Consider the following 144,179-nt stretch of genomic DNA (forward strand, 5'->3'; position numbering starts at 1 on the left):
ATCAGACTTTCAGATCGGGGAAATGTCAGTGAGCGTACCGATTTCAGTTCCAGAGTGATTCGTCAGATGGTTCCTTGACATTTAGTCGTTTTCAGCCATTTTTCAGAATTTTTGAAAATTTCACTTTTTTGTGAAAATATCCGCTAAATGAGGGAATAATATGTGTGAGAGTACCTCAGGAGAATTCCAAATGTGTGTGGGTAGAATATATATCCCACGGGGTAAAATTGAAAAAAGTTTAAAAAAAATTTTTTTGGGACTGTCATTTTTCCGGCGTTTATCAGACTTTCAGATAGGGAAAATGGCAGTGAGCGTACCGATTTCAGTTCCAGAGCGATTCGCCTGATGAGTCCTTGATATTTAGTCGTTTTCAGCGATTTTTCTGAATTTTTGAAAATTTCACTTTTTTGTGAAAATATCCACTAAATGAGGGAATAATATGTGTGAGAGTACCTCAGGAGAATTCCAAATGTGTGTGGGTAGAATATATATCCCACGGGGGTAAAATTGAAAAAAGTTGAAAAAAAAATTTTTTTGGGACTTTAGTCATTTTTCCGGTGTTTATCAGACATTGAGATAGGGGAAATGTCAGTGAGCGTACCGATTTCAGTTCCAGAGCGATTCGCCCAATGACTCCTTGATATTTAGTCGTTTTCAGCCATTTTTCCGAATTTTTGAAAATTTCACTTTTTTGTGAAAATATCCGCTAAATGAGGGAATAATATGTGTGAGAGTACCCCAGGAGAGTTCCAAATGTGTGTGGGTAGAATATATATCCCACGGGGGTAAAACTTAAAAAAAGATTAAAATTTTTTTTGGGGGGAATTAGACATTTTTCCGGCTTTCATCAGACTTTCAGATAGGAGAAATGTCAGTGAGCGTTCCGTTTTCAGTTCCAAAGCGAATCGCCCGATGAGTCCTTGATATTTAGTCGTTTTCAGCCATTTTTCAGAATTTTTGAAAATTTCACTTTTTTGTGAAAATATCCCCTAAATGAGGGAATAATATGTGTGAGGGTACCCCAGGAGAGTTCCAAATGTGTGTGGGTAGAATATATATCCCACGGGAGTAAAATTGAAAAAAGTTGAAAAAATCTTTTTTTGGACTTAGTCATTTTTCCGGCGTTTATCAGACTTTCAGATAGGGGAAATGTCAGTGAGCATTCCGACTTCAGTTCCAGAGTGATTCGCCCAATGAGTCCTTGATATTTAGTCGTTTTCAGACATTTTTCTGAATTTTTGAAAATTTCATTTTTTTGTGAAAATATCCACTAAATGAGGGAATAATATGTGTGAGAGTACCCCAGGAGAGTTCCAAATGTGTGTGGGTAGAATATATATGCCACGGGGGTAAAATTCAAAAAAGTTGGAAAAAATTTTTTTTTCGTCTGTCATTTTTCCGGCGTTTATCAGACTTTCAGATAGGGCAAATGTCAGAGAGTGTTCCAATTTCAGTTCCAGAGTGATTCGCCCGATCATTCCTTGATATTTAGTCTTTTTCAGCCAATTTTCAGAATTTTTGAAAATTTCACTTTTTTGTGAAAATATCCACTAAATGAGGGAATAATATGTGTGAGGGTTCCCCAGGAGAGTTCCAAATGTGTGTGGGTAGAATCTATATCCCACGGGCATAAAATAGAAAAAAGTTGAAAAAATGTTTTTTTTGGACTTTGTCATTTTTCCGGCGTTTATCAGACTTTCAGATAGGGGAAATGTCAGGGAGCGTACCGATTTCAGTTCCAGAGCGATTTGCCAGATGAGTCCTTGATATTTAGTCGTTTTCAGCCAACTTTCAGACTTTTTGAAAATTTCACTTTTTTCTGAAAATATCCACTAAATGAGGGAATAATATGTGTGAGGGTACCCCAGGAGAGTTCCAAATGTGTGTGGTAGAATATATATCGCACGGGCATTAAATTGAAAAAAGTAGAAAAAATTTTTTTTTTGGACTTAGTCTTTTTTCTGGCGTTTATCAGACTTTCAGATAGTTGAAATGTCAGTGAGCATACCGATTTCAGTTCCAGAGTGATTCACCCAATGAGTCCTTGATATTTTGTCGTTTTCAGCCATTTTTCTGAATTTTTGTAAATTTCACTTTTTTGTGAAAATATTCTCTAAATGAGTTAATAATATGTGTGAGGGTACCCCAGGAGAGTTCCAAATGTGTGTGGGTAGAATATAAATCCCACGGGCATAAAATTGAAAAAAGTTGAAAAAAAATTTGTTTTGGACATTGTAATTTTTCCGGCGTTTATCAGACTTTCAGAAAGGGGAAATGTCAGGGAGCATACCGATTTCAGTTCCAGAGCGATTCGCCCGATGAGTCCTTGATATTTAGTCGTTTTCACCTATTTTTCAGAATTTTTGAAAATTTCACTTTTTTGTGAAAATATCTGCTAAATGAGGGAATAATATGTGTGAGAGTACCCCAGGAGAGTTCCAAATGTGTGTGGGTAGAATATATATCCCACGGGAATAAAATTGAAAAAAGTTGAAAATTTTTTTACTTGAACTTAGTCATTTTTCCGGTGTTTATCAGACTTTCAGATAGGGGAAATGTCAGGCAGCGTACCGATTTCAGTTCCAGAGCGATTTGCCCGATGAGTCCTTGATATTTAGTAGTTTTCAGCCATTTTTCAGAATTTTTGAAAATTTCCCTTTTTTGTGAAAATATCCGCTAAATGAGGGAATAATATGTGTGAGAGTACCCCAGGAGAGTTCCAAATGTGTGTGGGTAGAATATATATCCCATGGGGGTAAAATTGAAAAAAGTTGAAAATTTTTTTATTTGGACTTATTAATTTTTCCGGCGTTTATCAGACTTTCAGATAGGGGAAATGTCAGTGAGCATTCCGATTCCAGTTCCAGAGCGATTCGCCCGATGAGTCCTTGATTTTCAGTCGTTTTCAGACATTTTCCTGAATTTTTGAAAATTTCACTTTTTTGTGAAAATATCCACTAAAGGAGGAAATAATATGTGTGAGGGCACCCAAGGAGAGTTCCAAATGTGTGTGGGTAGAATATAAATCCCACGGGGGTAAAATTGAAAAAAGTTGAAAAAATTTTTTTTTGGACTTAGTAATTTTTCCGGCGTTTATCAGACTTTCAGATAGGGGAAATGTCAGTGAGCATTCCGATTTCAGTTCCAGAGCGATTCGCCCGATGAGTCCTTGATATTCAGTCGTTTTCAGACATTTTCCTGAATTTTTGAAAATTTCACTTTTTTGTGAAAATATCCACTAAATGAGGGAATAATATGTGTGAGAGTACCCCAGGAGAGTTCCAAATGTGTGTGGGTAGAATATATATCCCACGGGCATAAAATTGAAGAAAGTTGAAAAAAAATTTGTTTTGGACTTAGTCTTTTTTCCGGCGTTTATCAGACTTTCAGGTGGGAGAAATGTCAGTGAGCATTCTGATTTCAGTTCCAGAGTGATTTGCCCAATGAGTCCTTGATATTTAGTCGTTTTCAGCAATTTTTCGAATTTTTGAAAATTTCACTTTTTTTTGAAAATATCCACTAAATGAGGGAATAATATGTGTAAGGGTACCCCAGGAGAGTTCCAAATGTGTGTGGGTAGAATATAAATCCCACCGGGGTAAAATTGAAAAAAGTTGAAAAAATGTTTTTTTTGGACTTAGTCATTTTTCCGGCGTTTATCAGACTTTCAGATAGGGGAAATGTCAGTGAGCATTCCGATCTCAGTTCCAGAGCGATTCGCCCAATGAGTCCTTGATATTTAGTCGTTTTCAGCCATTTTTCTGAATTTTTGAAAATTTCACTTTTTTGTGAAAATATCCGCTAAATGAGGGAATAATATGTGTGAGAGTACCCCAGGAGAGTTCCAAATGTGTGTGGGTAGAATATATATCCCACGGGGGTAAAATTGAAAAAAGTTGAAAATTTTTTTATTTGGACTTAGTCATTTTTCCGGTGTTTATCAGACTTTCAGATAGGGGAAATGTTAGTAAGCGTACCGATTTCAGTTCCAGAGCGATTCGCCCGATGAGTCCTTGATATTTAGTCGTTTTCAGCCATTTTTCTGAATTTTTGAAAATTTCCCTTTTATGTGAAAATATCCGCTAAATGAGGGAATAGTATGTGTGAGAGTACCCCAGGAGAGTTCCAAATGTGTGTGTGTAGATTATATATCCCACGGGGGTAAAATTGAAAAAAGTTGAAAATAATTTTTTTTTGGACTTAGTCATTTTTCGGTGTTTATCAGACTTTCAGATAGGGGAAATGTCAGTGAGCATTCCGATTTCGGATCTAGAGCGATTCGCCCGATGAGTCCTTGATATTTAGTCGTTTTCAGCCATTTTTCAGAATTTTTGAAAAATTCTCTTTTTTGTGAAAATATCCTCTAAATGAGGGAATAATATGTGTGAGGGTACCCCTGGAGAGTTCCAAATGTGTTTGGGTAGAATATAAATCCCACGGGGGTAAAATTGAAAAAAGTTGAAAAAATTTTATTTTGGACTTAGTAATTTTTCCGGCGTGTATCAGACTTTCAGATAGGGGAAATGTCAGTGAGCATTCTGATTTCAGTTCCAGAGCGATACGCCTGATGAGTCCTTGATATTCAGTCGTTTTCAGACATTTTCCTGAATTTTTGAAAATTTCACTTTTTTGTGAAAATATCTGCTAAATGAGGGAATAATATGTGTGAGAGTACCCCAGGAGAGTTCCAAATGTGTGTGGGTAGATTATATATCCCACAGGGGTAAAATTGAAAAAAGTTGAAAAAAATTGTTTTTTGGACTTAGTCAATTTTCCGGCATTTATCAGACTTTCAGATAGGGGAAATGTCAGTGAGCATACCGATTTCAGTTCCAGAGTGATTCGCCCGATGAGTCCTTAATATTTTGTCGTTTTCAGCCATTTTTCAGAATTTTTGAAAATTTCACTTTTTTGTGAAAATATCCACTAAATGAGGGAGTAATATGTGTGAGGGTACCCCAGGAGAGTTCCAAATGTGTGTGGGTAGAATATAAATCCCACGGGGGTAAAATTGAAAAAAGTTGAAAAAAAGGTTTTTTTTGGACTTAGTCATTTTTCCGGCGTTTATCAGACTTTCAGATAGGGGAAATGTCAATGAGCATTCCTATTTCAGTTCCAGAGCGATTCGCCCGATGAGTCCTTGATATTTTGTCGTTTTCAGCCATTTTTCTGAATTTTTGAAAATTTCACTTTTTTGTGAAAATATCCGCTAAATGAGGGAATAATATGTGTGAGAGTACCCCAGGAGAATTCCAAATGTGTGTGGGTAGAATATATATCCCATGGGCGTAAAATTGAAAAAAGTTGAAAAAATGTTTTTTTTTGGACATTGTCATTTTTCCGGCGTTTATCAGACTTTCAGAAAGGGGAAATGTCAGGGAGCATACCGATTTCAGTTCCAGAGCGATTCGCCCGATGAGTCCTTGATATTTAGTCGTTTTCAGCCATTTTTCTGAATTTTTGAAAATTTCACTTTTTTGTGAAAATATCCGCTAAATGAAGGAATAATATGTGTGAGAGTACCCAGGAGAGTTCCAAATGTGTGTGGGTAGAATATATATCCCACGGGGGTAAAATTGAAAAAAGTTGAAAAAATTTTTTTTTAGGGCGTAGTCATTTTTCCGGCGTTTATCAGACTTTCAGATAGGGGAAATGTCAATGAGCATTCTGATTTCAGTTCCAGAGCGATTCGCCCGATGAGTCCTTGATATTTAGTCGTTTTCAGCCATTTTTCCGAATTTTTGAAAATTTCCCTTTTTTGTGAAAATATCCGCTAAATGAGGGATTAATATGTGTGAGGGTACCACAGGAGAGCTCCAAATGTGTGTGGGTAGAATATATATCCCACGGGATAAATTTGAAAAAAGTTGAAAAAAAAATTTTTTTTGGACTTAGTCATTTTTCCGGCGTTTATCAGACTTTCAGATAGGGAAAATGTCAGTGAGCATTCCGATTTCAGTTCCAGAGCGATTCTCCCGATGAGTCCTTGATATTTAGCCTTTTTCAGCCAGTTTTCAGATTTTTTGAAAATTTCACTTTTTTCGGAAAATATCCACTAGATGAGGGAATAATATGTGTGAGGGTACCCCAGGAGAGTTCCAAATGTGTGTGGGTAGAATATAAATCCCACGGGGGTAAAATTGAAAAAAGTTTAAAAAATTTTTTTTTTGGACTTAGTCATTTTTCCGGCATTTATCAGACTTTCAGTTAAGGGAATTTTCAGTGAGCATTCTGATTTCAGTTCCAGAGCGATTTGCCCGATTAGGCCTTGATATTTAGTCGTTTTCAGGCATTTTTCTGAATTTTTGAAAATTTCACTTTTTTGTGAAAATATCCACTAAATGAGGGAATAATATGTGTGAGGGTACCCCAGGAGAGTTCCAAATGTGTGTGGGTAGAATATAAATCCCACGGGGGTAAAATTGAAAAAGGTTGAAAAAATCTTTTTTCTGGACTTTAGTCATTTTTCCGGCGTTTATCAGACTTTCAGATAGGGGAAATGTCAGTGAGCATTCCGATTTCAGTTCCACAGCGATTCGCCCGATGAGTCCTTGATATTTAGTCGTTTTCAGACATTTTTCAAAATTTTTGAAAATTTCACTTTTTTGTGAAAATATCCACTAAATGAGGGAATAATATGTGTGAGAGTACCCCAGGAGAGATCCAAATGTGTGTGGGTGGAATATATATCCCACAGGGCAAAATTGACAAAAGTTTAAAAAAAAAATTTTTTTGGACATTCATTTTTACGGCGTTTATCAGACTTTCATATCGGGGAAATGTCAGTGAGCATTCCGATTTCAGTTCCAGAGCGATTTGCCCGATGAGTCCTTGATATTTAGTTGTTTTCAAACATTTTTCTGAATTTTTGAAAATTTCACTTTTTTGTGAAAATATCCACTAAATGAGGGAATAATATGTGTGAGGGTACCCCAGGAGAGTTCCAAATGTGTGTAGGTAGAATATATATCGCACGTGCATAAAATTGAAAGAAGTTGAAAAAAATTTTTTTTTGGGCTTAGTCATTTTTCCGGCGTTTAGCAGACTTTCAGATAGGGAAAATGTCAGTGAGCATTACCATTTTTTTCCAGAGCGATTCTCCCGATGAGTCCTTGATATTTAGTCATTTTCAGCCAATTTTTTTGAATTTTTGAAAATTTCACTTTTTTGTGAAAATATCCACTAAATGAGGGAATAATATGTGTGAGAGCACCCCAGGAGAGTTCCAAATGTGTGTGGGTAGAATATATATCCCACAGGGGTAAAATAGAAAAAAATGGAAAAAAATTTGTTTTTGGACTTAGTCATTTTTCCGGAGTTTATCAGACTTTCAGATAGGGGAAATGTCAGTGAGCATTCCGATTCCAGTTCCAGAGCGATTCGCCCGATGAGTCCTTGATTTTCAGTCGTTTTCAGACATTTTCCTGAATTTTTGAAAATTTCACTTTTTTGTGAAAATATCCACTAAAGGAGGAAATAATATGTGTGAGGGCACCCAAGGAGAGTTCCAAATGTGTGTGGGTAGAATATAAATCCCACGGGGGTAAAATTGAAAAAAGTTGAAAAAATTTTTTTTTGGACTTAGTAATTTTTCCGGCGTTTATCAGACTTTCAGATAGGGGAAATGTCAGTGAGCATTCCGATTTCAGTTCCAGAGCGATTCGCCCGATGAGTCCTTGATATTCAGTCGTTTTCAGACATTTTCCTGAATTTTTGAAAATTTCACTTTTTTGTGAAAATATCCACTAAATGAGGGAATAATATGTGTGAGAGTACCCCAGGAGAGTTCCAAATGTGTGTGGGTAGAATATATATCCCACGGGCATAAAATTGAAGAAAGTTGAAAAAAAATTTGTTTTGGACTTAGTCTTTTTTCCGGCGTTTATCAGACTTTCAGGTGGGAGAAATGTCAGTGAGCATTCTGATTTCAGTTCCAGAGTGATTTGCCCAATGAGTCCTTGATATTTAGTCGTTTTCAGCAATTTTTCGAATTTTTGAAAATTTCACTTTTTTTTGAAAATATCCACTAAATGAGGGAATAATATGTGTAAGGGTACCCCAGGAGAGTTCCAAATGTGTGTGGGTAGAATATAAATCCCACCGGGGTCAAATTGAAAAAAGTTGAAAAAATGTTTTTTTTGGACTTAGTCATTTTTCCGGCGTTTATCAGACTTTCAGATAGGGGAAATGTCAGTGAGCATTCCGATCTCAGTTCCAGAGCGATTCGCCCAATGAGTCCTTGATATTTAGTCGTTTTCAGCCATTTTTCTGAATTTTTGAAAATTTCACTTTTTTGTGAAAATATCCGCTAAATGAGGGAATAATATGTGTGAGAGTACCCCAGGAGAGTTCCAAATGTGTGTGGGTAGAATATATATCCCACGGGGGTAAAATTGAAAAAAGTTGAAAATTTTTTTATTTGGACTTAGTCATTTTTCCGGTGTTTATCAGACTTTCAGATAGGGGAAATGTTAGTGAGCGTACCGATTTCAGTTCCAGAGCGATTCGCCCGATGAGTCCTTGATATTTAGTCGTTTTCAGCCATTTTTCTGAATTTTTGAAAATTTCCCTTTTATGTGAAAATATCCGCTAAATGAGGGAATAGTATGTGTGAGAGTACCCCAGGAGAGTTCCAAATGTGTGTGTGTAGATTATATATCCCACGGGGGTAAATTTAAAAAAAGTTGAAAATAATTTTTTTTTGGACTTAGTCATTTTTCGGTGTTTATCAGACTTTCAGATAGGGGAAATGTCAGTGAGCATTCCGATTTCGGATCTAGAGCGATTCGCCCGATGAGTCCTTGATATTTAGTCGTTTTCAGCCATTTTTCAGAATTTTTGAAAAATTCTCTTTTTTGTGAAAATATCCTCTAAATGAGGGAATAATATGTGTGAGGGTACCCCTGGAGAGTTCCAAATGTGTTTGGGTAGAATATAAATCCCACGGGGGTAAAATTGAAAAAAGTTGAAAAAATTTTATTTTGGACTTAGTAATTTTTCCGGCGTGTATCAGACTTTCAGATAGGGGAAATGTCAGTGAGCATTCTGATTTCAGTTCCAGAGCGATACGCCTGATGAGTCCTTGATATTCAGTCGTTTTCAGACATTTTCCTGAATTTTTGAAAATTTCACTTTTTTGTGAAAATATCTGCTAAATGAGGGAATAATATGTGTGAGAGTACCCCAGGAGAGTTCCAAATGTGTGTGGGTAGATTATATATCCCACAGGGGTAAAATTGAAAAAAGTTGAAAAAAATTGTTTTTTGGACTTAGTCAATTTTCCGGCGTTTATCAGACTTTCAGATAGGGGAAATGTCAGTGAGCATACCGATTTCAGTTCCAGAGTGATTCGCCCGATGAGTCCTTAATATTTTGTCGTTTTCAGCCATTTTTCAGAATTTTTGAAAATTTCACTTTTTTGTGAAAATATCCACTAAATGAGGGAGTAATATGTGTGAGGGTACCCCAGGAGAGTTCCAAATGTGTGTGGGTAGAATATAAATCCCACGGGGGTAAAATTGAAAAAAGTTGAAAAAAAGGTTTTTTTTGGACTTAGTCATTTTTCCGGCGTTTATCAGACTTTCAGATAGGGGAAATGTCAATGAGCATTCCTATTTCAGTTCCAGAGCGATTCGCCCGATGAGTCCTTGATATTTTGTCGTTTTCAGCCATTTTTCTGAATTTTTGAAAATTTCACTTTTTTGTGAAAATATCCGCTAAATGAGGGAATAATATGTGTGAGAGTACCCCAGGAGAATTCCAAATGTGTGTGGGTAGAATATATATCCCATGGGCGTAAAATTGAAAAAAGTTGGAAAAATGTTTTTTTTTGGACATTGTCATTTTTCCGGCGTTTATCAGACTTTCAGAAAGGGGAAATGTCAGGGAGCATACCGATTTCAGTTCCAGAGCGATTCGCCCGATGAGTCCTTGATATTTAGTCGTTTTCAGCCATTTTTCTGAATTTTTGAAAATTTCAGTTTTTTGTGAAAATATCCGCTAAATGAAGGAATAATATGTGTGAGAGTACCCAGGAGAGTTCCAAATGTGTGTGGGTAGAATATATATCCCACGGGGGTAAAATTGAAAAAAGTTGAAAAAATTTTTTTTTAGGGCGTAGTCATTTTTCCGGCGTTTATCAGACTTTCAGATAGGGGAAATGTCAATGAGCATTCTGATTTCAGTTCCAGAGCGATTCGCCCGATGAGTCCTTGATATTTAGTCGTTTTCAGCCATTTTTCAGAATTTTTGAAAATTTCCCTTTTTTGTGAAAATATCCGCTAAATGAGGGATTAATATGTGTGAGGGTACCACAGGAGAGCTCCAAATGTGTGTGGGTAGAATATATATCCCACGGGATAAATTTGAAAAAAGTTGAAAAAAAAATTTTTTTTGGACTTAGTCATTTTTCCGGCGTTTATCAGACTTTCAGATAGGGAAAATGTCAGTGAGCATTCCGATTTCAGGTCCAGAGCGATTCTCCCGATGAGTCCTTGATATTTAGTCTTTTTCAGCCAGTTTTCAGATTTTTTGAAAATTTCACTTTTTTCGGAAAATATCCACTAGATGAGGGAATAATATGTGTGAGGGTACCCCAGGAGAGTTCCAAATGTGTGTGGGTAGAATATAAATCCCACGGGGGTAAAATTGAAAAAAGTTTAAAAAATTTTTTTTTTGGACTTAGTCATTTTTCCGGCATTTATCAGACTTTCAGTTAAGGGAATTTTCAGTGAGCATTCTGATTTCAGTTCCAGAGCGATTTGCCCGATTAGGCCTTGATATTTAGTCGTTTTCAGGCATTTTTCTGAATTTTCGAAAATTTCACTTTTTTTGAAAATATCCACTAAATGAGGGAATAATATGTGTGAGGGTACCCCAGGAGAGTTCCAAATGTGTGTGGGTAGAATATAAATCCCACGGGGGTAAAATTGAAAAAGGTTGAAAAAATCTTTTTTCTGGACTTTAGTCATTTTTCCGGCGTTTATCAGACTTTCAGATAGGGGAAATGTCAGTGAGCATTCCGATTTCAGTTCCACAGCGATTCGCCCGATGAGTCCTTGATATTTAGTCGTTTTCAGACATTTTTCAAAATTTTTGAAAATTTCACTTTTTTGTGAAAATATCCACTAAATGAGGGAATAATATGTGTGAGAGTACCCCAGGAGAGATCCAAATGTGTGTGGGTGGAATATATATCCCACAGGGCAAAATTGACAAAAGTTTAAAAAAAAATTTTTTTGGACATTCATTTTTACGGCGTTTATCAGACTTTCATATCGGGGAAATGTCAGTGAGCATTCCGATTTCAGTTCCAGAGCGATTTGCCCGATGAGTCCTTGATATTTAGTTGTTTTCAAACATTTTTCTGAATTTTTGAAAATTTCACTTTTTTGTGAAAATATCCACTAAATGAGGGAATAATATGTGTGAGGGTACCATAGGAGAGTTCCAAATGTGTGTAGGTAGAATATATATCGCACGTGCATAAAATTGAAAGAAGTTGAAAAAAATTTTTTTTTGGGCTTAGTCATTTTTCCGGCGTTTAGCAGACTTTCAGATAGGGAAAATGTCAGTGAGCATTACCATTTTTTTCCAGAGCGATTCTCCCGATGAGTCCTTGATATTTAGTCATTTTCAGCCAATTTTTTTGAATTTTTGAAAATTTCACTTTTTTGTGAAAATATCCACTAAATGAGGGAATAATATGTGTGAGAGCACCCCAGGAGAGTTCCAAATGTGTGTGGGTAGAATATATATCCCACAGGGGTAAAATAGAAAAAAATGGAAAAAAATTTGTTTTTGGACTTAGTCATTTTTCCGGAGTTTATCAGACTTTCAGATAGGGGAAATGTCAGTGAGCATTCCGATTTCAGTTCCAGAGCGATTCGCCCAATGAGTCCTTGATATTTAGTCGTTATCAGCCAATTTTCAGAATTTTTGAAAACTTCACTTTTTTGTGAAAATATCCGCTAAATGTGGGAATAATATGTGTCAGGGTACCCCAGGAGAGTTCCAAATGTGTGTGGTAGAATATAAATCTCAAGGGGGTAAAATTGAAAAAAGTTGAAAAAAAATTTCTTTTGGACTTAGTCATTTTTCAGGCGTTTATCAGACTTCAGTGAGCATTCCAATTTCAGTTCCAGAGCGATTCTCCCAATGAGTCCTTGATATTTAGTCGTTTTCAGCCAATTTTCAGAATTTTTGAAAATTTCACTTTTTTGTGAAAATATCCACTAAATGTTGGAATAATATGTGTGAGGGTACCCCAGGAGAGTTGCAAATGTGTGTGGGTAGAATATATATCCCACGGGGGTAAAATTGAAAATAGTTGAAAATATATATTTTTTGGAATTATTCATTTTTCCGGCGTTTATCAGACATTCAGATAGGGGAAATGTCATTGAGCGTTCCGTTTTCAGTTTTAGAGCGAATCGCCCGATGAGTCCTTGATATTTAGTCGTTTTCAGCCAATTTTCAGATTTTTTGAAAATTTCACTTTTTTGTGAAAATATCCGCTAGATGAGGGAATAATATGTGTGAAGGTACCCCAGGAGATTTCCAAATGTGTGTAGATAGATTATATATCCCACGGGGGTAAATTTGAAAAAAGTTGTAAATTTTTTGGGGGGGGGATTATTCATTTTCCGGCGTTTATCAAACTTTCAGATAGGAGAAATATCAGTGAGCGTTCTGTTTTCAGATCCAGAACGAATCGCCCGATGAGTCCTTGATATTTAGTCGTTTTCAGCCATTTTTCAGAATTTCTGAAAATTTCACTTTTTTGTGAAAATATCCGCTAAATGTGGGAATAAAAAGGTGTGAGGGCACCAGAGGAGAGTTCCAAATGTGTGTGGGCAGAATATATATCCCACGGGGGTAAAATAGAAAAAAATGGAAAAAATTTTTTTTTGGACTTAGTCATTTTTCGGGCGTTTAGCAGACTTTCAGATAGGGGACATGTCAGTGAGCGTTCCGATTTCAGATCTAGAGCGATTTGCCAGATGATTCCTTGATATTTAGTATTTTTCAGCCATTTTTCTGAATTTTTGAAAATTTCATTTTTTTGTGAAAATATCCACTAAATGAGGGAATAATATGTGTGAGAGTACCCCAGGAGAGTTCCAAATGTGTGTTGGTAGAATATATATCCCACGGGGAAAAATTGAAAAAAGTTTAAAAAAAATTTTTTTGGGACTTAGTTATTTTTCCGGCGTTTATCAGACTTTCAGATAGGGGAAATGTCAGTGAGCATTCCGATTTCAGTTCCAGAGTGATTCTCCCAATGAGTCCTTGATATTTAGTCGTTTTCAGCCAATTTTCAGATTTTTTGAAAATTTCACTTTTTTGTGAAAATATCCGCTAGATGAGGGAATAATATGAGTGAAGGTACCCCAGGAGAGTTCCAAATGTGTGTGGATAGATTATATATCCCACGGGGGTAAAATTGAAAAATGATGAAAATTTTTTTTGGGGGGAATTATTCATTTTCCAGCGTTTATCAAACTTTCAGATAGGAGAAATATCAGTGAGCGTTCCGTTTTCAGATCCAGAGCGAATCGCCCGATGAGTCCATGATATTTAGTCGTTTTCAGCCAATTTTCAGAATTTTTGAAAATTTCACTTTTTTTGGGAAATTATCTGCTAAATGTGGGAGTAATATGAGTGAGGGTACCCCAGGAGAGTTCCAAATGTGTGTGGGTAGAATATATATCCCACGGGGGTAAAATTGAAAAAAGTTGAAAAAAATTTTTGTTTGGACTTACTCATTTTTCCAGCGCTTATCAGACTTTCAGATAGGGGAAATGTCAGTGAGCGTTCCAATTTCAGTTCCAGAGCGATTCGCCCGATGATTCTATGATATTTAGACGTTTTCAGCCAATTTTCAGAATTTTTGAAAATTTCACTTTTTTTGTGGAAATATCCACTAAATGAGGGAATAATATGTGTGTGGGTACCCCAGGAGAGTTCCAAATGTGTGTGGGTAGAATATATATCCCACGGGCATAAAATTGAAATAAGCTTAAAAAATTTTTTTTTTGGACTTAAGCCCCCGTCTCACATAGCGATATCGCTAGCGATATCGCTGCTGAGTCACGGTTTTGGTGACTCACCAGAGACCTCACCAGCGATGTCGCTGTGTGTGACACTTTGCAACGATCAGGCCCCTGCTGTGAGGTCGCTGATCGTTGCAAAGTGTCCTGGACCATTTTTTGGTCGTTGGCCTCCCGCTGGCCAGCACACTTCGCTGTGTGTGACCAGCGGGACCAAAGATCTGGCTGGTAACTATGGTAAACATCGGGTTACTAGGGGCACGCGCACTTAGTAACCCGCTGTTTACCATGGATACCACTCTGCTACGGTGCACGGAGGCTCCCGCGCACCGTAGCAGAGTGGTATCCATGGTAAACAGCGGGTTACTAGGGGCACACGCGCACTTAGTAACCCGATGTTTACCATAGTTACCAGCCTGCTCCTGCTTGCAGCAGGCTGGTAACGGGAGCAGGACATCGTGGAACGATTCTTTCCACGATATCGCTGCTCCCCTCATCGCTGGTGAGCCTGCCTGTTTGACAGCTCACCAGCGATGTATTAGCGATGCAGCAATGATCCCTGACAGGTCGTATCGTTGTCGGGATCGCTGCTGCATCGCTTAGTGTGACGGGGCCCTTAGTCAATTTTCCGGCGTTTATCAGACTTTCAGATAGGGGAAATGTCAGTGCGCGTACCGATTTTAGTTCCAGAGCGATTCACCGGATGAGTTCTTGATATTTAGTCGTTTTCAGCCAATTTTCCGATATTTTTGAAAATTTCACTTTTTTGTGAAAATATCCGCTAAATGAGGGAATAATATGTGTGAGGGTACCCCAGGAGAGTTCTAAATGTGTGTGGGTAGATTATATATCCCACGGGGGTAAAATTGAAAAAAGTTTAAACATTTTTTTGGGGGTAATTAGACAGTTTTCCGGCGTTCATCAGACTTTCAGATAGGAGAAATGTCAGTGAGCGTTCCGTTTTCAGTTGCAGAGCGAATCGCCCGATGAGTCCTTGATATTTAGCCGTTTTCAGCCATTTTTCAGAATTATTGAAAATTTCACTTTTTTATGAAAATACCTGCTAAATGTGGGAATAATAAGTGTGAGGGTGCCCCAGGAAAGTTCCAAATGTGTGTGGGTAGAATACATATCCCATGGGAGTAAAATTGAAAAAAGTTGAAAAATTTTTTTTTTTGGACTTAGTCATTTTTAAGGCGTTTATCAGACTTTCAGATAGGGGAAATGTCAGTGAGCATTCCGATTTCAGTTCCAGAGCGATTCTCCCGATGAGTCCTTGATATTTAGTTGTTTTCAGCCATTTTTCAGAATTTTTTAAAATTTCACTTTTTTGTGAAAATATCTGCTAAATGTGGGAATAATATGTGTGAGGGTACCTCAGGAGAGTTCCAAATGTGTGTGGGTAGAATATATATCCCACGGGGGTAAAATTGAAAAAAGTTGAAAAATTTTTTTTTTTAGAATTAGTCATTTTTCCACCGTTTATCAGACTTTCAGAGAGGGGAAATGTCAGTGAGCGTTCCGATTTCAGTTCCAGAGCGATTAGCCCGATGATTCCTTGATATTTAGTCGTTTTCGGCCAATTTTCAGATTTTTTGAAAATTTCACTTTTTTGTGAAAATATCCGCTAAATGAGGAATTAATATGTGTGAGGGTACCCCAGGAGAGTTCCAAATGTGTGTGGTTAAATTTACATCCCACGGGGGTAAAATTGAAAAAAGTTGGAAAAATTTTTTTTGGGGAATTAGTCATTTTTCCGGCGTTTATCAGACTTTCAGATAGGTTAAATGTCAGTGAGCTTTACGTTTTCAGTTCCAGAGCGAATCGCCCGATGAATCCTTGATACTTAGTCGTTTTCTGCCATTTTTAGAATTTTTGAAAATTACACTTTTTTGCGAAAATATCCGCTAAATGTGGGAATAATATGTGTGAGGGTACCCCAGGAGAGTTCCAAATGTGTGTGGGTAGAATATATATCCCACGGGGGTAAAATTGAAAAAAGTTGAAAAATTTTTTTTTTGGGAATTAGTCATTTTTCCGGCGTTTATCAGACTTTCAGAGAGGGAAAATCTCAGTGAGCGTTCCGATTTCAGTTCCAGAGCTATTCTCCCAATGAGTCCTTGATATTTAGTCGTTTTCAGCCAATTTTCAGATTTTTTGAAAATTTCATTTTTTGTGAAAATATAAGCTAGATGAGGGAATAATATGTGTGAGGGTACCCCAGGAGAGTTCCAAATGTGAGTGGGTAGATTATATATCACACGGGGTAAAATTGAAAAAAGTTGAAAATTTTTTTTTGAGGAATTAGACATTTTTACGGCGTTTATCAGACTTTCAGATAGGGGAAATGTCAGTGAGTGTACCGATTTCAGTTCCAGAGCGATTCGCCTGATGAGTCCTTGATATTTAGTCGTTTTCAGCCATTTTTCTGATTTTTTGAAAATTTCATTTTTTGTGAAAATATAAGCTACATGAGGGAATAATATGTGTGAGGGTACCCCAGGAGAGCTCCTAACGTGAGTGGGTAGATTATATATCCCACGGGGGTAAAATTGAAAAAATTTAAAAAATTTTTTTTTTGGGAAGTAGACATTTTTCCGGTGTTCATCAGACTTTCAGACAGGGGAAATGTCAGTAAGCGTTCCGATTTCAGTTCCAGAGCGCTTCGCCTGATGAGTCCTTGATATTTAGTCGTCTTCAGCCAAGTTTCAGATTTTTTGAAAACTTCAATTTTGTGAAAATATCTGCCAAATGTGGAAATAATATGTGTGAGGGAACCCCAGGAGAGTTCCAAATGTGTGTGGGTAGAATATATATCCCACGAGGGTAAAATTGAAAAAAGTTGAAAAAAAAATTTTTTTGGAATTAGTCATTTTTCCGGCGTTTATCAGACTTTCAGATAGGGGAAATGTTAGTGAGCTTTCTGATTTCAGTTCCAGAGCGATTCTCCCGATGAGTCGTTGATATTTAGTCATTTTCAGCCAATTTTCAAATTTGTTGAAAATTTCACTTTTTTGTGAAAATATCCGCTAAATGAGGAAATAATATGTGTGAAGGTAGCCCAGGAGAGTTCCAAATGTGTGTGGGTAGAATATATATCCCACGGGGGTAAAATTGAAAAAAGTTTTAAAAATTTTTTTTGGGGAACTAGTCATTTTTCCGGCGTTCATCAGACTTTCAGATAGGAGAAATGTCAGTGAGCGTACCGATTTCAGCTCCAGAGCGATTCGCCTGATGAGTCCTTGATATTTAGTCGTTTTCAGCCATTTTTCTGAATTTTTGAAAATTTCACTTTTTTTGTAAAAATAACCACTAAATGAGGGAATAACATGTGTGAGGGTACCCCAGGAGAGTTCCAAATGTGTGTGGGTAGAATATATATCCCACGGTGGTAAAATTGAAAAAAGTTGAAAAAAAAAAATTTTTTTAATTAGTCATTTTTCCGGCGTTTATCAGACTTTCAGATAGGAGAAATGTCAGTGAGCGATCCGTTTTCAGTTCCAGAGCGAATGGCCCGATAAATCCTTGAGACTTAGTCGTTTTCTGCCATTTTTCAGAATTTTTGAAAATTTCACTTTTTTGTGAAAATATCCGCTAAATGTGGGAATAATATGTGTGAGGGTACCCCAGGAGAGTTCCAAATGTGAGTGGGTAGAATATATATCCCACGGGGGTAAAATTGAAAAAAGTTGAAAAAATGTTTTTTTTTTAATTAGTCATTTTTCCGGCGTTTATCAGACTTTCAGATAGGGGAAATGTGAGTGAACATTCCGATTTCAGTACCAGAGCGATTCGCCCAATGAGTCCTTGATATTTAGTCGTTATTAGCCAATTTTCTGAATTTTTGAAAACTTCACTTTTTTGTAAAAATATCCACTAAATGTGGGAATAATATGTGTCAGGGTACCCCCAGAGAGTTCCAAATGTGTGTGGGTAGAATATATATCCCACAGGGGTAAAATGGAAAAAAGTTGAAAAACATTTTTTTGGGAATTAGTCATTTTTCAGGCGTTTATCAAACTTTCAGATAGGGGAAATGTCAGTGAGCTTTACGATTTCAGTTCCAGAGCGATTCTCCCGATGAGTCCTTGATATTTAGTCATTTTCAGCCTATTTTCAGATTTGTTGAAAATGTCACTTTTTTGTGAAAATATCCGCTAAATGAGGGAATAATATGTGTGAGAGTACCCCCAGGAGAGTTCCAAATGTGTGTGGGTAGAATATATATCCCCCGGTGATCAAATTGAAAAAAGTTGAAAAAAATTTTTTTTTTGAATTAGTCATTTTTTCGGCGTTTATCAGACTTTCAGCAAGGGGAAATGTCAGTGAGCGTTCCGATTTCAGTTCCAGAGCTATTCTCCCGATGAGTCCTTGATGTTTAGTTGTTTTCAGCCAATTTTCAGATTTTTTGAAAATTTCACTTTTTTGTGAAAATATCCGCTAAATGAGGGAATAATATGTGTGAGGGTACCCCAGGAGAGTTCCAAATGTGTTTGGGTAGTATATACATCCCGCAGGGGTAAAATTGAGAAAAGTTGAAATAAATTTTTTTTGGGAATTAGTCATTTTCCGGCGTTTATCAGACTTTCAGATAGGGGAAATGTCAGTGAGCGTTCCGATTTCAGTTCCAGAGCTATTCTCCCGATGATTCCTTGATATTTAGTCGTTTTCAGCCAATTTTCAGAATTTTTTAAAATTTCACTTTTTTGTGAAAATATCCACTAAATGAGGGAATAATATGTGTGAGGGTACCCCAGGAGAGTTTGAAATGTGTGTGGGTAGAATATATATCCCAGGGGGTAAAATAGAAAAAAATGGAAAAATTTTTTTTTTTCGGCTTAATCATTTTTCCGGCGTTTATCAGACTTTCAGATAGGGGAAATATCAGTGAGCATTCCAATTTCAGTTCCAGAGCGATTCGCCCAATGAGTCCTTGATATTTTGTCGTTTTCAGCCATTTTTCAGAATTTTTGAAAATTTCACTTTTTTGTGAAAATATCCGCTAAATGAGGGAATAATATGTGTGAGAGTACCCCAGGAGAGATCCAAATGTGTGTGGGTAGAATATATATCCCACGGGGGTAAAATTGAAAAAAGTTGAAAAATGTTTTTTTTGGACTGAGTCATTTTTCCGGCGTTTATCAGACTTTCAGATTGGGGAAATGTCAGTGAGCATTCTGATTTCAGTTCCAGAGCGATTGGCCCGATGAGTCCTTGATATTTAGTCGTTTTCAGCCATTTTTCTGAATTTTTGAAAATTTCCCTTTTTTGTGAAAATATCAGCTAAATGAGGGAATAATATGTGTGAGGGTACCCCAGGAGAGTTCCAAATGTGTGTGGGTAGAATATATATCCCACGGGCATAAAATTGAAAAAAGTTGAACAAAAATTTGTTTTGGACTTAGTCTTTTTTCCGGCGTTTATCAGACTTTCAGATTGGGGAAATGTCAGTGAGCATTCTGATTTCAGTTCCAGAGTGATTCGCCCAATGAGACCTTGATATTTAGTCGTTTTCAGCCATTTTTCTGAATTTTTGAAAATTTCACTTTTTTGTGAAAATATCCACTAAATGACGGAATAATATGTGTGAGAGTACCCCAGGAGAATTCCAAATGTGTGTGGTTAGAATATATATCCCACGGGGGTAAAATTGAAAAACGTTGAAAAAATGTTTTTTTTGGACTTAGTCATTTTTCCGGTGTTTATCAGACTTTCAGATAGGAGAAATGTCAGGGAGCATTCCGATTTCAGTTCCAGAGCGATTCGTCCGATGAGTCCTTGATATTTTGTCGTTTTCAGCCATTTTTCTGAATTTTTGAAAATTTCCCTTTTTTGTGAAAATATCCGCTAAATGAGGAAATAATATGTGTGAGAGTACCCCAGGAGAATTCCAAATGTGTGTGGGTAGAATATATATCCCACGGGGGTAAAATTGAAAAAAGTTGAAAAAAAATTTGTTTTGGACTTAGTCTTTTTTCCGGCGTTTATCAGACTTTCAGATTGGGGAAATGTCAGTGAGCATTCTCATTTCAGTTCCAGAGTGATTCTCCCAATTAGTCCTTGATATTTAGTCGTTTTCTGCCATTTTTCTGAATTTTTGAAAATTTCACTTTTTTGTGAAAATATCCGCTAAATGAGGGAATAATATGTGTGAGAGTACCCCAGGAGAATTCCAAATGTGTGTGGGTAGAATTTATATCCCACGGGGTAAAATTGAAAAAAGTTGAAAAATTTTTTTTTTGGAATTAGTCATTTTTCCGGCGTTTATCTGACTTTCAGAGAGGGGAAATGTCAGTGAGCTTTCCGATTTCAGTTCCAGAGCGAATAGCCCGATGATTCTTTAATATTTAGACGTTTTTAGACAATTTTCAGAATTTTTGAAAATTTCACTTTTTTGTGATAATATCCACTAAATGAGTGAATAATATGTGTGAGGGTACCACAGGAGAGTTCCAAATGTGTGTGGGTAGAATATATATCCAACGGGCATAAAATTGAAAAAAGTTGAAAAATTTTTTTTTTTGACTTAGTCCTTTTTACGGCGTTTATCAGACTTTCAGATAGGGGAAATGTCAGTGAGTGTACCGATTTCAGTTCCAGAGCGATTCGCCTGATGAGTCCTTGATATTTAGTCGTTTTCAGCCATTTTTCTGAATTTTTGAAAATTTCACTTTTTTGTGAAAATAACCACTAAATGAGGGAATAATATGCGTGAGGGTACCCCAGGAGAGTTCCCAATGTGTGTGGGTAGAATATATATCCCACGGGGGTAAAATTGAAAAAAGTAAAAAAAAAAATTTTTTTTGATTTAGTCATTTTTCCAGCGTTTATGAGACTTTCAGATAGGGGAAATATCAGTGAGCATTCCGATTTCAGTTCCAGAGCGATTTGCCCGATGATTCCTTGATATTTAGTCATTTTCAGCCAATTTTCAGATTTTTTGAAAATTTCATTTTTTGTGAAAATATAAGCTACATGAGGGAATAATATGTGTGAGGGTACCCCAGGAGAGCTCCTAACATGAGTGGGTAGATTATATATCCCACGGGGGTAAAATTGAAAAAAGTTTAAAAATTTTTTTTTTGGGAAGTAGACATTTTTCCGGTGTTCATCAGACTTTCAGAGAGGGGAAATGTCAGTAAGCGTTCCGATTTCAGTTCCAGAGCGCTTCGCCTGATGAGTCCTTGATATTTAGTCGTCTTCAGCCAAGTTTCAGATTTTTTGAAAACTTCACTTTTGTGAAAATATCCGCCAAATGTGGAAATAATATGTGTGAGGGAACCCCAGGAGAGTTCCAAATGTGTGTGGGTAGAATATATATCCCACGAGGGTAAAATTGAAAAAAGTTGAAAAAAAAATTTTTTTGGAATTAGTCATTTTTCCGGCGTTTATCAGACTTTCAGATAGGGGAAGTGTCAGTGAGCTTTCTGATTTCAGTTCCAGAGCGATTCTCCCGATGAGTCGTTGATATTTAGTCATTTTCAGCCAATTTTCAGATTTGTTGAAAATTTCACTTTTTTGTGAAAATATCCGCTAAATGAGGAAATAATATGTGTGAAGGTAGCCCAGGAGAGTTCCAAATGTGTGTGGGTAGAATATATATCCCACGGGGGTAAAATTGAAAAAAGTTTTAAAAATTTTTTTTGGGGAATTAGTCATTTTTCCGGCGTTCATCAGACTTTCAGATAGGAGAAATGTCAGTGAGCGTACCGATTTCAGCTCCAGAGCGATTCGCCTGATGAGTCCTTGATATTTAGTCGTTTTCAGCCATTTTTCTGAATTTTTGAAAATTTCACTTTTTTTGTAAAAATAACCACTAAATAAGGGAATTATATGTGTGAGGGTACCCCAGGAGAGTTCCAAATGTGTGTGGGTAGAATATATATCCCACGGTGGTAAAATTGAAAAAAGTTGAAAAAAAAAAATTTTTTTAATTAGTCATTTTTCCGGCGTTTATCAGACTTTCAGCTAGGGGAAATGTCAGTGAGCGTTCCGATTTCAGTTCCAGAGCGATTCTTCCGATGAGTCCTTGATATTTAGTCATTTTTAGCCTATTTTCAGATTTGTTGAAAATTTCACTTTTTTGTGAAAATATCCGCTAAAAGAGGAAATAATATGTGTGAGGGTACCCCAGGAGAGTTCCAAATGTGTGTGGGTAGAATATATATCCCACGGGGGTAAAATTGAAAACAGTTGAAAAAATTTTTTTTTGGAATTAGTCATTTTTCCGGCGTTTATCAGACTTTCAGATAGGAGAAATGTCAGTGAGCGTTCCGTTTTCAGTTCCAGAGCGAATGGCCCGATTAATCCTTGAGACTTAGTCGTTTTCTGACATTTTTCAGAATTTTTGAAAATTTCACTTTTTTGTGAAAATATCCGCTAAATGTGGGAATAATATGTGTGAGGGTACCCCAGGAGAGTTCCAAATGTGTGTGGGTAGAATATATATCCCACGGGGGTAAAATTGAAAAAAGTTGAAAAAATGTTTTTTTTTTAATTAGTCATTTTTCCGGCGTTTATCAGACTTTCAGATAGGGGAAATGTGAGTGAACATTCCGATTTCAGTACCAGAGCGATTCGCCCAATGAGTCCTTGATATTTAGTCGTTATTAGCCAATTTTCTGAATTTTTGAAAACTTCACTTTTTTGTGAAAATATCCACTAAATGTGGGAATAAAATGTGTCAGCGTACCCCCAGAGAGTTCCAAATGTGTGTGGGTAGAATATATATCCCACGGGGGTAAAATGGAAAAAAGTTGAAAAACATTTTTTTGGGAATTAGTCATTTTTCAGGCGTTTATCAAACTTTCAGATAGGGGAAATGTCAGTGAGCTTTACGATTTCTGTTCCAGAGCGATTCTCCCGATGAGTCCTTGATATTTAGTCATTTTCAGCCTATTTTCAGATTTGTTGAAAATGTCACTTTTTTGTGAAAATATCCGCTAAATGAGGGAATAATATGTGTGAGAGTACCCCAGGAGAGTTCCAAATGTGTGTGGGTAGAATATATATCCCCGGGTGATAAAATTGAAAAAAGTTGAAAAAAATTTTTTTTTTGAATTAGTCATTTTTTCGGCGTTTATCAGACTTTCAGCAAGGGGAAATGTCTGTGAGCGTTCCGTTTTCAGTTCCAGAGCGAATTGCCCGGTGAATCCTTGATACTTAGTCGTTTTCAGCAATTTTTCAGAATTTTTGAAAATTTCACTTTTTTGTGAAAATATCCGCTAAATGAGGGAATAATATGTGTGAGAGTACCCCAGGAGAGTTCCAAATGTGTGTGGGTAGAATATATATCCCACGGGGGTAAAATTGAAAAAAGTTGAAAAAATTTTTTTTTGGAATTAGTTATTTTTCCAGCGTTTATCAGACTTTCAGATACGGGAGATGTCAGTGAGCGTTCCGATTTCAGTTCCAGAGCTATTCTCCCGATGAGTCCTTGATGTTTAGTTGTTTTCAGCCAATTTTCAGATTTTTTGAAAATTTCACTTTTTTGTGAAAATATCCGCTAAATGAGGGAATAATATGTGTGAGGGTACCCCAGGAGAGTTCCAAATGTGTTTGGGTAGTATATACATCCCGCAGGGGTAAAATTGAGAAAAGTTGAAATAAATTTTTTTTGGGAATTAGTCATTTTCCTGCGTTTATCAGACTTTCAGCTAGGGGAAATGTCAGTGAGCGTTCCGATTTCAGTTCCAGAGCTATTCTCCCGATGATTCCTTGATATTTAGTCGTTTTCAGCCAATTTTCAGAATTTTTTAAAATTTCACTTTTTTGTGATAATATCCACTAAATGAGGGAATAATATGTGTGAGGGTACCCCAGGAGAGTTCGAAATGTGTGTGGGTAGAATATGTATCCTAGGGGGTAAAATAGAAAAAAATGGAAAAAAATTTTTTTTTCGGCTTAATCATTTTTCCGGCGTTTATCAGACTTTCAGATAGGGGAAATATCAGTGAGCATTCCAATTTCAGTTCCAGAGCGATTCGCCCAATGAGTCCTTGATATTTTGTCGTTTTCAGCCATTTTTCTGAATTTTTGAAAATTTCACTTTTTTGTGAAAATATCCGCTAAATGAGTAAATAATTTGTGTGAGAGTACCCCAGGAGAGATCCAAATGTGTGTGGGTAGAATATATATCCCACGGGGGTAAAATTGAAAAAAGTTGAAAAATGTTTTTTTTTGGACTGAGTCATTTTTCCGGCGTTTATCAGACTTTCAGATTGGGGAAATGTCAGTGAGCATTCTGATTTCAGTTCCAGAGCGATTGGCCCGATGAGTCCTTGATATTTAGTCGTTTTCAGCCATTTTTCTGAATTTTTGAAAATTTCCCTTTTTTGTGAAAATATCAGCTAAATGAGGGAATAATATGTGTGAGGGTACCCCAGGAGAGTTCCAAATGTGTGTGGGTAGAATATATATCCCACGGGCATAAAATTGAAAAAAGTTGAACAAAAATTTGTTTTGGACTTAGTCTTTTTTCCGGCGTTTATCAGACTTTCAGATTGGGGAAATGTCAGTGAGCATTCTGATTTCAGTTCCAGAGTGATTCGCCCAATGAGACCTTGATATTTAGTCGTTTTCAGCCATTTTTCAGAATTTTTGAAAATTTCACTTTTTTGTGAAAATATCCACTAAATGAGGGAATAATATGTGTGAGAATACCCCAGGAGAATTCGAAATGTGTGTGGGTAGAATATATATCCCACGGGGGTAAAATTGAAAAACGTTGAAAAAATGTTTTTTTTGGACTTAGTCATTTTTCCGGCGTTTATCAGCCTTTCAGATAGGAGAAATGTCAGTGAGCATTCCGATTTCAGTTCCAGAGCGATTCGTCCGATGAGTCCTTGATATTTTGTCGTTTTCAGCCATTTTTCTGAATTTTTGAAAATTTCCCTTTTTTGTGAAAATATCCGCTAAATGAGGAAATAATATGTGTGAGAGTACCCCAGGAGAATTCCAAATGTGTGTGGGTAGAATATATATCCCACGGGGGTAAAATTGAAAAAAGTTGAAAAAAAATTTGTTTTGGACTTAGTCATTTTTCCGGTGTTTATCAGACTTTCAGATAGGGGAAATGTCAGGGAGCGTACCGATTTCAGTTCCAGAGCGATTCGCCCGATGAGTCCTTGATATTTAGTCGTTTTCAGCCATTTTTCTGAATTTTTGAAAATTTCACTTTTTTGTGAAAACATCCGCTAAATGAGGGAATAATATGTGTGAGAGTACCCCAGGATAGTTCCAGATGTGTTTGGGTAGAGTATATATACCACGGGGGTAAAATTGAAAAAAGTTGAAAAATGTTTTTTTTGGACTTAGTCATTTTTCCGGCGTTTATCAGACTTTCAGATAGGGGAAATGTCAGTGAGCATTCCAATTTCAGTTCCAGAGCGATTCGCCCGATGAGTCCTTGATATTTTGTCGTTTTCAGCTATTTTTCTGAATTTTTGAAAATTTCACTTTTTTGTGAAAATATCCGTTAAATGAGGGAATAATATGTGTGAGAGTACCCCAGGAGAATTCCAAATGTGTGTGGGTAGACTATATATCCCACGGGGGTAAAATTGAAAAAAGTTGAAAAAATTTTTTTTTTGGACTTAGTCTATTTTCCGACGTTTATCAGACTTTCAGATTGGGGAAATGCCAGTGAGCATTCCGTTTTCAGTTCCAGAGCGATTCGCCCGATGAGTCCTTGATATTTTGTCGTTTTCAGCCATTTTTCTGAATTTTTGAAAATTTCACTTTTTTGTGAAAATATCCGCTAAATGAGGGAATAATATGTGTGAGGGTACCCCAGGAGAGTTCCAAATGTGTGTGGGTAGAATATATATCCCACGGGCATAAAATTGAAAAAAGTTGAACAAAAATTTGTTTTGGACTTAGTCTTTTATCCGGCGTTTATCAGACTTTCAGATTGGGGAAATGTCAGTGAGCATTCTGATTTCAGTTCCAGAGTGATTCGCCCAATGAGACCTTGATATTTAGTCGTTTTCAGCCATTTTTCTGAATTTTTGAAAATTTCCCTTTTTTGTGAAAATATCAGCTAAATGAGGGAATAATATGTGTGAGAGTACCCCAGGAGAGTTCCAAATGTGTGTGGGTAGAATATATATCCCACCGGGGTAAAATTGAAAAAGGTTGAAAAAAATTTTTTTTTTGGACTTAGTCATTTTTCCGGTGTTTATCAGACTTTCAGATAGGGGAAATGTCAGGGATCGTACCGATTTCAGTTCCAGAGCGATTCGCCCGATGAGTCCTTGATATTTTGTCATTTTCAGCCATTTTTCAGAATTTTTGAAAATTTCACTTTTTGTGAAAATATCCACTAAATGAGGGAATAATATGTGTGAGAGTACCCCAGGAGAGTTCCAAATGTGTGTGGGTAGAATATATATCCCACAGGGGTAAAATTGAAAAAAGTTGAAAATTTTTTTTTTGACTTAGTCATTCTTCCGGTGTTTATCAGACTTTCAGATAGGGGAAATGTCAGGGAGCGTACCGATTTCAGTTCCAGAGCGATTCGCCCGATGAGTCCTTGATATTTAGTCGTTTTCAGCCATTTTTCTGAATTTTTGAAAATTTCCCTTTTTTGTGAAAATATCCGCTAAATGAGGGAATAATATGTGTGAGAGTACCCCAGGAGAGTTCCAAATGTGTGTGGGTAGAATATATATCCCACGGGGGTAAAATTGAAAAATGTTGAAAAAAATTTTTTTTTTGGACTTAGTCTTTTTTCCGGCGTTTATCAGACTTTCAGATAGGGGAAATGTTAGTGAGCGTACCGATTTCAGTTTCAGAGCGATTCGCCTGATGGGTCCTTGATATTTAGTCGTTTTCAGCCATTTTTCTGAATTTTTGGAAATTTCACTTTTTTGTGAAAATATCCGCTAAATGAGGGAATAATATGAGTGAGAGTACCCCAGGAGAGTTCCAAATGTGTGTGGGTAGAATATATATCCCACGGGGGTAAAATTGAAAAAAGTTGAAAAATATTTTTTTTTGGACTTAGACATTTTTCCGACGTTTATCAGTCTTTGAGATAGGGGAAATGTCAGTGAGCATACTGATTTCAGTTCCAGAGTGATTCACCCGATGAGACCTTGATATTTAGTCGTTTTCAGCCATTTTTCTAAATTTTTGAAAATTTCACTTTTTTGTGAAAATATCCTCTAAATGAGGGAATAATATGTGTGAGAGTACCCAAGGAGAGTTCCATATGTGTCTGGGTAGAATATATATCCCACGGACATAAAATTGAAAAAAGTTGAAAAAAAATTTGTTTTGGACTTAGTCTTTTTTCCGGCGTTTATCAGGCTTTCAGATTGGGAACATGTCAGTGAGCATTTTGATTTCAGTTCCAGAGTGATTCGCCCAATGAGTCCTTGATGTTTAGTCGCTTTCAGCCATTTTTCTGAATTTTTGAAAATTTCCCTTTTTTGTGAAAATATCCGCTAAATGAGGGAATAACATGTGTGAGAGTACCCCAGGAGAGTTCCAAATGTGTGTGGGTTGAATATGTATCCCACGGGGGTAAAATTGAAAAAAGTTAAAAACAATTTTTTTTGGGACTTAGTCATTTTTCCGGCGTTTATCAGACTTTCAGATAGAGGAAATGTCAGTGAGCATTCCGATTTCAGTTCCAGAGCAATTCGCCCGATGAGTCCTTGATATTTAGTCGTTTTCAGCCATTTTTCTGAATTTTTTAAAATTTCCCTTGTTTGTGAAAATATCCGCTAAATGAGGGAATAATATGTGTGAGAGTACCCCAGGAGTGTTCCAAATGTGTGTGGGTAGAATATATATCCCACGGGGGTAAAATTGAAAAAGGTTGAAAAAAATATTTTTTTTGGACTTAGTCTTTTTTCCGGCGTTTATCAGACTTTCAGATAGGTTAAATGTTAGTGAGCATACCGATTTCAGTTCCAGAGCGATTCTCCTGATGGGTCCTTGATATTTAGTCGTTTTCAGCCATTTTTCTGAATTTTTGAAAATTTCACTTTTTTGTGAAAATATCCTCTAAATGAGGGAATAATATGTGTGAGGGTACCCCAGGAGAGTTCCAAATGTGTGTGGGAAGAATATATATCCCACGGGGGTAAAATTGAAAAAGTTGAAAAATTTTATTTTGTGGACTTAGTAATTTTTCCGGCGTTTACTAGAATTTCAGATAGGGGAAATGTCATTGAGCATTCCGATTTCAGTTCCAGAGTGATTCGCCCAATGAGTCCTTGATATTTAGTCGTTTTCAGCCATTTTTCTGAATTTTTGAAAATTTCACTTTTTTATGAAAATATCCGCTAAATGAGGGAATAATATGTGTGAGAGTACCCCAGGAGAGTTCCAAATGTGTGTCGGTAGAATATATATCCCACGGGGGTAAAATTGAAAAAAGTTGAAAAATATATTTTTTTGGACTTAGTCATTTTTCCGGCGTTTATCAGTCTTTGAGATAGGGGAAATGTCAGTGAGCATACCGATTTCAGTTCCAGAGTGATTCGCCCATGAGTCCTTGATATTTAGTCGCTTTCAGCCATTTTTCTGAATTTTTGAAAATTTCACTTTTTTGTGAAAATATCCACTAAATGAGGGAATAATATGTGTGAGGGAACCCCAGGAGAGTTCGAAATGTGTTTGGGTAGAATATATATCCCAGGGGGTAAAATAGAAAAAAATGGAAAAATTTTTTTTTTGGACTTAGTCATTTTTCCGGCGTTTAGCAGACTTTCAGATAGGGGAAATGTCAGTGAGCATTCCGATTTCAGTTCCAGAGTGATTCGTCCGATGAGTCCTTGATATTTTGTCGTTTTCAGCCATTTTTCTGAATTTTTGAAAATTTCTCTTTTTTGTGAAATTATCCGCTAAATTAGGGAATAATATGTGTGAGAGTACCCCAGGAAAATTCCAAATGTTTGTGGGTAGAATATATATCCCACGGGGGTAAAAATGAAAAAAGTTTAAAAAATGTTTTTTTTTGGACTTAGTCATTTTTCCGGCGTTTATCAGACTTTTAGATAGGAGAAATGTCAGTGAGCATTCCGATTTCAGTTCCAGAGCGATTCTCCCGATGAGTCCTTGATATTTAGTCGTTTTCAGCCAACTTTCATAATTTTTGAAAATTTCACTTTTTTGTGAAAATATCCGCTAAATGAGGGAATAATATGTGTGAGAGTACCCCAGGAGAGTTCCAAATGTGTGTGGGTTGAATATGTATCGCACGGGGGTAAAATTGAAAAAAGTTAAAAACAATTTTTTTTGGGACTTAGTCATTTTTCCGGCGTTTATCAGACTTTCAGATAGGGGAAATGTCAGTGAGCGTTCCGATTTCAGTTCCAGAGCTATTCTCCCGATGAGTCCTTGTTGTTTAGTTGTTTTCAGCCAATTTTCAGATTTTTTGAAAATTTCACTTTTTTGTGAAAATAGCAGCTAGATGAGGGAATAATATGTGTGAGGGTACCCCAGGAGAGTTCGAAATGTGTTTGGGTAGAATATATATCCCAGGGGGTAATATAGAACAAAATGGAAAAAAATTTTTTTTGACTTAGTCATTTTTCTGGCGTTTATCAGACTTTCAGATAGGTGAAATGTCAGTGAGCATTCCGATTTCAGTTCCAGAGCGATTCGCCCGATGAGTCCTTGATATTTTGTCGTTTTCAGCCATTTTTCTGAATTTTTGAAAATTTCACTTTTTTGTGAAAATATCCGCTAAATGAGGGAATAATATGTGTGAGAGTACCCCAGGAGAATTCCAAATGTGTGTCGGTAGAATATATATCCCACGGGGGTAAAATTGAAAAAAGTTGAAAAATATATTTTTTTGGACTTAGTCATTTTTCCGGCGTTTATCAGTCTTTGAGATAGGGGAAATGTCAGTGAGCATACCGATTTCAGTTCCAGAATGATTCGCCCGATGAGTCCTTGATATTTAGTCGCTTTCAGCCATTTTTCTGAATTTTTGAAAATTTCACTTTTTTGTGAAAATATTCACTAAATGAGGGAATAATATGTGTGAGGGTACCCCAGGAGAGTTCCAAATGTGTGTGGGTAGAATATAAATCCCACGGGGGTAAATTTGAAAAAAGTTGAAAAAAATTTTTTTTTGGACTTAGTCATTTTTCCGGCGTTTATCAGACTTTCAGATAGGGGAAATGTCAGTGAGCATTCCGATTTCAGTTCCAGAGCGATTCGCCCAATGTGCCCTTGATAGTTAGTCGTTATCAGCCAATTTTCTGAATTTTTGAAAACTTCACTTTTTTGTGAAAATATCCGCTAAATGTGGGAATAATATGTGTGAGAGTACCCCAGGAGAGTTCCAAATGTGTGTGGGTAGATTATATATCCCACGGGGGTAAAATTGAAAAAAGTTGAAAAATTTTATTTTGTGAACTTAGTCATTTTTCCGGCGTTTACTAGACTTTCAGATAGGGGAAATGTCATTGAGCATTCCAATTTAAGTTCCAGAGTGATTCGCCCAATGAGTCCTTGATATTTAGTCGTTTTCAGCCATTTTTCAGAATTTTTGAAAATTTCACTTTTTTGTGAAAATATCTGCTAAATGAGGGAATAATATGTGTGAGAGTACCAGGGGAGGAGTCCTGAGGAGATAATTTGCATATTCCCACTGCATTTTGGGTTAAGTGAAGAGTCTCCGCGAGCTCAAAGAACACTGGATTTTGGCTGTTGGAGCTGAAAAGAGGACATCGGTAAACCAGGGGAGGAGTCCTGAGGAGATAATTTGCATATTCCCACTGCATTTTGGGGTAAGTGAAGAGTCTCCGCGAGCTCAAAGAACACTGGATTTTGGCTGTTGGAGCTGAAAAGAGGACATCGGTAAACCGCGCGCCTACTAGCGCGCGCATTTTGAAGCTTTTTTTTTAAGCTTTTTTCACTGTTTTCAGAACATTAACAATAAGAACATGGAAGAGTCCAGGAGCCATTTGGAGAGCTGCATATCCTGCTACATGTTCACAGACTTGCCAGTGGAAAAGCCAAACTTCACATGCCAGAAATGCAAGCTTGTGTCCCTGTTGGAGGAAAAGTTGCGAAATCTAGAAGAGAGGTTAACTACCTTGAAAATCATTAAGGAAGGTGAAGAGTTCTTAGACAGAGCAGAATTATCTCTTCATGATTCAGAAAGAGAAGAAATTCGAACTGCACCTGACGAAACAGAGGAATGGAAGCATGTGACCCACAGAAGCAGGAGGATCGAGAGGCAGTCAGCACCCATACTGCTCAGGAACCAGTACCAGGCTCTCACGCAGGAGAACCATGAAGAAATACAGCAAAATAAGACTTTGCCAGCAATGAATAACCTTGTAAGCCCTCAGAATCCTCCTGGATGGAGAAAGAACAATGTTGTGAAGAAAAAACGGAGAGTGGTGGTCATGGGGGATTCCCTGTTAAGAGGAACAGAGGCCGCTATCTCCAGACCAGACATAACCTCAAGAGAAATGTGCTGTCTTCCAGGAGCAAAAATTAAAGATGTGTCTGACAGGATATCAAGACTCTTCAGACCTACAGATCACTACCCATTCCTGCTAATACATGTGGGGACAAATGACACCGCAAGAAAGGACCTGGAAACCATCTGCAGTGACTTTGAAGACTTAGGCAAGAAAGTGAAAGAATTGGGAGCGCAGGTAGTCTTCTCATCCATCCTCCCAGTGGATGGCCATGGAACAATGAGGTGGAATAAGATTCTACAGGTGAACAACTGGCTACGTCGATGGTGCCGTCAACAAGGATTTGGATTTCTGGATCACGGAATGAATTACCTATACGATGGACTACTTGCTAGAGATGGGGTGCACCTTACGAAGACTGGAAAATATGTATTTGGAAGTCGCCTTGCTACACTCATCAGAAGAGCTTTAAACTAGAACAATGTGGGAAGGGAAGCAAAAGGCCAGAAAAAGCAATACAGCTGACAAATACTATTGAGATCTTTGCTACTGGAAGTGGAAAGGAAGAACAAAGACAAAACAATTTAAATAATAAAAATATGGGAGGAAGAGAAACCAATCACAAACTAAAATGTTTTTATACAAATGCACAAAGCATGTGCAACAAACAAGGAGAATTGGAACTACTAATGCAGGAAAAGGAATATGATGTCATTGGAATCACTGAAACTTGGTGGGACGATACACATGATTGGAATAAAAGGCTAAAAGGATACAACTTATTTGCAAGAAACAGACTTGATGAACGAGGAGGAGGTGTTGCATTGTATGTTAGAAAAGCGTATATCTGCACAGACATTGAAGCTTCAGAGACTGGGAGTTCTGTGGAAACTGTTTGGGTAAGAATACAAGGAGAGAACAACGGAAAGGACACCATTGTAGGCATTTACTACAGGCCACCTGGGCAATCTGAAGATATGGATGAACTCTTTATGTATCAAATGACCAAGTTCTCCAAAAAATACGACGTAGTGGTCATGGGAGATTTCAACTATCCAGACATTCGTTGGGAATCTCTCTCAAGTAAAACTAACAGGTCAAGCAAATTCTTATCCTCTCTTGCTGACAACTTTATCTTCCAAAAGGTAGGGGAGAAAACAAGGGGATCTGCTACTTTGGATCTAATCCTTATAAACAGGGAGGAAATGGTTGAGGAGGTAAAGGTGGCTGGGACCCTAGGAGGCAGCGATCATGCTATTATAGAATTTTGGATAACTAGAGGAGGAAGACATGTGAAGACTCAAACTTCAAGGTTAGATTTTAGAAAGGCAGATTTTAAGAGACTCAGAAAGAGAATAGGAGGGATCCAACGGCTGGATGTCCTCAAGGACAAAAATGTCCAGGAAGGATGGGAAATTTTTAAAAATGAGATTCTCAAAGCACAATCGTTAACAATCCCGAAAAGTAGGAAGAATGGGAAGCATTTAAGGAAACCAGGATGGATGAACACAGAACTTAAACACATGCTAAAAAGAAAGAAAGAAATGTTTATTAAATGGAAAGAGGGAGGCATATCTAAAGAAGATTATAATGCAGTCTGCAGATCCTGCAGGGCACGTATCAGGTTAGCTAAAGCTGACAATGAATTAAGGCTTGCAAGAGATGTCAAAAGCAATAAAAAAGGATTTTGGGGGTATGTCAAAAGTAAAAGAAAAGTCAAAGATGCTATAGGATTTTTACAGGATGAAAATGGAGAAATGGTAAGAGAGGATGTTGAGAAGGCCGAACTTTTTAATTCCTATTTTGCATCTGTTTTCTCTCAGAAAGAAAATGTAAAATCAACTGATCTTCACTGTCCTTTTAAAGGAATAGAGGAATCCAAGTTATCTGTAAACAGAAAGATTGTGAGGGAATATTTAGCTAACATAAATGAGTTCAAGTCTCCAGGTCCAGATGAATTACACCCCAGAGTACTGAAGGAGATCGTAGAAGAAATTTTAGAACCACTCTCCATAATCTTTGAAAATTCTTGGAGAACAGGAGAAGTCCCAGAAGACTGGAGAAGAGCAAATGTTGTTCCTATCTTCAAAAAGGGGAAGAAGGTGGACCCAGGGAACTATAGGCCGGTGAGTCTGACTTCTATACCAGGAAAGATCTTTGAACAAATTATTAAACAACATGTATGTAAGTACATGGATAAGAATGAAGTGATTAACCAGAGTCAGCATGGGTTTGTAACTAACAAGTCATGTCAGACTAACTTAATTTCCTTCTATGACAGAATCACTGACTGGGTGGATCAGGGAAATGCTGTAGATATAGTATATCTTGACTTCAGCAAAGCATTTGACAAAGTATCTCACACCATCCTTATTGAAAAAATGACCAAGTATGCAATGGACCAGGCAACTGTTAGGTGGATTCATAACTGGCTTAGTGATCGGACTCAAAGGGTGGTTGTAAATGGCTTCACATCCAGCTGGATGAATGTCTCAAGTGGGGTACCACAGGGCTCCGTCCTGGGACCTGTATTGTTCAAGATCTTTATCAATGATTTAGATGAAGGAATTGAGGGTAAACTGATTAAATTTGCTGATGACACAAAGCTAGGAGGGATAGCTAATACTAGAGAAGAGAGAGAGAGGATTCAAAAAGACCTAAATAAACTGGAGCAGTGGGCAGCAACCAACAGAATGGTTTTTAACAGGGAAAAATGCAAAGTACTACATCTGGGCAATAAAAATGAAAAAAGCATATACAAAATGGGAGGAATAGAGCTAAGCAACAGTACATGCGAAAAAGACTTAGGTATACTAATAGATCATAGACTAAACATGAGTCAACAGTGTGATGCAGCAGCAAAAAAGGCAAATACAATTCTGGGATGTATTAACAGAAGCATACAGTCTAGATCACGTGAAGTCATTATCGGTCTTTACTCCTCTTTGGTCAGACCTCATCTGGAATACTGTGTACAGTTTTGGGCACCACATTTTAAAAAAGACATAGACAAACTGGAACAAGTTCAGAGAAGAGCGACCAGAATGGTGACTGGTCTGCAAACCATGTCCTATGAGGAACGGTTGCAGGATTTGGGAATGTTTAGCTTACAAAAAAGAAGACTGAGAGGAGACTTAATAGCTGTCTACAAATATATCAAGGGCTGTCACATTGTAGAAGGATCATCTTTATTCTCATTTGCACAAGGAAAGACTAGAAGCAATGGGGTGAAACTAAATGGGAGGAGACACAGATTAGATATTAGAAAAAACTTTTTGACAGTTAGGGTGATTAATGAGTGGAACAGGCTGCCACGAGAGGTGGTGAGTTCCCCTTCAATGGACGTCTTCAAACAGAGGCTGGACAGACATCTGTCTGAGATGATCTAGTGAATCCTGCTTTGAGCAGGGGGTTGGACCAGATGACCCAGGAGGTCCCTTCCAACTCTACCATTCTATGATTCTATGATTCTATGATACCCCAGGAGAGTTCCAAATGTGTGTGGGTAGATTATAAATCCCACAGGGGTAAAATTGAAAAAAGTTGAAAAAAATTTTTTTTTGGACTTATTTTTCCGCCGTTTATCAGAATTTCAGATAGGGGAATTGTCAATGAGCATTCCGATTTCAGTTCCAGAGTGATTCGCCCAATGAGTCCTTGATATTTAGTCGTTTTCAGCCATTTTTCTGAATTTTTGAAAAATTTCACTTTTTTGTGAAAATATCCGCTAAATGAGGGAATAATATGTGTGAGAGTACCCCAGGAGAGTTCCAAATGTGTGTGGGTAGAATATATATTGCACGGGCATAAAATTGAAAAAAGTTGAAAAAATTTTTTTTTGGACTTAGTCTTTTTTCCGATGTTTATCAGACTTTCAGATAGGGGAAATGTCAGTGAGCATTCCGATTTCAGTTCCAGAGTGATTCGTCCCATGAGTCCTTGATATTTAGTCGTTTTCAGCCATTTTTCAGAATTTTTGAAAATTTCTCTTCTTTGTGAAAATATCCGCTAAATGAGGGAATAATATGTGTGAGAGTACCCCAGGAGAGTTCCAAATGTGTGTGGGTAGAATATATATCCCACGGGGGTAAAATTGAAAAAAGTTGAAAAATTTTTTTTTTGGACTTAGTCATTTTTCCGGTGTTTATCAGACTTTCATATAGGGGAAATGTTAGTGAGCGTACCGATTTCAGTTCCAGAGCGATTCGCCTGATGAGTCCTTGATATTTAGTCGTTTTCAGCCATTTTTCTGAATTTTTGAAAATTTCACTTTTTTGTGAAAATATCCGCTAAATGAGGGAATAATATGTGTGAGAGTACCCCAGGAGAGTTCCAAATGTGTGTGGGTAGAATGTATATCCCACGGGGGTAAAATTGAAAAAAGTTGAAAAAATTTTTTTTTTTGGACTTAGTCTTTTTTCCGGCGTTTATCAGACTTTCAGATAGGGGAAATGTTAGTGAGCGTACCGATTTCGGTTCCAGAGCGATTCGCCTGATGAGTCCTTGATATTTAGTCGTTTCAGCCATTTTTCTGAATTTTTGAAAATTTCACTTTTTTGTGAAAATATCCACTAAATGAGGGAATATTATGTGTGAGAGTACCCCAGGAGAGTTCCAAATGTGTGTGGGTAGAATATATATCCCACGGGGGAAAAATTGAAAAAAGTTTAAAAAATGTTTTTTTTGGACTTAGTTATTTTTCCGGCGTTTATCAGACTTTCAGATAGGGGAAATGTCAGTGAGCATTCCGATTTCAGTTCCAGAGCGATTCGCCCAATGAGTCCTTGATATTTAGTCGTTTTCAGCCATTTTTCTGAATTTTTGAAATTTTCACTTTTTTGTGAAAATATCCGCTAAATGAGGGAATAATATGTGTGAGAGTACCCCAGGAGAGTTCCAAATGTGTGTGGGTAGATTATATATAACATGGGGGTAAAATTGAAAAAAGTTGAAAAAAATTTTTTTTTGGACTTAGTCATTTTTCCCCTTTTATCAGACTTTCAGATAGGGAAAATGTCAGTGAGCATTCCGATTTCAGATCTAGAGCGATTTGCCCGATGAGTCCTTGATATTTAGTCGTTTTCAGCCATTTTTCTGAATTTTTGAAAATTTCACTTTTTTGTGAAAATATCCGCTAAATGAGGGAATAATATGTGTGAGAGTACCCCAGGAGAGTTCCAAATGTGTGTGGGTAGAATATATATCCCACGGGGGAAGAATTGAAAAAAGTTTAAAAAAATTTTTTTTTGGACTTAGTTATTTTTCCGGCGTTTATCAGACTTTCATATAGGGGAAATGTTAGTGAGCGTACCGATTTCAGTTCCAGAGCGATTCGCCTGATCAGTCCTTGATATTTAGTCGTTTTCAGCCATTTTTCTGAATTTTTGAAAATTTCACTTTTTTGTGAAAATATCCGCTAAATGAGGGAATAATATGTGTGAGAGTACCCCAGGAGAGTTCCAAATGTGTGTGGGTAGAATATATATCCCACGGGGGTAAAATTGAAAAAAGTTGAAAAATTTTTTTTTTGGACTTAGTCATTTTTCCGGCGTTTATCAGACTTTCAGATAGGGGAAATGTCAGTGAGCATTCTGATTTCAGTTCCAGAGCGATTCGCCCGATGAGTCCTTGATATTTTGTCGTTTTCAGCCATTTTTCTGAATTTTTGAAATTTCACTTTTTTGTGAAAATATCTGCTAAATGAGGGAATAATATGTGTGAGAGTACCCCAGGAGAATTGCAAATGTGTGTGGGTAGAATATATATCCCACGGGGGTAAAATTGAAAAAAGTTGAAAAAAATTTTTTTTGGACTTAGTCATTTTTCCGGCGTTTATCAGACTTTCAGATAGGGGAATTGTCAATGAGCATTCCGATTTCAGTTCCACAGCGATTCGCCCAATGAGTCCTTGATATTTAGTCGTTATCAGCCAATTTTCTGAATTTTTGAAAACTTCACTTTTTTGTGAAAATATCCGCTAAATGTGGGAATAATATGTGTCAGGGTACCCCAGGAGAGTTCCAAATGTGTGTGGGTAGAATATATATCCCACGGGGGAAAAATTGAAAAAGTTTAAAAAATTTTTTTTTTGGACTTAGTTATTTTTCCGGCGTTTATCAGACTTTCAGATAGGGGAAATGTCAGTGAGCATTCCGATTTCAGTTCCAGAGTGATTCGACCAATGAGTCCTTGATATTTAGTCGTTTTCAGCCATTTTTCAGAATTTTTGAAAATTTCTCTTCTTTGTGAAAATATCTGCTAAATGAGGGAATAATATGTGTGAGAGTACCCCAGGAGAGTTCCAAATGTGTGTGGGTAGATTATAAATCCCACAGGGGTAAAATTGAAAAAAGTTTAAAAAAATTTTTTTTTGGACTTAGTTATTTTTCCGGCGTTTATCAGACTTTCAGATAGGGGAATTGTCAATGAGCATTCCGATTTCAGTTCCACAGCGATTCGCCCAATGAGTCCTTGATATTTAGTCGTTATCAGCCAATTTTCTGAATTTTTGAAAACTTCACTTTTTTGTGAAAATATCCGCTAAATGAGGGAATAATATGTGTGAGAGTACCCCAGGAGAGTTCCAAATGTGTGTGGGTAGAATATATATCGCACGGGCATAAAATTGAAAAAAGTTGAAAAAATTTTTTTTGGACTTAGTCTTTTTTCCGATGTTTATCAGACTTTCAGATAGGGGAAATGTCAGTGAGCATTCCGATTTCAGTTCCAGAGTGATTCGCCCCATGAGTCCTTGATATTTAGTCGTTTTCAGCCATTTTTCAGAATTTTTGAAAATTTCTCTTCTTTGTGAAAATATCTGCTAAATGAGGGAATAATATGTGTGAGAGTACCAGGGGAGGAGTCCTGAGGAGATAATTTGCATATTCCCACTGCATTTTGGGTTAAGTGAAGAGTCTCCGCGAGCTCAAAGAACACTGGATTTTGGCTGTTGGAGCTGAAAAGAGGACATCGGTAAACCAGGGGAGGAGTCCTGAGGAGATAATTTGCATATTCCCACTGCATTTTGGGGTAAGTGAAGAGTCTCCGCGAGCTCAAAGAACACTGGATTTTGGCTGTTGGAGCTGAAAAGAGGACATCGGTAAACCGCGCGCCTACTAGCGCGCGCATTTTGAAGCTTTTTTTTTAAGCTTTTTTCACTGTTTTCAGAACATTAACAATAAGAACATGGAAGAGTCCAGGAGCCATTTGGAGAGCTGCATATCCTGCTACATGTTCACAGACTTGCCAGTGGAAAAGCCAAACTTCACATGCCAGAAATGCAAGCTTGTGTCCCTGTTGGAGGAAAAGTTGCGAAATCTAGAAGAGAGGTTAACTACCTTGAAAATCATTAAGGAAGGTGAAGAGTTCTTAGACAGAGCAGAATTATCTCTTCATGATTCAGAAAGAGAAGAAATTCGAACTGCACCTGACGAAACAGAGGAATGGAAGCATGTGACCCACAGAAGCAGGAGGATCGAGAGGCAGTCAGCACCCATACTGCTCAGGAACCAGTACCAGGCTCTCACGCAGGAGAACCATGAAGAAATACAGCAAAATAAGACTTTGCCAGCAATGAATAACCTTGTAAGCCCTCAGAATCCTCCTGGATGGAGAAAGAACAATGTTGTGAAGAAAAAACGGAGAGTGGTGGTCATGGGGGATTCCCTGTTAAGAGGAACAGAGGCCGCTATCTCCAGACCAGACATAACCTCAAGAGAAATGTGCTGTCTTCCAGGAGCAAAAATTAAAGATGTGTCTGACAGGATATCAAGACTCTTCAGACCTACAGATCACTACCCATTCCTGCTAATACATGTGGGGACAAATGACACCGCAAGAAAGGACCTGGAAACCATCTGCAGTGACTTTGAAGACTTAGGCAAGAAAGTGAAAGAATTGGGAGCGCAGGTAGTCTTCTCATCCATCCTCCCAGTGGATGGCCATGGAACAATGAGGTGGAATAAGATTCTACAGGTGAACAACTGGCTACGTCGATGGTGCCGTCAACAAGGATTTGGATTTCTGGATCACGGAATGAATTACCTATACGATGGACTACTTGCTAGAGATGGGGTGCACCTTACGAAGACTGGAAAATATGTATTTGGAAGTCGCCTTGCTACACTCATCAGAAGAGCTTTAAACTAGAACAATGTGGGAAGGGAAGCAAAAGGCCAGAAAAAGCAATACAGCTGACAAATACTATTGAGATCTTTGCTACTGGAAGTGGAAAGGAAGAACAAAGACAAAACAATTTAAATAATAAAAATATGGGAGGAAGAGAAACCAATCACAAACTAAAATGTTTTTATACAAATGCACAAAGCATGTGCAACAAACAAGGAGAATTGGAACTACTAATGCAGGAAAAGGAATATGATGTCATTGGAATCACTGAAACTTGGTGGGACGATACACATGATTGGAATAAAAGGCTAAAAGGATACAACTTATTTGCAAGAAACAGACTTGATGAACGAGGAGGAGGTGTTGCATTGTATGTTAGAAAAGCGTATATCTGCACAGACATTGAAGCTTCAGAGACTGGGAGTTCTGTGGAAACTGTTTGGGTAAGAATACAAGGAGAGAACAACGGAAAGGACACCATTGTAGGCATTTACTACAGGCCACCTGGGCAATCTGAAGATATGGATGAACTCTTTATGTATCAAATGACCAAGTTCTCCAAAAAATACGACGTAGTGGTCATGGGAGATTTCAACTATCCAGACATTCGTTGGGAATCTCTCTCAAGTAAAACTAACAGGTCAAGCAAATTCTTATCCTCTCTTGCTGACAACTTTATCTTCCAAAAGGTAGGGGAGAAAACAAGGGGATCTGCTACTTTGGATCTAATCCTTATAAACAGGGAGGAAATGGTTGAGGAGGTAAAGGTGGCTGGGACCCTAGGAGGCAGCGATCATGCTATTATAGAATTTTGGATAACTAGAGGAGGAAGACATGTGAAGACTCAAACTTCAAGGTTAGATTTTAGAAAGGCAGATTTTAAGAGACTCAGAAAGAGAATAGGAGGGATCCAACGGCTGGATGTCCTCAAGGACAAAAATGTCCAGGAAGGATGGGAAATTTTTAAAAATGAGATTCTCAAAGCACAATCGTTAACAATCCCGAAAAGTAGGAAGAATGGGAAGCATTTAAGGAAACCAGGATGGATGAACACAGAACTTAAACACATGCTAAAAAGAAAGAAAGAAATGTTTATTAAATGGAAAGAGGGAGGCATATCTAAAGAAGATTATAATGCAGTCTGCAGATCCTGCAGGGCACGTATCAGGTTAGCTAAAGCTGACAATGAATTAAGGCTTGCAAGAGATGTCAAAAGCAATAAAAAAGGATTTTGGGGGTATGTCAAAAGTAAAAGAAAAGTCAAAGATGCTATAGGATTTTTACAGGATGAAAATGGAGAAATGGTAAGAGAGGATGTTGAGAAGGCCGAACTTTTTAATTCCTATTTTGCATCTGTTTTCTCTCAGAAAGAAAATGTAAAATCAACTGATCTTCACTGTCCTTTTAAAGGAATAGAGGAATCCAAGTTATCTGTAAACAGAAAGATTGTGAGGGAATATTTAGCTAACATAAATGAGTTCAAGTCTCCAGGTCCAGATGAATTACACCCCAGAGTACTGAAGGAGATCGTAGAAGAAATTTTAGAACCACTCTCCATAATCTTTGAAAATTCTTGGAGAACAGGAGAAGTCCCAGAAGACTGGAGAAGAGCAAATGTTGTTCCTATCTTCAAAAAGGGGAAGAAGGTGGACCCAGGGAACTATAGGCCGGTGAGTCTGACTTCTATACCAGGAAAGATCTTTGAACAAATTATTAAACAACATGTATGTAAGTACATGGATAAGAATGAAGTGATTAACCAGAGTCAGCATGGGTTTGTAACTAACAAGTCATGTCAGACTAACTTAATTTCCTTCTATGACAGAATCACTGACTGGGTGGATCAGGGAAATGCTGTAGATATAGTATATCTTGACTTCAGCAAAGCATTTGACAAAGTATCTCACACCATCCTTATTGAAAAAATGACCAAGTATGCAATGGACCAGGCAACTGTTAGGTGGATTCATAACTGGCTTAGTGATCGGACTCAAAGGGTGGTTGTAAATGGCTTCACATCCAGCTGGATGAATGTCTCAAGTGGGGTACCACAGGGCTCCGTCCTGGGACCTGTATTGTTCAAGATCTTTATCAATGATTTAGATGAAGGAATTGAGGGTAAACTGATTAAATTTGCTGATGACACAAAGCTAGGAGGGATAGCTAATACTAGAGAAGAGAGAGAGAGGATTCAAAAAGACCTAAATAAACTGGAGCAGTGGGCAGCAACCAACAGAATGGTTTTTAACAGGGAAAAATGCAAAGTACTACATCTGGGCAATAAAAATGAAAAAAGCATATACAAAATGGGAGGAATAGAGCTAAGCAACAGTACATGCGAAAAAGACTTAGGTATACTAATAGATCATAGACTAAACATGAGTCAACAGTGTGATGCAGCAGCAAAAAAGGCAAATACAATTCTGGGATGTATTAACAGAAGCATACAGTCTAGATCACGTGAAGTCATTATCGGTCTTTACTCCTCTTTGGTCAGACCTCATCTGGAATACTGTGTACAGTTTTGGGCACCACATTTTAAAAAAGACATAGACAAACTGGAACAAGTTCAGAGAAGAGCGACCAGAATGGTGACTGGTCTGCAAACCATGTCCTATGAGGAACGGTTGCAGGATTTGGGAATGTTTAGCTTACAAAAAAGAAGACTGAGAGGAGACTTAATAGCTGTCTACAAATATATCAAGGGCTGTCACATTGTAGAAGGATCATCTTTATTCTCATTTGCACAAGGAAAGACTAGAAGCAATGGGGTGAAACTAAATGGGAGGAGACACAGATTAGATATTAGAAAAAACTTTTTGACAGTTAGGGTGATTAATGAGTGGAACAGGCTGCCACGAGAGGTGGTGAGTTCCCCTTCAATGGACGTCTTCAAACAGAGGCTGGACAGACATCTGTCTGAGATGATCTAGTGAATCCTGCTTTGAGCAGGGGGTTGGACCAGATGACCCAGGAGGTCCCTTCCAACTCTACCATTCTATGATTCTATGATTCTATGATACCCCAGGAGAGTTCCAAATGTGTGTGGGTAGATTATAAATCCCACAGGGGTAAAATTGAAAAAAGTTGAAAAAAATTTTTTTTTGGACTTATTTTTCCGCCGTTTATCAGAATTTCAGATAGGGGAATTGTCAATGAGCATTCCGATTTCAGTTCCAGAGTGATTCGCCCAATGAGTCCTTGATATTTAGTCGTTTTCAGCCATTTTTCTGAATTTTTGAAAAATTTCACTTTTTTGTGAAAATATCCGCTAAATGAGGGAATAATATGTGTGAGAGTACCCCAGGAGAGTTCCAAATGTGTGTGGGTAGAATATATATTGCACGGGCATAAAATTGAAAAAAGTTGAAAAAATTTTTTTTTGGACTTAGTCTTTTTTCCGATGTTTATCAGACTTTCAGATAGGGGAAATGTCAGTGAGCATTCCGATTTCAGTTCCAGAGTGATTCGTCCCATGAGTCCTTGATATTTAGTCGTTTTCAGCCATTTTTCAGAATTTTTGAAAATTTCTCTTCTTTGTGAAAATATCCGCTAAATGAGGGAATAATATGTGTGAGAGTACCCCAGGAGAGTTCCAAATGTGTGTGGGTAGAATATATATCCCACGGGGGTAAAATTGAAAAAAGTTGAAAAATTTTTTTTTTGGACTTAGTCATTTTTCCGGTGTTTATCAGACTTTCATATAGGGGAAATGTTAGTGAGCGTACCGATTTCAGTTCCAGAGCGATTCGCCTGATGAGTCCTTGATATTTAGTCGTTTTCAGCCATTTTTCAGAATTTTTGAAAATTTCACTTTTTTGTGAAAATATCCGCTAAATGAGGGAATAATATGTGTGAGAGTACCCCAGGAGAGTTCCAAATGTGTGTGGGTAGAATGTATATCCCACGGGGGTAAAATTGAAAAAAGTTGAAAAAATTTTTTTTTTTGGACTTAGTCTTTTTTCCGGCGTTTATCAGACTTTCAGATAGGGGAAATGTTAGTGAGCGTACCGATTTCGGTTCCAGAGCGATTCGCCTGATGAGTCCTTGATATTTAGTCGTTTCAGCCATTTTTCTGAATTTTTGAAAATTTCACTTTTTTGTGAAAATATCCACTAAATGAGGGAATATTATGTGTGAGAGTACCCCAGGAGAGTTCCAAATGTGTGTGGGTAGAATATATATCCCACGGGGGAAAAATTGAAAAAAGTTTAAAAAATGTTTTTTTTGGACTTAGTTATTTTTCCGGCGTTTATCAGACTTTCAGATAGGGGAAATGTCAGTGAGCATTCCGATTTCAGTTCCAGAGCGATTCGCCCAATGAGTCCTTGATATTTAGTCGTTTTCAGCCATTTTTCTGAATTTTTGAAATTTTCACTTTTTTGTGAAAATATCCGCTAAATGAGGGAATAATATGTGTGAGAGTACCCCAGGAGAGTTCCAAATGTGTGTGGGTAGATTATATATAACATGGGGGTAAAATTGAAAAAAGTTGAAAAAAATTTTTTTTTGGACTTAGTCATTTTTCCCCTTTTATCAGACTTTCAGATAGGGAAAATGTCAGTGAGCATTCCGATTTCAGATCTAGAGCGATTTGCCCGATGAGTCCTTGATATTTAGTCGTTTTCAGCCATTTTTCTGAATTTTTGAAAATTTCACTTTTTTGTGAAAATATCCGCTAAATGAGGGAATAATATGTGTGAGAGTACCCCAGGAGAGTTCCAAATGTGTGTGGGTAGAATATATATCCCACGGGGGAAGAATTGAAAAAAGTTTAAAAAAATTTTTTTTTGGACTTAGTTATTTTTCCGGCGTTTATCAGACTTTCATATAGGGGAAATGTTAGTGAGCGTACCGATTTCAGTTCCAGAGCGATTCGCCTGATCAGTCCTTGATATTTAGTCGTTTTCAGCCATTTTTCTGAATTTTTGAAAATTTCACTTTTTTGTGAAAATATCCGCTAAATGAGGGAATAATATGTGTGAGAGTACCCCAGGAGAGTTCCAAATGTGTGTGGGTAGAATATATATCCCACGGGGGTAAAATTGAAAAAAGTTGAAAAATTTTTTTTTTGGACTTAGTCATTTTTCCGGCGTTTATCAGACTTTCAGATAGGGGAAATGTCAGTGAGCATTCTGATTTCAGTTCCAGAGCGATTCGCCCGATGAGTCCTTGATATTTTGTCGTTTTCAGCCATTTTTCTGAATTTTTGAAATTTCACTTTTTTGTGAAAATATCTGCTAAATGAGGGAATAATATGTGTGAGAGTACCCCAGGAGAATTGCAAATGTGTGTGGGTAGAATATATATCCCACGGGGGTAAAATTGAAAAAAGTTGAAAAAAATTTTTTTTGGACTTAGTCATTTTTCCGGCGTTTATCAGACTTTCAGATAGGGGAATTGTCAATGAGCATTCCGATTTCAGTTCCACAGCGATTCGCCCAATGAGTCCTTGATATTTAGTCGTTATCAGCCAATTTTCTGAATTTTTGAAAACTTCACTTTTTTGTGAAAATATCCGCTAAATGTGGGAATAATATGTGTCAGGGTACCCCAGGAGAGTTCCAAATGTGTGTGGGTAGAATATATATCCCACGGGGGAAAAATTGAAAAAGTTTAAAAAATTTTTTTTTTGGACTTAGTTATTTTTCCGGCGTTTATCAGACTTTCAGATAGGGGAAATGTCAGTGAGCATTCCGATTTCAGTTCCAGAGTGATTCGACCAATGAGTCCTTGATATTTAGTCGTTTTCAGCCATTTTTCAGAATTTTTGAAAATTTCTCTTCTTTGTGAAAATATCTGCTAAATGAGGGAATAATATGTGTGAGAGTACCCCAGGAGAGTTCCAAATGTGTGTGGGTAGATTATAAATCCCACAGGGGTAAAATTGAAAAAAGTTTAAAAAAATTTTTTTTTGGACTTAGTTATTTTTCCGGCGTTTATCAGACTTTCAGATAGGGGAATTGTCAATGAGCATTCCGATTTCAGTTCCACAGCGATTCGCCCAATGAGTCCTTGATATTTAGTCGTTATCAGCCAATTTTCTGAATTTTTGAAAACTTCACTTTTTTGTGAAAATATCCGCTAAATGAGGGAATAATATGTGTGAGAGTACCCCAGGAGAGTTCCAAATGTGTGTGGGTAGAATATATATCGCACGGGCATAAAATTGAAAAAAGTTGAAAAAATTTTTTTTGGACTTAGTCTTTTTTCCGATGTTTATCAGACTTTCAGATAGGGGAAATGTCAGTGAGCATTCCGATTTCAGTTCCAGAGTGATTCGCCCCATGAGTCCTTGATATTTAGTCGTTTTCAGCCATTTTTCAGAATTTTTGAAAATTTCTCTTCTTTGTGAAAATATCCGCTAAATGAGGGAATAATATGTGTGAGAGTACCCCAGGAGAGTTCCAAATGTGTGTGGGTAGAATATATATCCCACGGGGGTAAAATTGAAAAAAGTTGAAAAATTTTTTTTTTGGACTTAGTCATTTTTCCGGTGTTTATCAGACTTTCATATAGGGGAAATGTTAGTGAGCGTACCGATTTCAGTTCCAGAGCGATTCGCCTGATGAGTCCTTGATATTTAGTCGTTTTCAGCCATTTCTCTGAATTTTTGAAAATTTCACTTTTTTGTGAAAATATCTGCTAAATGAGGGAATAATATGTGTGAGAGTACCCCAGGAGAGTTCCAAATGTGTGTGGGTAGATTATAAATCCCACAGGGGTAAAATTGAAAAAAGTTGAAAAAAATTTTTTTTTGGACTTAGTTATTTTTCCGGCGTTTATCAGACTTTCAGATAGGGGAAATGTCAGTGAGCATTCCGATTTCAGTTCCAGAGTGATTCGCCCAATGAGTCCTTGATATTTAGTCGTTTTCAGCCATTTTTCTGAATTTTTGAAAATTTCACTTTTTTGTGAAAATATCCGCTAAATGAGGGAATAATATGTGTGAGAGTACCCCAGGAGAGTTCCAAATGTGTGTGGGTAGAATATATATCCCACGGGGGTAAAATTGAAAAAAGTTGAAAAAATTTTTTTTTTTGGACTTAGTCTTTTTTCCGGCGTTTATCAGACTTTCAGATAGGGGAAATGTTAGTGAGCGTACCGATTTCGGTTCCAGAGCGATTCGCCTGATGAGTCCTTGATATTTAGTCGTTTCAGCCATTTTTCTGAATTTTTGAAAATTTCACTTTTTTGTGAAAATATCCACTAAATGAGGGAATATTATGTGTGAGAGTACCCCAGGAGAGTTCCAAATGTGTGTGGGTAGAATATATATCCCACGGGGGAAAAATTGAAAAAAGTTTAAAAAATGTTTTTTTTGGACTTAGTTATTTTTCCGGCGTTTATCAGACTTTCAGATAGGGGAAATGTCAGTGAGCATTCCGATTTCAGTTCCAGAGCGATTCGCCCAATGAGTCCTTGATATTTAGTCGTTTTCAGCCATTTTTCTGAATTTTTGAAATTTTCACTTTTTTGTGAAAATATCCACTAAATGAGGGAATAATATGTGTGAGAGTACCCCAGGAGAGTTCCAAATGTGTGTGGGTAGATTATATATAACATGGGGGTAAAATTGAAAAAAGTTGAAAAAAATTTTTTTTTGGACTTAGTCATTTTTCCCCTTTTATCAGACTTTCAGATAGGGAAAATGTCAGTGAGCATTCCGATTTCAGATCTAGAGCGATTTGCCCGATGAGTCCTTGATATTTAGTCGTTTTCAGCCATTTTTCTGAATTTTTGAAAATTTCACTTTTTTGTGAAAATATCCGCTAAATGAGGGAATAATATGTGTGAGAGTACCCCAGGAGAGTTCCAAATGTGTGTGGGTAGAATATATATCCCACGGGGGAAGAATTGAAAAAAGTTTAAAAAAATTTTTTTTTGGACTTAGTTATTTTTCCAGCGTTTATCAGACTTTCATATAGGGGAAATGTTAGTGAGCGTACCGATTTCAGTTCCAGAGCGATTCGCCTGATCAGTCCTTGATATTTAGTCGTTTTCAGCCATTTTTCTGAATTTTTGAAAATTTCACTTTTTTGTGAAAATATCCGCTAAATGAGGGAATAATATGTGTGAGAGTACCCCAGGAGAGTTCCAAATGTGTGTGGGTAGAATATATATCCCACGGGGGTAAAATTGAAAAAAGTTGAAAAATTTTTTTTTTGGACTTAGTCATTTTTCCGGCGTTTATCAGACTTTCAGATAGGGGAAATGTCAGTGAGCATTCTGATTTCAGTTCCAGAGCGATTCGCCCGATGAGTCCTTGATATTTTGTCGTTTTCAGCCATTTTTCTGAATTTTTGAAATTTCACTTTTTTGTGAAAATATCTGCTAAATGAGGGAATAATATGTGTGAGAGTACCCCAGGAGAATTGCAAATGTGTGTGGGTAGAATATATATCCCACGGGGGTAAAATTGAAAAAAGTTGAAAAAATTTTTTTTTTTGGACTTAGTCTTTTTTCCGGCGTTTATCAGACTTTCAGATAGGGGAAATGTTAGTGAGCGTACCGATTTCGGTTCCAGAGCGATTCGCCTGATGAGTCCTTGATATTTAGTCGTTTCAGCCATTTTTCTGAATTTTTGAAAATTTCACTTTTTTGTGAAAATATCCACTAAATGAGGGAATATTATGTGTGAGAGTACCCCAGGAGAGTTCCAAATGTGTGTGGGTAGAATATATATCCCACGGGGGAAAAATTGAAAAAAGTTTAAAAAATGTTTTTTTTGGACTTAGTTATTTTTCCGGCGTTTATCAGACTTTCAGATAGGGGAAATGTCAGTGAGCATTCCGATTTCAGTTCCAGAGCGATTCGCTCAATGAGTCCTTGATATTTAGTCGTTTTCAGCCATTTTTCTGAATTTTTGAAATTTTCACTTTTTTGTGAAAATATCCACTAAATGAGGGAATAATATGTGTGAGAGTACCCCAGGAGAGTTCCAAATGTGTGTGGGTAGATTATATATAACATGGGGGTAAAATTGAAAAAAGTTGAAAAAAATTTTTTTTTGGACTTAGTCATTTTTCCCCTTTTATCAGACTTTCAGATAGGGAAAATGTCAGTGAGCATTCCGATTTCAGATCTAGAGCGATTTGCCCGATGAGTCCTTGATATTTAGTCGTTTTCAGCCATTTTTCTGAATTTTTGAAAATTTCACTTTTTTGTGAAAATATCCGCTAAATGAGGGAATAATATGTGTGAGAGTACCCCAGGAGAGTTCCAAATGTGTGTGGGTAGAATATATATCCCACGGGGGAAGAATTGAAAAAAGTTTAAAAAAATTTTTTTTTGGACTTAGTTATTTTTCCGGCGTTTATCAGACTTTCATATAGGGGAAATGTTAGTGAGCGTACCGATTTCAGTTCCAGAGCGATTCGCCTGATGAGTCCTTGATATTTAGTCGTTTTCAGCCATTTTTCTGAATTTTTGAAAATTTCACTTTTTTGTGAAAATATCCGCTAAATGAGGGAATAATATGTGTGAGAGTACCCCAGGAGAGTTCCAAATATGTGTGGGGAGAATATATATCCCACGGGGGTAAAATTGAAAAAAGTTGAAAAAAATTTTTTTTGGACTTAGTCATTTTTCCGGCGTTTATCAGACTTTCAGATAGGGGAAATGTCAGTGAGCATTCCGATTTCAGTTCCAGAGTGATTCGCCCCATGAGTCCTTGATATTTAGTCGCTTTCAGCCATTTTTCAGAATTTTTGAAAATTTCTCTTCTTTGTGAAAATATCTGCTAAATGAGGGAATAATATGTGTGAGAGTACCCCAGGAGAATTCCAAATGTGTGTGTGTAGAATATTTATCCCACAGGGGTAAAATTGAAAAAAGTTGAAAAATTTTTCTTTTGGACTTAGTCATTTTTCCCCTTTTATCAGACTTTCAGATAGGGAAAATGTCAGTGAGCTTTCCGATTTCAGTTCCAGAGCTATTCTCCCGATGAGTCCTTGATATTTAGTCGTTTTCAGCCATTTTTCTGAATTTTTGAAAATTTAACTTTTTTGTGAAAATATCCACTAAATGAGGGAATAATATGTGTGAGAGTACCCCAGGAGAGTTCCAAATGTGTGTGGGTAGAATATATATCCCACGGGGGTAAAATTGAAAAAAGTTTAAAAATTTTTTTTTTGGACTTAGTTATTTTTCCGGCGTTTATCAGACTTTCAGATAGGGGAAATGTCAGTGAGCATTCCGATTTCAGTTCCAGAGTGATTCGCACAATGAGTCCTTGATATTTAGTCGTTTTCAGCCATTTTTCAGAATTTTTGAAAATTTCACTTTTTTGTGAAAATATCCGCTAAATGAGGGAATAATATGTGTGAGAGTACCCCAGGAGAATTCCAAATGTGTGTGGGTAGAATATAAATCCCACGGGGGTAAAATTGAAAAAAGTTGAAAAAAATTTTTTCTTGGACTTAGTCATTTTTCCGGCATTTATCAGACTTTCAGATAGGGGAAATGTCAGTGAGCATTCTGATTTCAGTTCCAGAGCGATTCGCCCGATGAGTCCTTGATATTTTGTCGTTTTCAGCCATTTTTCTGAATTTTTGAAATTTTCACTTTTTTGTGAAAATATCCGCTAAATGAGGGAATAATATGTGTGAGAGTACCCCAGGAGAATTCCAAATGTGTGTGGGTAGAATATATATCCCACGGGGGTAAAATTGAAAAAAGTTGAAAAAAATTTTTTTTTTGGACTTAGTCTTTTTTCCGGCGTTTATCAGACTTTCAGATAGGGGAAATGTTAGTGAGCGTACCGATTTCGGTTCCAGAGCGATTCGCCTGATGAGTCCTTGATATTTAGTCGTTTCAGCCATTTTTCTGAATTTTTGAAAATTTCACTTTTTTGTGAAAATATCCACTAAATGAGGGAATATTATGTGTGAGAGTACCCCAGGAGAATTCCAAATGTGTATGGGTAGAATATATATCCCACGGGGGAAAAATTGAAAAAAGTTTAAAAAATGGTTTTTTTGGACTTAGTTATCTTTCCGGCGTTTATCAGACTTTCAGATAGGGGAAATGTCAGTGAGCATTCTGATTTCAGTTCCAGAGCGATTCGCCCAATGAGTCCTTGATATTTAGTCGTTTTCAGCCATTTTTCTGAATTTTTGAAATTTTCACTTTTTTGTGAAAATATCCGCTAAATGAGGGAATAATATGTGTGAGAGTACCCCAGGAGAGTTCCAAATGTGTGTGGGTAGATTATATATAACATGGGGGTAAAATTGAAAAAAGTTGAAAAAAAATTTTTTTTGGACTTAGTCATTTTTCCCCTTTTATCAGACATTCAGATAGGGAAAATGTCAGTGAGCATTCCGATTTCAGATCTAGAGCGATTTGCCCGATGAGTCCTTGATATTTAGTCGTTTTCAGCCATTTTTCTGAATTTTTGAAAATTTCACTTTTTTGTGAAAATATCCACTAAATGAGGGATATATATGTGTGAGAGTACCCCAGGAGAGTTCCAAATGTGTGTGGGTAGAATATATATCCCACGGGGGAAAAATTGAAAAAAGTTTAAAAAATGTTTTTTTTGGACTTAGTTATTTTTCCGGCGTTTATCAGACTTTCAGATAGGGGAAATGTCAGTGAGCATTCTGATTTCAGTTCCAGAGCGATTCGCCCGATGAGTCCTTGATATTTTGTCGTTTTCAGCCATTTTTCTGAATTTTTGAAATTTTCACTTTTTTGTGAAAATATCCGCTAAATGAGGGAATAATATGTGTAAGAGTACCCCAGGAGAGTTCCAAATGTGTGTGGGTAGAATATATATCCCGCGGGGGTAAAATTGAAAAAAGTTGAAAAAAATGTTTTTTTGGACTGTCATTTTTCCGCCGTTTATCAGACTTTCAGATAGGGAAAATGTCAGTGAGCATTCCGATTTCAGTTCCAGAGTGATTCGCCCAATGAGTCCTTGATATTTTGTCGTTTTCAGCCATTTTTCTGAATTTTTTAAAATTTCACTTTTTTGTGAAAATATCCGCTAAATGAGGGAATAATATGTGTGAGAGTACCCCAGGAGAGTTCCAAATGTGTGTGGGTAGAATATATATCCCACGGGGGTAAAATTGAAAAAAGTTGAAAAAATTTTTTTTTTGGAATTAGTCTTTTTCCGGCGTTTATCAGACTTTCAGATAGGGGAAATGTTAGTGAGTGTACCGATTTCAGTTCCAGAGTGATTCGCCTGATGAGTCCTTGATATTTATTCGTTTTCAGCCAATTTTCTGAATTTTTGAAATTTTCACTTTTATGTGAAAATATCCACTAAATGAGGGAATAATATGTGTGAGAGTACCTCAGGAGAGTTCCTAATTTGTGTGGGTAGAATATATATCCCACGGGGGTAAAATTGAAAAAAGTTGAAAAATTTTTTTTTTGGACTTAGTCATTTTTCCGGCGTTTATCAGACTTTCAGATAGGGGAAATGTCAGTGAGCATTCTGATTTCAGTTCCAGAGCGATTCGCCCGATGAGTCCTTGATATTTTGTCGTTTTCAGCCATTTTTCTGAATTTTTGAAAATTTCACTTTTTTGTGAAAATATCCGCTAAATGAGGGAATAATATGTGTAAGAGTACCCCAGGAGAGTTCCAAATGTGTGTGGGTAGATTATATATCCCACGGGGGTAAAATTGAAAAAAGTTGAAAAAAATGTTTTTTTGGACTGTCATTTTTCCGCCGTTTATCAGACTTTCAGATAGGGAAAATGTCAGTGAGCATTCCAATTTCAGATCCAGAGCTATTCTCCCGATGAGTCCTTGATATTTAGTCATTTTCAGCCATTTTTCTGAATTTTTGAAAATTTAACTTTTTTGTGAAAATATCCACTAAATGAGGGATATATATGTGTGAGAGTACCCCAGGAGAGTTCCAAATGTGTGTGGGTAGAATATATATCCCACGGGGGAAAAATTGAAAAAAGTTTAAAAAATGGTTTTTTTGGACTTAGTTATATTTCCGGCGTTTATCAGATTTTCAGATAGGGGAAATGTCAGTGAGCATTCTGATTTCAGTTCCAGAGTGATTCGCCTGATGATTCCTTGATATTTAGTCGTTTTCAGCCAATTTTCAGATTTTTTGAAAATTTCACTTTTTTGTGAAAATATTCGCTAAATGTGGGAATAATATGTGTGAGGGTACGCCAGGAGAGTTCCAAATGTGTGTAGGTAGAATATATATCCCACGGGGGTAAAATTGAAAAAAGTTGAACATATTTTTGGGGGGGAATTAGTAATTTATCCGGCATTTATCAGACTTTCAGCTAGGGGAAATGTCAGTTAGCGTTCCGATTTCATTCCCAGAGCGATTTTCCCGATGAGTCCTTGATATTTAGTAGTTTTTAAGCCAATTTTCTGATTTCTTGAAAATTTCACTTTTTTGTGAAAATATCCGCTAGATGAGGGAATAATATGTTTGAGGGTACCCCAGGAGAGTTCCAAATGTGTGTGGGTAGATTATATATCCAACGGGGGTAAAATTGAAAAAAGTTGAAATTTTTTGGGGGGGAATTAGTCATTTTTCCGGCGTGTATCAGACTTTCAGATAGGGGAAATGTCAGTGAGCATTCCGATTTCAGTTCCAGAGCGATTCGCCCGATGAGTCCTTGATATTTAGTCGATTTCAGCCAATTTTCAGATTTTTTCAAAAATTTCACTTTTTTGTAAAATATCCACTAAATGAGGGAATAATATGTGTGAGAGTATCCCAGGAGAGTTCCAAATGTGTGTGGTAGAATAAACATCCCACGGGGGTAAAATTGAAAAAAGTTGAAAAAAAATTTTTTTGGACTTAGTCATTTTTCTGCCGTTTATCAGACTTTCAAATAGGGGAAATGTCAGTGAGCGTTCCGATTTCAGTTCCAGAGCGATTCGCCCGATGAGTCCTGGATATTTAGTCGTTTTCAGTCAATTTTCTCAATTTTTGAAAATTTCACTTTTTTGTGAAAATATAAGCTAAATGTGGGAATAATATGTGTGAGGGTACCCCTGGAGAGTTCCACATGTGTGTGGGTAGAATATATATCCCACGGGGGTAAAATTGAAAAAAGTTGAAAATTTTTTTTGGGTGGGAATTAGTCATTTTTCCGTCGTTTATCAGACTTTCAGATAGGGGAAATGTCAGTGAGCAGTCCGATTTCAGTTCCAGAGCGATTCGCCCGATGAGTCTTTGATATTTAGTCATTTTCAGCCATTTTTCAGAATTTTTGAAAATGTCACTTTTTTGTGAAAATATCCACTAAATGAGGGAATAATACGTGTGAGTATACCCCAGGAGAGTTCCAAATGTGTGTGGGTAGAATATATATCCCACGGGGGTAACATTGAAAAAAGTTGAAAAAAATTTTTTTTTGGAATTAGTCATTTATCCGGCGTTTATCAGACTTTCAGATAGGGGAAATGTCAGTGAGCGTTCCGATTTCAGTTCCAGAGCGATTCGCCCAATTAGTCCTTAATATTTATGTGTTTTCATCAATTTTCTGATTTTTTGAAAATTTCACTTTTTTGTGAAAATATTCGCTAGATGAGGGAATAATATGTGTGAGGGTACCCCAGGAGAGTTCCAAATGTGTGTGGGTAGAATATATATCCCACGAGGGTAAAATTGAAAAAAGTTGAAAACACTTTTTTTTTGGACTGTCATTTTTCCGGCGTTTATCAGACTTTCAGATAGGGGAAATGTCAGTGAGCGTTCCAATTTCAGTTCCAGAGCGATTCTCCCGATGAGTCCTGAATATTTAGTCGTTTTCAGCCAATTTTCTGATTTTTTGAAAATTTCACTATTTTGTGAAAATATTCGCTAGATGAGGTAATAATATGTGTGAGGGTACCCCAGGAGAGATCCAAATGTGTGTGGGTAGATTATATATCCCACGGGGGTAAAATTGAAAAAAGTTGAAAATTTTTTTGGGGGGGAATTAGTCATTTTTCCAGCGTTTATCAGACTTTCAGATAGGAGAAATGTCAGTGAGCATTCCGATTTCAGTTCCAGAGTTATTCGCCCGATGAGTCCCTGCTATTTAGTGGTTTTCAGCCATTTTTCTGAATTTTTGAAAATTTCACTTTTTTGTGAAAATATCCACTAAATGAGGGAATAATACGTGTGAGGGTACCCCAGGAGATTTCCAAATGTTTGTGGGTAGAATATATATCCCACGGGGGTAAAATTGAAAAAATTTGAAAAAAAATTTTTTTTGGACTTAGTCCTTTTTCCTGCGTTTATCAGACTTTCAGATAGGGGAAATGTCAGTGAGCATTCCGATTTCAGTTCCAGAGCGATTCGCCCGATGAGTCCTTGATATTTAGTCGATTTCAGGCAATTTTCAGATTTTTTGAAAATTTCACTTTTTTGTGAAAATATCCGCTAAATGAGGGAATAATATGTGTGATGGTACCCCAGGAGAGTTCCAAATGTGTGTGGGTAGAAAATATATCCCACGGGGGTAAAATAGAAAAAAGTTTAAAAAAAAATTTTTTGGACTTAGTCCTTTTTCCGGCGTTTATCAGTTTTTCAGATAGGGGAAATGTCAGTGAGCATTCCGATTTCAGTTAAAGAGCGATTCGCCCGATGAGTCCTGGATATTTAGTCGTTTTCAGTCAATTTTCTCAATTTTTGAAAATTTCACTTTTTTGTGAAAATATCCGCTAAATGAGGGAATAATATGTGTGATGGTACCCCAGGAGAGTTCCAAATGTGTGTGGGTAGAAAATATATCCCACGGGGGTAAAATAGAAAAAAGTTTAAAAAAAAATTTTTTGGACTTAGTCCTTTTTCCGGCGTTTATCAGTTTTTCAGATAGGGGAAATGTCAGTGAGCAGTCCGATTTCAGTTCCAGAGCGATTCGCCCGATGAGTCCTGGATATTTAGTCGTTTTCAGTCAATTTTCTCAATTTTTGAAAATTTCACTTTTTTGTGAAAATATAAGCTAAATGTGGGAATAATATGTGTGAGGGTACCCCTGGAGAGTTCCACACGTGTGTGGGTAGAATATATATCCCTCGGGGGTAAAATTGAAAAAAGTTTAAAAAAATTTTTTTTTGGAATTAGTCATTTATCCGGCGTTTATCAGAGTTTCAGATAGGGGAAATGTCAGTGAGCGTTCCGATTTCAGTTCCAGAGCGATTCTCCCAAACCAGGGATTGAAGCTTGAAGAGGACAATTTGCATATTCCAGGTGCCTTCTGGGAAAAGCAAAGAGTCTCCTTCAGCTAGAAGATCGTTGGGTACAGCCGGGACCAGCTGCTTTCAAAGCATCGCCAAACCAGGGATTGAAGCTTGAAGAGGACAATTTGCATATTTCAGGTGCCTTCTGGGAAAAGCGAAGAGTTTCCTTCAGCTAGAAGGTCGTTGGGTACAGCCGGGACCAGCTGCTTGGAAAGCATGGCCAAACCAGGGATTGAAGCTTGAAGAGGACAATTTGCATATTCCAGGTGCCTTCTGGGAAAAGCGAAGAGTCTCCTTCAGCTAGAAGATCGTTGGGTACAGCCGGGACCAGCTGCTTGGAAAGCATCGCCAAACCGAATTTGTTTAATTTGTTTATCCTAGGGTATCGCAAGAAAGAAGACAGACATCAAGTCAGCAGGGACAAGGAGCAGCATGGCAGATGTGACAACCTACATGGTGAGCTGCAACATGTGCTACATGTTCACAGATCGACCAGAAGCTGAAACCAACTTCACCTGCCTGAAGTGTAGACTACTGGCTCTTTTAGAAGAAAAGGTGCAGGGACTGGAAGAAAGAATTGCGACATTAAAACTCATCAAGGAAAATGAAGACTTCCTGGACAGATCAGAAGCGTCACTACTGGTCACGGAAAGTCAAGGAAGCATCAGAGAACTTCCAGAGGCAGACAAGTGGAGGCAAGTGACCAAAAGAAGCAAGAAGACCATGGAGACACCACCAACCACACAACTGAGAAACAGATTTCAAGGACTTGTGGAGGACGAAGATGGCACACCTAAGGATGAGGAACTACCAGCAAGCAAAAAAGGAAAGAGCACCCAGAAACACCCAGAAGCGACAAGAAAAAGGACAGCCAAGAAGGGAAGAAGAGTGGTGGTGGTGGGAGACTCACTACTGAGAGGATCAGAAGCAGCTATCTGCAGACCGGACATAACCGCAAAAGAAGTATGCTGCCTCCCAGGGGCGAAGATCAAGGATGTTACCGATAGGATACCGAAGCTCATCAGCTCCAAGGATGTCCACCCATTTCTTCTGATACATGTTGGCACCAATGACACGGCAAAGAAGGACCTACCGACAATCTGCAAGGACTTTGAAACATTGGGGAAGAAAGTAAAAGAACTGGATGCGCAGGTAGTTTTTTCTTCTATCCTTCCAGTAGACGGGCATGGCGTCAGGAGATGGAACAGGATCCTTGAGGTGAACAACTGGCTGAGACGATGGTGCAGACAACAAGGATTTGGATTCCTGGACCACGGTGTGAATTACCTCTATGATGGACTCCTTGCCAGAGACGGACTACACCTCAACAAACCCGGGAAACACACATTCGCCAGGAGACTCGCAACACTCATCAGGAGGACGTTAAACTCTGGAACTCTCTGGGAGAGGAAGTGGTGATGTCCAACTCACTTAAAGAGTTCAAGAGAGGCCTGGACGCCTTTCTTGAGAACAATAAAATTACATCTTATGCTTAGTTAATTAATCCAGGGATTTAATCTGACTGCCAGATTGGTGTCAGGAAGTGAATTTTTCCTCAATGATGTAAATTGGCCTATACCGCATGGTTTTTTGTTGCCTTCCCCTGGATCAACGCTGCGGAATAGACGCTTGTCTTTTTTCGGCCTTATAAACTATGTAACTATGTAACTATGAGTCCTTAATATTTAGTCGTTTTCAGCCAATTTTCAGATTTTTTGAAAATTTCACTTTTTTGTGAAAATATTCACTAGATGAGGGAATAATATGTGTGAGGGTACCCCAGGAGAGTTCCAAATGTGTGTGGGTAGATTATATATCCCACGGGGGTAAAATTGAAAAAAGTTGAAAATTTTTTGGGGGGGGAATTGGTCATTTTTCCGGCGTTTATCAGACTTTCAGATAGGGGAAAAGTCAGTGAGCGTTCCGATTTCAGTTCCAGAGCGCTTCGCCCGATTAGTCCTTGATATTTAGTCATTTTCAGCCAATTTTCAGAATTTTTGAAAATTTCACTTTTTTGTGAAAATATCTGCTAAATGAGGGAATGATATGTGTGAGGGTACCCCAGGAGAGTTCCAAATGTGTGTGTGTAGAATATATATCCCACGGGGGTAAAATTGAAAAAAGTTGAAAACACTTTTTTTTTGGACTTAGTCATTTTTCCAGCGTTTATCAGACTTTCAGATAGGGGAAATGTCAGTAAGCGTTCCGATTTCAGTTCCAGAGCGATTCTCCCGATGAGTCCTGAATATTTAGTCGTTTTCAGCCAATTTTCAGATTTTTGGAAAATTTCACTTTTTTGTGAAAATATTCGCTAGATGAGCGAATAATATGTGTGAGGGTACCCCAGGAGAGTTCCAAATGTGTGTGGGTAGATTATATATCCCACGGGGGTAAAATTGAAAAAAGTTGAAAATTTTTTTGGGGGGGAATTAGTCATTTTTCCAGCGTTTATCAGACTTTCAAATAAGAGAAATGTCAGTGAGCATTCCGATTTCAGTTCCAGAGTGATTCACCCGATGAGTCCCTGATATTTAGTAGTTTTCAGCCATTTTTCTGAATTTTTGAAAATTTCACTTTTTTGTGAAAATATCCACTAAATGAGGGAATAATATGTGTGAGAGTACCCCAGGAGAGTTCCAAATGTGTGTGGGTAGAATATATATCCCACGGGGGTAAAATTGAAAAAATTAGAAAAAAAATTTTTTTTGGACTTAGTCCTTTTTCCTGCGTTTATCAGACTTTCAGATAGGGGAAATGTCAGTGAGCAGTCCGATTTCAGTTCCAGAGCGATTCGCCCGATGAGTCCTGGATATTTAGTCGTTTTCAGTAAATTTTCTCAATTTTTGAAAATTTCTCTTTTTTGTGAAAATATAAGCTAAATGTGGGAATAATATGTGTGAGGGTACCCCTGGAGAGTTCCACATGTGTGTGGGTAGAATATATATCCCACGGGGGTAAAATTGAAAAAAGTTTAAAAAAATTTTTTTTTGGAATTAGTCATTTATCCGGCGATTATCAGAGTTTCAGATAGGGGAAATGTCAGTGAGCGTTCCGATTTCAGTTCTAGATCGATTCTCCCGATGAGTCCTTAATATTTAGTCGTTTTCAGCCAATTTTCAGATTTTTTGAAAATTTCACTTTTTTGTGAAAATATTCGCTAGATGAGGGAATAATATGTGTGAGGGTACCCCAGGAGAGTTTCAAATGTGTGTGGGTAGATTATATATCCCACGGGGGTAAAATTTAAAAAAGTTGAAAATTTTTTTGGGGGGGAATTAGTCATTTTTCCGGCGTTTATGAGACTTTCAGATAGGGGAAAAGTCAGTGAGCGTTCCGATTTCAGTTCCAGAGCGCTTCGCCCGATTAGTCCTTGATATTTAGTCATTTTCAGCCAATTTTCAGAATTTTTGAAAATTTCACTTTTTTGTGAAAATATCTGCTAAATGAGGGAATAATATGTGTGAGGGTACCCCAGGAGAGTTACAAATGTGTGTGTGTAGAATATATATCCCACGGGGGTAAAATTGAAAAAAGTTGAAAACACTTTTTTTTTGGACTTAGTCATTTTTCCAGCGTTTATCAGACTTTCAGATAGGGGAAATGTCAGTAAGCGTTCCGATTTCAGTTCCAGAGCGATTCTCCCGATGAGTCCTGAATATTTAGTCGTTTTCAGCCAATTTTCAGATTTTTGCAAAATTTCACTTTTTTGTGAAAATATTCGCTAGATGAGCTAATAATATGTGTGAGGGTACCCCAGGAGAGTTTCAAATGTGTGTGGGTAGATTATATATCCCACAGGGGTAAAATTGAAAAAAGTTGATAATTTTTGGGGGGGGAATTAGTCATTTTTCCAGCGTTTATCAGACTTTCAGATAGGAGAAATGTTAGTGAGCATTCCAATTTCAGTTCCAGAGTGATTCGCCCGATGAATCCCTGATATTTAGTAGTTTTCAGCCATTTTTCTGAATTTTTGAAAATTTCACTGTTTTGTGAAAATATTCACTAGATGAGGGAATAATATGTGTGAGGGTAGCCAAGGAGAGTTCCAAATGTGTGTGGGTAGATTATATATCCCACAGGGGTAAAATTGAAAAAAGTTGAACATTTTTTTTGGGGGGGAATTAGTCATTTTTCCGGCGTTTATCAGACTTTCAGATAGGGGAAATGTCAGTGAGCAGTCCGATTTCAGTTCCAGAGCGATTCACCCGATGAGTCCTTGATATTTAGTCGTTTTCAGCCATTTTTCAGAATTTTTGAAAATGTCACTTTTTGTGAAAATATCCACTAAATGAGGGAATAATACGTGTGAGGATACCCCAGGAGAGTTCCAAATCTGTGTGGGTAGAATATATATCCTACGGGGGTAACATTGAAAAAAGTTGAAAAAATTTTTTTTTTGGAATTAGTCATTTATCCGGCGTTTATCAGACTTTCAGATAGGGGAAATGTCAGTGAGCGTTCCGATTTCAGTTCCAGAGCGATTCGCCCAATGAGTCCTTAATATTTAGTTGTTTTCAGCCAATTTTCAGATTTTTTGAAAATTTCACTCTTTTGTGAAAATATTCGCTAGATGAGGGAATAATATGTGTGAGGGAACCCCAGGAGAGTTCCAAATGTGTGTGGGTAGAATATATATCCCACGGGGGTAAAATTGAAAAAAGTTTAAATTTTTTGGGGGGGGAATTAGTCATTTTTCCGGCGTTTATGAGACTTTCAGATAGGGGAAAAGTCAGTGAGCGTTCCGATTTCAGTTCCAGAGCGCTTCGCCCGATTAGTCCTTGATATTTAGTCATTTTCAGCCAATTTTCAGAATTTTTGAAAATTTCACTTTTTTGTGAAAATATCTGCTAAATGAGGGAATAATATGTGTGAGGGTACCCCAGGAGAGTTACAAATGTGTGTGTGTAGAATATATATCCCACGGGGGTAAAATTGAAAAAAGTTGAAAACACTTTTTTTTTGGACTTAGTCATTTTTCCAGCGTTTATCAGACTTTCAGATAGGGGAAATGTCAGTAAGCGTTCCGATTTCAGTTCCAGAGCGATTCTCCCGATGAGTCCTGAATATTTAGTCGTTTTCAGCCAATTTTCAGATTTTTGCAAAATTTCACTTTTTTGTGAAAATATTCGCTAGATGAGCTAATAATATGTGTGAGGGTACCCCAGGAGAGTTTCAAATGTGTGTGGGTAGATTATATATCCCACAGGGGTAAAATTGAAAAAAGTTGATAATTTTTGGGGGGGGAATTAGTCATTTTTCCAGCGTTTATCAGACTTTCAGATAGGAGAAATGTTAGTGAGCATTCCAATTTCAGTTCCAGAGTGATTCGCCCGATGAATCCCTGATATTTAGTAGTTTTCAGCCATTTTTCTGAATTTTTGAAAATTTCACTGTTTTGTGAAAATATTCACTAGATGAGGGAATAATATGTGTGAGGGTACCCAAGGAGAGTTCCAAATGTGTGTGGGTAGATTATATATCCCACAGGGGTAAAATTGAAAAAAGTTGAAAATTTTTTTTGGGGGGGAATTAGTCATTTTTCCGGCGTTTATCAGACTTTCAGATAGGGGAAATGTCAGTGAGCAGTCCGATTTCAGTTCCAGAGCGATTCACCCGATGAGTCCTTGATATTTAGTCGTTTTCAGCCATTTTTCAGAATTTTTGAAAATGTCACTTTTTGTGAAAATATCCACTAAATGAGGGAATAATACGTGTGAGGATACCCCAGGAGAGTTCCAAATCTGTGTGGGTAGAATATATATCCTACGGGGGTAACATTGAAAAAAGTTGAAAAAATTTTTTTTTTGGAATTAGTCATTTATCCGGCGTTTATCAGACTTTCAGATAGGGGAAATGTCAGTGAGCGTTCCGATTTCAGTTCCAGAGCGATTCGCCCAATGAGTCCTTAATATTTAGTTGTTTTCAGCCAATTTTCAGATTTTTTGAAAATTTCACTCTTTTGTGAAAATATTCGCTAGATGAGGGAATAATATGTGTGAGGGAACCCCAGGAGAGTTCCAAATGTGTGTGGGTAGAATATATATCCCACGGGGGTAAAATTGAAAAAAGTTTAAATTTTTTGGGGGGGGAATTAGTCATTTTTCCGGCGTTTATGAGACTTTCAGATAGGGGAAATGTCAGTGAGCGTTCCGATTTCAGTTCCAGAGCTCTTCACCCGATGAGTCCTTGATATTTAGTCATTTTCAGCCAATTTTCAGAATTTTTGAAAATTTCACTTTTTTGTGAAAATATCCGCTAAATGAGGGAATAATATGTGTGAGGGTTCCCCAGGAGAGTTCCAAATGTGTGTGTGTAGAATATATATCCCACGAGGGTAAAATTGAAAAAAGTTGAAAACACTTTTTTTTTGGACTTAGTCATTTTTCCGGCGTTTATCAGACTTTCAGATAGGGGAAATGTCAGTGAGCGTTCCAATTTCAGTTCCAGAGCGATTATCCCGATGAGTCCTGAATATTTAGTCGTTTTCAGCCAATTTTCAGATTTTTTTAAAATTTCACTTTTTTGTGAAAATATTCGCTAGATGAGGGAATAATATGTGTGAGGGTACCCCAGGAGAGATCCAAATGTGTGTGGGTAGATTATATATCCCACGGGGGTAAAATTGAAAAAAGTTGAAAATTTTTTTTGGGGGGAATTAGTCATTTTTCCAGCATTTATCAGACTTTCAGATAGGAGAAATGTCAGTGAGCATTCCGATTTCAGTTCCAGAGTGATTCGCCCGATGAGTCCCTGATATTTAGTAGTTTTCAGCCATTTTTCTGAATTTTTGAAAATTTCACTTTTTTGTGAAAATATCCACTAAATGAGGGAATAATACGTGTGAGGGTACCCCAGGAGATTTCCAAATGTGTGTGGGCAGAATATATATCCCACGGGGGTAAAATTGAAAAAATTAGAAAAAAAAATTTTTTTGGACTTAGTCCTTTTTCCTGCGTTTATCAGACTTTCAGATAGGGGAAATGTCAGTGAGCGTTCCGATTTCAGTTCCAGAGCGATTCGCCCGATGAGTCCTTGATATTTAGTCGATTTCAGGCAATTTTCAGATTTTTTGAAAATTTCACTTTTTTGTGAAAATATCCGCTAAATGAGGGAATAATATGTGTGATGGTACCCCAGGAGAGTTCCAAATGTGTGTGTGTAGAAAATATATCCCACGGGGGTAAAATAGAAAAAAGTTGAAAAAAAAATTTTTTGGACTTAGTCCTTTTTCCGGCGTTTATCAGACTTTCAGATAGGGGAAATGTCAGTGAGCAGTCCGATTTCAGTTCCAGAACGATTCGCCCGATGAGTCCTGGATATTTAGTCATTTTCAGTCAATTTTCTCAATTTTTGAAAATTTCACTTTTTTGTGAAAATATAAGCTAAATGTGGGAATAATATGTGTGAGGGTACCCCTGGATAGTTCCACATGTGTGTGGGTAGAATATATATCCCACGGGGGTAAAATTGAAAAAAGTTTAAAAAATTTTTTTTTTGGAATTAGTCATTTATCCGGCGTTTATCAAAGTTTCAGATAGGGGAAATGTCAGTGAGCGTTCCGATTTCAGTTCCAGAGCGATTCTCCCAAACCAGGGATTGAAGCTTGAAGAGGACAATTTGCATATTCCAGGTGCCTTCTGGGAAAAGCAAAGAGTCTCCTTCAGCTAGAAGATCGTTGGGTACAGCCGGGACCAGCTGCTTGGAAAGCATCGCCAAACCAGGGATTGAAGCTTGAAGAGGACAATTTGCATATTCCAGGTGCCTTCTGGGAAAAGCGAAGAGTCTCCTTCAGCTAGAAGATCGTTGGGTACAGCCGGGACCAGCTGCTTGGAAAGCATCGCCAAACCGAATTTGTTTAATTTGTTTATCCTAGGGTATCGCAAGAAAGAAGACAGACATCAAGTCAGCAGGGACAAGGAGCAGCATGGCAGATGTGACAACCTACATGGTGAGCTGCAACATGTGCTACATGTTCACAGATCGACCAGAAGCTGAAACCAACTTCACCTGCCAGAAGTGTAGACTACTGGCTCTTTTAGAAGAAAAGGTGCAGGGACTGGAAGAAAGAATTGCGACATTAAAACTCATCAAGGAAAATGAAGACTTCCTGGACAGAACAGAAGCGTCACTACTGGTCACGGAAAGTCAAGTAAGCATCAGAGAACCTCCAGAGGCAGACAAGTGGAGGCAAGTGACCAAAAGAAGCAAGAAGACCATGGAGACACCACCAACCACACAACTGAGAAACAGATTCCAAGGACTTGTGGAGGACGAAGATATTACACCTAAGGATGAGGAACTACCAGCAAGCAAAAAAGGAAAGAGCACCCAGAAACACCCAGAAGCGACAAGAAAAAGGACAGCCAAGAAGGGAAGAAGAGTGATGGTGGTGGGAGACTCACTACTGAGAGGAACAGAAGCAGCTATCTGCAGACCGGACATAACCGCAAGAGAAGTATGCTGCCTCCCAGGGGCGAAGATCAAGGATGTTACCGATAGGATACCGAAGCTCATCAGCTCCAAGGATGTCCACCCATTTCTTCTGATACATGTTGGCACCAATGACACGGCAAAGAAGGACCTACTGACAATCTGCAAGGACTTTGAAACATTGGGGAAGAAAGTAAAAGAACTGGATGCGCAGGTAGTTTTTTCTTCTATCCTTCCAGTAGACGGGCATGGCATCAGGAGATGGAACAGGATCCTTGAGGTGAACAACTGGCTGAGACGATGGTGCAGACAACAAGGATTTGGATTCCTGGACCACGGTGTGAATTACCTCTATGATGGACTCCTTGCCAGAGACGGACTACACCTCAACAAACCCGGGAAACACACATTCGCCAGGAGTCTCGCAACACTCATCAGGAGGGCGTTAAACTAGAAGAAGAGGGGATGGGAAGAAAAACGCCGGACACGAACATGCAACCAGAGAACATACTAAAGAAAGATATGAAGTGCGACAAAGAAGGTCCAAGACAAGATGCATGGAAGGGAGGTAAGAAAATTTCTAATACAATCCACAGGGAGATGATTGGAACAAAACAATATCGTGTAAACTGCGTGCTAGCAAATGCCAGGAGCCTGACAAACAAGATGGATGAACTGGAAGCAGAAATATCTACAGGTAAGTATGACATAGTGGGAATAACCGAGACATGGTTAGATGAAAGCTATGACTGGGCAGTTAACTTACAGGGTTACAGTCTGTTTAGAAGGGATCGAAGAAGTCGGAAAGGAGGTGGAGTCTGTCTATATGTAAAGACGTGTCTAAAACCTACAATACGGGAGGATGTATGGGAGGGAAATGAGGAGGTCGAGTCCTTATGGGTGGAGATACATGGGGCAAAAAACAATAATAAAATTATCATAGGAGTCTGTTATAAACCACCAAATATAGCAGAAGCCACGGAAAGTCTATTAATGAGACAAATAGATGAAGTAGCAAAAAATAACGAGGTGATTATTATGGGGGACTTCAACTACCCCGATATAGACTGGGAAACTGAAAGCTGTAGATCTCAGAAAGGAAACAGGTTTCTATCAATTATCAAAGACAATTATTTGTCACAACTTGTGCAGGAACCAACTAGAGGGACGGCCCTTTTAGACTTAATATTAACTAACAGGCCAGACAAAATAACTGAGGTGCAGGTCGGGGGGCACCTGGGAAATAGTGACCACAACATTATACAATTCCACATGTGCTTCAGTAGGGTGCCCAGCAAGGGAGCCACAAAAACACTGAACTTCAGGAGGGCAAAGTTTGATCAGCTAAGAGATGCCCTTCACCTTATAGACTGGGATAGTATCTTTAGTAATAGGAGCACGGATAGAAAATGGGAAATTTTCAAAACAGTCCTACATAGTCACTGTAGAAGGTACATACCTTATGGGAATAAAAGGGCTAGGAATAGGAGGAAGCCAATGTGGCTAAATAAGGAAGTCAAGAGGGCAATGAAAAACAAAAAAAGGGCTTTCGGTAAACTTAAACAAGAAGGCAGCAAGGAAGCGCTAATATCTTATAGGGAAAAAAACAAAATCTGTAAGAAACAAATAAGAATAGCAAAAGAGGAGACAGAGAGACTAATTGCCAAGGAAAGTAAAACGAATCCCAAACTGTTCTTTAACTATATAAACAGTAAAAGGATTAAAACTGATGGAGTTGGCCCATTGAAAAATAACCTGGGTAAAATCATAGAGGGCGATGAGGGTAAAGCAAACCTACTCAATAGCTTCTTCTCCACTGTTTTCACAAAAGAAAACAATGTATCGGAGGAAATGCAGAGTGATAAAGTAAACCCTCCGCTAAATATCACCCACCTATCCCAGGAGGAAGTTCAGAAACACCTAAATAATATCAAAATAGACAAGTCACCAGGCCCAGATGGCATACACCCCCGGGCACTAAAAGAATTAAGTAATGTGATAGACAGACCGCTGTATCTTATATTCAAGCACTCTTTATGGACAGGGACTGTCCCACTAGACTGGCGCCAAGCAAATGTGGTACCAATATTCAAAAAGGGGTCTAAAAGTGACCCTGGGAACTATAGACCAGTAAGCTTAACGTCTGTTGTAGGTAAATTGTTTGAAGGATTTCTTAGAGATGCTATTGTAGAATATCTTAATGATAATAACTGTCTAACTCCATATCAACATGGATTCATGAGGGATCGCTCCTGCCAAACAAATCTGATGGCCTTCTACGAGGAGGTGAGCTCACAGCTGGACCGGGGAGAGTCAGTGGATGTTGTATACCTTGACTTCTCCAAAGCGTTTGATACCGTGCCACACAAAAGGTTGGTATATAAAATGAGAATGCTTGGTCTGGGGGATAATGTGTGCAAGTGGGTAAATAGCTGGCTGAGTGATAGAAAGCAGAGGGTGGTTATCAATGGAGTAAGCTCAGGGTGTGTCAGGGTTACTAGCGGGGTGCCTCAAGGGTCTGTCTTGGGCCCTATATTATTTAATATATTTATTAATGATCTAGTGGAAGGGTTGCATAGTAAAATAGCAATATTTGCAGATGATACTAAACTTTGTAAAGTAGTTAATACAGATGAGGACAGGGCACAGCTGCAGGAGGATTTAGATAAATTGGGGAGTTGGGCTAAAAAATGGCAAATGGGGTTCAATGCCGATAAATGTAAGGTCATGCACATAGGAAAGAAAAACAGCAGTCACCCATACATATTAAATGGGAAACCGTTGGGGAAATCTGACATGGAGAAGGACCTGGGCGTCTTGGTTAATAGCAAATTAAATTGGAGTGCCCAGTGTCAGGCAGCAGCTGCGAAGGCAAATAGAGTCATGGAATGCATCAGAAGAGGAATAGGGGCATATGATGAGAACATTGTTCTTCCTCTGTATAAAGCGCTGGTAAGGCCGCACTTAGAATATTGTGCACAGTTCTGGGCTCCGGTGCTCAGGAAAGACATATTGGAGCTAGAGAGGGTACAAAGGAGGGTGACTAAGGTAATAAAGGGAATGGAGGGAATAGAATACCCAGAGAGGTTGTCAAAATTAGGCCTATTTACATTGGAAAAGAGAAGGCTTAGGGGAGACCTCATAAACATGTATAAATACATCAGGGGGCAGTACAGAGATCTCTCCCATGACCTGTTTATACCAAGGATGGTGACAAAGACGAGGGGGCACACTATGCGTCTGGAGGAAAGGAGGTTCCTGCACCAGCATAGAAGAGGATTCTTTACGGTCAGAGCCGTGAGACTCTGGAACTCTCTGAGAGAGGAAGTGGTGATGTCCAACTCACTTAAAGAGTTCAAGAGAGGCCTGGACGCCTTTCTTGAGAACAATAAAATTACATCTTATGCTTAGTTAATTAATCCAGGGATTTAATCTGACTGCCAGATTGGTGTCGGGAAGTGAATTTTTCCTCAATGATGTAAATTGGCCTATACCGCATGGTTTTTTGTTGCCTTCCCCTGGATCAACGCTGCGGAATAGACGCTTGTCTTTTTTCGGCCTTATAAACTATGTAACTATGTAACTATGAGTCCTTAATATTTAGTCGTTTTCAGCCAATTTTCAGATTTTTTGAAAATTTCACTTTTTTGTGAAAATATTCGCTAGATGAAGGAATAATATGTGTGAGGGTACCCCAGGAGAGTTCCAAATGTGTGTGGGTAGATTATATATCCCACGGGGGTAAAATTGAAAAAAGTTGAAAATTTTTTGGGGGGGGAATTAGTCATTTTTCCGGCGTTTATGAGACTTTCAGATAGGGGAAAAGTCAGTGAGCATTCCGATTTCAGTTCCAGAGCGCTTCGCCCGATTAGTCCTTGATATTTAGTCATTTTCAGCCAATTTTCAGAATTTTTGAAAATTTCACTTTTTTTGTGAAAATATCTGCTAAATGAGGGAATAATATGTGTGAGGGTACCCCAGGAGAGTTCCAAATGTGTGTGTGTAGAATATATATCCCACGGGGGTAAAATTGAAAAAAGTTGAAAACACTTTTTTTTTGGACTTAGTCATTTTTCCAGCGTTTATCAGACTTTCAGATAGGGGAAATGTCAGTGAGCGTTCCGATTTCAGTTCCAGAGCGATTCTCCCGATGAGTCCTGAATATTTAGTCGTTTTCAGCCAATTTTCAGATTTTTGGAAAATTTCACTTTCTTGTGAAAATATTCGCTAGATGAGCGAATAATATGTGTGAGGGTACCCCAGGAGAGTTCCAAATGTGTGTGGGTAGAATATATATCCCACGGGGGTAAAATTGAAAAAAGTTGAAAATTTTTTTGGGGGGGAATTAGTCATTTTTCCAGCGTTTATCAGACTTTCAAATAGGAGAAATGTCAGTGAGCATTCCGATTTCAGTTCCAGAGTGATTCGCCCGATGAGTCCCTGATATTTAGTAGTTTTCAGCCATTTTTCTGAATTTTTGAAAATTTCACTTTTTTTGTGAAAATATTCACTAGATGAGGGAATAATATGTGTGAGGGTACCCGAGGAGAGTTCCAAATGTGTGTGGGTAGATTATATATCCCACGGGGGTAAAATTGAAAAAAGTTGAAAATTTTTTGGGGGGGGGAATTAGTCATTTTTCCGGCGTTTATCAGACATTCAGATAGGGGAAATGTCAGTGAGCAGTCCGATTTCAGTTCCAGAGAGATTCGCCCGATGAGTCCTTGATATTTAGTCGTTTTCAGCCATTTTTCAGAATTTTTGAAAATGTCACTTTTTTGTGAAAATATCCACTAAATGAGGGAATAATACGTGTGAGGATACCCCAGGAGAGTTCCAAATGTGTGTGGGTAGAATATATATCCCACGGGGGTAACATTGAAAAAAGTTTAAAAAAATTTTTTTTTGGAATTAGTCATTTATCCGGCGTTTATCAGACTTTCAGATAGGGGAAATGTCAGTGAGCGTTCCGATTTCAGTTCCAGAGCGATTCGCCCGATGAGTCCTTAATATTTAGTTGTTTTCAGCCAATTTTTAGATTTTTTGAAAATTTCACTTTTTTGTGAAAATATTCGCTGGATGAGGGAATAATGTATGTGAGCGTACCCCAGGAGAGTTCCAAATGTGTGTGGGTAGAATATATATCCCACGGGGGTAAAAATGAAAAAAGTTGAAATTTTTTTGGGGGGGGAATTAGTCATTTTTCCGGCGTTTATGAGACTTTCAGATGGGGGAAATGTCAGAGAGCATTCCGATTTCAGTTCCAGAGCACTTCGCCCGATGAGTCCTTGATATTTAGTCATTTTCAGCCAATTTTCAGAATTTTTGAAAATTTCACTTTTTTGTGAAAATATCCGCTAAATGAGGGAATAATATGAGTGAGGGTACCCGAGGAGAGTTCCAAATGTGTGTGGGTAGATTATATATCCCACGGGGGTAAAATTGAAAAAAGTTGAAAATTTTTTTGGGGGGGGAATTAGTCATTTTTCCGGCATTTATCAGACATTCAGATAGGGGAAATGTCAGTGAGCAGTCCGATTTCAGTTCCAGAGAGATTCGCCCGATGAGTCCTTGATATTTAGTCGTTTTCAGCCATTTTTCAGAATTTTTGAAAATGTCACTTTTTTGTGAAAATATCCACTAAATGAGGGAATAATACGTGTGAGGATACCCCAGGAGAGTTCCAAATGTGTGTGGGTAGAATATATATCCCACGGGGGTAACATTGAAAAAAGTTTAAAAAAATTTTTTTTTGGAATTAGTCATTTATCCGGCGTTTATCAGACTTTCAGATAGGGGAAATGTCAGTGAGCGTTCCGATTTCAGCTCCAGAGCGATTCGCCCGATGAGTCCTTAATATTTAGTTGTTTTCAGCCAATTTTTAGATTTTTTGAAAATTTCACTTTTTTGTGAAAATATTCGCTGGATGAGGGAATAATGTATGTGAGGGTACCCCAGGAGAGTTCCAAATGTGTGTGGGTAGAATATATATCCCACGGGGGTAAAATTGAAAAAAGTTGAAAAAATTTTTTTGGGGGGGGAATTAGTCATTTTTCCGGCGTTTATGAGACTTTCAGATGGGGGAAATGTCAGTGAGCATTCCGATTTCAGTTCCAGAGCACTTCGCCCGATGAGTCCTTGATATTTAGTCTTTTTCAGCCAATTTTCAGAATTTTTGAAAATTTCACTTTTTTGTGAAAATATCCGCTAAATGAGGGAATAATATGTGTGAGGGTTCCCCAGGAGAGTTACAAATGTGTGTTTGTAGAATATATATCCCACGAGGGTAAAATTGAAAAAAGTTGAAAACACTTTTTTTTTGGACTTAGTTTTTTTTCGGCGTTTATCAGACTTTCAGATAGGGGAAATGTCAGTGAGCGTTCCAATTTCAGTTCCAGAGCGATTCTCCCGATGAGTCCTGAATATTTAGTCGTTTTCAGCCAATTTTCAGATTTTTTGAAAATTTCACTTTTTTTGTGAAAATATTCGCTTGATGAGGGAATACTATGTGTGAAGGTACCCCAGGAGACATCCAAATGTGTGTGGGTAGATTATATATCCCACGGGGGTAAAATTGAAAAAAGTTGAAAATTTTTTTGGGGGGGAATTAGTCATTTTTCCAGCGTTTATCAGACTTTCAGATAGGAGAAATGTCAGTGAGCATTCCGATTTCAGTTCCAGAGTGATTCGCCCGATGAGTCCCTGATATTTAGTAGTTTTCAGCCATTTTTCTGAATTTTTGAAAATTTCACTTTTTTGTGAAAATATCCACTAAATGAGGGAATAATACGTTTGAGGGTACCCCAGGAGATTTCCAAATGTTTGTGGGTAGAATATATATCCCACGGGGTAAAATTGAAAAAATTAGAAAAAAATTTTTTTTTGGACTTAGTCCTTTTTCCTGCGTTTATCAGACTTTCAGATAGGGGAAATGTCAGTGAGCATTCCGATTTCAGCTCCAGAGCGATTTGCCCGATGAGTCCTTGATATTTAGTCGACTTCAGGCAATTTTCAGATTTTTTGAAAATTTCACTTTTTTGTGAAAATATCCGCTAAATGAGGGAATAATATGTGTGATGGTACCCCAGGAGAGTTCCAAATGTGTGTGGGTAGAAAATATATCCCACGGGGGTAAAATTGAAAAAAGTTGAAATTTTTTTGGGGGGGGAATTAGTCATTTTTCCGGCGTTTATGAGACTTTCAGATGGGGGAAATGTCAGTGAGCATTCCGATTTCAGTTCCAGAGCACTTCGCCCGATGAGTCCTTGATATTTAGTCATTTTCAGCGAATTTTCAGAATTTTTGAAAATTTCACTTTTTTGTGAAAATATCCGCTAAATGAGGGAATAATATGTGTGAGGGTTCCCCAGAAGAGTTACAAATGTGTGTTTGTAGAATATATATCCCACGAGGGTAAAATTGAAAAAAGTTGAAAACACTTTTTTTTTGGACTTAGTTTTTTTTCCGGCGTTTATCAGACTTTCAGATAGGGGAAATGTCAGTGAGCGTTCCAATTTCAGTTCCAGAGCGATTCTCCCGATGAGTCCTGAATATTTCGTCGTTTTCAGCCAATTTTCAGATTTTTTGAAAATTTCACTTTTTTTGTGAAAATATTCGCTTGATGAGGGAATACTATGTGTGAAGGTACCCCAGGAGAGATCCAAATGTGTGTGGGTAGATTATATATCCCACGGGGGTAAAATTGAAAAAAGTTGAAAATTTTTTTGGGGGGGAATTAGTCATTTTCCAGCGTTTATCAGACTTTCAGATAGGAGAAATGTCAGTGAGCATTCCGATTTCAGTTCCAGAGTGATTCGCCCGATGAGTCCCTGATATTTAGTAGTTTTCAGCCATTTTTCTGAATTTTTGAAAATTTCACTTTTTTGTGAAAATATCCACTAAATGAGGGAATAATACGTTTGAGGGTACCCCAGGAGATTTCCAAATGTGTGTGGGTAGAATATATATCCCACGGGGTAAAATTGAAAAAATTAGAAAAAAATTTTTTTTTGGACTTAGTCCTTTTTCCTGCGTTTATCAGACTTTCAGATAGGGGAAATGTCAGTGAGCATTCCGATTTCAGTTCCAGAGCGATTCGCCCGATGAGTCCTTGATATTTAGTCGTATTCAGGCAATTTTCAGATTTTTTGAAAATTTCACTTTTTTGTGAAAATATCCGCTAAATGAGGGAACAATATGTGTGATGGTACCCCAGGAGAGTTCCAAATGTGTGTGGGTAGAAAATATATCCCACGGGGGTAAAATGGAAAAAAGTTGAAATTTTTTTTAGGGGGGAATTAGTCATTTTTCCGGCGTTTATCAGACTTTCAGATGGGGAAATGTCAGTGAGCGTTCCGATTTCAGTTCCAGAGCGATTCTCCCGATGAGTCCTGAATATTTAGTCGTTTTCAGCCAATTTTCAGATTTTTTGAAAATTTCAGATTTTTGTGAAAATATTCGCTAGATGAGGGAATAATATGTGTGAGGGTACCCCAGGAAAGTTCCAAATGTGTGTGGGTAGATTATATATCCCACGGGGGTAAAATTGAAAAAAGTTGAAAATTTTTTGGGGGGGAATTAGTCATTTTTCCAGCGTTTATCAGACTTTTAGATAGGAGAAATGTCAGTGAGCATTCCGATTTCAGTTCCAGAGCGATTCGCCCGATGAGTCCTTGATATTTAGTCGATTTCAGGCAATTTTCAGATTTTTTGAAAATTTCACTTTTTTGTGAAAATATCCGCTAAATGAGGGAATAATATGTGTGATGGTACCCCAGGAGAGTTCCAAATGTGTGTGGGTAGAAAATATATCCCACGGGGGTAAAATTGAAAAAAGTTGAAATTTTTTTTGGGGGGGAATTAGTCATTTTTCCGGCGTTTATGAGACTTTCAGATGGGGGAAATGTCAGTGAGCATTCCGATTTCAGTTCCAGAGCACTTCGCCCGATGAGTCCTTGATATTTAGTCATTTTCAGCGAATTTTCAGAATTTTTGAAAATTTCACTTTTTTGTGAAAATATCCGCTAAATGAGGGAATAATATGTGTGAGGGTTCCCCAGAAGAGTTACAAATGTGTGTTTGTAGAATATATATCCCACGAGGGTAAAATTGAAAAAAGTTGAAAACTCTTTTTTTTTGGACTTAGTTTTTTTTCCGGCGTTTATCAGACTTTCAGATAGGGGAAATGTCAGTGAGCGTTCCAATTTCAGTTCCAGAGCGATTCTCCCGATGAGTCCTGAATATTTAGTCGTTTTCAGCCAATTTTCAGATTTTTTGAAAATTTCACTTTTTTTGTGAAATTATTCGCTTGATGAGGGAATACTATGTGTGAAGGTACCCCAGGAGAGATCCAAATGTGTGTGGGTAGATTATATATCCCACGGGGGTAAAATTGAAAAAAGTTGAAAATTTTTTTGGGGGGGAATTAGTCATTTTCCAGCGTTTATCAGACTTTCAGATAGGAGAAATGTCAGTGAGCATTCCGATTTCAGTTCCAGAGTGATTCGCCCGATGAGTCCCTGATATTTAGTAGTTTTCAGCCATTTTTCTGAATTTTTGAAAATTTCACTTTTTTGTGAAAATATCCACTAAATGAGGGAATAATAATACGTTTGAGGGTACCCCAGGAGATTTCCAAATGTGTGTGGGTAGAATATATATCCCACGGGGTAAAATTGAAAAAATTAGAAAAAAATTTTTTTTTGGACTTAGTCCTTTTTCCTGCGTTTATCAGACTTTCAGATAGGGGAAATGTCAGTGAGCATTCCGATTTCAGTTCCAGAGCGATTCGCCCGATGAGTCCTTGATATTTAGTCGACTTCAGGCAATTTTCAGATTTTTTGAAAATTTCACTTTTTTGTGAAAATATCCGCTAAATGAGGGAATAATATGTGTGATGGTACCCCAGGAGAGTTCCAAATGTGTGTGGGTAGAAAATATATCCCACGGGGGTAAAATGGAAAAAAGTTGAAATTTTTTTTAGGGGGGAATTAGTCATTTTTCCGGCGTTTATGAGACTTTCAGATAGGGGAAAAGTCAGTGAGCGTTCCGATTTCAGTTCCAGAGCGATTCTCCCGATGAGTCCTGAATATTTAATCGTTTTCAGCCAATTTTCAGATTTTTGGAAAATTTCACTTTTTTGTGAAAATATTTGCTAGATGAGCGAATAATATGTGTGAGGGTACCCCAGGAAAGTTCCAAATGTGTGTGGGTAGATTATATATCCCACGGGGGTAAAATTGAAAAAAGTTGAAAACACTTTTTTTTTGGACTTAGTCATTTTTCCGGCGTTTATCAGACTTTCAGATAGGGGAAATGTCAGGGAGCGTTCCGATTTCAGTTCCAGAGCGCTTCGCCCGATTAGTCCTTGATATTTAGTCATTTTCAGCCAATTTTCAGAATTTTTTAAAATTTCACTTTTTTGTGAAAATATCCACTAAATGAGGGAATAATATGTGTGAGGGTACCCCAGGAGAGTTCCAAATGTGTGTGTGTAGAATATATATCCCACGAGGGTAAAATTGAAAAAAGTTGAAAACACTTTTTTTTTGGACTTAGTCATTTTTCCGGCGTTTATAAGACTTTCAGATGGGGAAATGTCAGTGAGCGTTCCAATTTCAGTTCCAGAGCGATTCTCCCGATGAGTCCTGAATATTTAGTCGTTTTCAGCCAATTTTCAGATTTTTTGAAAATTTCAGATTTTTGTGAAAATATTCGCTAGATGAGGGAATAATATGTGTGAGGGTACCCCAGGAAAGTTCCAAATGTGTGTGGGTAGATTATATATCCCACGGGGGTAAAATTGAAAAAAGTTGAAAATCTTTTGGCGGGGAATTAGTCATTTTTCCAGCGTTTATCAGACTTTTAGATAGGAGAAATGTCAGTGAGCATTCCGATTTCAGTTCCAGAGCGATTCGCCCGATGAGTCCTTGATATTTAGTCGATTTCAGGCAATTTTCAGATTTTTTGAAAATTTCACTTTTTTGTGAAAATATCCGCTAAATGAGGGAATAATATGTGTGATGGTACCCCAGGAGAGTTCCAAATGTGTGTGTGTAGAATATATATCCCACGGGGGTAAAATTGAAAAAATTAGAAAAAAAATTTTTTTTGGACTTAGTCCTTTTTCCTGCGTTTATCAGAATTTCAGATAGGGGAAATGTCAGTGAGCGTTCCGATTTCAGTTCCAGAGCGATTCGCCCGATGAGTCCTTGATATTTAGTCGATTTCAGGCAATTTTCAGATTTTTTGAAAATTTCACTTTTTTGTGAAAATATCCGCTAAATGAGGGAATAATATGTGTGATGGTACCCCAGGAGAGTTCCAAATGTGTGTGGGTAGAAAATATATCCCACGGGGGTAAAATAGAAAAAAGTTGAAAAAAAAATTTTTTGGACTTAGTCCTTTTTCCGGCGTTTATCAGACTTTCAGATAGGGGAAATGTCAGTGAGCATTCCGATTTCAGTTCCAGAGCGATTCGCCTGATGAGTCCTGGATATTTAGTCGTTTTCAGCCAATTTTCTCAATTTTTGAAAATTTCAATTTTTTCTGAAAATATAAGCTAAATGTGGGAATAATATGTGTGAGGGTACCCATGGAGAGTTCCACATGTGTGTGTGTAGAATATATATCCCACGGGGGTAAAATTTAAAAAAGTTGAAAACACTTTTTTTTTGGACTTAGTCATTTTTCCGGCATTTATCAGACTTTCAGATAGGGGAAATGTCAGTGAGCGTTCCGATTTGAGCTCCAGAGCGATTCTCCCGATGAGTCCTAAATATTTAGTCGTTTTCAGCCAATTTTCAGATTTTTTGAAAATTTCACTTTTTTGTGAATATATCCACGAAATGAGGGAATAATATGTGTGAGGGTACCCCAGGAGAGTTCCAAATGTGTGTGGGTAGAATATATATCCCACGGGGGTAACATTGAAAAAAGTTTAAAAAAATTTGTTTTTGGGATTTAGTCATTTTTCCGGCGTTCATCAGACTTTCAGATAGGGGAAATGTCAGTGAGCATTCTAATTTCAGTTCCAGAGCGATACGACCGATGATTCCTTGATATTTTGTCGTTTTCAGCCAATTTTCTCAATTTTTGAAAATTTCACTTTTTTGTGAAAATATAAGCTAAATGTGGGAATAATATGTGTGAGGGTACCCAAGGAGAGTTCCAAATGTGTGTGGGTAGAATATATATCCCACGGGGGAAAAATTGAAAAAAGTTTAAAAATTTTTTTTTTTTAAATTAGTCATTTATCCGGCGTTTATCAGAGTTTCAGATAGGGGAAATGTCAGTGAGCGTTACGATTTCAGTTCCAGAGCGATTCGCCCGATGAGTCCTTAAGATTTAGTCGTTTTCAGCCAATTTTCAGATTTTTGGAAAATTTCACTTTTTTGTGAAAATATCTGCTAAACGAGGGAATAATATGTGTGAGGGTACCCCAGGAGAGTTCCAAATGTGTGTGGGTAGCCCGGCGTTTATCAGACTTTCAGATACGGGAAATGTCAGTGAGCGTTCCGATTTCAGTAGCAGAGCGAATCGCCCAATGAGTCCTTGGTATTTAGTAGTTTTCAGCCAATGTTCTGAACTTTTTAAAATTTCACTTTTTTTTAAAAATATCCGCTAAATGTGGGAATAATATGTGTGAGGGTACCCCAGGAGAGTTCCAAATGTGTTTGGGTAGAATATATATCCCATGGGGGTAAAATTGAAAAAAGTTGAAAAAAAATTTTTTTTTGAACTTAGTCATTTTTCCGGCTTTTATCAGACTTTCAGATAGGGGAAATGTCAGTGAGCGTTCCGATTTCAGTTCCAGAGCGATTCTCCCGATGAGTCCTGAATATTTAGTCGTTTTCAGCCAATTTTCAGATTTTTTGAAAATTTCACTTTTTTGTGAAAATATTCGCTAGATGAGGGAATAATATGTGTGAGGGTACCCCAGGAGAGTTCCAAATGTGTGTGGGTAGAATATATATCCCACGGGGGTAAAATTGAAAAAAGTTGAAAATTTTTTTGGGGGGGAATTAGTCATTTTTCCGGCGTTTATCAGACTTTCAGATAGGGGAAATGTCAGTGAGCGTTCCGATTTCAGTTCCAGAGCCATTCGCCCGATGAGTCCTTGATATTTAGTCACTTTCAGCCAATTTTCAGAATTTTTTAAAATTTCATTTTTTTTGTGAAAATATCCGCTAAATGAGGGAATAATATGTGTGAGGGTACCCCAGGAGAGTTCCAAATGTGTGTGGGTAGCCCGGTGTTTATCAGACTTTCAGATAGGGGAAATGTCAGTGAGTGTTCCGATTTCAGTTCCAGAGCGCTTCGCCCGATGAGTTCTTGGTATTTAGTCGTTTTCAGCCAATGTTCTGAATTTTAGAAAATTTCACTTTTTTTTTTAAATATCCGCTAAATGTGGGAATAATATGTGTGAGGGCACCCCAGGAGAGATCCAAATGTGTGTGGGTAGAATATATATCCCACAGGGGTAAAATTGAAAAAAGTTGAAAAAATATTTTTTTGGAATTAGTCATTTTTCGGCCGTTTATCAGACTTTCAGATAGGGAAAATGTCAGTGAACATTCTGATTTTAGTTCCAGAGCGATTCACCCGATAAGTCCTTGATATTTAGTCGTGTTCAGCCAATTTTCTGAATTTTTTAAAATTTCACTTTTTTTGTGAAAATATCCGCTAAATGAGGGAATAATATGTGTGAGGGTACCCCAGGAGAGTTTCAAATGTGTGTGGGTAGCCCAGCGTTTATCAGACTTTCAGATAGGGGAAATGTCAGTGAGCGTTCCGATTTCAGTTCCAGAGCGATTCGCCCTATGAGTCCTTGATATTTAGTCGCTTTCAGCCAATTTTCAGAATTTTTGAAAATTTCACTTTTTTGTGAAAATATTTGCTAAATGAGGGAATAAAATGTGTGAGGGTACCCCAGGAGAGTTCCAAATGTGTGTGGGTAGAGTACAAATCCCACGGGGGTAAAATTGAAAAAAGTTGAAAACATTTTTTTTTTGGACTTAGTCATTTTTCCGGCGTTTATCAGACTTTCAGAGAAGGGAAATGTCAGTGAGCGTTCCGATTTCAGTTCCAGAGCGATTCGCCCGATGAGTCCTTGATATTTAGTCGTTTTCAGCCAATTTTCTGAATTTTTGAAAATTTCACTTTTTTGTGAAAATATCCACTAAATTAGGGAATGCTATGTGTGAGGGTGCCCTAGGAGTGTTCCAAATGTATGTGGGTAGAATATATATCCCACGCAGGTAAAATTGAAAAAAGTTGAAAAATTTTTTTTTTTCGACTTACTCATTTTTCCGGCGTTATCAGACTTTCAGATAGGGGAAATGTCAGTGAGCGTTCGAATTCAATTGCAGAGCAATTCGCCCGATGAGTCCTTGATATTTAGTCGTTTTCAGCCAATTTTCAGAATTTTAAAAAATTTCACTTTTTTGTGAAAATATCTGCTAAATGAGGGAATAATGTATGTGAGGGTACCTCAGGAGAGTTCCAAATGTGTGTGGGTAGAATATGTATCCCACGAGGGTAAAATTGAAAAAAGTTGAAAAAAAATTTTTTTTGGACTTAGTCATTTTTCTGGCGGTTAGGAGACTTTCAGATAGGGGAAATGTCAGTGAGAATTCCGATTTCAGTTCCAGAGCGATTCGTCCGATGATTCCTTGATTTTTAGTTGTTTTCATCCAATTTTCTGAATTTTTTAAAAATTAACTTTTTGTGAAAATATCCGCTAAATGAGGGAATAATATGTGTGAGAGTACCACAGGAGAGATCTAAAGGTTTGGGGGTAGAATATATATCCCACGGGGGTAAAATTGAAAAAAGTTGAAAAAAAATTTTTTTTGGACTTAGTCATTTTTCTGCCGTTTATCAGACTTTCAGATGAGTGAAATGTCAGTGAGCGTTCCATTTTCAGTTCCAGAGTGATTCGCCTTGATATTTAGTCGTTTTCAGCCAATTTTTTGAATTTCTGAAAATTTCACTTTTTTGTGAAAACATCCGCTAAATGAGGGAATAATATGTGTGAGGGTACCCAAGGAGAGTTCCAAATGTGGGTGGGTTGAATATATATCCCACGGGGGTAAAATTGAAAAAAGTTGAAAAATTTTTTTTTTTGGACTCAGTCATTTTTCTGGCGTTTATCAGACTTTCAGATAAGGGAAATGTCAGTGAGCGTTCCGATTTCAGTTCCAGAGCAATTCGCCCGATGAGTCCTTGATATTTAGTCGTTTTCAGCCAATTTTCTGAATTTTTGAAAATTTCACTTTTTTGTGAAAATATCCGCTAAATGAGGGAATAATATGTGTGAGTGTACCCCAGGAGAGTTCCAAATGTGTGTGGGTAGAATTTGTATCCCACGGGGGTAAAATTGAAAAAAGTTGAAAAAAAATTTTTTTTGGGGACTAAGTCATTTTTACGGCGTTTATCAGACTTTCAGATAGGGGAAATGTAAGTGAGTGTTCCGATTTCAGTTCCAGAGCGATTCGCCCGATGAGTCCTTGATATTTAGTCATTTTCAGCCAATTTTCTGAATTTTTGAAAATTTCAATTTTTTATGAAAATATCTGCCAAATGAGGGAATAATATGTGTGAGGGTACCCCAGGAGCGTTCCAAATGTGTGTGGGTAGAATATATATCCCACGGGGGTAAAATTGAAAAAAGTTGAAAAAATTTTTTTTTTGGACTTAATCATTTTTGCGGCGTTTATCAGACTTTCAGATAGGGGAAATGTCAATGAGCGTTACGGTTTCAGTTCCACAGCGATTCGCCCGATGAGTCCTTGATATTTAGTCATTTTCAGCCAATTTTCTGAATTTTTGAAAATTTCAATTTTTTATGAAAATATCTGCCAAATGAGGGAATAATATGTGTGAGGGTACCCCAGGAGAGTTCCAAATGTGTGTGGGTAGAATATATATCCCACGGGGGTAAAATTGAAAAAAGTTGTAAAAAATTTTTTTTTGGACTTAGTCATTTTTCCTGCATTTATCAGACTTTCAGATACGGGAATTGTCAGTGAGTATTCCGATTTCAGTTCCAGAGCGATTCACCCGATGAGTCCTTGATATTTAGTCATTTTCAGCCAATTTTCAGAATTTTTGAAAATTTCAATTTTTTGTGAAAATATCCGCTAAATGAGAGAATAATATGTGTGAGGGTACCCCAGTAGAGTTTAAATGTTTGTGGGTAGAATATATATCCGACGGGTGTAAAATTGAAAAAAGTTTAAAAAAATTTTTTTTTGGACTTAGTCATTTTTCGGTCGTTTATCAGACTTTCAGATAGGGGAAATGTCAATGAGCGTTACGGTTTCAGTTCCACAGCGATTTGCCCGATGAGTCCTTGATATTTAGTCGTTTTCAGCCAATTTTCTGAATTTTTGAAAATTTCACTTTTTTGTGAAAATATCCGCTAAATGAGGGAATAATACGTGTGACGGTACCCCAGGAGTGTTCCAAATGTGTATGGGTAGAATATATATCCCACGGGGGTAAAATTGAAAAAAGTTGAAAAAAATTTTTTTTTTTACTTAATCATTTTCGCGGCGTTTATCAGACTTTCAGATAGGGGAAATGTCAGTGAGCATTCTGATTTCAGTTCCAGAGCGATTCGCCCGATGAGTCCTTGATATTTAGTCTTTTTCAGCAAATTTTCAGAATTTTTGAAAATTATACTTTTTTGTAAAAATATCCGCTAAATGAGGGAATAATATGTGTGAGGGTACCCCAGGAAAGTTCCATATGTGTGTGGGTAGAATTTGTATCCCACGGGGGTAAAATTGAAAAAAGTTGAAAAAAAATTTTTTTGGGGACTAAGTCATTTTTACGGCGTTTATCAGACTTTCAGATAGGGGCAAGGTAACTGAGTGTTCCGATTTCAGTTCCAGAGCGATTCGCCCAATGAGTCCTTGATATTTAGTCATTTTCAGCCAATTTTCTGAATTTTTGAAAATTTCAATTTTTTTGTAAAAATATCCGCTAAATGAGGGAATAATATGTGTGAGGGTACCCCAGGAAAGTTCCAAATGTGTGTGGGTAGAATTTGTATCCCACGGGGGTAAAATTGAAAAAAGTAGAAAAAAAATGTTTTTAGGGACTAAGTCATTTTTACGGCGTTTATCAGACTTTCAGATAGGGGAAATGTCAGTGAGCGTTCCGAATTCAGTTCCAGGGCGATTCGCCCGATGAGTCCTTGATATTTAGTCGTTTTCAGCCATTTTTCTGAATTTTTGAAAATTTCACTTTTTTGTGAAAATAACCACTAAATGAGGGAATAATATGTGTGAGGGTACCCCAGGAGAGTTCCAAATGTGTGTGGTTAGAATATATATCCCACGGGGGTAAAATTGAAAGAAGTTGAAAAAATTTTTTTTTTCGAATTATTCATTTTTCCAGCGTTTATCAGACTTTCAGATATGGGAAATGTCAGTGAGCATTCCGATTTCAGTTCCTCAGCGATTCGTCTGATGAGTCCTTGATATTTAGTCACTTTCAGCCATTTTTCAGAATTTTTCACTTTTTTGTGAAAATATCCACAAAATGAGGGAATAACTAGAGATGAGCGTTGTTCTACTCGAACTGTTCGCCAATCTCAAATTCGAGCTGTTTTGGGCGGTGTTCGAGCCGTTCGGCGAACACGAACGATTTGAGAAAAATTCGGCTGTTCGAGGTTATGTTCGATAACTGTTCGTGCACCAAAATCATAACTGAATGTTTTCTCAGTAATGATGAAAATTAATGTTAATACGCAGTTTGAGTGCACAGCGGGGTGGGGGGATGGGCAGGGGATGGATCTCTGCAGGAATAATGAAGATCTCCATTTTTTTTTCTCTTTCCCGCATTTGCAGTGGGGAGGTGCAGTCTGTCAGCCTATCAGCAGCGCACACACGGAGCGAACTGCTGTTTTTCAGCAAGGGCATGTGTCATTGGCAGTGTATGTCACATGTCCTTGCCCTATAAGACCAAGCCATTTTCCCCGTCGCCACCATTTTCTCACTGCTGCAGCTGCGTGTTAGACGGCACCGCTGTTGCTGTGTGCGCTATACCTTGTTAATTTCAAGCCAATTTTCGCACAAATCTACAGATAGCTTGGGAGTAGGGAATAGTTGTGATTGCAGTCCTTTTAAGGACTAGGTTACAGCATTTCCTACGACTTTTATCAGGCAGGTCTGTGCTCTTAAATAGATAGATTGTGGGAGTAAAGACTAATTGTACTTGCAGTCCTTTTCAGGACTAGGTTACATCAGTTCCTATCAGTTTTTGCCAGGCAGGTCTGTGCCAGTGCTGTGCAAGTTTTTTTCACAGCATTTGGCTGAATCTAGCAAAGCTAATCCTTTTTGGCCTATTGCAGAGTGTGTTAGTCAGTGGAGTAGCCTATCTGTGTTGCAAGATATACCACCTGTGTATAGAATACCATTTTTTTTACTGCACCTAGTGAAGTAAAATCTTTTGGGCATAGCATCATTCTATTAGTCCATCTATACTGACCTCCATCAGGTTGCAAATTGAATATAATTTTTTTCTGCATCTAGCTCTGAAAAAATATTTGGCCTTCTAGCAGTGTTTGGGACTTTCTCTATTAGTCCATCCATACTGACCTCCATCAGGTTGCAAATTAAAAATAATTTTTATCTGCATCTACCTCTGAAAAAATATTTGGGCTTCTAGCTGTGTGTGGGACTTGTTCTATTAGTCCATCTATACTGACCTCCATCAGGTTGCAAACGGAATATAATTTTTTTCTGCATCTAGCTCTGAAAAAATATTTGGCCTTCTAGCAGTGTGTGGGACTTTCTCTATTAGTCCATCTATACTGACCTCCATCAGGTTGCAAATTAAAAATAATTTTTATCTGCATCTACCTCTGAAAAAATATTTGGGCTTCTAGCTGTGTGTGGGACTTGTTCTATTAGTCCATCTATACTGACCTCCATCAGGTTGCAAATTAAAAATATTTTTTTTTCTGCATCTACCTCTGAAAAAATATTGGGCTTCTAGCTGTGTGTGGGACTTGTTCTATTAATCCATCTATACAGACCGCCATCAGGTTGCAAACTGAATATAATTTTTTTCTGCATCTACCTCTGAAAAAATATTTGGCCTTCTAGCAGTGTGTGGGACTTTCTCTATTAGTCCATCTATACTGACCTCCATCAGGTTGCAAATTAAAAATAATTTTTATCTGCATCTACCTCTGAAAAAATATTTGGGCTTCTAGCTGTGTGCGGGACTTGTTCTATTAATCCATCTATACAGACCGCCATCAGGTTGCAAACTGAATATAATTTTTTTCTGCATCTACCTCTGAAAAAATATTTGGCCTTCTAGCAGTGTGTGGGACTTTCTCTATTAGTCCATCTATACTGACCTCCATCAGGTTGCAAATTAAAAATAATTTTTATCTGCATCTAGCTCTGAAAAAATATTTGGCCTTCTAGCAGTGTGTGGGACTTTCTCTATTAGTCCATCTATACTGACCTCCATCAGGTTGCAAATTAAAAATAATTTTTATCTGCATCTACCTCTGAAAAAATATTGGGCTTCTAGCTGTGTGTGGGACTTGTTCTATTAATCCATCTATACAGACCTCCATCAGGTTGCAAACTGAATATAATTTTTTTCTGCATCTAGCTCTGAAAAAATATTTGGCCTTCTAGCAGTGTGTGGGACTTTCTCTATTAGTCCATCTATACTGACCTCCATCAGGTTGCAAATTAAAAATAATTTTTATCTGCATCTACCTCTGAAAAAATATTTGGGCTTCTAGCTGTGTGTGGGACTTGTTCTATTAGTCCATCTATACTGACCTCCATCAGGTTGCAAACTGAATATAATTTTTTTCTGCATCTAGCTCTGAAAAAATATTTGGCCTTCTAGCAGTGTGTGGGACTTGTTCTATTAGTCCACCTATACTGACCTCCATCAGGTTGCAAATTAAAAATAATTTTTGTCTGCATCTAGCTCTGAAAAAATATTTGGCCTTCTAGCAGTGTGTGGGACTTTCTCTATTAGTCCATCTATACTGACCTCCATCAGGTTGCAAACTGAATATTTTTTTTTTCTGCATCTACCTCTGAAAAAATATTTGGGCTTCTAGCTGTGTGTGGGACTTGTTCTATTAGTCCATCTATACTGACCTCCATCAGGTTGCAAATCGAATATCATTTTTTCTGCATCTAACCCAGCCAATAGTTTTGGCCTAATACCACAGTTTGACCACTCAGCTCTGCTCGGTTCCCATCCATTGTTTTTTTGTGCAAACAACTCCAGAGTTGTGAATTAGTTAACCCACCAAAATGAGTGGAAAAAGGCCTGCTGCTGGTGGAAAGGGGAATAGGCGTGTTGGGAAGGGGAAAAAAGGTTGTGTCCGTGGGGTAGGTGTTAAAGCAACAGTAACATCTGCAGAATAAAGACCATCTTCCAGCCAAACTAAAATGTCTACTTCTTTTAGCGGACAATGTGATAAGATCCCTTTCTTACGGCCACGCCAATCGCTACAAATTCCAGATGAGGCACAAAAACAGCAGGTGCTTCAACGGATATCAAGTGCTCCTTTAAGTGGGCTCTCCTCCACATCAACTTCAACATCACAAATACTCCAGTCCTCAAAGGTGTCACCCCAATCGCACTTGCTTCCTCACAGCTCCCAAATCTCCAGCTGCCCGTCTGAGTATGAGGTAGAACAGATGTTTGAGTCTGCAGAGCTGTTTACTCATACTATAGCCTGGGAATCAGAGGTCGACTCCAGCGCTTCTGTGAATCCAGACGAGGAAATGATCTGCACTGATGCCCAGAATCTTTATGAGTCGGATCCAGGACCAGACGCAGAAGGTTCTGACCATAATGTAGACCCTCATTCCCAAACTGTAACTCCTGTTGGTGGAGACAATGAGGAAGACGATGATGAGACTCAAATACCTGATTGGAGCGACAACTTTAGTTTTTTGTCAGGGCAGGAACAGGTTGGCTCTGAGGACGACGGGTGTGATAACGCACAGGGTGATGATGATGAGGTTGGAGATCCCACTTACTGTCAACCCACAGTCAGCCAAGAGATGAGGTCAGCAGAGGAGGTGGAGGAAGATGCTAGTGACGACGAGGTCAGGTTGCGCCTTCCTGGACAGAGACGTAGTACTGGAGCACGTCAACAACTGCATCCTCAAACACAACTCTGCCTCTCACCACAAGTCGTGGTGGCTCTTCAGGTCGCATGGGTGCTAAGCCTTGCATAGCCTGGGCATTTTTTTCAGATCGATAAAGATGACCCAACTCGTGTTATCTGTAACATTTGTCAGCAAAAGCTAAGTAGAGGCCAAAAAATACATAGTTTGAGTACTTCATGCATGAACTCGGTCTTCCACCTGCACCCAAAGCCTGTCTGGTCATGCCACAAGCTTTCTAACTGCGCAGAAGGGATCCTGCACACCTCCTTACTATGCTGGCAGTAGGGCTCAACGTCATCAGGCGGTTTTTACTTTGAAATGTCTGGGAAATGTGAGTCACACAGCTGAGGAGTTGTGGTCAGCTCTGGAGAACCAATTTCATGAATAGTTGTCTCCACTGGACCTGAAACCAGGGAAGGCCGTGTGCGACAATGCTGCAAACCTGGGTGCGGCCCTTCGCCGGGGCAATGTCACACACGTGCCTTGTATGGCTCACGTGTTGAACTTGGTTGTCCAGCAATTTTTAGCCCACTATCCCAGACTAGATGGCCTTCTGCAGAGGGCACGGTTGCTGTGTGCTCACTTCCGCCGTTTGCATCCCGCAGCTCAGCGACTTACATCTCTACAGAAGTCGTTGGGCCTGCCACTTCACCGGCTAAAATGCGATGTGCCTACCCGGTGGAATTCAACTCTGCACATGTTGCAGCGACTGTGGCAGCACCGACAAGCCCTGGTGCAATACGTTCTGACGTATAGCCTGGGCCAACGAGATCCAGAGGTGGGGCAAATCACGCTGGAGGAGTGGTCTCAGATCAGGGACCTATGCACCCTTCTGCACAGTTTTGAAATGGCGACGAAGATGTTTAGTGCTGACGATGCCATTATCAGCATGACTATTCCGGTAATTTACATGCTGGAACACATGTTAAACAGAATTCGTAGTCAGGTGGTGGCACAAGAGGAAGTGGAGGAAGTAGAGGAGGAGGAGTTGTATGCGGAAGGGCTAACATCTGCAAGGTCCAGACGGTCGGCAGCACCAAGGCGGCAGGCATGTGAGGGTGGGGGACATGGTTTTACCAGGGCGCATGGTAGCAGCCAAACTAGTGAGGAAGGTGCAGGAGCCCAGGAAGAAGTGGAGAACGAACTGATGGAAGACTCATTAGATGAGGGAGACCTTGATCACATTTCTGTTGAGCGAGGTTGGGGGGAGAGGACAGAGGAAGGAAGCATGATTGTTACCTCGCCACCAACACAACAGGGACTTGGTGCTCCTGGATGCGCAACACACATGAGTGCCTTCTTGCTGCACTACCTGCAACATGACCCTCGAATTGTGAGAATTAGAAATAATCCTGACTACTGGGTTGCCACACTGTTAGATCCCCAGTACAAAAGTAAATTTGCCAAAATTATTCCTGCCATAGAAAGGGATGCACGCATGCAGGAGTATCAGCAGAGACTGTTGCAGAATCTTACATGTACTTTTCCACAAAACACCAGTGGTGCACGTAGTGGATCTCACAGTTCCAACTTGCCAACCGTGGGACCGTCAAGTGTTCAGCACTCAAACCGTAACAGAACCACAGTATCTGCTGGTAACATCAATTTTGCGGAATCATTTCACCACTTTTTTAGCCCATCCTTTGCAAGGCCACAGGAGACAAGAAGTCTGACACATAGTCAACGCCTAGAGACGATGGTACAGGAGTATCTCCAAGTAAACATTGAAGCCATGACTGTGTCACTGGACCCTTGCTCTTTTTGGGCTTCCAATCTGGATAAATGGCCGGAGCTAGCCACTTACGCCTTGGAGATCTTGTCATGCCCCGCAGCCAGCGTTCTGTCTGAACGTGTGTTCAGCGCTGCTGGTGGTGTGCTGACAGATAAGCGCACGCGGCTCTCCACTGATAATGTAGACAGACTCACGTTCATAAAGATGAACAAATCATGGATCCGAAACGACTTTTCTACCCCTGTGTCATCCTGGGGAGAGTAAAAGCTTGATGATTGGTTAAAATCACCCTACCAACTGTTTTAAGCTTTCAAATTACTAATCATGTTTATCTGTATCTTGGCTGGAAAATAATTTGGGCTTTGTAGCAGTGTGCAGCACTGATTCTATTAGGCCATCTATAATAAGCTCCACCAGATTTAAAATTACTAATCATGTTTATCTGTATCTTGGCTGGAAAATAATTTGGGCTTTGTAGCAGTGTGCAGCACTGATCCTATTAGGCCATCTATACTAAGCTCCACCAGATTTAAAATTAATAATAATTTTTAGCTGCATCTAGCCCGGAAAATAATTTTGGGGCTCCGAGATGCGCAAGACACATAAGTGCCTTCTTGCTGCACTACCTGCAACTTGACCCTCATATTGTCAGAATTCGAAGTAATCATGACTACTGGGTTGCCACACTCTTAGATCCCCCAAACTTTTCGATCAACGTTTTCATTTTAATAAAGACCAAAAAAATGGTCATTTTTGAAATTATAAGCATTAGTAGGTTATTAGAAACTGAAATCAAACAGTTTTCAACTCAAAACTTTATTCTAGGTGATGTTACATTTTCACATAGGACCCCTTGTTCGAAAGGAGCTTCTGAACTCTCTCATCCATTGAATTTGTCAGGTTTTGGATAGTTTCTGCTTCAATTGTTTTGCATGAGGAGAGAATACCCTCCCAGAGCTGTTGCTTAGATGTGAACTGCCTCCCGCCATCATAGACACTCCTTTTGATGATGCTCCAGAGGTTCTGAATGGGGTAGAGGTCAGGGGAGCATGGGGGTCACACCATAAGTTTGTACCCTTTTATGCCCATATCAGCCAGAGATGCAGATGTTTTATGTGCAGCATGAGATGGTGCATTATCATGCAAAAAAATGATCTTGCTGTGAAATACACGGTTCTTCTTCTTGAACCATGGCAGGAAGTGCTGTTTGAGAAAATCCACATACATTATGGAGTTCATCTTTAGCGCCTTCAGGGATCCTAAAGGGGCCGACAATCTCTCTCCCCATGATTCCAGCCCAAAACATTACTCCACCTCCTCCTTGTTGGCGCTGTAGCCGTGTTTGCGTGGGGTGTCCATCAACCAGCCATCCTCCACTCCATCCATCTGGACCATCGAGCGCTGCACGGCACTCATCCGTGAACAAAACAGTTTTGAAATCAGTCTTCATGTAATGTTTAGCCCACTGGAGCCGTTTCTGCTTGTGTGAAGTGGATAGAGGAGGTCGACAGGATGGCGTATGCACAGCTGCAAACCTCTGAAGGACCCTGCATCTTGTTGTTCGGGGGACGTTGGAGGCACCAGCAGCTTCAAAAACTTGTCTGCTGCTATGACAAGGCTTTTTTGCCGCTGCTCTTTTAACCTGACGTAATTGCCTGTAGGAAAGAGTCCTCAATTTGCCCTTATCAGCATGCACACGTGTGTACTGTGAATCAGCTACATACTTCTTGATTGCCAAGACACTTCATCCTGATCATCGCACAATGTTGATTGTAGTCATGCCTTGACCTAAACACTCCACAATTTGTTGCTTCTCAGCAGCCGACACATCCTTTTTCTTTCCCATTTTGGCAGAAAATGTAGGCTGCTTAATAATGTGAGACAGCCTTCTTAAGTAGTCTTGCCTTTCATTGGACACACCTACCAAACTAATTAGCACATGTGTCTGCAATTGCGTACAGTGATATAAAGAGCCCTGACACACATCACCATCAATGAGTTTAACTGACAAACAAACAAATTCTTCCCTTATCACTCCTAAACACTTTTTGCATAATAATTTGGAACACAGTGTATATGTGCTTTTCCACAAAACACCAGTGGTTCACGTAGTGAATCTTACAGTTCTAACTTGCCAACCGTGGTCTGTATGGAGTTGTTCAATAAAGGGCCCAAAATTAAGATAACATAGATGGGAGAGGTCTCTATGAATAGGAATTCCTAAGTATTTGATACCCTGTGAGGGCCAGGCAAAGGGAAAGTTGGACTGGATGGAATCCTATATGGATTTGGGGAGGGAGACATCGAGGGCCTCAGACTTCGCTGCATTGATTTTAAAATTTGACCATGTAACAAAGTGATCTATTTCAGCCATAACAGCATGGATGGATATATGTGATTGAGTGATATATACTAGGACATCATCAGCAAATAGAGAGCACTTGTACTCGGTGCCTCCCACCTCAATCCACCTAATATTGGGGTTAAGGCGAATTGATGAGAGCAGGTGCTCCGTCACTAGGATGTATAAGAGAGGGGACAGAGGACATCCCTGCCTTGTCCCATTGGTGATTGTGAAAGGTGATGAAAATGTTCTGATGCACCCCCTGGGCCTTGGGACACCCGGAGCCGGACCCTTTTTGGTGGATGCTGGTGGTTGTAGTCTTTGTGGCGGCGACCCGGTTCCGTGGCTCAGGGTGGTCAAACCAGTGGCGGAACTATTTATGTGGTTTTGATGTTTAAATGTCCGACTACGCCACCCGTGGATTGCGGTCAGAGTGAACCGCCGCTGCAGGGCAGACCGCTGAGGCTGGTGTTGTGGGTGCAGCAGAGCGTAGCATAACTCCCCACGGGAGGAGTATAGCCTCAGGGCAGTGTATGCGGAGGATGGGGGTGATGGTGCAGGGCAGCAGCAGTAACGACACGGAGTCAGTGATGCAGTCCAGGGCCTTTACTCACAGTTCTTATTATCCAGACCACGTCTGCAGGTAACAGCTGCCCACGTCGTACTGTGCTCACCAGGTGAGGGGCTCAGACAACTCCCAGATAACTTTGGAGCGCTTCACAGGACCCCCTTTGTGTGTCCTTTGTCTGGCCTTTCTTACCAACCCTTCTATCCGGCTGCCTCGGGCCTCCTCTTGGTAAACTTGGCGCCAGTTTCCCTGACCCTATGTGGTGCCTTCCTAGCGGGTGTAGCGAGGGGCTGCGCCACATAAAATGTCACAGCCTCCGGTTTCTAGCTGAGGGTCATTTCCTGCCTCCACTAGTTTCGGGGACCGGTCTCCCCCTTTGGCCTGACCCCTCCACGCAGGTGGATTCGGGCGTGCGGTGGCGACTCGCCCATCCGCACCCCTGGGATCCCTTCATTCCTCGTTCCTGGAGCCTTCTCCGCTCCTCTTCCTTCCTTCTCCCTCTTCCAGGCCTGGGCCTCTGTTACTAGGCCCGCCTCCGGAGCAGAGCTCATGCAGAGCCCCTGCTCCCTGCCACTTCTGCTCAGACTTCTCTGCACTGAACTAAGATGGTGCCCACCTTTTATACTCCCTTCTCAATGCACCCAGGAACTGCTTCCTCCCTGCTCCTGCACTACAGGGTTCCCCTTCCTCAGTGTTCCCTCCCCCCCACTCCAGCCAGGGACAGGGACTGTCGTGCCCATCTCAGAGGCATATTGGTCGCCCTGCCCCACGGCAATGTGGTGTAATGCATGCAGGTGTCAGGTCCTGATCCACACTCCATCCTTACCTGAGAGTGAGATATCACACCTCTGGGTGAGGTGCAATGCTGGCCGTCAGGGTTCACCGCGGCTCTGGCACAAACCCGGCGACACGTAGGTGGCACGGGCAGGAGCGGACTGAACGTGTCGGCTTCTCACTTTTTGGATTTTAGAAGGGCATGACATGCCTATATCTGTGTCTCCCCCTCCTTTTACTCCTCCACCTCTTTTCGTTTCGCATGACTATATGTACTTGTCACTTTTCCATGTGTTAGTTGTGCCTTCTGAGCAGTTTGTCAGCTTTTGGACACCTTTGAAGGTGTTTTCAATGTGTTTCTATGTGTTTTTGTTTGCCTGCCATTGGTTTTAACGGTGTTCGAAGGTGTTCGACGAACAGTTCGACGAACAGTTCGGCGAACACACGGGTGTTCGACGAACCGAACCGAACTCGAACACTACGGGGGTGGCTCAACACTAGGAATAACATGTGTTGGATACCCCAGGAGAGTTCCAAATGTGTGTGGGTAGAATATATATCCCACGGGGGTAAAATTGAAAAAAGTTGAAAATTTTTTTTTTGGAATTAGTCATTTTTACGGTGTTTATCAGACTTTCAGATAAGGGAAATGTCAGTGAGCATTCCGATTTCATTTCCAGAGCGATTCGCCCGATGAGTCCATGATATTTAGTTGTTTTCAGCCAATTTTCTGAATTTTAGAAAATTTACTTTTTTGTGAAAATATCCGCTAAATGAGGGAATAATATGTGTGAGGGTACCCCAGGAGAGTTCCAAATGTGTGTGGGTAGAATATATATCCCACGGGGGTAAAATTGAAAAAAGTTGAAAAAATTTTTTTTTTGGAATTAGACATTTTTACGGTGTTTATCAGAATTTCAGATAGGGGAAATGTCAGTGAGCGTTCCGATTTCATTTCCAGAGCGATTCGCCCGATGAGTCCTTGATATTTAGTCGTTTTCAGCCAATTTTCTGAATTTTTGAAAATTTCACTTTTTTCTGAAAATATCCACTAAATGAGGGAATAATATGTGTGAGGGTACCCCAGGAGAATTCCAAATGTGTGTGGGTAAAATATATATCCCACGGGGGTAAAATTGAAAGAAGTTGAAAAAAATTTTTTTTTGGACTTAGTCATTTATCCAGCGTTTATCAGAATTTCAGATAGGGGAAATGTCAGTGAGCATTCCGATTTCAGTTCCACAGCAATTCGTCCGATGAGTCCTTGATATTTAGTCATTTTTCTGAATTTTTCACTTTTTTGTGAAAATATCCACTAAATGAGGGAATAATATGTGTGAGGGTACCCCAGGAGAATTCCAAATGTGTGTGGGTAGAATATATATCACACGGGGGTAAAATTGAAAAAAGTTGAAAAAATTTTTTTTTTGTACTTAGTCATTTTTCCAGCATTTATCAGACTTTCAGATAGGGGAAATGTAAGTGAATGTTCCCATTTCAGTTCCAGAGCGATTCTCCCGATGAGTCCTTGATATTTAGTCGTTTTCAGCCAATTTTCTGAATTTTTGAAAATTTCACTTTTTTGTGAAAATATCCGCTAAATGTGGGAATAATATGTGTGTGGTTACCCCAGGAGAGTTCCAAATGTGTGTGGGTAGAATATATATCCCAAGGGGGTAAAATTGAAAAAAGTTGAAAAATATTTTTTTTGGACTTAGTCATTTTTCCAGCATTTATAAGACTTTCAGATAGGGGAAATGTCAGTGAGCATTCCGATTTCAGTTCCAGAGCGATTCGCCCGATGAGTCCTTGATAATTAGTCGTTTTCAGCCAATTTTGAGAATTTTTGAAAATTTCACTTTTTTGTGAAAATATCTGCTAAATTAGGGAATAATATGTGTGAGGGTACCCCAGGAGAGTTCCAAATGTGTGTGGGTAGAATATATATCCCACGGGGGTAAAATTGAAAAAAGTTGAAAAAAATTTTTTTGGACTGTCAATTCTCCGGCGTTAATCAGACTTTCAGATAGGGGAAATGTCAGTGAATGTTCCGATTTCAGTTCCAGAGCGATTGCCCGATGAGTCCTTGATATTTAGTCGTTTTCAGAATTTTTGAAAATTTCACTTTTTTGTTATAATATCCGGTAAATGAGGGAAAAATATGTGTGAGGGTACCCCAGGAGAGTTCCAAATGTGTGTGGGTACAATATATATCCCACGGGGGTAAAATTGTAAAAAGTTGAAAACATTTTTTTTGGACTGTCATTTCTCCGGCGTTTATCAGACTTTCAGATAGGGGAAATGTCAGTGAGCATTTCGATTTCAGTTCCACAGCGATTCGTCCAATTCATTCTTGATATTTAGTCATTTTCAGCCAATTTTCTGAATTTTTGAAAATTTCACCATATTGTGAAAATATCTGCTAAATGAGGGAATAATATGTGTGAGGGTACCCCAGGAAAGTTCCAAATGTGTGTGGGTAGAATATGTATCCCAGGAAGGTAAAATTGAAAAAAGTTTCAAAAAATTTTTTTTTGGACTTAGTCATTTTTCCGGCATTTATCAGACTTTCAGATAGGGGAAATGACAATGAGCATTCCGATTTCAGTTCCAGAGCGATTCGCCCGATGAGTCCTTGATATTTAGTCGTTTTCAGCCATTTTTCTGAATTTTTGAAAATTTCACTTTTTTGTGAAAATAACCACGAAATGAGGGAATAATATGTGTGAGGGTACCCCAGGAGAGTTCCAAATGTGTGTGGTTAGAATATGTATCCCACGGGGGTAAATTTAAAAAAAGTTTAAAAAAAAATTGGGGGGGGGGGAATTAGTCATTTATCCGGCGTTTATCAGAATTTCTGATAGGGGAAATGTCAGTGAGCGTTCCGATTTCAGTTCCAGAGCGTTTCGCCTGATGGGTCCTTGATATTTAGTCGTTTTCAGCCAATTTTCTGAATTTTTGAAAATTTCACTTTTTTTGTGTAAATATCTGCTAAATTAGGGAATAATATGTGTGAGGGTACCCCAGGAGAGTTCCAAATGTGTGTTGTTAGAATATATATCCCACGGGGGTAAAATTGAAAAAAGTTAAAAAAAATTTTTTTTAACTGTCATTTCTCCGGCGTTTATCAGACTTTCAGATAGGGGAAATGTCAGTGAGCGTTCCGATTTCAGTTCCAGAGCGTTTCGCCCGATGAGTCCTTGATATTTAGTCGTTTTCAGCCAATTTTCTGAATTTTTGAAAATTTCACTTTTTTGTGAAAATAACCGCTAAATGTGGGAATAATATGTGTGCGGTTACCCCAGGAGAGTTCCAAATGTGTGTGGGTAGAATATATATCCCACGGGGGTAAAATTGAAAAAAGTTGAAAAACATTTTTTTTTGGACTTTGTCATTTTTCCGGCCTTTATAATACTTTCAGATAGGGGAAATGTCAGTTAGCATTGCGATTTCAGTTCCAGAGCGATTCGCCCGATGAGTCCTTGATAATTTGTCGTTTTCAGCCAATTTTCAGAATTTTTGAAAATTTCACTTTTTTGTGAAAATATCTGCTAAATTAGGGAATAATATGTGTGAGGGTACCCCAGGAGAGTTCCAAATGTGTGTGGGTAGAATATGTATCCCACGGGGGTAAAATTGAAAAAAGTTGAAAAATTTTTTTTTTTTCGACTTTGTCATTTTACCGGCATTTATCAGACTTTCAGATAGGGGAAATGTCAGTGAGCATTCCGATTTCAGTTCCAGAGCGATTCACCCGATGAGTCCATGATAAATAGTCGTTTTCAGCCAATTTTCTGAATTTTTGAAAATTTCACTTTTTTTGTGAAAATAACCACTAAATGAGGGAATAATATGTGTAAGGGTACCCCAGGATAGTTCCAAATGTGTTTTGTTAGAATATATATCCCACGGGGTAAATTTGAAAGAAGTTGAAAAAAAATTTGGGGGGGAATTAGTCATTTATCCGGCGTTTATCAGACTTTCAGATAGGGGAAATGTCAGTGAGCATTCCGATTTCAGTTCCAGAGAGATTCGCCCGATGAGTCCTTGATAATTAGTCGTTTTCAGCCAATTTTCAGCATTTTTGAAAATTTCACCTTTTTGTGAAAATATCTGCAAAATGAGGGAATAATAGGTGTGAGGGTTCCCCAGGAAAGTTCCAAATGTGTGTGGGTAGAATATATATCCCACGGGGGTAAAATTGAAAAAAGTTTAAAAAAATTTTTTTTTGGACTTAGTCATTTTACCGGCGTTTATCAGACTTTCAGATAGGGGAAATGTCAGTGAGCATTCCGATTTCAGTTCCAGAGCGATTCGCCCGATGAGTCCATGATAAATAGTCGTTTTCAACCAATTGTCTGAATTTTTGAAAATTTCACTTTTTTTGTGTAAATATCTGCTAAATTAGGGAATAATATGTGTGAGGGTACCCCAGGAGAGTTCCAAATGTGTGTTGTTAGAATATATATCCCACGGGGGTAAAATTGAAAAAAGTTAAAAAAAAAAATTTTTAACTGTCATTTCTCGGGCGTTTATCAGACTTTCAGATAGGGGAAATGTCAGTGAGCGTTCCGATTTCAGTTCCAGAGCGTTTCGCCCGATGAGTCCTTGATATTTAGTCGTTTTCAGCCATTTTTCTAAATTTTTGAAAATTTCACTTTTTCGTGAAAAGAACCACTAAATGAGGGAATAATATGTGTAAGGGTACTCCAGGAGAGTTCCAAATGTGTGTGGTTAGAATATATATCCCACGGGGGGAAAATTGAAAGAAGTTGTAAAAATTTTTTGGGGGGAATTAGTCATTTTTCCGGCGTTTATAAGACTTTCAGATAGGGGAAATGTCAGTGAGCATTCCGATTTCAGTTCCAGAGCGATTCGACCGATGAGTCCTTGATAATTAGTCGTTTTCGACCAATTTTCAGAATTTTTGAAAATTTCACTTTTTTGTGAAAATATCTGCTAAATTAGGGAATAATATGTGTGAGGGTACCCCAGAAGAGTTCCAAATGTGTGTGGGTAGAATATATATCACACGTGGGTAAAATTGAAAAAAGTTGAAAATTTTTTTTTTGGACTGTCATTTCTCCGGCGTTTATAAGACTTTCAGATAGGGGAAATGTCAGTGAGCATTTCGATTTCAGTTCCACAGCGATTCGTCCGATTCATTCTTGATAATTAGTCGTTTTCAGCCAATTTTCAGCATTTTTGAAAATTTCACCTTTTTGTGAAAATATCTGCAAAATGAGGGAATAATATGTGTGAGGGTACCCCAGGAGAGTTCCAAATGTGTGTGGGTAGAATATATATCCCACGGGGGTAAAATTGAAAAAAGTTGAAAAATATTTTTTTTTGGACTTAGTCATTTTACCGGCGTTTATCAGACTTTCAGATAGGGGAAATGTCAGTGAGCATTCCGATTTCAGTTCCAGAGCGATTCGCCCGATGAGTCCATGATAAATAGTCGTTTTCAGCCAATTTTCTGAATTTTTGAAAATTTCACTTTTTTGTGAAAATAACCACTAAATGAGGGAATAATATGTGTAAGGGTACCCCAGGAAAGTTCCAAATGTGTGTTGTTAGAATATATATCCCACAGGGTAAATTTGAAAGAAGTTGAAAAAATTTTTTGGGGGGAATTAGTCATTTATCCGGCGTTTATCAGACTTTCAGATAGGGGAAATGTCAGTGAGCGTTCTGACTTCAGTTTCAGAGTGATTCGCCCGATGAGTCCTTGATATTTAGTCGTTTTCAGTCAATTTTCAGAATTTTTGAATATTTAACTTTTTTGTTAAATTATCCGGTAAATGAGGGAATAATATGTGTGAGGGTACCCCAGGAGAGTTCCAAATGTATGTGGGTAGAATATGTATCCCACGGGGGTAAAATTGAAAAAAGTTGAAAAAAAATTTTTTTTTGGACTTAGGCATTTTTCCGGCATTTATCAGACTTTCAGATAGGGGAAATGTCAGTGAGCGTTCAGATTTCAGTTCCAGAGCGATTCGCCCGATGAGTCCTTGATATTTAGTCGTTTTCAGACAATTTTCAGAATTTTTGAAAATTTCACTTTTTTGTGAAAATATCCACTAAATGAGGGAATAATATGTGTGAGGGTACCCCAGGAGAGTTCCAAATGTCTGTGGGTAGAATATATATCCCACGGGGGTAAAATTGAAAAAAGCTGAAAAAATTTTTTTTTTAGCCTTAGGCATTTTTCCGGCGTTTATCAGTCTTTCAGATAGGGGAAATGTCGGTGAGCATTCCGATTTCAGTTCCAGAGCGATTCACCCGATGAGTCCTTCATATTTAGTCGTTTTCACCATTTTTCTGAATTTTTGAAAATTTCACTTTTTTGTGAAAATTTCCACTAAATGTGGGAATAATATGTGTGAGGGTACCCCAGTAGTGTTCCAAATGTGTGTGGGTAGAATATATATCCCACGGGGGTAAAATTGAAAAAAGCCGAAAAAATTTTTTTTTTAGTCTTAGGCATTTTTCCGGCGTTTATCAGTCTTTCAGATAGGGGAAATGTCGGTGAGAATTCTGATTTCAGTTCCAGAGCGATTCGCCCGATGAGTCCTTGACAATTAGTCGTTTTCAGCCAATTTTCAGAATTTTGAAAAATTTCACTTTTTTTGAAAGTAACCGCTAAATGAGGCAATAATATGTGTGAGGGTACCCCAGTAGAGTTCCAAAAGTGTGTGGGTAGAATATATATCCCACGGGGTAAAATTGAAAAAAATTGAAAAAATTTTTTTTTCGGAATTAGTCATTCATCCGGCGTTTATCAGAATTTCAGATAGGGGAAATGTCAGTGAGTGTTCCGATTTCAGTTCAAGAGCTATTCGCACGATGAGTCCTTGATATTTAGTCGTTTTCAGCCATTTTTCTGAATTTTTAAAAATTTCACTTTTTTGTGAAAATATCCACTAAATGAGGGAATAATATGTGTGAGGGTACCCCAGGAGAGTTCCAAATGTGTGTGGTTAGAATATATATCCCACGGGGGTAAAATTGAAAAAAGTTGAAAAAAAATTTTTTTTGGACTTAGTCATTTTTCCGGCGTTTATCACACTTTCAGATAGGGGAAATGTCAATGAGCGTTCCGATTTCAGTTCCAGAGCCATTCACCTGATGAGTCCTTGATATTTAGTCGTTTTCACCATTTTTCTGAATTTTTGAAAATTTCACTTTTTTGTGAAAATTACCACTAAATGAGGGAATAATATGTGTCAGGCTACCCCAGGAGAGTTCCAAATGTGTGTTGTTAGAATATAAATCCCACGGGGTAAAATTGAAAAAAGTTGAAAAAAATTTTTTTTTGGAATTAGTCTTTCATTCGGCGTTTATCAGACTTTCAGATAGGGGAAATGTCAGTGAGTGTTCCGATTTCAGTTCCAGAGCTATTCGCCCGATGAGTCCTTGATATTTAGTCGTTTTCAGCCAATTTTCAGAATTTTTGAAAATTTCACTTTTTTGTGAAAATATCCACTAAATGAGGGAATAATATGTGTGAGGGTACCCCAGGAGAGTTCCAAATATGTGTGGGTAGAATATATATAACACGGGGGTAAAATTGAAAAAAGTTTAAAAAAAGTTTTTTTTGGACTTAGTCATTTTTCCTGCGTTTATCAGACTTTCATATAGGGGAAATGTCAGTGAGAATTCCGATTTCAGTTCCAGAGCAATTCGACTGATGAGTCCTTGATAGTTAGTCGTTTTCAGCCAATTTTCTTGATTTTTGAAAATTTCACTTTTTTGTGAAAATATCCACTAAATGAGGGAATAATATGTGTGAGGGTACCCCAGGAGAGTTCCAAATGTGTGTGGGTAGAATATATATAACACGGGAGTAAAATTGAAAAAAGTTGAAAAAATGGTTTTTTTGGACTTAGTCATTTTTACGGCGTTTATCAGACTTTCAGATAGGGGAAATGTCAGTAAGCATTCTGATTTCATTTCCAGAGCGATTTGACCGATGAGTCCTTGATATTTAGTCGTTTTCAGCCAATTTTCTGAATTTTTTAAAATTTCACTTTTTTGTGAAAATATCCACTAAATGAGGGAATAATATGTGTGAGGGTACCCCAGGAGAGTTCCAAATGTGTGTGGGTAGAATATATATCCCAGGGGGGTAAAATTGAAAAAAAAATTGAAATTTTTTTTTATTGACTTAGTCATTTTTTCGGCATTTATCAGACTTTCACATAGGGGAAATGTCAGTGAGCATTTCGATTTCAGTTCCAGAGCAATTTGCCTGATGAGTCCTTGATATTTAGTCGTTTTCAGACAATTTTCTGTATTTTTGAAAATTTCACTTTTTTTGTGAAAATATCCAATAAATGAGGGAATAATTTGTATGAGGTTACCCCAGGAAAGTTCCAAATATGTGTGGGTAGAATATATATAACACGGGGGTAAAATTGAAAAAAGTTTATAAAAAGTTTTTTTTGGACTTAGTCATTTTTCCGGCGTTTATCAGACTTTCATATAGGGGAAATGTCAGTGAGAATTCTGATTTCAGTTCCAGAGCAATTCGACTGATGAGTCCTTGATAGTTAGTCGTTTTCAGCCAATTTTCTTGATTTTTGAAAATTTTACTTTTTTGTGAAAATATCCACTAAATGAGGGAATAATATGTGTGAGAGTACCCCAGGAGAGTTCCAAATGTGTGTGGGTAGAATATATATAACACGGGGGTAAAATTGAAAAAAGTTGAAAAAATGTTTTTTTTGGACTTAGTCATTTTTCCGGCGTTTATCAGACTTTCAGATCGGGGAAATGTCAGTAAGCATTCTGATTTCATTTCCAGAGCGATTTGACCGATGAGTCCTTGATATTTAGTCGTTTTCAGCCAATTTTCTGAATTTTTGAAAAGTTCACTTTTTTGTGAAAATATCCACTAAATGAGGGAATAATATGTGTGAGGGTACCCCAGGAGAGTTCCAAATGTGTGTGGGTAGAATATATATAACACGGGGGTAAAATTGAAAAAAGTTGAAAACATTTTTTTTTTTTGACTCAGTCATTTTTCCGGCGTTTATCAGACTTTCAGATAGGGGAAATGTCAGTGAGTGTACCGATTTCATTTCCAGAGCGATTCGCCCGATGAGTCCTTGACATTTAGTCGTTTTCAGCCAAAATTTCAGAATTTTTGAAAATTTCACTTTTTTGTGAAAATATCCACTAAATCAGGGAATTATATGTGTGGGGGTACCCCAGGAGAGTTCCAAATGTGTGTTGGTAGAATATACAGTGCCTACAAGTAGTATTCAACCCCCTTCAGATTTAGCTGGTTTGATAAGATGCAAATAAGTTAGAGCCTTCAAACTGCAAACGAGAGTAGGTTTTATGAACAGAAGCATAAATCTTACAAACCAAAAAGTTATGTTGCTCAGTTGAATTTTATTAAATTTTAAACATAAAAGTGTGGGTCAATTATTATACAACCCCTATGTTTAATATTTTGTGGAATAACCCTTGTTTGCAATTACAGCTAATAATCGTCTTTTGTAAGACCTGATCAGGCCGGCACAGGTCTGTGGAGTTATCTTGGCCCACTCCTCCATGCAGATCTTCTCCAAGTTATCTAGGTTCTTTGGGTGTCTCATGTGGACTTTATTCTTGAGCTCCTTCCACAAGTTTTCAATTGGGTTAAGGTCAGGAGACTGACTAGGCCACTCCAACTGTTATGTTCTGCTACCAGAGCTAAGGAAAGAGAGGAGATCTGTCCCTACGATAGAACTCAGCTTGATCCCTACGATGTAACAGGGAACCTGATCCTGCGATCAGACCTGCTAAAGTCCTAAGCTAGTCTGTACGGAGACCTATAGATGTGGGGAAGGAATCCCTACAAGTACTAGGGACTGGGAACAAAATGGACACCTCCTAACAGAAATAGTAGCAGACAGACGAACAAACAAACAATATAGAACACAGAGGTCCGAAGACCAAGCAAACTAACAGAGTTAGATACTGAGCACTGGCTAGCTAAAGAGTAGTAATACAATGAAGTCCAGCAAAGCCAGAAGGGCGGAGCAAGACTAAATAGGCCAACAAGGTCATGTGACCAGCAATAGAAAAAACCTAAGAGCAAGGTTCTAACACCAACACCTTGACTTTTTCCCTCTTGAACCAGGCCTTGGTTTTCTTGGCTGTGTGCTTTGGGTCGTTATCTTGTTGGAAGATGAAATTACGACCCATCTTAAGATCCTTGATGGAGGAGCGGAGGTTCTTGGCCAAAATCTCCAGGTAGGCCGTGCTATCCATCTTCCCATGGATGCGGACCAGATGGCCAGGCCCCTTGGCAGAGAAACAGCCCCGCAGCATGATGCTGCCACCACCATGCTTGACTGTAGGGATGGTATTCTTGGGGTCGTATGCAGTGCCATCCAGTCTCCAAACGTCACGTGTGTGGTTGGCACCAAAGATCTCGATCTTGGTCTCATCAGACCATAGAACCTTGAACCAGTCTGTCTCAGAGTCCTCCAAGTGATCATGAGCAAACTGTAGATGAGCCTTGACATGACGCTTTGAAAGTAAAGGTACCTTACGGGCTCGTCTGGAACGGAGACCATTGCGGTGGAGTACGTTACTTATGGAATTGACTGAAACCAATGTCCCCACTGCCATGAGATCTTCCCGGAGCTCCTTCCTTGTTGTCCTTGGGATAGCCTTGACTCTTCGGACAAGCCTGGCCTCGGCACGGGAGGACACTTTCAAAGGCTGTCCAGGCCGTGGAAGGCTAACAGTAGTTCCATAAGCCTTCCACTTACGGATGATGCTCCCAACAGTGGAGACAGGTAGGCCCAACTCCTTGGAAAGGGTTTTGTACCCCTTGCCAGCCTTGTGACACTCCACGATCTTGTCTCTGATGGCCTTGGAATGCTCCTTTGTCTTTCCCATGTTGACCATGTCTGAGTGCTGTTCACAAGTTTGGGGAGGGTCTTAAATAGTCAGAAAAGGCTGGCAAAAGAGATCTTTAATCCACACATGTGAAGCTCATTATTCTTGGTGCCTGAACTACTTCTTAATACTTTAGGGGGACCAAACAGAATTCTTGTGGTTTGAGGGGTTGAATAATAAATGACACTCTGAATTAACTTTTAACGTTTAAAAAACAAAACAAAAAAAAAACAGAAACAAAAGTTGCTGCAGTGCATTTCCCACTTCCAGGCTGATCTACAGTACAAATGTCACAATGCCAAGTTAATTCCGCATGTGTCAACCAGCTAAATCTGCAGAGGGTTGAATACTACTTGTAGGCACTGTATATCCCACGGGGGTAAAATGGAAAAAAGTTTAAAAATTTTTTTTTTTCGACTTAGTCATATTTCAGGCGTTTATCAGACTTTCAGATAGGGGAAATGTCAGTGAGCATTCCGATTTCATTTCCAGAGCGATTTGACCGATGAGTCCTTCATATTTAGTTGTTTTCAGCCAATTTTCAGAATTTTTGCAAATTTCACTTTTTTGTGAAAATATCCACTAAATGAGGAATAATTTGTGTGAGGGTACCCCAGGAGAGTTCCAAATGTGTGTAGGTAGAATTTATATAACACAGGGGTAAAATTGAAAAAAGTTGAAAACATTTTTTTTTTGGACTTAGTCATTTTCCAGCGTTTATCAGACTTTCAGATAGGGGAAATGTCAGTGAGCATTCCGATTTCAGTTCCAGAGCGATTCGCCTGATGAGTCCTTGATATTTAGTCATTTTCATCCAATTTTCTGAATTTTTGAAAATTTCACTTTTTTGTGAAAATATCCACTAAATGAGGGAATAATATGTGTGAGGGTACCCCAGTAGAGTTCCAAATGTGTGTGGGTAAAATATATATCCCACGGGGGTGAAATTGAAAAAAGCTAAAAAAAATTTTTTTTTGGACTTAGGCAATTTTACGGCGTTTATCAGTCTTTCAGATAGGGGAAATGTCAGTGAGAGTTCCGATTTCAGTTCCAGAGCGATTCGCCCGATGAGTCCTTGATATTTAGTCGTTTTCAGGGAATTTTCTGAATTTTTGAAAATTTCACTTTTTTGTGAAAATATCCGCTAAATGAGGGAATAATATGTGTGAGGGTACCCCAGGAGAGATCCAAATGTGTGTGGGTAGAATATATATCCCACGGGGGTAAAATTGAAAAAAGTTGAAAACATTTTTTTTTTTAACTTAGTCATTTTTCCGACGTTTATCAGAGTTTCAGATTGGGGTCAGTGAGCGTTCCGATTTCAGTTCCAGAGCGATTCGCCTGATGAGTCCTTTATATTTAGTCATTTTCAGCCAATTTTCTGAATTTTTGAAAATTTCACTTTTTTGTGAAAATCTCTGCTAAATGTGGGAATAATATGTGTGAGGGTACCCCAGTAGAGTTCCAAATGTGTGTGGGTAGAATATATATCCCAAGGAGGTAAAATTGAAAAAAGATGAAAAAATATTTTTTTTGGACTTAGGCATTTTTCCGGCGTTTATCAGACTTTCAGATTGGGGAAATGTCAGTGAGCGTTCGGATTTCAGTTCCAGAGCGATTCGCCCGATGAGTCCTTGATATTTAGCAGTTTTCAGACAATTTTCAGAATTTTTGAAAATGTCACTTTTTTGTGAAAGTAACCACTAAATGAGGGAATAATATGTGTGAGGGTACCCCAGTAGAGTTCCAAATGTGTGTGGGTAGAATATATATCCCACGGGGGTAATATTGAAAAAAGCTGAAAAAATTTTTTTTTTGGACTTAGGCATTTTTCCTGCGTTTATCAGACTTTCAGATAGGGGAAATATCAGTGAGCGTTCCGATTTCAGTTCCAGAGCGATTCGACTGATGAGTCCTTGATATTTAGTCATTTTCAGCCATTTTTCTGAATTTTTGAAAATTTCACTTTTTTGTGAAAATATCCACTAAATGAGGGAATAATATGTGTGAGGGTACCCCAGGAGAGTTCCAAATATGTGTGGGTAGAATATATATAACACGGGGGTAAAATTGAAAAAAGTTTAAAAAAAGTTTTTTTTGGACTTAGTCATTTTTCCTGCGTTTATCAGACTTTCATATAGGGGAAATGTCAGTGAGAATTCCGATTTCAGTTCCAGAGCAATTCGACTGATGAGTCCTTGATAGTTAGTCGTTTTCAGCCAATTTTCTTGATTTTTGAAAATTTCACTTTTTTGTGAAAATATCCACTAAATGAGGGAATAATATGTGTGAGGGTACCCCAGGAGAGTTCCAAATGTGTGTGGGTAGAATATATATAACACGGGAGTAAAATTGAAAAAAGTTGAAAAAATGTTTTTTTGGACTTAGTCATTTTTACGGCGTTTATCAGACTTTCAGATAGGGGAAATGTCAGTGAGCACTCCGATTTCATTTCCAGAGCGATTTGACCGATGAGTCCTTGATATTTAGTCGTTTTCAGCCAATTTTCTGAATTTTTGAAAATTTCACTTTTTTGTGAAAATATCCACTAAATGAGGGAATAATATGTGTGAGGATACCCCAGGAGACTTCCAAATGTGTGTGGGTAGAATATATATACCACGGTGGTAAAATTGAAAAAAGCTGAAAAATTTTTTTTTTTGGACTTAGTCATTTTTCCGGCGTTTATCATACTTTCAGATAGGGGAAATGTCAGTAAGCATTCTGATTTCATTTCCAGAGCGATTTGACTGATGAGTCCTTGATATTTAGTCGTTTTCAGCCAATTTTCTGAATTTTTTAAAATTTCACTTTTTTGTGAAAATATCCACTAAATGAGGGAATAATATGTGTGAGGGTACCCCAGGAGAGTTCCAAATGTGTGTGGGTAGAATATATATCCCAGGGGGGTAAAATTGAAAAAAAATTTGAAATTTTTTTTTATTGACTTAGTCATTTTTTCGGCATTTATCAGACTTTCACATAGGGGAAATGTCAGTGAGCATTTCGATTTCAGTTCCAGAGCAATTTGCCTGATGAGTCCTTGATATTTAGTCGTTTTCAGACAATTTTCTGTATTTTTGAAAATTTCACTTTTTTTGTGAAAATATCCAATAAATGAGGGAATAATTTGTGTGAGGTTACCCCAGGAAAGTTCCAAATATGTGTGGGTAGAATATATATAACACGGGGGTAAAATTGAAAAAAGTTTATAAAAAGTTTTTTTTGGACTTAGTCATTTTTCCGGCGTTTATCAGACTTTCATATAGGGGAAATGTCAGTGAGAATTCTGATTTCAGTTCCAGAGCAATTCGACTGATGAGTCCTTGATAGTTAGTCGTTTTCAGCCAATTTTCTTGATTTTTGAAAATTTCACTTTTTTGTGAAAATATCCACTAAATGAGGGAATAATATGTGTGAGGGTACCCCAGGAGAGTTCCAAATGTGTGTGGGTAGAATATATATAACACGGGGGTAAAATTGAAAAAAGTTGAAAACATTTTTTTTTTTTGACTCAGTCATTTTTCCGGCGTTTATCAGACTTTCAGATAGGGGAAATGTCAGTGAGTGTACCGATTTCATTTCCAGAGCGATTCGCCCGATGAGTCCTTGACATTTAGTCGTTTTCAGCCAAATTTCAGAATTTTTGAAAATTTCACTTTTTTGTGAAAATATCCACTAAATCAGGGAATTATATGTGTGGGGGTACCCCAGGAGAGTTCCAAATGTGTGTTGGTAGAATATACAGTGCCTACAAGTAGTATTCAACCCCCTTCAGATTTAGCTGGTTTGATAAGATGCAAATAAGTTAGAGCCTTCAAACTGCAAACGAGAGTAGGTTTTATGAACAGAAGCATAAATCTTACAAACCAAAAAGTTATGTTGCTCAGTTGAATTTTATTAAATTTTAAACATAAAAGTGTGGGTCAATTATTATACAACCCCTATGTTTAATATTTTGTGGAATAACCCTTGTTTGCAATTACAGCTAATAATCGTCTTTTATAAGACCTGATCAGGCCGGCACAGGTCTGTGGAGTTATCTTGGCCCACTCCTCCATGCAGATCTTCTCCAAGTTATCTAGGTTCTTTGGGTGTCTCATGTGGACTTTATTCTTGAGCTCCTTCCACAAGTTTTCAATTGGGTTAAGGTCAGGAGACTGACTAGGCCACTCCAACTGTTATGTTCTGCTACCAGAGCTAAGGAAAGAGAGGAGATCTGTCCCTACGATAGAACTCAGCTTGATCCCTACGATGTAACAGGGAACCTGATCCTGCGATCAGACCTGCTAAAGTCCTAAGCTAGTCTGTACGGAGACCTATAGATGTGGGGAAGGAATCCCTACAAGTACTAGGGACTGGGAACAAAATGGACACCTCCTAACAGAAATAGTAGCAGACAGACGAACAAACAAACAATATAGAACACAGAGGTCCGAAGACCAAGCAAACTAACAGAGTTAGATACTGAGCACTGGCTAGCTAAAGAGTAGTAATACAATGAAGTCCAGCAAAGCCAGAAGGGCGGAGCAAGACTAAATAGGCCAACAAGGTCATGTGACCAGCAATAGAAAAAACCTAAGAGCAAGGTTCTAACACCAACACCTTGACTTTTTCCCTCTTGAACCAGGCCTTGGTTTTCTTGGCTGTGTGCTTTGGGTCGTTATCTTGTTGGAAGATGAAATTACGACCCATCTTAAGATCCTTGATGGAGGAGCGGAGGTTCTTGGCCAAAATCTCCAGGTAGGCCGTGCTATCCATCTTCCCATGGATGCGGACCAGATGGCCAGGCCCCTTGGCAGAGAAACAGCCCCGCAGCATGATGCTGCCACCACCATGCTTGACTGTAGGGATGGTATTCTTGGGGTCGTATGCAGTGCCATCCAGTCTCCAAACGTCACGTGTGTGGTTGGCACCAAAGATCTCGATCTTGGTCTCATCAGACCATAGAACCTTGAACCAGTCTGTCTCAGAGTCCTCCAAGTGATCATGAGCAAACTGTAGATGAGCCTTGACATGACGCTTTGAAAGTAAAGGTACCTTACGGGCTCGTCTGGAACAGAGACCATTGCGGTGGAGTACGTTACTTATGGAATTGACTGTTACCAATGTCCCCACTGCCATGAGATCTTCCCGGAGCTCCTTCCTTGTTGTCCTTGGGATAGCCTTGACTCTTCAGACAAGCCTGGCCTCGGCACGGGAGGACACTTTCAAAGGCTGTCCAGGCCGTGGAAGGTTAACAGTAGTTCCATAAGCCTTCAACTTACGGATGATGCTCCCAACAGTGGAGACAGGTAGGCCCAACTCCTTGGAAAGGGTTTTGTACCCCTTGCCAGCCTTGTGACACTCCACGATCTTGTCTCTGATGGCCTTGGAATGCTCCTTTGTCTTTCCCATGTTGACCATGTCTGAGTGCTGTTCACAAGTTTGGGGAGGGTCTTAAATAGTCAGAAAAGGCTGGCAAAAGAGATCTTTAATCCACACATGTGAAGCTCATTATTCTTGGTGCCTGAACTACTTCTTAATACTTTAGGGGGACCAAACAGAATTCTTGTGGTTTGAGGGGTTGAATAATAAATGACACTCTGAATTAACTTTTAACGTTTAAAAAACAAAACAAAAAAAAAACAAAAACAAAAGTTGCTGCAGTGCATTTCCCACTTCCAGGCTGATCTACAGTACAAATGTCACAATGCCAAGTTAATTCCGCATGTGTCAACCAGCTAAATCTGCAGAGGGTTGAATACTACTTGTAGGCACTGTATATCCCACGGGGGTAAAATGGAAAAAAGTTTAAAAAATTTTTTTTTTCGACTTAGTCATATTTCAGGCGTTTATCAGACTTTCAGATAGGGGAAATGTCAGTGAGCATTCCGATTTCATTTCCAGAGCGATTTGACCGATGAGTCCTTGATATTTAGTTGTTTTCAGCCAATTTTCAGAATTTTTGCAAATTTCACTTTTTTGTGAAAATATCCACTAAATGAGGAATAATTTGTGTGAGGGTACCCCAGGAGAGTTCCAAATGTGTGTAGGTAGTATTTATATAACACGGGGGTAAAATTGAAAAAAGTTGAAAACATTTTTTTTTTGGACTTAGTCATTTTTCCAGCGTTTATCAGACTTTCAGATAGGGGAAATGTCAGTGAGCATTCCGATTTCAGTTCCAGAGCAATTCGCCTGATGAGTCCTTGATATTTAGTCATTTTCATCCAATTTTCTGAATTTTTGAAAATTTCACTTTTTTGTGAAAATATCCACAAAATGAGGGAATAATATGTGTGAGGGTACCCCAGTAGAGTTCCAAATGTGTGTGGGTAAAATATATATCCCACGGGGGTAAAATTGAAAAAAGCTAAAAAAAATTTTTTTTTGGACTTAGGCAATTTTACGGCGTTTATCAGTTTTTCAGATAGGGGAAATGTCAGTGAGAGTTCCGATTTCAGTTCCAGAGCGATTCGCCCGATGAGTCCTTGATATTTAGTCGTTTTCAGGGAATTTTCTGAATTTTTGAAAATTTCACTTTTTTGTGAAAATATCCGCTAAATGAGGGAATAATATGTGTGAGGGTACCCCTGGAGAGTTCCAAATGTGTGTGGGTAGAATATATATCCCACGGGGGTAAAATTGAAAAAAGTTGAAAAAATTATTTTTTTTGGACTTAGTCATTTTTCCGGCCTTTCTCAGACTTTCATATAGGGGAAATGTCAGTGAGCATTTCAATTTAGGTTCCAGAGCGATTCGCCCAATGAGTCCTTGATATTTAGTCGTTTTCTGTCAATTTTCTGAATTTTTGAAAATTTCACTTTTTTGTGAAAATATCCACTAAATGATGGAATAATATGTGTGAGGGTACCCCAGGAGAGATCCAAATGTGTGTGGGTAGAATATATATCCCACGGGGGAAAACTTGAAAAAAGTTAAAAAAAAATTTTTTTTGGACTTAGTCATTTTTCCGGCGTCTATCAGACTTTCAGATAGGGGAAATGTTGGTGAGCATTCCAATTTCAGTTCCAGCGCGATTCGCCCGATGAGTCCTTGATATTTAGTCGTTTTCAGCCAATTTTTTTAATTTTTGAAAATTTCACTTTTTTGTGAAAATATCCATTACATGAAGGAATAATATGTGTGAGGGTACCCCAGGAGAGTTCCAAATGTGTGTGGGTAGAATATATATCCCACGGGGGTAAAATTGAAAAAAGTTGAACAAAAAACGTTTTTGGACATAGTCATTTTTCCTGCGTTTATCAGACTTTCAGATAGGGGAAATGTCAGTGAGCGTTCCGATTTCAGTTCCAGAGCGATTCGCCCGATGAGTCCTTTATATTTAGTCGTTTTCAGCCAATTTTCTGAATTTTTGATAATTTCACTTTTTTGTGAAAATATCCACTAAATGACGGAATAATATGTGTGAGGGTACCCCAGGAGAGTTCCAAATGTGTGTGGGTAGAATAAGTATCCCACAGGGGTAAAATTGAAAAAAGTTAAAACATTTTTTTTTTTTGGGACTTGGTCGTTTTTCCGGCGTTTATCAGACTTTCAGATAGGGGAAATGTCAGTGAGCATTCCGATTTCAGATACAGAGCGATTCGCCCGATGAGTCCTTTATAGTCATTTTCAGCCAATTTTCAGAATTTTTGAAAATTTCATTTTTTTGTGAAAATATCCACTAAATGTGTGAGGGTACCCCAGGAGAGTTCCAAATGTGTGTCGGTAGAATATATATCCCACGGGGGTAAAATTGAAAAAAGTTGAAAACATTTTTTTTTGGACTTAGTCATTTCTCCGGCGTTTATCAGACTTTCAGATAGGGGAAATGTCATTGAGCGTTCCACTTTCAGTTCCAGAGCGATTCGCCCGATGAGTCCTTCATATTTAGTCGTTTTCAGCCAATTTTCTGAATTTTTGAAAATTTCACTTTTTTGTGAAAATATCCGCTAAATGAGGGAATAATATGTGTGAGGGTACCCCAGGAGAGATCCAAATGTGTGTGGGTAGAATATATATCTCACGGGGGTAAAATTGAAAAAAGTTGAAAAAAATTTTTTTTTGGACTTAATCATTTTTCCGGCGTTTATCAGACTTTCAGATAGGGGAAATGTCAGTGAGCATTCCAATTTAAGTTCCAGAGCGATTCGCCCGATGAGTCATTGATATCTAGTCGATTTCTGTCAATTTTCGGAATTTTTGAAAATTTCACTTTTTTGTGAAAATATCCGCTAAATGAGGGAATAATATGTGTGAGGGTACCCCAGGAGAGATCCAAATGTGTGTGGGTAGAAAATGTATCCCACAGGGGTAAAATTGAAAAAAGTTTAACAATTTTTTTTTTTGGGACTTGGTCATTTTTCCGGCGTTTATCAGACTTTCAGATAGGGGAAATGTCAGTGAGCATTCCAATTTAAGTTCCAGAGCGATTCGCCCGATGAGTCCTTGATATTAAGTCATTTTCAGCCAATTTTTTTAATTTTTGAAAATTTCACTTTTTTGTGAAATTATCCACTAAATGAGGGAATAATATGTGTGAGGGTACAACAGGAGAGTTCCAAATGTGTGTGTCCCACAGGGGTAAAATTGAAAAAAGTTGAAAAACTTTTTTTTTTTGGACTTAGAAATTTTTCCGGCGTTTATCAGACTTTCAGATAGGGAAAATGTCAGTGAGCATTCCAATTTAAGTTCCAGAGCGATTCGCCCGATGAGTCCTTGATATTAAGTCATTTTCAGCCAATTTTTTTAATTTTTGATAATTTCACTTTTTTGTGAAAATATCCACTAAATGACGGAATAATATGTGTGAGGGTAGAACAGGAGAGTTCCAAATGTGTGTGGGTAGAATATGTATCCCACAGGGGTAAAATTGAAAAAAGTTGAAAAATTTTTTTTTTGGACTTAGTCATTTTTCTGGCGTTTATCAGACTTTCAGATTGGGGTCAGTGAGCATTCCGATTTCAGTTCCAGAGCGATTCGCCCGATGAGTCCTTCATATTTAGTCTTTTTCAGCCAATTTTCTGAATTTTTGAAAATTTCACTTTTTTTTGAAAATATCCACTAAATGAGGGAAGAATATGTGTGAGGGTACCCCAGGAGAGTTCCAAATGTGTGTGGGTAGAATATATATCCCACGGGTGTAAAATTGAAATAAGTGGAAAAAAAATTTTTTTTTTTGGACTTAATCATTTTTCCGTCGTTTATCAGACTTTCAGATAGAGGAAATGTCAGTGAGTGTTCCGATTTCAGTTCCAGAGCGATTTGCCCGGAGTCCTTAATATTTAATCGTTTTCAGCCATTATTCTGAATTTATGAAAATTTCACTTTTTTGTGAAAATATCCACTAAATGAGGGAATAATATGTGTGAGGGTACCCCAGGAGAGTTCCAAATGTGTGTGGGTAGAATATATATCCCACGGGGGTAAAATTGAAAAAAGTTGAATAAAAAATTTTTTTTTTGGACTTAGTCATTTTTCTGGCGTTTATCAGAGTTTCAGATAGGGGAAATGTCAGTGAGCGTTCTGATTTCAGTTCCAGAGCGATTCGCCCGATGAGTCCTTGATATTTAGTCGATTTCTGCCAATTTTCTGAATTTTCTAAAATTTCACTTTTTTGTAAAAATATCCGCTAAATGTGGGAACAATATGTGTGAGGGTATACCAGGAGAGTTCCAAATGTGTGTGGGTAGGATATATATCCCACGGGGGTAAAATTTAAAAAGTTGAAAAAATTTATTTTTTTAACTTAGAAATTTTTCCGCCGTTTATCAGACTTTCAGATAGTGAAATGTCAGTGAGCGTTCTGATTTCAGTTCAAAAGCGATTAGAAAGATGAGTCCTTGATATTTAGTCGTTTTTAGCCAATTTTCTGAATTTTTGAAAATTTCACTTTTTTTGTGAAAATATCCGCTAAATGAGGGAATAATATGTATGATGGTACCCCAGGAGAGTTCCAAATATGTGTGGGTAGAATATATATCCCACGTAGGTAAAAGAGAAAAAAGTTGAAAAATTTTTTTTTTGAACGTAGAAATTTTTCCGGCGTTTATCAGACTTTCAGATAGGGGAAATGTCAGCGAGCGCTCCGATTTAGGTTCCAGAGCGATTCTCCCGATGAGTCCTTGCTATTTAGTCGTTTTCAGCCAATTTTCTAAATTTTTGAAAATTTCACTTTTTTGTGAAAATATCTGCTAAATGAGGGTATAATATGTGTGAGGGTACCCCAAGAGAGTTCCAAATGTGTGTGGGTAGAATATATATCCCACGGGGGTAAAATTGAAAAAAGTTGAAAAAAAATTATTTTTGGACTTAGTCATTTTTCTGGCGTTTATCAGACTTTCAGATAGGGGAAATGTCAGTGATCTTTCCGATTTCAGATCCAGAGCGATTCGCCCGATGAGTCCTTGATATTTAGTCGTTTTCAGACAATTTTCTGAATTTTAGATAATTTCACTTTTTTGTGATAATATCCGCTAAATGAGGGAATAATATGTGTGAGGGAACCCAGGAGAGATCCAAATATGTGTGGGTAGGATATATATCCCACGGGGGTAAAATTTAAAAAGTTGAAAATTTTTTTTTTTTTAACTTAGAAATTTTTCCGCCGTTTATCAGACTTTCAGATAGTGAAATGTCAGTGAGCGTTCTGATTTCAGTTCAAAAGCGATTAGAAAGATGAGTCCTTGATATTTAGTCGTTTTTAGCCAATTTTCTGAATTTTTTAAAATTTCACTTTTTTTGTGACAACATCCGCTAAATGAGGGAATAATATGTGTGAGGGTACCCCAAGAGAGTTCCAAATGTGTGTGGGTAGAACATATATCACACGGGGGTTAAATTGAAAAAAGTTGAAAAAAAATTATTTTTGGACTTAGTCATTTTTCCGGCGTTTATCAGACTTTCAGATTGGGGTCAGTGAGCTTTCCGATTTCAGTTCCAGAGCGATTCGTCCGATGAGTCCTTTATATTTAGTCATTTTCAGCCAATTTTCTGAATTTTTGATATTTTCACTTTTTTGTGAAAATATCCACTAAATGACGGAATAATATGTGTGAGGGTACCCCAGGAGAGTTCCAAATGTGTGTGGGTAGAATATATATCCCACGGGGGTAAAATTGAAAAAAGTTGAAAAAAAATTTTTTTTTTTGATTTAGTCATTTTTCTGACGTTTATCAGACTTTCAGATAGGGGAAATGTCAGTGAGCGTTCCAATTTCATTTCCAGAGCGATTCGCCCGATGAGTCCTTAATATTTAGCCGTTTTCAACCAATTTTCTGAATTTTTGAAAATTTCACTTTTTTGTTAAAATATCCGCTAAATGAGGGAATAATATGTGTGAGGGTACCCCAGGAGAGTTCCAAATGTGTGTAGGTAGAATATATATCCCAAGGGGGTAAAATTGAAAAAAGTTGAAAAAAAATTTTTTTTTTGGACTTAGTCATTTTTCTTGCGTTTATGAGACTTTCAGATAGGGGAAATGTCAGTGAGCATTCCAATTTCAGTTCCAGACCAATTCGCCCGATGAGTCCTTGATATTTAGTAGTTTTCAGCCAATTGTCTGAATTTTTGAAAAAAAATTTTTTTGTGAAAATATCCGCTAAATGAGGGAATAATATGTGTGAGGGTACCTCAGGAGAGTTTTAAATGTGTGTGGGTAGATATTTATCCCATGGGGTAAAATTGAAAAAAGTTGAAAAATTTTTTTTTTTGGACTGTCATTTTTCCAGCGTTTATCAGACTTTCAGATAGGGTAAATGTCACTGAGCATTCTGATTTCAGTTCCAGAGCGATTCGCCTGATGAGTCCTTGATATTTAGTCGTTTTCAGGCATTTTTCAGAATTTTTGAAAATTTCACTTTTTTGTGAAAATATCCACTAAATGAGGGAATAATATGTGTGAGGGTACCCCAGGAGAGTCCCAAATATGTGTCGGTAGGATATATATCCTACAGCGTAAAATTGAAAAAAGTTGAAACATTTTTTTTTTGGTCTTAGTCATTTTTCCAGCGTTTATCATACTTTCAAATACGGGATATGTCAGTGAGCGTTCCGATTTCAGTTCCAGAGCAATTCGCCCGATGAGTCCTTGATGTTTTTAGTCGTTTTCAGCCATTTTTCTGAATTTTTGAAAATATCACTTTTTTGTGAATATATCCACTAAATGAGGGAATAATGTGTGTGTGGGTACCCCAGGAGAGTTCCAAATGTGTGTGGGTAGAATATATATCCCACTAGCGTAAAATTGAAAAAAGTTTAAAAAAAATTTTGGGGGGACTTTATCATTTTTCCGGCATTTATCAGACTTTCAGAGAGGGGAAATGTCAGTGAGCCTTCCGATTTCAGTTCCAGAGCGATTCACCCAATGAGTCTTGATATTTAGTCGTTTTCAGCCAATTTTCTGAATTTTTGAAAATTTCACTTTTTTGTGAAAATATCCGCTAAATGTGGGAATAATATGTGTGAGGGTACCTCAGGAGAGTTCCAAATGTGTGTGGGTAGAATATATAACCCACTAGCGTAAAATTGAAAAAAGTTAAAAAAAAAATTTTTGGGGGACATTAGAATTTTTCCGCCGTTTATCAGACTTTCAGAAAGGGGATATGTCAGCTAGCATTCCGATTTCAGTTCCAGAGCGATTCGCCTGATGAGTCCTTGATATTTAGTCGTTTTCAGCCAATTTTCAGAATTTTTGAAAATTTCACTTTTTTGTGAAAATATCCGCTAAATGAGGGAATAATATGTGTGAGGGTACCCCAGGAGAGTTCCAAATGTGTGTGGGTAGAATATATATCCCACGGGGGTAAAATTGAAAAAAGTTGAAAAAAATTTTTTTTTTTGACTTTGTCATTTCTCTGGCGTTTATCAGACTTTCAGATACGGGATATGTCAGTGAGCGTTCTGATTTCAGTTCCAGAGCAATTCACCCGATGAATCCATGATATTTAGTCGTTTTCAGCCATTTTTCTGAATTTTTGAAAATTTCACCTTTTTGTGAAAATATCCGCTAAATGAGGGAATAATATGTGTGAGGGTACCCCATGAGAGTTCCAAATGTGTGTGGGTAGAATATATATCCCACGGGTGCAAAATTGAAAAAAGTTGAAAAATATTTTTTTTTTTGAGTTAGTCATTTTTCCTACATTTATCAGACTTTGAAATAGGGGAAATGTCAGTGAGCCTTCCGATTTCAGTTCCAGAGCGATTCACCCAAAGAGTCTTGACATTTAGTCGTTTTCAGCCAATTATCTGAATTTTTGAAAATTTCACTTTTTTTGTGAAAATATCCACCAAATGAGGGAATAATATGTGTGAGGGTACCCCAGGAGAGTTCCAAATGTGAGTGGGTAGAATATATATCCCACTAGCGTAAAATTGAAAAAAGTTGAAAACATTTTTTTTTAGACTTAGTCATTTTTACGGCGTTTATAAGTCTTTCAGATAAGGGATATATCAGTGAGCGTTCCGATTTCAGTTCCAGAGCGATTCGTCCGATGAGTCCTTGATATTTTGTCGTTTTCAGCCAATTTTCTGAATTTTTGAAAATTTCCCTTTTTTGTGAAAATATCCGCTAAATGTCGGAATAATATGTGTGAGGGTACCTCAGGAGAGTTCCAAATGTGTGTGGCTTAGAATACATATCCCACAGGGGTAAAATTGAAAAAAGTTGAAAAAATTTTTTTTTTGGACTAAGTCATTTTTCGGCCGTTTATCAGACTTTCAGATAGGTGATATGTCAGTGAGCATTCCGATTTCAGTTCCAGAGCGATTCGCCCGATGAGTCCTTGATATTTAGTCGTTTTCAGCCTTTTTTCTAAATTTTTGAAAATTACACTTTTTTGTGAAAATTTCCACTAAATGAGGGAATAATATGTGTGAGCATACCCCAGGAGAGTTCCAAATGTGTGTGGGTAGATTATATATCCCACGGGGGTAAAATTGAAAAAAGTTGAAAAAAATTTTTTTTTGGACTTAGTCATTTTTCTGGCGTTTATCAGACTTTCCTATAGGAGAAATGTCAGTGAGCGTTCCGATTTCAGCTCCAGAGCGATTTGCCTGATGAGTCCTTGATATTTAGTCGTTTTCAACCAATTTTCTGAATTTTTGAAAATTTCACTTTTTTGTGAAAATATCGACTAAATGAGGGAATAAAATGTGTTAGGGTACCCCAGGAGAGTTCCAAATGTGTGTGGTTAGAATACATATCCCACAGCGGCAAAATTGAAAAAGTTGAAAAAAATTTTTTTGGGGACTTCAGAATTTTTCCGCCATTTATCATACTTTCAGAAAGGGGATATGTCAGCTAGCGTTCCGATTTCAGTTCCAGAGCGATTCGCCCTTTGAGTCCTTGATATTTAGTCGTTTTCAGCCAATTTTCAGAATTTTTGAAAATTTCACTTTTTTGTGAAAATATCCGCTAAATGAGGGAATAATATGTGTGAGGGTACCCCAGGAGAGTTCCAAATGTGTGTGGGTAGAATATATATCCCACAGGGGTAAAATTAAAAAAGTTGAAAAAAATATTTTTTTTAGACTTAGTCATTTTTCTGGCGTATATCAGACTTTCAGATACGGGATATGTCAGTGAGCGTTCTGATTTCAGTTCCAGAGCAATTCACCCGATGAATCCTTGATATTTAGTCGTTTTCAGCCATTTTTCTGAATTTTTGAAAATTTCACCTTTTTGTGAAAATATCCGCTAAATGAGGGAATAATATGTGTGAGGGTACCCCAGGAGAGTTCCAAATGTGTGTGGGTAGAATATATATCCCACGGGTGCAAAATTGAAAAAAGTTGAAAAATATTTTTTTTTTTGAGTTAGTCATTTTTCATACATTTATCAGACTTTCAAATAGGGGAAATGTCAGTGAGCCTTCCGATTTCAGTTCCAGAGCGATTCACCCAAAGAGTCTTGACATTTAGTCGTTTTCAGCCAATTATCTGAATTTTTGAAAATTTCACTTTTTTTGTGAAAATATCCACCAAATGAGGGAATAATATGTGTGAGGGTACCCCAGGAGAGTTCCAAATGTGAGTGGGTAGAATATATATCCCACTAGCGTAAAATTGAAAAAAGTTGAAAACATTTTTTTTTAGACTTAGTCATTTTTACGGCGTTTATAAGTCTTTCAGATAAGGGATATATCAGTGAGCGTTCCGATTTCAGTTCCAGAGCGATTCGTCCGATGAGTCCTTGATATTTTGTCGTTTTCAGCCAATTTTCTGAATTTTTCAAAATTTCCCTTTTTTGTGAAAATATCCGCTAAATGTCGGAATAATATGTGTGAGGGTACCTCAGGAGAGTTCCAAATGTGTGTGGCTTAGAATACATATCCCACAGGGGTAAAATTGAAAAAAGTTGAAAAAATTTTTTTTTCGGACTAAGTCATTTTTCGGCCGTTTATCAGACTTTCAGATAGGGGATATGTCAGTGAGCATTCCGATTTCAGTTCCAGAGCGATTCGCCCGATGAGTCCTTGATATTTAGTCGTTTTCAGCCTTTTTTCTAAATTTTTGAAAATTACACTTTTTTGTGAAAATTTCCACTAAATGAGGGAATAATATGTGTGAGCATACCCCAGGAGAGTTCCAAATGTGTGTGGGTAGAATATATATCCAACTGGGGTAAAATTGAAAAAAGTTGAAAAGATTTTTTTTTTGGACTTAGTCATTTTTCCGGCGTTTATAAGACTTTTAGATAGGGGAAATGTCAGTGAGCGTTCCGATTTCAGTACCAGAACGATTCGCCCGATGAGTCTTTGATATTTAGTCGTTTTCAGCCAATTTTCTGAATTTTTGAAAATTTCACTTTTTTGTGAAAATATCCGCTAAATGAGGGAATAATATGTGTGAGGGTACACCAGGAGAGTTGCAAATGTGTGTGGGTAGAATATATATCCCACGGGGGTAAAATTGTAAATAGTTGAAAAAAATTTTTTTTTGCACTTAGTCATTTTTCCAGCGTTTATCAGACTTTCAGATAGGGGAAATGTCAGTGAGCATTCCAATTTCAGTACCAGAGCGATTCGCCCGATGAATCCTTGATATTTAGTCATTTTCAGCCAATCTTCTGAATTTTTGAAAATTTCACTCTTTTGTGAAAATATCCACTAAATGATTGAATAATATGTGTGAGGGTACCCCAGGAGAGTTCCAAATGTGTGTGGGTAGAATATATATCCCACGGGGAAAAAATTGAAAAAAGTTGAAAAATTTTTTTTTTGGACATAGTCATTTTTCCGGCGTTGATCAGACTTTCAGATAGGGGAAATGTCAGTGAGCATTCCGATTTCATTTCCAGAGCGATTCGCATGATGAGTATTTTTTATTTAGTCGTGTTCAGCCAATTTTCTGAATTTTTAAAAATTTCACTTTTTTGTGAAAATATCCATTAAATGAGGGAATAATATGTGTGAGGGTACCCCAGGAGAGTTCCAAATGTGTGTGGGTAGAATATATATCCCACGGGGGTAAAATTGAAAATAGTTGAAAAAAATTTTTTTTGGACGTAGTCATTTTTCCGGCCTTTATCAGACTTTCAGATAGGGGAAATGTCAGTGAGCATTCCGATTTCAGTTCCAGAGTGATTCGCCCGATGATTCCTTGATATTTAGTCGTTTTCAGTCATTTTTCAGAATTTTTTGAAAATTTCACTTTTTTGTGAAAATATCCGCTAAATGTGGGAATAATATGTGTGAGGGTACCTCAGGAGAGTTCCAAATGTGTGTGGGTAGAATATATATACCACCGGGGTAAAATTGAAAATGGATAAAAAAAATTTTTTTTTGGACTTAGTCATTTTTCCGGCGCTTATCAGTCTTTCAGATAGGGGAAATGTCAGTGAGCATTCCGATTTCATTTCCAGAGCGATTCGCCCGATGAGTCCTTGATATTTAGTCGTTTTCAGCCAATTTTCTGAATTTTTGAAAATTTCACTTTTCTGTGAAAATATCCGCTAAATGAGGGAATAATATGTGTGAGGGTACCCCAGGAGAGTTCCAAATGTGTGTGGGTTGAATATATATCCCAGGGGGAAAAATTGAAAAAAGTTGAACATTTTTTTTTTTTGGACATAGTCATTTTTCCGGTGCTTACCAGACTTTCAGATAGGGGAAATGTCAGTGAGCGTTCCGATTTCAGTTCCAGAGCGATTCGCCCGATGATACCTTGATATTTAGTTGTTTTCAGCCAATTTTCAGAATTTTTGAAAAATTCACTTTTTTGTGAAAATATTCGCTAAATGAGGGATTACTATGTGTGAGGGTACCCCAGGACAGTTCCAAATGTGTGTGGGTAGAATATATATCCCACGGGGGTAAAATTGAAAAAAGTTGAAAAAAATTTTTTTTTTTACTTAGTCATTTTTCTGGCGTTTATCAGACTTTCAGATAGGGGAAATGTCAGCAAGAGTTCCGATTTCAGTTCCAGAGCGATTCTCCTGATGAGTCCTTTATATTTAATCGTTTTCAGCCAATTTTCTGAATTTTTGAAAATTTGACTTTTTTGTGAAAATATCCGCTAAATGAGGGAATAATATGAGTGAGGGTACCCCAGGAGAGTTCCAAATGTGTGTGGGTAGAATATATATCCCACGGGGGTAAAATTGAAAATAGTTGAAAAAATTTTTTTTTGGACGTAGTCATTATTCCGACGCTTATCAGACTTTCAGATAGTGGAAATGTCAGTGAGCATTTCGGTTTCATTTCCAGAGCGATTCGCCCGATGAGTCATTGATATTTAGTCGTTTTCAGCCAATTTTCTGAATTTTTGAAAATTTCACTCTTTTGTGAAAATATCCACTAAATGATTGAATAATATGTGTAAGGGTACCCCAGGAAAGTTCCAAATGTGTGTGGGTAGAATATATATCCCACGGGGGTAAAATTTAAAAAAGTTGAAAAAAATTTTTTTTTGGACGTAGTCATTTTTCCGGCGTTTATAAGACTTTTAGATAGGGGAAATGTCAGTGAGCGTTCCGATTTCAGTACCAGAGCGATTCGCCCGATGAGTCTTTGATATTTAGTCGTTTTCAGCCAATTTTCTGAATTTTTGAAAATTTCACTTTTTTGTGAAAATATCCGCTAAATGTGGGAATAATATGTGTGAGGGTACCTCAGGAGAGTTCCAAATGTGTGTGGGTAGAATATATATACCACCGGGGTAAAATTGAAAATGGTTAAAAAAAATTTTTTTTTGGACCTAGTCATTTTTCCGGCGCTTATCAGACTTTCAGATAGGGGAAATGTCAGTGAGCATTCCGATTTCAGTACCAGAGCGATTCGCCCGATGAGTCCTTGATATTTAGTCATTTTCAGCCAATCTTCTGAATTTTTGAAAATTTCACTCTTTTGTGAAAATATCCACTAAATGATTGAATAATATGTGTGAGGGTACCCCAGGAGAGTTCCAAATGTGTGTGGGTAGAATCTATATCCCACGGGGGAAAAATTGAAAAAAGTTGAAAAATTTTTTTTTTGGACATAGTCATTTTTCCGGCGTTTATCAGACTTTCAGATAGGGGAAATGTCAGTGAGCATTCCGATTTCATTTCCAGAGCGATTCGCCCGATGAGTCCTTGATATTTAGTCGTTTTCAGCCAATTTTCTGAATTTTTGAAAATGTAACTTTTTTGTGAAAATATCCGTTAAATGAGGGAATAATATGTGTGAGGGTACCCCTGTAGAGTTGCAAATGTATGTGGGTAGAATATATATCCCACGGGGGTAAAATTTAAAAAAGTTGAAAAAAATATTTTTTTGGACTTAGTCATTTTTCCGGCCTTTATCAGACTTTCAGATAGGGGAAATGTCAGTGAGCATTCCGATTTCAGTACCAGAGCGATTCGCCCGATGAGTCCTTGATATTTAGTCGTTTTCAGCCAATTTTCTGAATTTTTGAAAATTTCACTTTTTTGGGAAAATATCCGCTAAATGAGGGAATAATATGTGTGAGGGTACCCCAGGAGAGTTCCAAATGTGTGTGGGTAAAATATATATCCCACTAGCGTAAAATTGAAAAAAGTTGAAAGCATTTTTTTTGGGGACTTTATCATTTTTCCGGCGTTTATCAGACTTTCAGATAGGGGAAATGTCAGTGAGCATTCCGATTTCATTTCCAGAGCGATTCGCCCGATGAGTCCTTGATATTTAGTCGTTTTCAGCCAATTTTCTGAATTTTTGAAAATTTAACTTTTTTGTGAAAATATCCATTAAATGAGGGAATAATATGTGTGAGGGTACCCCTGTAGAGTTGCAAATGTATGTGGGTAGAATATATATCCCACGGGGGTAAAATTTAAAAAAGTTGAAAAAAATATTTTTTTGGACTTAGTCATTTGTCCGGCATTTATCAGACTTTCAGATACGGGAAATGTCAGTGAGCGTTCCGATTTCAGTTCCAGAGCGATTCGCCCGATGAGACCTGGATATTTAGTCGTTTTAAGCCAATTTTCTGAATTTTTGAAAATTTCACAATTTTGTGAAAATATCCACTAAATGAGGGAATAATATGTGTGAGGGTACCCCAGGAGAGTTCCAAATGTGTGTGGGTAGAATATATATCCCACGGGGGTAAAATTGAAAAAGTTGAAAAAATTTTTTTTTTGGACTTAGTCATTTTTCTGGCGTTTATAAGACTTTTAGATAGGAGAAATGTCAGTGAGCGTTCCGATTTCAGTACCAGAGTGATTCGCCCGATGAGTCTTAGATATTTAGTCGTTTTCAGCCAATTTTCAGAATTTTTGAAAATTTGACTTTTGTGTGAAAACATCCGGTAAATGAGGGAATAATATGTGTGAGGGTACCCCAGGAGAGTTTCAAATGTGTGTGGGTAGAATATATATCCCACGGGGGTAAAATTATAAATATTTGAAAAAATTTTTTTTTGGACGTAGTCATTTTTCCGGTGTTTACCAGACTTTCAGATAGGGGAAATGTCAGTGAGCGTTCCGATTTCAGTTCCAGAGCGATTCGCCCGATGATTCCTTGATATTTAGTTGTTTTCAGCCAATTTTCAGAATTTTTGAAAATTTCACTTTTTTGTGAAAATATTCACTAAATGAGGGATTACTATGTGTGAGGGTACCCCAGGACAGTTCCAAATGTGTGTGGGTAGAATATATATCCCACGGGGGTAAAATTGAAAAAAGTTGAAAAAAATTTTTTTTTTTACTTAGTCATTTTTCTGGCGTTTATCAGACTTTCAGATAGGGGAAATGTCAGCAAGAGTTCCGATTTCAGTTCCAGAGCGATTCTCCTGATGAGTCCTTTATATTTAATCGTTTTCAGCCAATTTTCTGAATTTTTGAAAATTTGACTTTTTTGTGAAAATATCCACTAAATTATGGAATAATATGTGTGAGGGTACCCCAGGAGAGTTCCAAATGTGTGAGGGTAGAATATGTATCCCACAGGAGTAAAATTGAAAAAAGTTTAAAAATATTTTTTTTGGACGTAGTCATTTTTCCGCCGTTTATCAGACTTTCAGATAGGGGAAATGTCAGTGAGCATTCCGATTTCATTTCCAGAGCGATACGCCCGATGAGTCCTTGATATTTAGTCGTTTTCAGCCAATTTTCTGAATTTTTGAAAATTTAACTTTTTTGTGAAAATATCTGTTAAATGAGGGAATAATATGTGTGAGGGTACCCCAGGACAGTTCCAAATGTGTGTGGGTAGAATATATATCCCACGGGGGTAAAATTGAAAAAAGTTGAAAAAAATTTTTTTTTTTACTTAGTCATTTTTCTGGCGTTTATCAGTCTTTCAGATAGGGGAAATGTCAGTGAGCATTCCGATTTAATTTCCAGAGCGATTCGCCCGATGAGTCCTTGATATTTAGTCATTTTCAGCCAATTTTCTGAATTTGTGAAAATTTCACTTTTTTGTGAAAATATCCACTCATTGAGGGAATAATATGTGTGAGGGTACCCCAGGAGAGTTCCAAATGTGTGTGGGTAGAATATATATCCCACGGGGGTAACATTTAAAAAAGTTGAAAATAATATTTTTTTGGACTTAGTCATTTGTACGGCCTTTATCAGACTTTCAGATAGGGGAAATGTCAGTGAGCCTTCCGATTTCAGTACCAGAGCGATTCGCCGGATGAGTCCTTGATATTTAGTCGTTTTCAGCCAATTTTCTGAATTTTTGAAAATTTCACTTTTTTGTGAAAAAATCCCCTAAATGAGGGAATAATATGTGTTAGGGTACCCCAGGAGAGTTCCAAATTTGTGTGGGTTGAATATATATCCCACGGGGGGAAAATTTAAAAAAGTTGAAAATTTTTTTTTTTTGGACATAGTCATTTTTCCAGCGTTTACCAGACTTTCAGATAGGGAAAATGTCAGTGAGCATTCCGATTTCAGTTCCAGAGTGATTCGCCCGATGATTCCTTGATATTTAGTTGTTTTCAGCCAATTTTCTGAATTTTTGAAAATTTCACTTTTTTGTGAAAATATCCATTAAATGAGGGAATAATATGTGTGAGGGTACCCCAGGAGAGTTCCAAATGTTTGTGGGTAGAATATATATCCCACGGGGGGAAAATTTAAAAAAGTTGAAAAAAAATTTTTTTTGGACTTAGTCATTTTTCCGGCCTTTATCAAACTTTCAGATAGGGGAAATGTCAGTCACATTCCGATTTCAGTACCAGAGCGATTCGCCCGATGAGTCCTTGATATTTAGTCGTTTTCAGCCAATTTTATGAATTTTTTTAAATTTCACTTTTTTGTGAAAATATCCGCTAAATGAGGGAATAATATGTGTGAGGGTACCCCAGGAGAGTTCCAAATGTGTTTGGGTAGAATATATATCCCACGGGGGAAAATTGAAAAAAGTTGTAAAAAATTTTTTTTTTGGACTTAGTCATTTTTCCCGCGTTTATCACACTTTCAGATAAGGTAAATGTCAGTGAGCATTCCGATTTCATTTACAGAGCGATTCGCCGGATGGGTCCTTGATATTTTGTCATTTTCAGCCAATTTTCAGAATTTTTGAAAATTTCACTTTTTGTGAAAATATCCACTAAATGAGGGAATAATATGTGTGAGGGTACCTCAGGAGAGTACCAAATGTGTGGGGGTAGAAGATATATTCCACGGGAGTAAAATTGAAAAAAGTTGAAAATTTTTTTTTTTTGGACATAGTCATTTTTCCGGCATTAAATACACTTTCAGATAGGGGATATGTCAGTGAGCGTTCTGATTTCAGTTCCAGAGCGATTCGACCGATGATTCCTTGATATTTAGTCGTTTTCAGCCAATTTTCTGAATTTTTGAAACTTTTATTTTTTTTGTGAAAATATCCACTAAATGTGGGAATAATATGTGTGAGGGTACCTCAGGAGACTTCCAAATGTGTGTGGGTAGAATACATATCCCTTGGGGGTAAAATTGAAAAAAGTTGAAAAATTTTTTTTTTTGGACTTAGTCAATTCTCTGGCTTTTATCAGACTTTCAGAAAGGGAAAATGTCAGTGAGGGTTCCGATTTCAGTTCCAGAGCGATTCGCCCGATGAGTCCTTGATATTTAGTCATTTTCAGCCAATTTTCTGAATTTGTGAAAATTTTACTTTTTTGTGAAAATATCCACTCATTGAGGGAATAATATGTGTGAGGGTACCCCAGGAGAGTTCCAAATGTGTTTGGGTAGAATATATATCCCACGGGGGAAAATTGAAAAAAGTAGTAAAAAATTTTTTTTTTGGACTTAGTAATTTTTCCGGCGTTTATCAGACTTTCAGATAGGGGAAATGTCAGTGAGCGTTCCGATTTCAGTTCCAGAGCGATTAGCCCGATGATTCCTTGATATTTAGTCATTTTCAGCCAATTTTCTAAATTTTTGAAAATTTCACTTTTTCGTGAAAATTTCCGCTTTATAAGGGAATAATATGTGTGAGGGTACACCAGAAGAGTTCCAAATGTGTGTGGGTAGAATATATATCCCACGGGGGTAAAATTGAAAAAAGTTGAAAACATTTTTTTTTGGACATAGTCATTTTTCCGGCATTTATCAGACTTTCAGATAGGGGATATGTCAGTGAGCATTCCGACTCCAGTTCCAAAGCGATTCGCCCGATGAGTCCTTGATATTTAGTCATTTTCAGCCAATTTTCTGAATTTGTGAAAATTTCACTTTTTTTGTGAAAATATCCACTCATTGAGGGAATAATATGTGTGAGGGTACCCCAGGAGAGTTCCAAATGTGTGTGGGTAGAATATATATCCCACGGGGTAAAATTGAAAAAAATTGAAAAATTTTTTTCTTTGGACTTAGTCATTTTTCCGACGTTTATCAGACTTTCAGATAGGGGAAATGTCAGTGAGCGTTCCGATTTCAGTTCCAGAGCGATTCGACCGATGAGTCCTTGATATTTAGTCGTTTTCAGCCAATTTTCAGAATTTTTGACATTTTCACTTTTTTGGGAAAATATCCGCTAAATGAGATAATAATATGTGTGATGGTACCCCAGGAGAGTCCCAAATGTGTGTGGGTAGAATATATATCCCACCTGGGTAAAATTGAAAAAAGTTGCAAAAAATTTTTTATTGGACTTAGTCATTTTTCCAGCATTTATCAGACTTTCAGAAAGGGGAAATGTCAGTGAGCGTTCCGATTTCAGTTCCAGAGCGATTCGACCGATGAGTCCTTGATATTTAGTCGTTTTCAGCCAATTTTCAGAATTTTTGACATTTTCACTTTTTTGGGAAAATATCCGCTAAATGAGGGAATAATATGTGTGAGGGTACCCCAGGAGAGTCCCAAATGTGTGTGGGTAGAATATATATCCCACGGGGGTAAAATTGAAAAAAGTTGAAAATTTTTTTTTATTGGACTTAGTCATTTTTCCAGCGTTTATCAGACTTTCAGAAAGGTGAAATGTCAGTGAGCCTACCAATTTCAGTTCCAGAGCGATTCGCCCGATGAGTCCTTGATATTTAGTTGTTTTCAGCCAATTTTCTGAATTTTTGAAAATTTCAGTTTTTTGTAGTGTTGAGCGATACCTTCCGATATCAGGAAATATCGTATCGGATTGGATCGGGCCGATACCCAAAAAGTATCGGATATCGCCGATTCCGATACCGGAAACCAATGCAAGTCAATGGGACACAAATATCGGAATGAAAATAAACCCTTTCTTTCCTTGTAGGTTAATTCTACATGAAGTAAAACAACTAAGAATAATGTAGAATGACATGAAAAGCCGGCAATTCATCAGCGGCATTCACCGGTACCCGACAATTTACAACAGAAAGAATAGAGCTTCACACATAGATTAGGTAGATAGAAACATGTCAGTCACATATATAAGAAGTACAGTGACAGTGTTGCTTACTGTACTTGTCATTTAGTGTAAAGGATTTATTTTAAAAAATATTAGTGTTTTCGTGCACCGTCCCTTTAAAAAAGCCGGCCGGCAATTCAGCAGCGGTACCCGACAATTTATAACAGACAGAATAGAGCTTCACACATAGATTAGATAGATAGAAACATGTCAGTCACATATATATGAAGTACAGTGACAGTGTTGCTTACTGTACTTGTCATTTAGTGTAAAGGATTTATTTAAAAAATTATAGTGTTTTCATGCACCGTCTCTTTAAAAAAGCCGGCCGGCAATTCAGCATCTGTACCCGACAATTTAGAATAGAAAGAATAGAGAATCACACATAGATTAGATAGATAGAAACATGTCAGTCACATATATATGAAGTACAGTGACAGTGTTGATTACTGTACTTGTCATTTACTGTTAAAATAAAGGATTTATTTAAAAAAAAAATTGGCGTGGGGTTCCCCTTAATTTTAGGCTCTAGCGGAGGTTAAGCAGACAGCTGGGGCAGATGTTTGAAGCCTGGGAAGGGGGTAATATCCACGGAGCTTCCCAGGCTACTAATATCAGCCCCCAGCTGAATACCTAGCTTTTATTAGCTATTAAAATGGGGGACCCCCCCAAAAAAATAACGTGGGGTCCCCCCTAATTTAATAGCTAGCAAAGGCTAGGCAGACAGCTGGGGGCTGATTTTAATAGCCCAGGAAGGGTGCCATGAATATTGGCCCCCTCCCAGGCTAGAAACACCAGCCGTCAGCCGCCCCAGAAATGGCGCATCCATAGGATGCGCCAATTCTGGCACTTAGCCTCGCTCTTCCCACTGCCCTGTAGCGGTGGCAGTGGGGTAATAGGGCTGGGGTTGATGTCAGCTTATAATGCCAGCTGACATCAAGCCCAGGTTAGTAATGGAGAGGCGTCTATAAGACACCCCCATTACTAACCCCATAGTCAAAGTTAAAAGAAAACACAAACACCCAGAAAAAAGTCCTTTAATTGAAATAAAGAAACAATCCTTTATTGTTCTAAATTAAACCATACTTACCATCACGCCCATTCCAGCTGAAGCCAACGATCTCCTGCAATAAAAGAAAAATAATAAAGCAACCTCATCCTTACCTTTCCATGGTTCCCACGACAGCTTCAGCTCTGCTACATCGAGATGACAGGCTGGACCGCAGCAGAACGCTGCCATCCAGCCTGTCATCCCGCAGACACTGAGAAGCGCAGGCATGCTTGCGCTCCTCAGTGTCTCTCTGTGACGTCATCCAGATGAGCCGAGTTCATGTCCAATGAACTCAGCTCACCTCATGCACGTCACTGACAGCGTGGGAAAATTCTCACGCTGAAGCGCTGAGTGCAGGAGAATTTTCCCACGCTGTCAGTGACGTGCATGAGGTAAGCTCATGTCCAATGAACTCAGCTCACCTCATGCACGTCACTGACAGCGTGGGAAAATTCTCACGCTGAAGTGCTGAGTGCAGGAGAATTTTCCCACGCTGTCAGTGACGTACATGAGGTGAGCTCATGTCCAATGAACTCGGCGCACCTCATGCACTTCACTGACAGCGTGGGAAAATTCTCACGCTGAAGTGCTGAGTGCAGGAGAATTTTCCCACGCTGTCAGTGACGTGCATGAGGTGAGCTGAGTTCATTGGACATGACCTCGGCTCATCTTTATGCCGTCACAGCCAGACACTGAGGAGTGGAAGCATGCCTGCGCTTCTCAGTGTCTGCGGGATGACAGGCTGAATGGCAGCGTTCTGCTGCGGTCCAGCCTGTCATCTCGATGTAGCAGAGCTGGAGCTGTCGTGGGAACCATGGAAAGGTAAGGATGAGGTTGCTTTATTATTTTACTTTTATTGCAGGAGATCGTTGGCTTCAGCTGGAATGGGCGTGATGGTATGTATGGTTTAATTTAGAACAATAAAGAATTGTGTGTTTATTTCAATTAAAGGACTTTATTCTGGGTGTTGTGTTTTTTTAAATACTTTACTAGAAATTCATGGTGGTCATGTCTAATATTGGCGTGACCCCATGAATTTGGGGCTTAGGGCCAGCTGATAATGCCAAGCTGGCCTTAACCCCTTTATTACCCAGTGAGCCACCGCACCAGGGCCCTGGATGAGTTGGGTACAGCGCCAGAAGATGGCGCTTCTATGAACGCGCCATTTTCTGGGGCGGCTGCGGACTGCAATTTGCAGCGGGGGTGGCCCAGAAAGCTTGGGTCTCCCTGCGCTGCGGATTCCAGCCACCCAGCTGCCTAGTTGTACCTGGCTGGGCACAAAAATAGGGCGAAGCCCCACGCATTTTTTTTTTTAATTATTTCATGAAATTCATGGAATAATTAAGAAAAAAAGGGCTTCCCTATATTGTTGTGTCCAACCAGGTACAAATAGGCAGCTGGTGGTTGGGGGCAGCCCGTTCCTGCCTGCTGTACCTGGCTGGACACAAATATAGTGCGAAGCCCCACGTCAATTTTTTTAAAATCATTTCAGGAAATTCATGAAATAATTAAAAAAAATTGATGTGGGGCTTAGCCCTATATTTGTGTCCAGTCAGGTACAGCAGGCAGGAACGGGCTGCCCCCAACCACCAGCTGCCTATTTGTACCTAGCCGGACACAACAATATAGGGAAGCCCTTTTTTTCTTAATTATTCCATGAATTTCATGAATTTAAAAAAAAAATACGTGGAGCTTCGCCCTATTTTTGTGTCCAGCCAGGTACAACTAGGCAGCTGGGGGCTGGAATCTGCAGCGCAGGGAGGCCCAAGTTTTCTGGGCCACCCCCGCTGCAAATTGCAGTCCGCAGCCGCCCCGGAAAATGGCGCGTTCATAGAAGCGCCATCTTCTGGCGCTGTACCCAACTCATCCAGGGCCCTGGTGCGGTGGCTCACTGGGTAATAAAGGGGTTAAGGCCAGCTTGGCATTATCAGCTGGCCCTAAGCCCGAAATTCATGGGGTCACGCCAATATTAGACATGACCACCATGAATTTCTAGTAAAGTATTTAAAAAAAACACAAACACCCAGAAAAAAGTCCTTTAATTGAAATAAACACACAATTCTTTATTGTTCTAAATTAAACCATACCTACCATCACGCCCATTCCAGCTGAAGCCAACGATCTCCTGAAATAAAAGAAAAATAATAAACCAACATCATCCTTACCTTTCCATGGTTCCCACGACAGCTTCAGCTCTGCTACATCGAGATGACAGGCTGGACCGCAGCAGAACGCTGCCATCCAGCCTATCATCCCGCAGACACTGAGAAGCGCAGGCATGCTTGCGCTCCTCAGTGTCTGGCTGTGACGGCATCCAGATGAGCCGAGGTCATGTCCAATGAACTCAGCTCACCTCATGCACGTCACTGACAGCGTGGGAAAATTCTCCTGCGCATGCGGTGAGCGTGAGAGACTCGGCTTATCGGGATGCCGTCACAGCCTGACACTGAGGAGCGCAAGCATGCCTGCGCTTCTCAGTGTCTGCGGGATGACAGGCTGGATGGCAACTTTCTGCTGCGATCCAGGCTGTCATCTCGATGAAGCAGAGCTGAAGCTGTCGTGGGAGCCATGGAAAGGTAAGGATGATGTTGCTTTATTATTTTACTTTTATTGCAGGAGATCGTTGGCTTCAGCTGGAATGGGCGTGACGGTAAGTATGGTTTAATTTAGAACAATAAAGAATTGTGTCTTTATTTCAATTAAAGGACTTTTTTCTGGGTGTTTGTGTTTTTTTTAAATACTTTACTAGAAATTCATGGCGGTCATGTCTAATATTGGCGTGACCCCATGAATTTCGGGCTTAGGGCCAGCTGATAATGCCAAGCTGGCCTTAACCCCTTTATTACCCAGTGAGCCACCGCACCAGGGCCCTGGATGAGTTGGGTACAGCGCCAGAAGATGGCGCTTCTATGAACGCGCCATTTTCCGGGGCGGCTGCGGACTGCAATTTGCAGCGGGTGGGGCCCAGAAAGCTTGGGCCTCCCTGCACTGCGGATTCCAGCCCCCAGCTGCCTTGTTGTACCTGGCTGGACACAAAAATAGGGCGAAGCCCCACGCATTTTTTTTTTTTAATTATTTCATGAAATTCATGGAATAATTAAGAAAAAAAGGGCTTCCCTATATTGTTGTGTCCGGCTAGGTACAAATAGGCAGCTGGTGGTTGGGGGCAGCCCGTTCCTGCCTGCTGTACCTGGCTGGACACAAATATAGAGCGAAGCCCCACGTCAATTTTTTTTTAATTATTTCATGAATTTCCTGAAATAATTAAAAAAAATTGACGTGGGGCTTTGCACTATATTTGTGTCCAGCCAGGTACAGCAGGCAGGAACGGGCTGCCCCCAACCACCAGCTGCCTATTTGTACCTAGCCGGACACAACAATATAGGGAAGCCCTTTTTTTCTTAATTATTCCATGAATTTCATGAAATAATGAAAAAAAAAAAAAACGTGGAGCTTCTCCCTATTTTTGTGTCCAGCCAGGTACAACTAGGCAGCTGGGGGCTGGAATCCGCAGCGCAGGGAGGCCCAAGCTTTCTGCCCCCCTCCCCCCCCCCCGCTGAAAATTGCAGTCCGCAGCCGCCCCGGAAAATGGCGCGTTCATAGAAGCTGGATGCTGTACCTGGCTGGCATACAAAAATATGGCGAAGCCCACGTCAAAAGTTTTGGGAAAAATTAATTAAAAAATAAATAATAATTTAGGGACTGCATCTTTATTAACTCCTCAAATGTCATTTAGTGTTAAAATAAAGGATTTATTTAAAAAAAAAATGGCGTGGGATCCCCCATAATTTTAGTCTCTAGCGGAGGTTAAGCAGACGGCTGGGGCAGATGTTTGAAGCCTGGGAAGGGGGTAAAACCCACGGAGCTTCCCAGGCTACTAATATCAGCCCCCAGCTGAATACCTAGCCTTTACTAGCTATTAAAATGGGGGACCCCCCCCAAAAAAATGACGTGGGGTCCCCCCTATTTTAATAGCTAGCAAAGGCTAGGCAGACAGCTGGGGGCTGATATTAATAGCCCAGGAAGGGTGCCATGAATAATGGCCCCCTCCCAGGCTAGAAACACCAGCCGTCAGCCGCCCCAGAAATGGCGCATCCGTAGGATGCGCCAATTCTGGCACTTAGCCTCGCTCTTCCACGCTGCCCTGGTGCGGTGGCAGGGGGTAATAGTGGTGGGGTTCATGTCAGCGCCAGCTGCCATGAAGCCCAGGTTAGTAATGATGGGCGTCTATAAGACACCCCCATTACTAACCTACAAAGTGTTAAAAAGAAAAAACACACTACACCCAGAAAAAAATAATTTATTTGAAATAAAACACACCATTTTATTTAATTCTTAGTTCACTAAAAATAATAGTTACCTGTCCACGTTCCTGTGCTGATCTCCCATGCACAGCTGTCACATCTGGAGATGGTGACAGCTGTGCATGGCTGCTGTAAGCTCACACTGCCGGGAACACGTCCGCTCCCGGCAGCGGGAGCCACTGACTGAGGTCACCGGAGTGCATTCAGGCAGCGCAGCTCCGGAGACCTCCTTTACGGCAGTGCTGTACCGTGGGAATTTCTCACGATACAGCAGGGCCGTAAAGCAGCTAACCGGAGCAGCGCTGCCTGAACTCCGGTGAACCCGCTTATGCAATGACGGGGCTGCTTTACGGCCCCGTCATTCTAGCGGCGGCAGCGGTTCAGAGCGGTCACATTCTATGTGGCTGCTCTGAACTGGAGATCTTCGTGGGACACTCGTGGACTACTCCGGAGGGGTAAGGATAAGGTTGTGGTTTATTATTTTATATTTTATTACAGGAGATCGATGGCTTCGGGGAATTAGGTGTCTAGGTGAGTATAGGTGTAGTTTTTTATTTTTTACTTTATTTTAGGTGGCGATCGGCGGGGACAGGTAATGTATGAACTAATTTATTGTAGGTAACCACTGGCCACCAATGACATGTATTTAACATTTATTGGGGCACAGTAGGGCAATTTAAATAGCAGGATCAGACTGATGGGAACTACTGCTCCCATCGAGCTGATCCTGCTGGCACGAGTGGACGGGGGACAGACATAGGCCGATGGGAGTAGTAGTGTCACATCGGCCTATGTCTGCCTGCACGCACAGACACCCGCACAGACACCCGCACAAACATCGCACAGACACCCCGCACACAGACACCCCGCACACAGACACCCCGCACACAGACACCCCGCACAGACACCCCGCACACACACTAATCATGACCGGTCTGATGGTCTGTGAGGTGAGGCTGACCTGTGCGGTCGTGGGAAAGTTCATGTGAGTTCATGCAGTCAAGCATGAACTCACATGAACCCTCTGAGGGCACCGCGGCTACTTCAAATGAACAGCTGATCGGCATCACCTGATACCTCAGCTGTTCATTTGAAATAACCGGCGGGAAAGCGCAGCACAGAACGGGAAAGCCGGCGGTGAAGTCTTTTCACTGCCGGCTTCCCCGCCCGGGTCCTTCGCTCCTTGGTGCTGCGCTCCCTGCCCGGTCCTAACTTACGATCGGGATGGGAGGTGGCGAGGGGAGCGGAGGATCGGGGTGGGAGGCTGTGGGGAAGCAGTATGGGGCTGTGTGATTGTTTAAAAGCCGGCGGCTTTTTACCGCGCGCCGGATTTTAAACAATCAGGAGAATTCTCCCCCGCTGGGATGGCATTCTGATGACAGGCTGGATCGCGCTGCCATCCAGCTTGTCATCCTTCACAGACACTGCAGAGCGCAGGCATTATGGGAACTTCCGATTCCGGTATTCGATATTGTAAAAGTATCGGAATTAAGTATCGGAATTCCGATACTGCGAATATCGGCCGATACCCGATATTACAGTATCGGAATGCTCAACACTAGTTTTTTGTGAAAATATCTGCTTTATGAGGGAATAATATGTGTGAGGGTACACCAGGAGAGTTCCAAATGTGTGTGGGTAGAATATATATCCCACGGTGGGTAAAATTGAAAAAAGTTAAAAAAATTTTTTTTTTAGACTTAGTCATTTCTCCGGCGTTTATCAGACTTTCAGATAGGGGAAATGTCAGTGAGCCTTCCGATTTCAGTTCCAGAGCGATTCGACCGATGAGTCCTTGATATTTAGTCGTTTTCACCCAATTGTTTGAATTTTTGAAAATTTCACTTTTTTGTGAAAATTAGTTTTGAGCGAACATGATCGACACTGCTCGGTACTCGCCCGAGCATCACGCTACTCGGGATGTTCGGCGAGCACCGAGCATTTCCGGGTTACTCGGGCAGGAGCTCGGGTCTCCGACCTGTATGTTTGGCGCTCTTTACAGAGCCAATGAACATGCAGGGATTGCCAGCCAGTCACTGTAATGCCGCAGCCATGTTGTTTGTGGGCATTACAGTGATTGGCTGGCCACACATCGTCACCTCGAGTATTTAAAACCGGGCGCAATCTTGGACACAGTCGCTCCGGATCAGAGAGTGTAGGGACTGCGCTGCTGATTTAGGGAGAGATATATCCTGCAAAATAGTTAGTGTAGGGTCTGTAAAGGCTGCCAGATCAAACAAACAGTCCTTCTCAGGACTAATATCCATCCCAGGTATATCAGGCAGGCAGGCAGGCAGGCTGTATAGGAGACGTAGTGGTTATTCCAGCAAACGCTGCATTACAGTCCTGTGTGCTGCTCCTGTTGCTGAAATTGCTGGACTTAGCTCCAGGTCCCGGGGGCCAGGAAAAATCCTTTTTTTTTATCTAAATCCTCATTTTTTTTTCCTCCTTCACAATGTACAAATACCCATCTTATTAACCTTTTGGTGCCCCCCCCCCCAAAAAAAAAAAAGTGTGCCTCTGATTTTTCAGACACAAATATATCTGTTGAAAATAGTCTGGTGTAGGCCAGAGAAATAGAAGTGTGGTTTTGCAGTTCTATGGGCCATTGGTATAAAAAAAAAACAGTTTGAGTGTGTCGCTCACTGTTCAGCCGCAAATATATATATATTTTAAAAAGCCTGGTATACACCAGTAAATTATTACTGTGGTTTTGATGTTCCACGGTAAAACATCTCTATTATCCTGTTTTTGTCATTTTTTGCTGTATAAAAAAAACAAGTGTCTCCCTGATTTTTCAGACACAAATATATCTGTTGAAAATAGTCTGGTGTAGGCCAGAGAGACAGAAGTGTGCTTTTGCTGTTCCACGGTAAAAAATCTCTATTATCCTGCTTTTTGCATTTTTTGCTGTAAAAAAAAAAAAAAAGTGTCTCCCTGATTTTTCAGACACAAATATATCTGTTAAAAATAGTCTGGTGTAGGCCCGAGAAATACAAGTGTGGTTTTGCAGTTCCACGGTACAAACCTCTGTATTATCCACTTTTGGGCCATTTGTATCTAAAAAAAACAGTTTGAGTGTGTCGATCAATGTTCAGCCGCAAATATATATATATTTTAAAAAGCCTGGTATACACCAGTAAATTATTACTGTGGTTTTGATGTTCCACGGTAAAACATCTCTATTATCCTGTTTTTGGCATTTTTTGCTGTATAAAAATAATAATAGTGTCTCCCTGATTTTTCAGACACAAATATATCTGTTGAAAATAGTCTTGTGTAGGCCAGAGAGACAGAAGTGTGCTTTTGCTGTTCCACGGTAAAAAATCTCTATTATCCTGCTTTTTGCATTTTTTGCTGTAAAAAAAAAAAAATAGTGTCTCCCTGATTTTTCAGACACAAATATATCTGTTGAAAATAGTCTGGTGTAGGCCCGAGAAATACAAGTGTGGTTTTGCAGTTCCATGGTACAAACCTCTGTATTATCCACTTTTGGGCCATTTGTATCTAAAAAAAACAGATTGAGTGTGTCGCTCACTGTTCAGCCGCAAATATATATATATTTTAAAAAGCCTGGTATACACCAGTAAATTATTACTGTGGTTTTGATGTTCCACGGTAAAACATCTCTATTATCCTGTTTTTGGCATTTTTTGCTGTATAAAAATAATAATAGTGTCTCCCTGATTTTTCAGACACAAATATATCTGTTGAAAATAGTCTGGTGTAGGCCAGAGAGACAGAAGTGTGCTTTTGCTGTTCCACGGTAAAAAATCTCTATTATCCTGCTTTTTGCATTTTTTGCTGTAAAAAAAAAAAAAAAATAGTGTCTCCCTGATTTTTCAGACACAAATATATCTGTTGAAAATAGTCTGGTGTAGGCCCGAGAAATACAAGTGTGGTTTTGCAGTTCCACGGTACAAACCTCTGTATTATCCACTTTTGGGCCATTTGTATCTAAAAAAACCAGGTTGCGTGTGTCGCTCACTGTTCAGCCGCAAATATATATATATTTTAAAAAGCCTGGTATACACCAGTAAATTATAACTGTGGTTTTGCTGTTCCACGGTAAAAAATCTCTATTATTCAGGTTTTGGTAGTTTTTTCCGTAAAGAAAAACAGTAGTGTCTCCTGACTGTTGTGACACAAAAATATATCTGTTGAAAATAGTCTTGTGTAGGCCCGACATCCCAGTGTGGTTTCGCAGTTCCACGGGTCAAATCGCTGTACTATCCAGTTTTGGGCCTTTGGTATCTAAAAAAAAAGCAGTTTGAGTGTGTCGCTCACTGTTCAGCCGCAAATATCTCTATTTAAAAAAGTGTGGTATACCCCAGTAAACAATAACTGTGGTTTTGCTCTTCCACGGTTCTAATCGACTCTTTATTACCCTTTTTCCATTGATAGTGCAAGTGTAAGCTATTTTACTTCATTTACAATGGGCAAGGCGCGTGGCAAGGGACGTGGAAGTGGACGTTCTGGTGATGGTTCGTGCAGAGGACGGGGCCGTGGCCAAGGTGAAAATGTGCCACAACCAACAGCCACATCTTCTCGCTCCCACTTCTTGACCGAATTACTAGGGAAGCACAGAACAACACCAGTATTGAGAACTGATCAGTGTGAACAGGTTATTAATTCGATAGCAGACAATACTTCCAGTTACCTGGGCACCACCACCTCCGGTCTGTCTTCCACACAGTCAACTCTTAGTAGCCGTGAGTCTCGACCGCATACTCCTCCTCACCCTGATGCTCCTTCCTCCCACCATGCCGAGTGTCGTCAGACAGCAAGTGATCCAACACTTGGACACTCTGAAGAGCTGTTCACTGGTCCATTTCCATATTTGGGCCCCTCGCCTGATACGCTTGAAGTGGTGGAAGAGGAGATCCCATGTTGCGATGCCCAAATATTTGAACAGCCACGGCCACAGGAAGTCGACGTTGGCAATCTGCCACAAGAGGTGGACGATGAAGAGACACAATTGCCAGGAAGTGAGGAGGAGGATCGTGGTGCGCAAGTGGAAGAGGAGGAGGTGGTGGATGATCTAGTAACTGACCCAACGTGGAAGGAGGACATGCAGAGTGAGGCCAGCAGCACACAGGGGGAGGGAGGCAGAGTACCCCAACAGGCTGGAAGAAGCAGTGTGGTGGCCGTTCCCCGTAACACCAACACGAGAGACGTTGCCAGTACAAGCAGTAGGTCTTCCAGAGTCTGAAATTTTTTTAAAGACTCTGCTGATAACCCCAAAAAGGCCATATGTTCCACCTGCCATGCCAGCATCAGCAGGGGTGACAAAACTACCAGCCTGACCACCACCAGCATGATCAGGCACATGGCAGCAAAGCACCCGACTTTGTGGGGCGAAACCCAGGGTCCACGACCAGTGTCAGCGGGTGTCACCACTGCTTTTTCCACTGTTGTGCGTGCAATAGAACCCCCTGTTGTGTGTGAAAGGCAATCCCCTGTCCATACTGCATGTAAAGATGCCCCCTCCTCTCAGTCTTCACTTGTTATGGCAGTTTCTCAAGAAACAGCATCAACGTCCACGTCCACGTCCCACCGCAGCGTTCAATTGTCCATATCCCAGACCTTTGAACGAAAGCAGAAATTCGCAGCTAACGCCCCACAGGCCACAGTCCTAAATTCGCACATTTCACGACTGCTTGCATTGGAAATGCTGCCTTTTAGGCTGGTGGAGACGGAATCCTTCCGCAATCTTATGGCGGTGGCCGTCCCTCGGTACTCGGTCCCCAGCCGACACTATTTTGCCCGGTGTGCTATCCCCGCACTATACAAGCACGTGTCCCAAAGCATCTGCCGTGCCTTCAACAACGCAGTTACTGGGAGAGTCCACCTGACAATGGACACGTGGACAAGTGCTTGTGGCCAGGGACGGTACATCTCTCTGACGGCACACTGGGTAAACATAGTGGAAGCCGGGACCCAGTCGGACCTTGGGACGGAACACATCCTCCCCACACCAAGGATTGCGGGCCCTATGTCAGTCAGAGTTGCCCCCACAGTGTACAGCTCCTGTGCATCCTTCTCCTCCTCCTCCTCCTCATGTTCAACCTTCATCTCAGATATCACCACATCAGTTACAAGCTGGAAGCATTGCAGTACTGCCTCCGCCAAGCGGCAACAGGCTGTGCTGAAACTCATAAGCTTAGGTGATAAACCTCACACTGCTTGTGAGTTGTGGACAGCTGTGAAAGAGCAGGCAGATCTGTGGCTGAGACCGCTGAACCTACATCCCGGCATGGTCGTGTGTGACAATAGCCGTAACCTTGTGGCGGCTCTGAGGCGAGGTGAGATCACACACGTACCATGCCTGGCTCATGTGCTTAACCTCGTGGTTCAGCGGTTTCTTAAATCGTACCCCGAGTTGCCAGATCTGCTCGTGAAAGTGCGCCGCCTGTCAGCTCATTTTCGCAAGTCGGCTACAGCTTCCGCCGCCCTTGCTGTGTTGCAGCACCGTTTGCAGCTTCCGGCACACCGACTGGTGTGTGATGTCCCCACATGTTGGAACTCTACCCTCCACATGTTGCAAAGGATTTGTGAGCAGAAGAGAGCAGTTGTGGAGTACCAGCTGCAACAAGGCCGTCGATATTCAGGTCAGACTCCACACATAAGACCTCAGGAGTGGACCTGGATGTCTGACATATGTACCATCCTGACAAACTTTGAGGAGGCCACCAAGATGGTGAGTGGCGATGACGAAATCATTAGTGTCAGCATCCCACTTGTCTGTCTTTTGCAACGCTCTCTGCAGAGAATTAAAGAGGAGGCATTGCAGCCAGAGTATGATGAGATGGATCAAGAAGCCGTAGCGGGCGATTACACACAGCCCAGCCTCATCTCATCCCAACGTGCATTGGGGGACAATGAAGGAGAGGAGGAGGAGGAAGAACAGGAGCTGCTATCATGCGTTGTAGACGGTAGTACCTGTACAAGTGTCATACCGTCGGTTCAGCGTGGGTGGCCTGAGGACAGGGGGAGGAGGAAGAGGAGGAGGAGGAGAGCATGGTCAGTCGTCATCTTGGTGAGGACACGGAAATCTTGCCCGTTACCAGTCTGGCACGCATGGCTGACTTTATGTTATGCTTTCTTAACCGTGACCCTCGCGCTGTCAAAATGTTGGGTGACAGTCATTACTGGTTGGTGACACTTGTAGACCCCCGCTACAAGGAGAACTTTCACTCTCTTATTCCTGAGGTGGAGAGGTCTACAAAAATGGGGCTATACCAGAAGGCCCTTGCTGCATAACTCTTAAAAAAATTCCCATCTGAACACGCTAGCGGCAGAGGTCACAGTTCGCTGCCCAACCAAGGCGTACAGGCGAGAGAGATGCAATTCCAATCCAGCAGAGGCAGGGGAACACTGTCAACGTTCTGGGACAGTTTTCTGACACCCGCCCAGCTTACAGGCCCTGAGGCGCGGGGTACTCTCACAAGGAGTGGAAAGTTTCAAAAGATGGTGAGGGAGTACCTTGCCGATCGTACCAGCATCCTCCGTGATTCCTCTGTGCCTTTTAATTATTGGGTATCCAAGCTGGACACTTGGAATGAACTTGCTCTGTACGCCTTGGAGGTCCTGGCCTGCCCTGCCGCTAGCGTGTTATCGGAGCGTGTTTTTAGTGCCGCTGGGGGAATTATAACTGATAAGCGCACTCGCCTGTCAACTGACAATGCTGCAAGCTGACCCTTATCAAAATGAACAAGGGCTGGATTGGGCCAGACTTCTCATCACCACCAAATGACAGCAGAGTAACATAAAGTCAAATCCACTGTGTTATTTCGGGAGGTGTATTCACATGCACTGCTTCACACCCACACATGGGTATACGCTTCCTCGTTTTGACTGTTTAATCTTCTTCTCCTTATCCTCAGCCTCCTCCACCACTATACCACCAGGGTGCCAGCATTGCAAGTTCCTCCGTCCTAATTTTTGGCAGCTTTTGCTGGGAAATCATAAGCAAATACCATTGGGAGACCCACTCCCCAATAATGGGACTTATGATTGTAATATGCTGTACTGCATGGCTCTTGTAAGGGGCATTGCAAGTTGCTCCATCCAAATTTTTGGCAGCTTTTGCTGGGAAAGCATAAGCAAATACTATGGGAGACCCACTCCCCAATAATGGGACTTATGTTTGTAATATGCTGTACTGCATGGCTCTTGTAAGGGGCATTGCAAGTTGCTCCATCCTAATTTTTGGCAGCTTTTGCTGGGAAAGCATAAGCAAATACTATGGGAGACCCACTCCCCATTAATGGAACTTATGTTTGTAATATGCTGCACTGCATGGCTCTTGTAAGGGGCATTGCCAGTTGCTCCGTCCTAATTTTTGGCAGCTTTTGCTGGGAAAGCATAAGCAAATACTATGGGAGACCCACTCCCCAATAATGGGACTTATGTTTGTAATATGCTGTACTGCATGGCTCTTGTAAGGGGCATTGCAAGTTGCTCCGTCCTAATTTTTGGCAGCTTTTGCTGGGAAAGCATAAGCAAATACTATGGGAGACCCACTCCCCAATAATGGGTCTTATGTTTGTAATATGCTGTACTGCATGGCTCTTGTAAGGGGCATTGCAAGTTGCTCTGTCCTAATTTTTGGCAGCTTTTGCTTGCAAGGCATAAGCAAATACTATGGGACACCCACTCCCCAATAATGGGACTTATGTTTGTAATATGCTGTACTGCATGTGACGCGCCCCCTGGGCCGTGTGTACACGTGTGTGGGATACCCGGTGCCGGGTCTCTGGGGTCTGTAGTCTCCGTGGCAGTGACCCGGTCCCGTGGCTCAGGCTGGTCAAACCAGTGGTAATCTTTCTTAGGTTTTGAGGTTAATTGTCCGACTGCGCCACCCGTGGATTGCGGTCAGGGAGTACCACCGCTGCGAGGCAGACCGCTGAGGCTGGTGTTGTGTGCGCAGCATAAAATGGGATAACTCCCCTCGGGAGGAGTATAGCCTCAGGGCAGTGAGTTTGGATGATGGGGGTGATGGTGCACTAGCGCAGCAGGAATGACTCAGAGTCTTTGCAGTGCAGTTCAGGATCTTTACTGATGATTATAAGGTAGACCCTCCCGGGAGTACTGGCTAGCATAAGAGGCATGGTCAGTCTGTGAGCAAGCAGGAGTTCCCCTGGCCAGGTGGAGTTGTAGGCCTCCCCGTCTGTCTGCACTCTTCCTGGCTACCTTGCTGTAAGCGGGTAGAAGTAGCCCACGTCCCTGAGTGTACCGTGTAGTGCTCACCCGTATGGCTGGTGACTTGGGGCCTTCTGTTAGCCTCCGCTCCACGACGGCGGTGCTGGTCCCTTGCTTGTGACTGAGCCTCCGGGCTTCTATGGCCAGAGGACCTGAAATCCCCTGACGGCTGGTTTCTGCTGCTGGATATATAAGTCCTCACAGCTTCGGACTCCTGTGTCCGGTTCCTATTGTCTTCTGCCAGGGCGAGCTCTGCTCAGCTTCCAGCCCCTTGTCTTTAGCTCCTAGCTCCTACAGAGCTCCTTGCTGTTACTTTCCCTTGCTATCACTCTGACTCTGACTGTACTCTTTTCTCTGACTCACTCAACCCCACCGCAGATCCAGTTTATAAGGGCAGAATTCTCCCCTCCCAGGACTGGGGCAGGAGGATGTTGCTTGTTTAAGGGATCCTGACCGGGAAACCTCCCACTTGCTCTCCGTTGTAATCTCTATTACTGTGGTGACCAGACCCCTGGGGTGCCACACATGGCTCTTGTAAGGGGCATTGCAGTACCTCATAATTTTTGGAAAGCATTCCATTCACTGCTTAGGCCAACAGTGCACAGGAGACCCAGTTGCTATAAATGGAAAAAAAGGTTTAGTTAACGCCCTCTGACCTCCATGTCATTTCCAAGGGGCATTGGAGTGCCTCGAAATTTTTGGTAGGCATTGCACTCACTGTATGCCCTATAACTGTGTAGCCGAACCGCTCCTTTTGTTACAGAAACATATCCTACAAGACGTATCTGGTTGACTGGCCTGATATTGATGTGAATGGTCTGTGTTCCTCCTGCTCTTTTTACTTTGTCACTACCTCATCCATCATTTATCACCGGAAGCTGTGTTTTAACGGGAGTCATAGAACTTGGATAGTAGCACTAAAACATCCAGCAATCCTCGGAGGACGTAGGATATGCGCCAAAATGCTGACCTCCTCAGGCCTAGCCGCTACTACATACATGCGCTTGAATTACAACAAAACAAAGCAGATGCTAACTTCTATCATCCTCATCATGCTCCTCACCTTGGCACTCTCAACTCCCCTGATGGAGAAGCCAGGGCCCACCGGAGGAGTCTGATAGTCCGGTGGGCTCGGCCAATGCTGCCCTAAAGCAGGCCAGGCTAAGAAAAGTGTGGGAAAGGTACAAATAGGGGTGGCTGGGGACCGAGTATGGACACCCGACCACCCCCTGGAGGCTGGGGAGCAAGCGGGGACACCCGGCCACCAGGCGGCTGGGGACTGAGTATGGATACCTGGCCGCTGACACAGCAATGGCGTGGTGGCCAGATTCCGCCTCCACATGCCTAAAAGGCCCAATTTAAAGTGCAAGCAAGCAAGCAGTATGGTATTGCAGCCTGGGGGTGGGTGGGTGGCAGGCTGTATACTTGCGCTTGCATTGCAAGGAATGGGAGAGGTACAATTGAACACTGCCCTGGGACAAGGACTTGAATGGGGATAGTTGCAAGTCTGCAATGACAGGTGCAAGGAGGGAGGCATCTTCGCATGTACCATGAACAGGGGTTTGGCATGCACACACTACAGCGGAATAGGCTCTCCTTCCCACTAAATGCACTGGGGAGGGCACAGATAATGTTTTGGTATACACGCTTAATCTTATGTATAAGGCACACCAGGACAAATAGGGGCGGCTGGGGACTGAGTATGGATACCTCGCTGCCGAAGCAGCCATGAGGTAGTGGCCAGCTTCGGCCTCCTCTAAACTAAAAGGCCCCATTTCAAGTGCAAGCTAGCAGAATGAATTGCAGTCTGGGCGTGGGTGGGTGGCAGGCTGCACACTTACACTTGCATGAAAAGAAAACATAGCAGATGCTAACTTCTGTCATCATCATCATGCTCCTCACCTTGGCACTCTCAACTCCACCGATGGAGAAGTCAGGGCCCACCGGAGGAGTCTGGTTCTCTGGTGGGCTCGTCCAATGCTGCCTAAAGCAGGCCGGGCTAAGAAAAGTGTGTGGGGGGATGTTCCAAGGAGAAATTGGGGCGGCTGGGGACCGTTTATGGACACCCGACTGCCCCCAGGCGGCTGGGGACCGTGTGGACACTCGGCCGTGGGGCGGCTAGGGACTGAGTATGGACACCCGGCCGCCGGGCGGCTGGGTACTGAGTATGGATTCCAGGCCGCCAACACAGCCATGACGTGGTGGCCAGATTCCGCCTCCACATGCCTAAAAGGCCCAATTTCAAGTTCAAGCAAGCAAGCAGTATGGTATTGCAGCCTGGGGGTGGGTGGGTGGCAGGCTGCATACTTGCGCTTGTATTGCAAGGAATGGGGGAGGTACAATTGAACACTGCCCTGGGACTAGAACTTGCATGGGGATAATTGCAAGTTTGCATCTTCTGATGCGGCAAGGATCACTTATGATGAGCACACTTTTAGACAGTGACCTGGGAGTCAGCGATGCTTCCAGGGGTCTTCCCCATGCTGTTCCCATGTCTTTTCAGCACTTTATGCATGTGTCACACAGCACATGGCCAGATAAGGTTGTAAAATGTTAAAATGACATTTCCCGGTGAATGCATTTGTCATAGTTGAAAGCAATACAAAAGTGCAAAAACGCATAAAAAATGCTACTTGTGAATATAGCCGAAGGTGTGGAGGAGTATTTTTGTTTTTGGTCATTTATTTTAACTTATACACAAGTCTTTTCCCTGGAAAGGATGTTCCTTAACATATTTCACAGGAAAAAAGTTTCACTTTCGTTTTATTGTGCGCCTGTAAAAGTGGCTCTGACCACGTTGTTGACAGCAATGACCTGGGGGTCAGAAATGCTTCCTGGGGCGATCCCCATGCTGTCCCCATGTCATTTGAGCACTGTCACTATCGTTTTGGGCACTTGTTAGGCTTTTAAAAGACTGACGGGGGTGCCACCGCAAAAATGCTCGAGTCTCCCATAGACTTACATTGGGATCGTTGCTCGGGTCGAGCACCCGAGTATCACAGCGAGCTCGGCCCGAGCTTCGAGCATCCGAGCATTTTAGTGCTCGCTCAACACTAGTGAAAATATCCGCTAAATGAGGGAATAATATGTGTGAGGGTACCCCAGGAGAGTTCCAAATGTGTGTGGGTAGAATATATATCCCACGGGGGTAAAATTGAAAAAAGTTGAAAATTTTATTTTTTTGGACTTAGTCATTTCTCCGGCATTTATAAGACTTTCAGATAGGGGAAATGTCAGTGAGCGTTCCGATTTCAGTTTTAGAGCGATTCGCCCGATGAGTCCTTGATATTTAGTCGTTTTCAGCCAATTTTCTGAATTTTTGACATTTTCACTTTTTTGGGAAAATATCCGCTAAATGAGGGAATAATATGTGTGAGGGTACCCCAGGAGAGTCCCAAATGTGTGTGGGTAGAATATATATCCCACGGGGGTAAAATTGAAAAAAGTTGAAAAATTTTTTTTATTGGAATTAGTCATTTTTCCAGCATTTATCAGACTTTCAGATAGGGGAAATGTCAGTGAGCATTCCGATTTCAGTTCCAGAGCCATTCGCCCGATGAGTCCTTGATATTTAGTCGTTTTCAGCCAATTTTCTGAATTTTTGAAAATTTAGTCATGTTCAGCCAATTTTCTGAATTTTTGAAAATTTCACTTTTTTGTGAAAATATCCGCTAAATGAGGGAATAATAT

This window comes from Phyllobates terribilis, unplaced genomic scaffold (genome assembly GCF_046119375.1).
Source record: "Phyllobates terribilis strain yellow unplaced genomic scaffold, ASM4611937v1 Scaffold_9__5_contigs__length_417890890, whole genome shotgun sequence".
NCBI classification, from domain to species: Eukaryota; Metazoa; Chordata; class Amphibia; order Anura; family Dendrobatidae; genus Phyllobates; species Phyllobates terribilis.